At 37.6% G+C, this 122,739-nt stretch overlaps 11 protein-coding genes across 16 annotated transcripts; 3 read left to right on the top strand and 8 right to left on the bottom strand.

Moving 5' to 3' along the window:
• The first annotated feature begins 630 nt into the window (after positions 1-630).
• LOC107876992 lies at positions 631-2,644 on the top strand. Its single transcript, XM_016723791.2, has 4 exons — positions 631-844; positions 979-1,887; positions 1,977-2,186; positions 2,264-2,644. Exons 2-4 carry the CDS (start codon positions 1,831-1,833, stop codon positions 2,438-2,440), a joined length of 444 nt encoding a protein of 147 aa, XP_016579277.1. The 5' UTR covers positions 631-844; positions 979-1,830; the 3' UTR covers positions 2,441-2,644.
• A 4,539-nt stretch (positions 2,645-7,183) lies between these two features.
• LOC107877509 (probable xyloglucan endotransglucosylase/hydrolase protein 25) lies at positions 7,184-9,047 on the bottom strand. Its single transcript, XM_016724168.2, has 3 exons — positions 8,707-9,047; positions 8,417-8,610; positions 7,184-7,606 (listed from the first exon to the last, which is right to left on the bottom strand). The coding sequence occupies exons 1-3, from the start codon at positions 8,989-8,991 to the stop codon at positions 7,243-7,245; spliced, it is 843 nt and encodes a 280-aa protein (XP_016579654.1). The 5' UTR covers positions 8,992-9,047; the 3' UTR covers positions 7,184-7,242.
• Positions 9,048-10,750: 1,703 nt separating this feature from the next.
• On the bottom strand, positions 10,751-13,430 carry LOC107877508 (xyloglucan endotransglucosylase/hydrolase protein 24). The gene is made up of 3 exons (XM_047415044.1): positions 13,080-13,430; positions 12,801-12,994; positions 10,751-11,407 (listed from the first exon to the last, which is right to left on the bottom strand). Exons 1-3 carry the CDS (start codon positions 13,347-13,349, stop codon positions 11,017-11,019), a joined length of 855 nt encoding a protein of 284 aa, XP_047271000.1. The 5' UTR covers positions 13,350-13,430; the 3' UTR covers positions 10,751-11,016.
• Positions 13,431-16,601: 3,171 nt separating this feature from the next.
• Positions 16,602-21,395, bottom strand: LOC107877506 (xyloglucan endotransglucosylase protein 7). The gene is made up of 5 exons (XM_016724165.2): positions 21,171-21,395; positions 20,405-20,511; positions 19,464-19,686; positions 18,428-18,621; positions 16,602-17,398 (listed from the first exon to the last, which is right to left on the bottom strand). The coding sequence occupies exons 1-5, from the start codon at positions 21,261-21,263 to the stop codon at positions 16,996-16,998; spliced, it is 1,020 nt and encodes a 339-aa protein (XP_016579651.2). The 5' UTR covers positions 21,264-21,395; the 3' UTR covers positions 16,602-16,995.
• A 1,737-nt stretch (positions 21,396-23,132) lies between these two features.
• Positions 23,133-25,883, bottom strand: LOC107876293 (NAC transcription factor 32-like). The gene is made up of 3 exons (XM_016723243.2): positions 25,515-25,883; positions 24,513-24,802; positions 23,133-24,027 (listed from the first exon to the last, which is right to left on the bottom strand). The coding sequence occupies exons 1-3, from the start codon at positions 25,831-25,833 to the stop codon at positions 23,389-23,391; spliced, it is 1,248 nt and encodes a 415-aa protein (XP_016578729.1). The 5' UTR covers positions 25,834-25,883; the 3' UTR covers positions 23,133-23,388.
• Positions 25,884-56,838: 30,955 nt separating this feature from the next.
• On the bottom strand, positions 56,839-66,231 carry LOC107877505 (calmodulin-binding protein 60 B). Its single transcript, XM_016724164.2, has 9 exons — positions 65,970-66,231; positions 65,317-65,435; positions 64,348-64,423; positions 63,528-63,586; positions 60,642-61,135; positions 60,396-60,556; positions 60,088-60,291; positions 59,611-59,848; positions 56,839-57,768 (listed from the first exon to the last, which is right to left on the bottom strand). The coding sequence occupies exons 2-9, from the start codon at positions 65,421-65,423 to the stop codon at positions 57,188-57,190; spliced, it is 1,920 nt and encodes a 639-aa protein (XP_016579650.1). The 5' UTR covers positions 65,424-65,435; positions 65,970-66,231; the 3' UTR covers positions 56,839-57,187.
• Positions 66,232-67,194: 963 nt separating this feature from the next.
• Positions 67,195-92,155, bottom strand: LOC107877504 (transcription initiation factor TFIID subunit 1). Of its 4 annotated transcripts, none has more exons than XM_016724163.2 (22): positions 91,998-92,155; positions 90,704-90,764; positions 86,479-86,585; positions 84,628-84,690; positions 84,382-84,427; positions 82,259-82,519; positions 80,725-80,825; positions 79,798-79,966; positions 78,615-79,704; positions 77,678-77,880; positions 77,330-77,567; positions 75,584-75,920; positions 74,476-74,685; positions 74,245-74,337; positions 73,434-73,640; positions 72,754-72,957; positions 71,560-72,046; positions 70,146-70,336; positions 69,904-70,023; positions 69,733-69,789; positions 68,661-69,650; positions 67,195-68,072 (listed from the first exon to the last, which is right to left on the bottom strand). In XM_016724163.2, exons 2-22 carry the CDS (start codon positions 90,747-90,749, stop codon positions 67,722-67,724), a joined length of 5,571 nt encoding a protein of 1,856 aa, XP_016579649.2. In that variant the 5' UTR covers positions 90,750-90,764; positions 91,998-92,155; the 3' UTR covers positions 67,195-67,721. The 4 variants fall into 4 exon arrangements, with proteins under 4 accessions (XP_016579649.2, XP_047271001.1, XP_047271002.1 ...); XM_047415045.1 differs by having other exon boundaries at positions 69,904-70,029; XM_047415046.1 differs by having other exon boundaries at positions 69,904-70,029; positions 91,975-92,153.
• A 1,739-nt stretch (positions 92,156-93,894) lies between these two features.
• LOC107877503 (60S ribosomal protein L10-like) lies at positions 93,895-97,223 on the top strand. Of its 2 annotated transcripts, none has more exons than XM_016724160.2 (4): positions 93,895-94,169; positions 95,794-96,295; positions 96,570-96,651; positions 96,850-97,223. In XM_016724160.2, exons 1-4 carry the CDS (start codon positions 94,160-94,162, stop codon positions 96,916-96,918), a joined length of 663 nt encoding a protein of 220 aa, XP_016579646.1. In that variant the 5' UTR covers positions 93,895-94,159; the 3' UTR covers positions 96,919-97,223. The 2 variants fall into 2 exon arrangements, with proteins under 2 accessions (XP_016579646.1, XP_047271005.1); XM_047415049.1 differs by lacking the exon at positions 93,895-94,169 and adding an exon at positions 95,549-95,680 and having other exon boundaries at positions 95,718-96,295.
• Positions 97,224-97,232: 9 nt separating this feature from the next.
• Positions 97,233-105,904, bottom strand: LOC107877502 (bifunctional dethiobiotin synthetase/7,8-diamino-pelargonic acid aminotransferase, mitochondrial). Of its 2 annotated transcripts, none has more exons than XM_016724159.2 (14): positions 104,863-105,904; positions 103,523-103,693; positions 103,056-103,317; positions 102,621-102,704; positions 101,817-101,937; positions 101,465-101,613; positions 100,923-101,017; positions 100,719-100,834; positions 100,499-100,645; positions 99,985-100,118; positions 99,742-99,873; positions 99,426-99,560; positions 98,565-98,677; positions 97,233-97,577 (listed from the first exon to the last, which is right to left on the bottom strand). In XM_016724159.2, the coding sequence occupies exons 1-14, from the start codon at positions 105,864-105,866 to the stop codon at positions 97,412-97,414; spliced, it is 2,829 nt and encodes a 942-aa protein (XP_016579645.1). In that variant the 5' UTR covers positions 105,867-105,904; the 3' UTR covers positions 97,233-97,411. The 2 variants fall into 2 exon arrangements, with proteins under 2 accessions (XP_016579645.1, XP_047271004.1); XM_047415048.1 differs by lacking the exon at positions 97,233-97,577 and adding an exon at positions 97,618-98,311.
• Positions 105,905-108,318: 2,414 nt separating this feature from the next.
• On the top strand, positions 108,319-109,922 carry LOC107877501 (zeatin O-glucosyltransferase). Its single transcript, XM_016724158.2, has one exon. It carries the CDS (start codon positions 108,519-108,521, stop codon positions 109,920-109,922), a length of 1,404 nt encoding a protein of 467 aa, XP_016579644.2. The 5' UTR covers positions 108,319-108,518.
• Positions 109,923-110,381: 459 nt separating this feature from the next.
• Positions 110,382-118,920, bottom strand: LOC107877500 (dihydrolipoyllysine-residue acetyltransferase component 3 of pyruvate dehydrogenase complex, mitochondrial). The gene is made up of 18 exons (XM_016724157.2): positions 118,331-118,920; positions 116,072-116,230; positions 115,887-115,969; positions 115,754-115,794; positions 113,867-113,922; positions 113,695-113,769; positions 113,494-113,586; positions 112,709-112,948; positions 112,539-112,611; positions 112,279-112,367; positions 112,012-112,097; positions 111,858-111,933; positions 111,598-111,665; positions 111,446-111,512; positions 111,255-111,350; positions 111,069-111,171; positions 110,896-110,991; positions 110,382-110,788 (listed from the first exon to the last, which is right to left on the bottom strand). The coding sequence occupies exons 1-18, from the start codon at positions 118,367-118,369 to the stop codon at positions 110,718-110,720; spliced, it is 1,611 nt and encodes a 536-aa protein (XP_016579643.2). The 5' UTR covers positions 118,370-118,920; the 3' UTR covers positions 110,382-110,717.
• Between the last annotated feature and the right edge of the window lie 3,819 nt (positions 118,921-122,739).

Genomic DNA, 122,739 nt, shown 5'->3' on the forward strand with positions numbered 1-122,739 from the left:
AATAATAATAATAATAATAATAATAATAATAATAATAATAATAATAAAAACGACGTCGTTTTAACACAAAAATAAAACTTCGACAATGCATAAATATGACCTTTAACTATTGAAAACTGCACAAATATGACCTCTTTCCAAGTCAGCCCTTTTAACGATGTGGCACCGTGTGATTGGATTACCTTTCCACGTAGGCGCGAGTGGGATTCACGCATGGGGTTGCAAAATTGGAGGTCATATTTGTTCAGACTTTGAATAGTTAAAGGTCCTATTTGTGCACTATCAAAGTTTAAGGTCAAAGTTATAATTCGATGTCACGTTTAGGGTCATTTTTATGTATTAACTCATTATTTTATTACATGATAAGTATTTGGCATAATACATAAAAGTGACCTTAAACTTGGCACTAAATTTTAACTTTGACCCTAAACTTTGACAGTGCACAAATATGACCTTTATCTATTCCAAACCTGAACAAATAAGCACCTCTATTTTGCAACTTAGGTGCGTGTGCTTCACTTGATATGACGTGGATTAATAATTCAATTATACGGTGCCACCTAATTAAAATGGCAGAGCCACGTAATATTTTATATATCAATATATATAAGGCCAAATACACAATTGTGCATATAAAAGAGTTGAAGTCCTCTTAAAAGATATTTCAAGTCCGTCCATAAAATAACTTTGAAGTCCACATTTACTGAAGTTGTCTTAACAACACTTTTGAAGTCCGAAGAAAATTTCCCAAGTCTTTGTCTCAATTGACAAAAAATGTTGAAATTTTCCATCAAATCTACATAAATTTGAGGCGTTTTCAGTTATTTATCCTTAAGTTCGAAAGGTATGTTTTGTGCCTTTTTCAATTTTAGAGTTAGGATTTTTGCATAATAGGATTTTATAGTTAGGGTTTTCAATTTAGAGTCGTTTTCAATTTTTAATAGGGTTTTCATCAGCTGATATTACTTTTTATCACAGATTATGGGTCATATTATTGCACTTCTTCATCATGGAGGTCACTTTTACAAGGGTCGGTATGTATCGACAGTGCCCAATGTTGTGTTTGAAATAGAATGTGTGCAAGGTATATTTGGGCAAATTGGCGAAAAATTTGGAAAGGTGAAGAAAAGAGGAAAGCATTTTGGAGGTGTGCTAAAGCTAGTTATGCGAGTCTTTGCTTATAAATAATAAAGAATATTGGTGTAGGGCTTATTTTAGTGAAAGAACCAAGTGTGATGTGGTGGAAAATAATATGTGTGAAACATTTAATTCTTGGATTGTTGGTCCTAGACATAAGTCTGTGATTAGTATGCTTGAGGATATTAGGCATATAATAATGGATAGGCATGGAGATGTGATCAAATTTGCAGATACTTGGGTCAGTGATATTCCACCCATGGCAAGGCTAATTTTAGAAGATAATAAAGAGATTGATAGGAAACTAAAGGTGAATTGGAATCACGAAACTGAATTTGAGATTCAAGATGGAGACTATAGACACATAGTTGATCTGGTTAAGAAGACATGTACCTGCAGGTTGTGGCAATTGAGAGGTATACCTTGCAAACATGTAGTTTGTGCCTTGTATCACATTGGGCATGAACTGAAAAATTATGTGGAGCATTGGTATAGAAGTGATACATTCCTACGTGCTTATAAGTACTTCATACACCCTATCTCTAACATGATAATGTGGCCTGAAAGTAACAATCCACCCATTGAGCCACCTGAAGCTAAGTCAATGCCGGGAAGACCTTCAAGGAATAGAAAAAAAGCTAAAGATGAACCAAGAAAGAAAAATGGGGAAAAGCATAAAAAAATGGAGTAAAAATGACATGTTCCAAATGTCATCAGGTTGGGCATAACAGAAGAAGCTGCAAAATAATAGTACGTATTTTTGTGTTTCTTTATCCGTCTAATCATTCTTAATCTTCTAACCTTTTCTTAATGTACAACTCCTTCAAAATCCTTCACAGCATCCTTCACAATCAAGATCAATGGGTCAGCCTAGTACTCAAAATTCTTCATCTCTATGTCCTGAAACTTCAAGAGTTAAGGGAAGTAAAAAGCAGGAATCTAGCTCTTCAACTATGAAGGAAACATCTTCTTCAGTTGGAAGGAAAAGAACAAGAGATGTGGGGTTCGATGTTTACACAGACACACAATCTAGAAGACAAGTCCTTAATGTATGTAATTCATGCCTTATTTAACTTGCATCTTTATTTATGAATCGTGAGTAATGTTTTTTTTTTGAATAATGCAGCCCGGAAGATCGAGTGAAAGAGTTATTTTAAGTGGCAAGACACTAAAGGATGCATCACTGACAAATATTGATTTGGGGTTCAAGCCACCTCGTTTGAAATGGAAAGGAAAAAATGCAGTGACTGGAAATCAACTTCAACATATGCAACAACGTAAAAAGCTAAAAATCAGATCCTAAAGTTGTGTTAAATTGGACAACTTCTTTTTGTTTTTGATGTATATTTTGTGAAGTTCTTTTGTGAATGCTAATTTAAAGTCCAACAGTGGTAATGGCATGTAGATATGTCAAACAATTAAAATGTTGGTTATTTTGATGGAGGCAAACAAATTTTTTGGTTGGCTGGCCTTTTAGCTAATTAAAGTGATGACTTTTTATTGTTCAGTTCTTGAAGATGATTTTGGCTTTTTATATTGTTACTTAACCCCTTATATTATTCGGACAGGCCACTATCAGGACTTCCCTGTTAACATATTTTGCACTCTATAGATGTAAACTAATATCAAAGAGTCTTTATTGACAAAAGTTGACGTATTACAATAGCTACTATATAAATAACTCTCTATAAATTCAAGATATTATCACAATGATCAATAAAGCTTAATACTTCCTCCTAATTTTCTCCTTTTCTTCATTATGTATTTTGATCCGTTTTTGTAATCCTGAAATAACAATTCTAGCATGTTCAGGATAATCAACTTCATACCATCGAAAATACTTGCATCCAACCTGTTTAAGAAGAACAAAACAACCATAAAAATTTAATATTCAATGAAAAGAAAAGTAAATCTACTATGCAACCTTACCCGACCATCTTCACATCCAAGAAACCAATGACCTGGGTTGTTTACAGACCAAGAAAGCTTCAATATTGCTCTTTTTTCACAATGACAAAAGAAATTAGATGTCATTTTCATCAATGAGCTGAAAATAATGGAAAAATATTAGAGAAAAGTTGTTGGAGAAGTGAGAATTTGATTTGTAAAAGGGAAGGTATATAAAAAGGAATTAGTAAGGATATTATAGTCAATTAGCCCATTTTTTACCGTTGAAAGGCTCAGAATTTATGCTGCACACGCATCATTTTGCGTGTAACACACGTATTTTGCCACATAGGACTGAAAGTCATATTTGTGCACTTTGAAATAGATAAAGGTCATATTTATGCACTTTGGAATAGATAAATGTCATATTTGTGCACTGTCAAAGTTTAGGATCAAAGTTAAAATTTAGGTATTTTTGTGAGTATTATCCCTAAACTTTTTTTTGTTTTTTATATTTTAATGGCATATATCTGCCCACTTAGACACGTGTAAATATGAGGTTGGCGTGTGTATTACACGCGCCATTATACGTGTAAAAATGAGATTGGCGCGTGTATTACACCACCAGCCGTCGAAACTGGGTATAGAGTTTCGGGGGGAGGAATTAGATTCACTTTAAAAAGTCTAGAGGGTAATAGAACCCCCGTAAAATTTAGTATGCTCAACTGGAAATTCGGTCAAAGTTTAGACATTTTTGTGAGTATTATCCAAAAATTCTATCATACTGACTATATAACTTTGTTTATCAAATCATAGACAAATTGTTATATGATGAAATTCACTTATTTTGAACCTTCATTTATCCATTTCAGACTGTTTTTAATTGACAAAAGCAGTGTAAAAGAGAGAAAATAATAAACGAAGTGCATATTTTATTATAATGATATTAATGATTAGGAATAATACCCACGAAAATATCTGAAGTTTGACCAGATTACCAATTGAGCATACTGAACTTTGCGGGGGTCCTATTACCCCCAGACTTTTTTTTCTGTATTTTAATGGCATATATCTGCCACTTGGCACACTGCGTGTGATTCACGCACACTGAGCGCGTGAACAGTGTTAAAAATGTTTTAAACTCTTTTTTTTTAGCCAAATAGTCCCTTAATTTTATAATTATTTAAATTTTTATATTTTTATTTATTTTTTCATTCTTCTTTCTTTTTTCTTTCTTTTCTTCAACAATGGTTGCTCCATTGTTGAATTGAAATTTAATGGAACCCAATGGTTATAATTTAATGGAACTCGCTAATTGAAACTCAATGGATGATTCGAAAGATTCAAACTCGAAAACTCGCTAATTTAATTTCGAGTTCCATTAATGGAAATTAAATCTTCCGAGTTCCATTAACGGAAGATTGAAGAGCTCCATACATGAAATTAAATTTTTCGAATCTTTTGAGTTCCACTAATTAGCGAGTTCCATTCAATTAGCGAGTTTCATTGAATCTTCCATTAATAGAACTCGCTAATTGAATCTTCCGAGTTTCAATGGAAAATTAATGAAAGATTCCATTCAATTATTTGAAAAAACTTTCTTTATAAACTCAATGGAATCATTTGGAATATTTAATATGGTTGTAATTGTGAAAAAATGTTGAAAAGTGATAAAATGGAGAAGAAACGACGCGTGCACCTCACTTTCCACCGAAAAAACTGGGTATACGTTTTGAGGGGGATTAATTTCACTTTAAAAAAGTTTGGGGGGAATTAATTCCAATTTAAAAAGTATAGGGTGGTAATAGGATCCTGCAAAGTTTAATATGCTCCACTGAAAATTTAATTAAACTTCAGATATTTTTGTGCGTATTATCCCTAATGATTATTAGCATTTCAAAAATTCTTGAGAAATAGTTAGGAGAATTAGTGGATAATTTTAAAGATTAAACCAAAAAAAGAGAATGTCTTTCTCTGCATATACTAAAAGTGGATTACGAAAGTAATCAAATATATTTTTAATATAATGTATAAGTAAAAAAGTATATCGTTTACAAAAAAACAAAAAAAATTGTGGACCAATAAAATAGTTTGAAGTGATGGGATGATAAAGGATATTGCCTTGTTTTTCTATCCATAGTCTATGATTGACTTTTTTTAATGACAATAATTTCATAAATTTGGGATTATATTAGGTTTTCCCAATCGTTTATAAATTTTCAGTTTGACTAGCCTGTCCCAATGCAAATAATGTGTCTCAGCAAATTACAAAAATAAAAATAAAAAATGCTAATAGTGTGATTTGACCAAACACATAGTCAGTCGGTGGCGGATCTATCCTTTGCCGAGGGGTTCATCTGAACCCTCTTCGACAAAAAATTATGCTATATATATATGATTAAAATTATATTTTATGTATATATATTAGATGTTGAACCTCCTTCGGTTAATTCGTTTGTTAACTTATGAATCCCTTAGTGAATATTCTGGCTCCACCACTGCACATAGTGGAGCGGATTGGACGAATTGAGTTTGATTTTACCATTTCTAAACGTAACGAAGATTTTAGAAGTTAAGTTTGTGTGCTTATAAGCAAAGACGGAGCCAAAATTTTTATTTGGGGGTTTAAGATCTGAAGAAAAATCCAGGTTCAACATCTATAATATATACATAAAAATTATTTTAATTAATTATTAATAATATAATTTCCGTTGAAGAGGTTTCAATTCGAACGAACCCCCCCTATTACTAGTCTGGCTATGCCTCTGCATATGGGGATTGTTTGGTTGGAAAACTAGTTATCCCGGTATTAGCTATTCCACCCTTAAGAAGGAATAAAAATAACACTACAATCTCGAAACAACTAATTTCGAAATGAGTTATCTCCTACAATTTATCCCAATCAAATATCGAATAAACTTATTCAAAAAATTAATCCCAAATTTAACTATCCCTTCATCTCTCATGCCAAACGACCCCGTGTTGTGCAATTGTACTGTGTGCATAGAATGTTGTACAATTCATTCATATCTTCTTATTGCAAAACCGTGAGCTATTGAATTACTCAACTATGGAACAAGTTGCCTAAGCTATAACAACATCAAGTAATAATCTTTTTCTAATTTGATTTATACATATTTTAACTTTAATCATATACATCGACCTCAATTAAATCAGAAATTTTCAAATTTACTGAGATTAATATATACAACTATAACAAAGTAACATATTACAAATGATTTGACTTTATCTACGGATGCTTAACGACACGTAGAAAGACTAGTGTATATAACTAATAAGGAAATGACATATTTTAAATGATTTGACTTTATCTACATATATTTGACCACATGCAGAAAGATTAATGTATATAATTAATAAAAAAAATAACATATTTTAAATGATTTAACTTATCTACAGATGCTTGACAACATGCCAAAAACAAAAACTAATGTCTATAACTAATAAAAAATAATATATTTTAAATAATTTTGAATTTTTTCTACGAGTGCTTGACAATATGCACACTAATTTTTTTAAAATTTGAAATAGAAATATAATAAAACACTTTATTACGTATTTAATCGAAACATATCATAGTTCAAACTTTCAGATAAATTTACTAAAACTTCAATTAAATCGAAAATTTTTAACCTTATTGAAATTACTGTATATAACTAATAAGAAAATAACATATTTTGAATGATTTGACTTATCTACATATGCTTGACAACACGCAGAAAAACTAATGTATATAACTAATAAGAAAATAATATATTTTACATGAATTGACTTTATCTACGAATGCTTGACAATACGCACAATAATTTTTTCAAAATTTGAGATAAAAATGTAATAAAACACTTTTTAAAAAGGCATATATTCAGCCATAAACAATATAATAATCAATTCAAGTGTCTAGTATTTTGGTTTAGCTTCTTGCAAATTTCTTTTACCTTAGTTCTTATGATTCCAAAAATATATAGTTGTTTATTTAATCTGAAAACTAAGTAGGAATTTAAAAGATTGTACAATAAGGAAAATAAAATTATCAAAGAAAGAAAGAACACAACAATATAGTACATATGTAATACTCTTTCAACATTAAAAACTTTTAACACAAAATTTAAGGACACAAAAATAAAGGAAGTTATTAATATTAGACTAATTTTTCAACTTGTTATTTTTTTCATAATTTTCTACATATATTTAATTTAATTAAGTGGCATTACATTCTGGAGGAAAACCTTGAGGAAACCTCTTTTTATCAGTACAATAATTATATATCATATATTTTTGTTGAACCCTTCTTAATTTTTCTTCATTGACAGGATCCAAATTTTCTACCAAAAATTTGCAAGATAATGATGAATTATTATTGCAAATATTGGCATTGAAATTTTTGTAAGAGGCAGTGAATGGGGCTTGGGCCCAATCAGTTTTAATAAGCCCACCTCTTGTGGCCCATTCATCAGCATTCCATAAACTTGAATAAAGTTTCATTGCTTGAGATTTTGGAAATGCAACTCCTATGTTTTCCAGGTTCTTGAACTCCCTTATTGGTACATTGTCCACTGAAAATCTGAAAAATCAAAAATAATTTTTACCCTACCCTATCAAATCATCCTGAAAAATATAATGTAAGGAAAAAAAAAAAAATCAGTTCGATGCACTAAAGCTTTCGCTATGCGCGTGGTCCACCTTGCATGCATTTCTGCAAGAGGCTGTTACCACGACTTGAACTCGTGACCTACAAGTCACATGACAGCAACTCCAGCAATTACTTGACTCAGACTCCCTTCAAGTGTAAATATGATGTAAGGAAGGAAAAAGCAGCATGATACACTAAAATTCTCGCTATACGCGCGGTCCACGTTACATTTCTGCAGGAGGTTATTACCCCTACTTGAATCTGTTACCACGACCACATGACAACAACTATAGCAGTTACTCTCAAACTCCCTTCAAGTGTAAATATAATACAACAAAAGAAAAAATAGTCTGATTCACTAAAGTTCTCGCTATGTGCATGGTCCACCTAGCAGAAAGCATTTCTGCTAGAGACTGTTACCACGACTTAAACCCTTGACCTACAAGTCACATGACAACAACTGTAGCAATTACTTTGGAGAATCCCTCACTTCAAGTGTAAATATAATGCAACAAAAGAAAAAAAATAGTATGATACACTAAAGTTCTCGCTATGCGCATGGTCCACCTAGCATTTCTGCAAGAATGGCTGTTACCACGGGTTGAACCCGAACCTACAAGTCACGTTACAATTACTCCCAGACTCCCCTCTAAGTGCAAATACAGTGCAAGTTATCCAAAGGAAAACAAACACTTTTTTTGCCACATAAATCTTTGAGAAAGTTGTTTTAACTAAACTTACACAATAGTTTGTGGATTCCAAAGGATAGAATAAGTATGAAAATCATCAGTAGGATCAAACCACAAGTGAAATTGTTGCTCTCTTTCACCTTTGCCTTGTGTATACACATTTGTATGAACTGTATACGGCTCTCCACTCAAATTCCCAAGAAACTCAAAATCTATCTCATCATGACTTGATCCTTCTGATGACAACTATATCCAAAAAAAAAAAAAAACCCACATCACAAACATAATAAATAACATAAATAAGCAACTTTCTTGAAAAAAATAAAAAATGTTACACATTACATAGTAAGCAGTAACAGTGCCAGCAGAATTTCCAGGGACTAATTTGATTTGCATATCAATTTTTCCAAACAAATATTCCTTCTTTGATACAAATCCTGAACCTGAAATATTATCAAGTGTAAGAGTAAGTAGTTCCCCATTATTTAATATTTTTCCCCTTTCATTTCCCCAAGTAATATCAAAATCTTGACTAAGATCACTAGCAGAATTATATTCAACAACCATACAACTTATAAGTAGTACTACTAGCAAAATAAGTCTTATACTAGAAAATAAAGAAGCCATTATTATTTTTAGTTATATTTTTGAGGATTGATATATAGTGGAAATGAAATTAATTTCCCTTTTATAGAAGAATTCAGATGAAAAGAGACAAAATTGTGTCCAGAAAGGGTGGTTCAATGAATGACATTTGAAGAAAAAAGAGTTGTCTACAGCTTGCTATATAGTATTATAGTATAATGTAGATGAGGTAAGTTTTGTAAATATATGGTTAAAATTAATTATTTAAATATATATAGCTCGGTTTGTTTATTTTTCCAATGGATGATGATAAGAGTGCTTTTTATATTGTGTGGAAAAATAAAAATGAATACTACAATAAAAATAGGAATTGACGGTGAATATATTGTGGAAGTAAATAATAAAATTAATCCCTAATTTTATTCAATAATGAATTGGTAATATATTATCAAAATAGTTATTAGCTATAAGTGATTTTAGTGATAAAATTTATGGTAGTTAATTTAGATTTCTTTGTAAAAAAAATAATGTTATTTCAGTTTATTGGAAAGTAATTAAAAACTTGCTAGAGAATACATTTAAATTACGTCCACTCTATTTTGTCATTGTAAGCATATAATAATAGATCATATATACATGATTTAGTCCTAACAATACATAAAATACTAAGTAATCATAATTTTGAAGTGTATAAAGGAGTAGTAATAATTAGTCTATATTTCTTTTTACTATTTTAAAATTTTGAATATAAGTATTTTTGAGAAGCATGGAATGATGACTCATGAACAATTTTAAGCTACGTGTCATATTCTGGTGAACTTGTTGCCTCTCTAGGTCATTATATGATCATATATTATAATGACAATATTTTGAATTAAACATGACTGTTCAGTCTCAAAACTTTAGAGGTTCTGTTGAACTCTTTCATTGGACCTAACTTTGTATAACATTAATATTGTATAGCCACAACATTTTCTTCCAATTACTATTGGACCTTAATGGAAATTCATGTGGGTACATATGGGTATTTGGAATATTGGTATAACCCGCAGTCGCTATAATATCTGTCACAATTTTAATTAATTGGAAGAAGGCTTATAGCAAAGGAGTTTTTTCTTATCAAAATCTGAACAAGAGTATTCTATGCATATTGAATAAATCTCTTTTTATATAATAATCTGAAAATCATAAATATAAAAAAAATAAATCGATTGATAAATTTCGTGCGACGAATTCAATTTAAAAGACATTAAAATAAGATCAATTTCGAATTATTCACGTGGATAATCACCCTTCGGTCTGAGCAAGTGTATGCATGTTTTTTCCATTTTAATTTTTCACCTGGTATTCGATATTCATATAGTTAACATTTGAAGAATTTATTTTATTCTATGATCTTAATATATGCTTGATTATAAATTTAAAAGATAGAGAAGAATATGTTGTAGTGGATGGGATTACTCCATCCTTAATCAGAGGTTGAGGGTTTGATCCTGGGTACGGAGAAAACTCTGTTAGGGAGCGCTTCCCTCCGAATGAGGCCCTACATGGTACGAAGTCAAATTAATTGGGTTCCAATGCGGGTACCGCATACCCATTAAATTAATGGAGTCAGTAATGAAAATTGGCCTTAAAAATAATTCATTTGTGCAGCTGCTCTTAACATGCCTTGATCTTCACTTTAAACTATTTTATTATAGAGCCACGTGTCACCTTTAGCATGGGTAAGTTGGCCCATAGCTAAGAGGGATAAATAGGAATTAAAAGCAAAGTAATTTTATTTATTACAAAACTCAGAAAAGAAAAAAAAAAAGAATTACTATACGCACTGCAATTTTGACATTCCTGTAACATTATATTTTATCACATGATCCTATTTCAAAACTTATATATGTGAAAATGAATCTCACAAATTACAAGAGGAAAATGATAATTAATTAACAAGAACGTTAAAATCAATGTTGCTGATCGAACCTTTCAAAAATGTTGATAACCACGAGTCGAATCCTCCAAAAGTAATACCTTTTTGAAGAATTCGACATGAGTACAACAACATTTTAGAAGAGTCTAAAAACTTAAAGTGCATTCGAGAGGAAGACCTTGAGGGAACCTCTTAATATCATTACAATAATTATAAACCATATAGTTCTTTTGCACCCATTGTAACCTAGCTTGACTTGTTGAATCAAGTTGTTGAGAGAACCATTTTGGCATTGTTGAATTTGTGCATGATGATTTTCCAAATTCCCAAACACATGCATCATTGGCTTTGAAATTTCTAAGTGAGGCTATGAATGGTGCGTTGGACCAATCAGTTTTCACAAGTCCACCTCTTGTTGCCCAATCATCTGCATTCCATAGACTTGCATACACCCTCATAGGTTGGTTATTTGGGTATGGTAGACCACTTGACTTCATGTTCTTGAAAACTCTTATTGGTGTGCCATCCACATAAAATCTACAAAAAAAAAAAAAAAAAGAAACATATTCAATGTTGTCAATTTGTGAAGGAAGAAATAAAGTAAAATTTTCAAGAAATGCTAATGGGTTTACAGACTAAATGAGTTCTCCCACCTACCAGACTAGTCTTTTGGATTGGACGCTCCCGTTTGATTTATAATATTGGTGTTTTCATTAAGAGTCCCAACGTGGGTCATGACTCAGAGTAATGACCTGTGCGTCAATAGTGGTGGCCTAGACCTAAGAGGGTGTCAGCCGTGATCAACTGGGCTCAGCCGTGACCAGCATGGATTGACCCACACGTGGAGCCATTACTCAAAGTGGTGACCTATGTGCCGAGAGCAGTGGCGTGGAACCAAGAGGGCAGTGCTAGCTGGGACCAACGAGGTCGTTGGTTCTTAAGTGGAGGCGATTGTTATGTACTACTTGTCCCACGTTGAGAAAATATAGAAATGCTAATGGATTTACAGTCTAAATAGATTCTCTCACCTATCAGACTAGTCTTTGGGTAACATATATATATATTTCAACTTTTCATCGTGTTTCTACCTTCCTCGTTAATATTATGACCCTTATTCATAATATTTCTAGAAAAAATAAATACCTTCTTGATTTTCTAAAACAATACATAGTTAAAGTCAAATTTATTTAACTAAAGCGATAATTAAAATGGATCAACAACAACAACAACAAATTCAGTGTATTCCCACATAATGAGGTCTGGAGAGGGTAAGATGTACGCAGTCAATACCTCTACCTCTAAAAAAAGTAGAAAGACTGTTTCTGATAATAATTAAAATGGATCGAGGTAGTATTATATTGGTCATTTTAATAGGAAATGTCAAAAAGACAAAGTCAAGACAAAGATAGAGTTAACTTTTTAGAACCTTAGGGTGGAAAAAAAACAAGAGAGATATTTATATACTTCCGTCGTTTCGTATTAGTTTACCTTTTTCCTAAAAATATTGTGTTTTTGTTTAGTTATTCAAGTTCTAAAATTAAAGATATTTTATACATATATTTTCCATTTTATCCTTGATAGAAATATTAAATACATCTATAGTTTTTAAAATTATTAAATAGTGCATAAATGATCTCAATTTTCAAAATTAAAGTTAAATAATTATTACTAATTTCAATTATAAATACTCAATATTCTATACGTAATGCATGGGATAAAGTAATATGTACCAAATTTCAATGTTTAATCATTGCGCTGATTATTACACTTTAAAAGATATACAAGGATAAATATGTAATATGCATCTCTATTTACTGGTTTCTTAATGAATATGTTAAGTCCATAGGGGCCAACTACTACGAAACGAAATAGAACAGAGGGAGTAATATATTTTGAGTTAGGATTATATATATGTATATAGAGCACTTACATAATTGTTTGTGGATTCCAAAGAATGGAGTATGTATGAAAATCTTGAGTGGGATCAAACCATAAGTAGAATTGTTGTTCTTTGTCACCTTTGCCTTGTGTATACACATTTGTATGAACAATATATGGATCTCCACTAAGGTTTCCCAAGAATTCAAAATCTATCTCATCATGGGTTGCCCCTTGTGATGATAACTACATACAAAATTCATATTAAAAAAAAAAACAAAATATAACCAAAATATAATAATAATAATAATTAAGATGAAAAAATACGTACATAATATGTAGTAACTGTACCAGCTGAATTTCCAGGCACGAGCTTAAGCTGCATATCAATCCTTCCAAACAAAAACTCTTTCTTGGATTGAACACCACAACCAGAGGCTTTATCAAGTGAGAGGGTAAGAAGTTTCCCATTGTTTAAAACTTTTGCCCTACCATCACCCCATGTAACATCAAAATCTTGATTAAAATTATTACAACTAACCAAACTATAATGCAAAGAGCATAAGACAAGGAAGAACAAACATTGAGTTAATGAAGCCATTGAGTAATTGGTTCAATTTTTAGTGTTTGTTTTTCACAAGTCAAAGGTTGTATGTAACTTTGTAGTTTGTATACATAGGCTACTATATATATATATATATATATATATATATAGGGATGAAAAGTTGATAGGGTCCAAAAAGAAAGTTCTTGAAAATTGGAGGGACCATTTTGGCAATGGAATAGGACAGCTGGCAAATAGTTTTATTTCCACTATAATAGTGGGTGGGCCCTTTGAGTCTGACGTGGCATAATTTTATGGTTTAGCAAAGTTCATAAAAATAGTTGAGTCATCATTATATATATACATCATCATGAAAACAAATTTCAAACTTATAATTCACGTTAACACGGTTTTAGACTTTTTTAGTTCTCTCAGATAAGATATACACTTTTTCTTTTTTTGATAAAAACTTAGACGCATTTCGTGTATAAATTAAATTAATATTATTTATTATAATTAAATAATTAAATTAAATTAAATATATATTAATTAATTAATTATAATTAAGTAATATGAACTTTAAATTCAAATATATATCATATACATATTAACTTATTGTATACACTGAATACGTATAAATTTTAACCCCTCTTCTTGTGTCATATATATTAAGTGATAAACTTTACTTTTAAAATATCTAATTATCCATTTTTATATTTGCCTTGAGTTGTTAAGTAGTAGTTCATCAATTTTGGAATTGAAGGGGATAGTAAGAAGCTGTAGGGCCGGGTACTTTGGTTTGAAAATAAGTTATTTTAAAATTAAATATGTTGGAATTAATTATATTGACATTAATTATTCTAAAGTTAGTTATTTTGATATTACTTTTTAGTAATTATTTAATTTGTGATAATAAAAATAATATGCATTGTATTTTTTTAAGAATATATTATTTGTTTACAAAAACGTCCTTCACCTTATGTAGGTGAAAAGAGATAATTAAAGAATTTAGAAGGTAATTTTGATATTTTATGACTTTACCCTAAGATAAAATTATTTTGGAACTATTATATCACCAAAAGGATGAGATAACTTATTCCGATGCTATTTATTAATTTCGGAATAAGTTATCCTAAACTTGACAACCAAACAAGGCACTAAAATATTTATCATTGGATTATTTTTTTATTCTGAAATTATTTATTTTAATACTTTACACCAAACAACCCCTAAGAATCAAACTTGTACCTATGGTGTGAGAAGCTTCATTGATATTTATAAGCTTTGATAACTACAAGGACATATTACTAACAGAGGCGGAGCCAAGATTTCTGCCGAGGGGTTCAAAATCTGAAGAAAAATTCATCGAGGGGAGTTCAACATCAACAATATATGCATAAAAATCATTATAATCATGTATTAACAGTATAATTTTTCGTCGAAGGAGATTCGGAGAAATTCCCTATTACTAGGCTAGCTCCACCTCTGATTACTAAGGTAGGCTTTGTGATATGATCGATATGATTTCTTCACCCTTAATTAGAAGAGATTTCGAGCTGAATTTTAAGAGTGAAAAATAATGAGAATTTAAATTAATTGAGATCTCAAATATCATATAACTAAGTCGTCGATATTTACAAGTGGTTTTTTAAAGGTGTCACTAGGTAGATAGGTTGGCAAAACTAATTATTTAACAAGAAAAAGGACTTACTATTACTAATCTAATGGCTAATATTACTCTTCACCTACTTTTCTTTTTCTATGTCAAAATTTTAATATTATGCACTCTTTATTGTTTATACTTTTTAATAAATTTGACATTAAGAAAGAAAAAATGATATTAGTATATTTATAAATACTAAATATCCTCGTTTTAGTTTTTGACATTTGGAATTTTTCGTTTGAACTTATATACAACACAATTTCAGTTTTTGAATATTATTCTCTATCTTCTTCTTTTTTTCTATTAAGGCAACATATATATATCGGGGTAATGTTCAATTTCTATACAACGATGATATAAATAAAAGTTTATAATTAGATAAATATTAATTTATGCTGATTTAATTTTTTATTTTTAATTTTACATTGTTAATATAAGTGATTATTTCTATGGGGGATATCTATGCAAGTGGGAGGGCGAAAATTCTAATAACCAATGAATAATATTTCTTTTTCTAGTACATTCCCAATTTTCTTTTTACATGTTGCTTTCTTGTTGAAGAACCATATAATATATTTATATATTAATAGTTTGGATTTTACTAGAAAGATCTTTTCATTTTTCATTAGGTGAAGTGATACTTAAATGGGAAATTAAAATGGTGTTTGAATAATACTACCTTAGTTCATTTTTACTAGTTAAGTTTTGCTTATCAACCTTCTCACGATCACATAATACGGTCATATGATCGATGTACGATCGTAAAAATTTCTCGTGTAAGTAACACCTGAGACTCATTCTCTTGATCATGTTATGGCAGTCTTGACATGACTGTGGTTAGATCCCACAGTTGTATCTTTGATGGTCTTATGTTTTTTTTTTTTAATCTAATATTCAACATTTTTTTCTCCGAGTCCTTTTTATCCCGCAATCATGCAAAAATCCGTTATATAAAAAGAAAAATTACCCTTGTACTTACAAATATTCATAGTTTTAAGCGTCTTATGTGTCGTAAATCCACGATACATCACTAAGCAAGTAGTAAACATTCTCCTGTAAAGAGGGAGGTTTTGTAGATCAAGATTTCAAAAGTAGTAGTGGTCGATTTCATTTGTTTTGTAATAATTATGAGAGAAGTACTAGGACTGTGTTCCCCAACAACTTCATAAATCCGTAGGTTTTTTGTACTTAGTGATCTCTCATGGTGCTTGAAATGCATAATCGATAGGTTATGTTCACCCAACGGCTTTAAAGCAACTATCGTTAAGTAAGTATTCTCTTCTCCTGATGAGTTTAGCATTACTAAACCTATCTTGGATCCCAGCAATAGCTTTCCCAGATTATCGGTTACGTTCAAGCTAGTCATTGAAGGTTGATCGCTCCAACGCTCTGTTGTTTATTTCTTTTTTCCATCTGTTACCCCTACTTTCATTGCGAGTAAAGATAAGGTGATTCAGTTCTAACGTATGCATATATTAAAAAGCAATAAAACCGCAGAGAACAAACAATACACAGCCAAACACTATAGAAAACATTGAATAAATATACTTCAATTTAACTCTAAATACTACTCAAATTGACGCACATATTAAAGTGAAACATGATAAGTAAAATTGAACGAAAGAAATACAATTAATCTAGCTTTATTTGGGAAATAAAGAAACTCAATTAGCAACAATATTTTTGGAATGTTCGTGTTACAATAATGGTCAACGGAAACAACAAATTGGCTCTCAAAATATACTACAGATTACAATATTACAGTTGAAAATAAAATAAAATAAAATAAAATAAAAATGCACCTACAATAACTTTTAAGTGCGACTTGTAAATCATTTTTGATGAATACAACTTACAAATAAGTTGTAGCCCATAGTGCGAACTTATGGCTTTTAATTTCTAAAAAAGGACCAATTGATAACAATCTACAACAAAACAAATATGGTTACAAAGAACATGTGGAAAATAATCTCAAAATACAATATATGTGAAACTTTAGGTTATACAATAATATAAACAAATTTATAATCTTCCTATTTGTTATAGAAGCTTGCATTCAGGTCCAGTACCTTTAGGAAACCTCCATTTATCCTTGCAATAATCATAAATCATATGTTTTTTCTGCAAAGCTTTCATTCTAATTCGACTTCGCTTGTCTAACTCATACGTTAGCCAGGCATTGCCAGTAGAAGGTGGAGGGTCCGTATCACATGAAGACGAGCTAGTGAATCTAGAATAAATGCAACCTTCATAAGTGAAATTTCTATAGGAAGCAACAAAGGGTGCCAGTTTCCAGTTAGTTTTGACACGACCACCTTGTGTAGCCCAGTCATCTGCGTTCCATAGACTCGAGTATAGCCTCATTGGTTGGTACTGTGGAAATGAAACACCCATTCTCTCTAGATTTCTGTACTCTCTAATTGGTATGCCGTCAACAAAGAATCTACATTCGAAAAAAAAAAGAAATAAAAAAATAAGAAGAGAATCAGGAGGTGAGAATTGCGTAGAATCATACAAGGAGATAAATTGTCATATTCCCAACTACCAATGTGAGACTACTAACACTCTCGCTCCCTCCCCGCATCCCTAGGCTTGACAATTAGAGCGTGGATAAGATAATACGAGGGACTCAACATCAGGTGAAACAAGAATTAGATGCGTCAAACTCTTACTCCAAAAAAGGACAGTCCGGTGCACTAAAGCTCCCGCTATACGCAGGATTTGAGGAAGGGCTCCACCAAGGGGGTATTGTACGCAGCCTTACCTTGCATTTCTGCCAGAGACTGTTTTCAATGCTTGAACCCGTGACCTCCTGGCTCAAAATCTTACACCAAAAAAGGGCAGTCTGGTACACTAAAGCTCCCTTTATGCATAGGGTTCAGGGAAAGGCCCCACCACAAGGGTGTATTGTACGTAGCTTCATCTTGCATTTCTGCCAGAGGCTGATTTCAAGGCTTGAACCTGTGACCTCCCGGTTCAAACTCTTACACCAAAAAAGGGTAGTCCGGTGCATTAAAGCTCCCGTTATGTATAGGGTTCGAGGAACGACCCCACCAAGGGTGTATTGTATGAAGCCTTACCTTGCATTTCTGCCAGAGACTATTTTCAAGGCTTGAACTCGTGACCTTCTGGTTCAAAATCTTACACCAATGATAAGAAAATGAATTTTGGGCCTAGTTCAACTTCAATCTCGAAAAACTAGCTCAAGAGATGAAAATCGCCCAACCATACCAGGAGAAAAATTGTCATCCCTTAACGCCTATTACCATGCAGTTGCTTCTAAGCCAGCGCGATGCTCCTCGACGAAAGATGTTCAAGATATTGACGAATACTACATAAGATCACGATATGTTCTTTGTCTAGGATTGACCGGTTAATAATGTCTTCTCCTAGAGATACTATTTCACCAAACGAGTCATAGATATATACGCCAAATGTAACATTTTTCAATACCACAAATAAAAATACTTACATAATACATTTAGGATTCCACAAGATTGAATATGTGTGATAATCAGCAGTTGGATCAAACCACAAAAAGAATTGTTGTTCCCTCATGCCTTTGCCTAAACTGAAAACATTAGTATGAAGTGTATATGGATTCCCTGTTGAATTCCCCAAGAATTCAAAATCTATTTCATCATGCTTGTTCCCTTGTGATGATAACTACAACAAACACAAAAAAACATTATATAAAATTAGTAAATAATTAGATGACAATTTTTATAAACTGGAATGTATTTTATATAAAAATTAACTAAAATGTATTTTCTTGATTACTTTGCTTGTGCATATTCACCAATAACACATTAAGCATGTGATATATATTGTTATAAACTGGATAGGAATAAGCAATACCACAGGCAAAAGAAAAACAAGAAGAATACACAGATTTACGTGAAAACTCTTGATGGGAAAAACCACAGGCAGGGGCATAGGAAATTCAATATGAAGGAGAGGAATACAAGGTTGAGACGATAGTCTCAATTTCGTGGAAAAAACTATCCGAAACAGTCCACTAAATGCACTTATATAATACGTGCGTACAAATAAATTATAAGCCCAGAAACATACAGGTCTCCATTACCACTACAGACCCCTCAAAAAATCACAAACATGGATCGCACCGCGAACTTTCCAGGACCGAATCAACAAAATTTGAGTCACAAACTCTAACAGCTATGTGAAGTTTGTATTGTTACTCCATCGTTAGTGATGACATAATTTGAAAAATTGTCCAAATATGTGTACTTCTCACATAAATGGACCGATAATACATTTCAATTTTATTAAAGTTTAAATATGGTTAGTCAGATATCACCAATAACTGAAGGGCCAAAAGTAAAACATACTTAAAAAATCGTACTTCTCACATAAATGGATCGATAACACATTTCAATCTTATTAAAGTTTAAATATGGTTAGTCAGATATCACCAATAACTGAAAGATCAAAAGTAAGACATACTTAAAAAATTGATTTTTTTTTCTCAAACAAACGTTACTTACGTAAAATGTAGTAACAGTGCCAGCTGCATTTCCAGGTACGAGCTTAATTTGCATATTAATTTTGGCAAATTGGTATTCTTTTCTGGATTGAAAGCCTGATCCAGATTTTTTGTCTAAAGAGAGTGTTAAAAGTTCTCCTTTTTCAAGTATTTTTCCTCTATCATCTCCCCATGATACCATAATGTGTTTGTGAAATGTCCCATTTTCAATTACTGTTGGTGGGCTGCAGAAATAATACACACACACACAAAAAAAAAAAATTGGATTTAGTAATTTTTTTAAAGTAAAAAGATTCAAGAGAAAAGTAAAAAAAAATAAAAAAAATGAACACGCTACTAATAAGAGAAACGTAAAATTTTGTTATATATGGTCAGTAAGTCAGAGGTGGATTCAAGATTTAGAAATTTCGAATGTCAGAGGTGGATTCAAGATTTAGAAATTTCGAATGTTAAAGTGTTCTAAGCTTCATATATTTTAGGTTTCGGTTTAGATTATTTATTTGTCCGATCTATATGGATAAGTTGATCAAATGAAATAATTTAGTAGTTATGACAACTTAGGAGCTCTCTCGATCTTAATTTATATATATATGTGTGCGCGCGCGCACGCACGGTTACTTTTCTTTTTATTTTGATCTATCTCAAAAGTTAAAAGAAAAAAGATATTCTACTATATTTTAAAATAATTTAATCTTTAAATTTCTCTTTTCACTTATAGTAAAATGATTTATGACTACACAAATATTTATAGTTTATTTTTAAATACATAGTTCAAAGATTTCTTTTTCTTTATCATAATTGGGATAAGGAGTACTTAAACAACAATACAACCTAATTCAAAGCCTTTTAATAAATGTGTAAATAAGGTACAATATTTAAATAATATTGAAAAACAAAAACAATTAAATAAAAATAATAATATTATGATAAAAATTTGTGTACCTTTCATCATGTTCTGGTGATTTATCTGAGTTCACTACAATACCATTAGGAATATTTTCCAAATTTCGACGTGCTGAACTAAATGATTGTGATATCATAACATCTACCTGCTCATGTCATTACTTAATTAATTAATTAATTAATTCCATTAACATTGTTAATTCTTAATTATACAAATATATTCTAAAATCATATCACAATTTATTTAAAAGGCTTTCTTTGTAAAATTTCGACGAAAAATCAGCTAAAAAAAACCCCGAAAATTCACAAGAGAGAAAGATATATATATTTCCCAGAGATTGTGGCAGCTATGAAAAAGTTGTTATAACTAATTGAATTAAAAGATAATATGTACTAGATATATTACTATAAAATTGGAAGGGCCATTAAGAAAATATATTTCAAAAAACAAAAAACTGCACTTAATGCACAATCATAAAGTAACATTAGAATTATAACGAACATTGATTGAATTTTCATGTCAATGCATGTTAAACTAATATTGAAGAAACACTAATTTCGAATGAACATTCTTATCAAAAATCATTGAACCTTTTTTCATGCATTAACATGAAATATATAACCAGAAACATTTCTGACATGTCAATTTTCGATTGATTCTACGAAAAGTTTTCATCGAAACTTCATATAATTTTTTTCAATAGTGGACATTGATCAACAAGGAGGGATAATAACACCGAAAAATTCTCCAGCATACGATCTTCGAAATGATAATTAAACAGAAAAATAAGAAATTAGAACATACCTTCAATACAAAAAAAACAGCAATTAAGAGGATAACCAAGAATGGAAGAGAAGACCTAGACCTTGATGAATTTCTTGATGGAAATAATGCCATTGTATTAATTTGACATTTGAAAACTCTAGCATTCTTCTTTCTATATTACTCATAATAATATAATCTACATACAAATAGATTTTTTTTTGGGAGGGAGGAAGATTCTTCTTTAGTAGTGGGTTCATATTGGTAACCAACTATGTCTTTTCCTTCTTTCTTGCTGGCTTTAATCATTATCACCTATTCTTTTTGTGGTCAAATGTTCATATTTAAATATAAAATAACACCTTCTTTTTGTGCTTTAATAATTATTTAGTCTCATTGTTTTAATATTCGTTTCTTTACAACATGGAATAATATGCTTTAGGTGATGTGTTTGGTACTTTGGTAGTAATAATAATTAATTGCACCGCATCTCTTCCACATTATGACAAGTGTTAGAGTTTCTCAACCAAATTCTGTTGATTCGGTCCTGAAAAGTTTGCGGTACGATTCATGTTTGTGATTTTTTATGGGGTCTGTGGTGGTAGCATAGGGATCGGGCTGATCGTACGTATTATATAAATGCAATTAGTGGGTCGTTTTTGGATGTTCAGAAAATACGTCATTCTCCCCATTGTATTCTCCATCCATTATAGTAAAATTCTTCTGCCTCTGTCCGTAGTTTTTCCCACAAGATTTTCCACCTAAATCTATGTATTCATCTTGTTTTTCTTTTACTTGTGGTATAACTTATTGTGTGCGATAATAACAAGAAGATTTTTTTTTTACTTCTTTAATTATTGAGTGATGAATAGAAAAAATGGTCTTTTAGTTATTGATAAATTTTAATTTTCATCTTTATAATATATGATTAAGGTTATTTAATTTTTCAATTATTTGAAATTGAAATGTACACTTCTAATTTATTTGCTAATGATTTAGTAGACATGTCAATCAAAAAAAGTTGAAACTTTATGAGAATTAAGGATCGCAAATGATTGTGAATACTTGAAAATCAGACAAAAATTAAATTATTTCTCATCTAAAATTAAATATTTTGAGACATATTTTATTAACATTATGTAGAGATCAAAAGTGCTACTCGATCTCCCTTAATTATTTTTATTTTGTTTTGTTGATGTTGGTTAGTGGGAACAAATCCTCCTACATTTAAGACATATATAATAAGATATATATTATTCTTTTAATCGTGTTTGACTTTAACATGCATATCTACTCTTCCTCTCTCTCAATCTCTCCATCAACGTTGAAAAAAATAATACTAATATTTGTTAGTTGGAGAGTCAATTTAATAGTTTAAAATAGGTTCTAAAATTTCAAAAATTTGTTTATATTTCTACCTAATACTCCACCAAGAGTAAATTTGTTTTTGTTTTTTTAATTTTTATAAAAGGTTAAACTAACTTGCTGGATTACAGCTTGAAAATGATAATTAACAAAGAGGTGGCTCAAGGATAACGTTAGTAAAGCTTTCGCTTTAGGCTTCAAAATTTTGGTCAAAATTTTAATAGTGAACGCTATGATTCCAACTTCATTTGAAATAATAATGAAGATTGTAAAATAAACTAAAAAAAATTTTAAAAAAAAGAGAAGGAGAGAGAATAAGTTATCTCATTTTTACTAGAAATATTTTAAAACTTTAAACTAAACAATTCAAACTTTATATTAATAAATAAAGTTTTAACAACAACATCCAAGTTAATACATTGCAAACAAATGGCTAACATCTTATTAACTAGAATTAATCCTTACTTTTATTAATAATCATGTTAATAAGTGAAGTTTAAGGTTGTGTTTCTTCTAAAAATACTACACGAAAACAACAAAAAATTCTTTAGACCACTAATTTTCTTACTTTTCTTTTATTAATAATCATGTTAATAATTTAAGGTTATGTTTATTCTTTAGACCATTAATTTTATTGAGACACCCTATTAACAATTATTGATATTTATTCTACTTTTTATTACTATCGTAAAACTGGAAAATAACCGAATAAGCTATAGAGATTCAACAAATTATGTAATATATAGATAACAAATGCAAAACTAGGATTTCTCACAGGAAATCCAATCAAGAAACAACACAAATATCTACACATAAATTAAACCACAATTTCAAAAAAAAATAAAAAAATCCACCAAGTTAACGTACTTAATTTAGAATAAAAATACCACATATGTTAGCAGTTTTCTTTTGATTTACTGCCTTCACCCACAAAATTGTTGGTGGTATATTCTGGTAAACACATAGTATTATAGTCAATCATTTCATAATTATTCACAAGATATTGATCAACACAATCATTTGGATTGTATTGGTCAGTGTTGTTACTGCTGACAAACTTTCCATGATCAACACACTCACCATAACATTGTTGTCCAGTATAGCCTCCAACAAAACAAGCACCGAAGCAAGGCATGCCGAATCCTTCAGTTTTCGTGGTGTGATCATGTCCGATTGAGGTGTTGGTAGCCATCGCGGAAGAGATAGGTTGGATCATCATCGGGGCATCACCACTGTTGAATTGAGGTGCACAAGCTTGGTAGTCATATGCACTAGTTGTAGACCATGGCATGTTACAAAATGTTGGCATGGGATTGTTATATGACATGTCGAAGTAGTTGAAGTCGTGTCTAGTAGAGTCTTGACTTGCGGAAGAAAGTGAATTTTCAGCAGAGGAATCGTGAGCTTGGCCATCAGAAGTGTGTAGTGCTTCGACAATATCATCGTAATCTTCCCTATTTCTCTTTCTTTGGGTGAACATACTGTTATCTATCTCTGTCCTCTTGTAAATCTTGCACAAAACCCAGTCATCCAACTGCAAGAAGAAAAAGAAAATAGTAAAAGGTAACTTAAGAAAACAATGAAATGATAATACTACAAGGTAATCGTGGAAGCAACTACTGATGCATGCATTAGGATATACTCTAAATTCACCAATCGTGGAAGTAACTACTGATGCATGCATTAGGATATACTCTGAATTCACCAATCGTGGAAGCAACTACTGATGCATGCATTAGGATATACTCTACATTCACCAATCGTGGAAGCAACTATCGATGCATTGTATTATTCTCTACATTCACCAAAGGGTGGTCTTTCCTTAGAAGATTGATGACCGCTATCACGACAAATGTCATTCTACCATAACATAGTAATAGAATAGACTATCTACATTCATAAGGGTGGTCTTTCCTCAAACACGACAAATGACATTCTAACATAACATAGTATTGTACTTGATGCACCAAATAATTAAATAGAAGGAAAAATTAGAAAGTAATTAAGATAGTTAATTACCGTCATGTCATTGGCACCTCTTTCAGCAATATTTGGAACATTGGGGACTCTAAACTCATGCATAATCCAATCAGTTTTCTCTCCTTTTGGAGCTTTTCCAATGTAGAAAACTAAAGTTTTTTTCATTCCAATTATATTCTTCTTACGATCCAACACCTCTTTATCAGCTCCAGTTGCTTTCCAATACCCATTTCCAGCAGATCTGTTTGGTCTATATCCATTTTTGTACTTACGATCTCTTGGTGTAAATATGTACCACACTTTCTCTCTAGTCGTCGGCATAACTTGTGCTGCAAAAAAAAAAAAAACCGCGTAAAGAATTTTTACACTATCAATGTATTTCAACGTTATACAATTAGTATGTCTACAAATAAACAAACGTAGAAATTTTTATACTATCAAGTCACTTAAAAGATCGACAGGTAGCAACACACCCAATCATATTCATAATTATTTAAAGCTTTAGATTAAAGATAGGTTGTATCAGTATTTAAGGAAAGCATGAATTACAACGTAGGAAATAATTAGAGCAAATTAGTAAACATAGTAATTAATTTGTTGAACAAGATAGGGTATTAACTATAGTAAAAAGATAGATACATATTAAAGGAAAGGAAAAAATGGTTTAAATTATATCTTAAATAGGATTAGATTAACCTGAAATTTGTTGAACACATAAACTATATCACTTGGAAGCCTTTGCCAAACAAAACCCTAAAATAAACCCTAAACAAGATTGTCAAAAAATTACATGAGAAAAAAAAAATCTTAAACCCTAATCACATGAGAAAAAGGGCACACTAAACACTCAAACAAGAAAAAATAAAACACGAAAAACCCTAAACCCTAATTATAAAACCCTAGTCGTCATCTAAAACAAAAACCAAGTACAATTAGCATCTGAACCCAGTACTTTCGACTACATGTACTTTCCATTCATAAAACTCAAAGTTGTTCCAACGCATTACGAAGAAAAATATATTATTGACACAAGATACATACCAGCAATGATCTCAGGGTTGTACTTATAAATGTTGAGCTCATACATCTTGTTAAGATGCAAAGGCAAATTAGCCAACTTCCTCTTCAAATAATGAGTAACAAGCTCAGCATCAGTAGGGTAAAATCGAAACCCAGGAGGGAAACTATTAATAGTAGATTCAATTTCTTCAGCAGACTGAATTTGTTTACCATTACTATCATAGTTGCTAAGCACTGCAATAACTGGGAGCTCATTTATATGATTAGCATTAGTAATATTATTTAAGTCCTCTTCAGAGATATTAGCATTGTTTGTAGGAGATGAGTGATGGTTCTCCATAGTGCAATGGACTCTGAAAAGAAAAACTAAAGACCCTAATTGAGAATTATTAGATGGAAGATGTTAATTAAATGTCTAATTAACAAGAGATTTTATAATTATCAAAATGGTTTTAAGCATTTTTGTGGGAAAAGGTTTAGCCAGTTGGGGGAGTATCAATTTTACTTGAATTAGATAACTACAAATCCTCTTGCATATATTTTCAAATCTATAATTTGTTGCTCCATTTTTATTTATTTATTTAAATTATTAGGCAATTAATTCAAACGTCCAATAATATAACTTGTTTTCTATCTTATCCTTATAATTTTATTTACGAATTAATAATATATCCTGGATATCCCACTCAAATAAAACAATTGACAATCTAACAAAATTCTACAAATAAATATGGTGTGTAATTCTCAGGTATTTTCGGTATATCTTTTTAATTTAATGATTGGGGAATTAACCAAAATAAAATTCTCGTAGTATCTATCAAAAAATTTAGGAATTTAAAGGATAAGTCTACAAGAAAGTAGGATAATCAGGATAGAGTTACTATAAAAAAATATATGATAAAGATAAAATAAAATTATATATTAATAATAAGTAAAGACAAAATAATGAAAGAAAAAAAGACAATAACGAGATAACACTAAATGAATTGTTATGCAAAATGGGACTTTTCATAATATAAATTTAACAATATGATACAATAAAAGTTTAGTAGCAATGAAATTTAATATTATACTGACACTAGTAAGACACAATACAATACAATACAAGCACCCTTGTGGTGTGGCTCACTGGTCGAGGGTTGAAAATCCACTACAGCTACCTGGGATCGATTCCCAAGCAGGCCTTTGAGTCGAGCAAGTCGCATCGGGCTTGCCTAGTGCGGTTAAAAACCCTTGATGTTACTTGAAGGTTGTGCACAGGGGGGGTTTACCCAGTGTGCACATCCGAAGGGTGTAGCGGCAAAAAACTATTTTGACGCATCTATTACTCGAAACTCTTAAGCTAACGCATACAGAAAACTTAAATGATCTGCAATTCCTGCTTTTACGCTTGTTTGACCTAATTTCTGCATTTACGCTTGTTTGATCTAATTTCTGCATTTACGCTTAGTTGACCTAAAACAAGCTACGTCCATATCTCCGAAGCAACCCCTATTATTTAATAGATCGTCATAGGCATGAACATGAGTTTAAAAAAAAAACATTATAACGCACCTATCCCCAGAAATTCATAGGCTAACACACAAGAAAAACCTTATATAATCCGCAATTCTTGTCTATTCACGTGTTTATCCTAAAACAGGCTACGTTCGTCACTCAAAATCAATCCTTATTATTTAATTAGTCGTCATGGGTGCAACCATGAGTTTTCAAAAAAAAATTATTCCAACGCACCTATCTCCAGAAATTCATAGGCCAACACATACGAAAAAATTGAAATTATTTGCAATTCCTATGTTTTCGCTTCATTGTCTTGGCTACGTTCGTCTTACTGAGGTAATCTTTATCATTTAATAGGTCGTCATAGGTAAAATGATGAATTTCCAACAAAAAATTATTCCGACACACCTATCTCTAGAAATTCATAGGTTAATACATGCAAAAAAAAATTAAATTATGTACATTTCATATTTTTTCACTTGTTTGTCCTGAAGGCTACGCCCGCCTATCTAAAGAAACTCTTATAATTTATAAGTCGTTACAGGCGCATCCAAAAAAATCATTCTAACGCACCTATACCTAGAAATTCATAGGCTAACACACACTGAAAGACAAAAATTACCCGTAATTCCTGATTTTCACTCATTTGACCAAAAATGGGCTATGGAGCGGCCTAGTGTGGGCCTTCGTGGTTTTTTGAGAGGTTTGGGTGGTCAAACGGGGTAAAACAGCGTGAACGGGCCATTTTGAGGCCAAATCGGTGTGCTATAGCCCACAATTTTTGGGGTAGGCCCAGGGACCGGGCGTGATTTTGGTCAAAAATTGATCGAGCTGCCCCAAACAGGCTGGGGAGTGGCCTAGCGAGGGACTTTGCGGCTTTTTGGGCTGTTGGGGTGGTCAAACGGGAGAAACAGAGTGAACAGGCCATTTTCTGGCCAAATCGGTGTGCTATAGACTACGGTTTTCGGGGTAGATCTGAGGATGGGCGTGATTTTGACAAAAAATCGACCGGGCTGCCCTAAACAGGCTGGGAGCGGCCTAGTGAGGGCCTTTGTGTTTTTTGGGAGGTTTGGGTGATCAAACGGGTGAAACGGCGCGAACGGGCCATTTTCTGGCCAAATCGGTGGGCTATAGACCACAATTTTTGGGGTGGGCCTGGGGGATGGGTGTGATTTTGGCAAAAACTCGATCAGGCTGCCCTAAATAGGTTGAGAAGCGGCCTAGTGAGGGCCTTTATGTATTTTTAGGAGGTTTGGGTGATCAAATGGGTGAAACGGCATGAACGCGCCATTTTAGGCCAAATCGATGTGCTATAGACCACGGTTTTGGGGTGGGATCGAAGATCGAGCATGATTTTGGCCAAAAATTGACAGGGCTGCCCCAAACAGCTGGGAGCTGCCTAGTGTGGACCTTTGTGGTTTTACGAGAAGTTTGGGTGGTCAAACGGACAAAACAACGTGAATGGGCCATTTTCAAGAAAAATGGGTGTGCTATAGCCCACGGTTTTTGGGGTGAGCCCAGTTGTCGAGCGTGATTTTGGCCAAAAATCGACCGGGCTACCCCGATCAGGCTGGGCAGCGACCAAGTATGGGCCTTTGTGGTTTTTTTGGCGGTTTGGGTGGTCAAACGGGCAAAACGGCGTGAAAAGACCATTTTTTGGCCAAACCGGTGTGCTATAGCCCACAGATTTTAGAGTGGACCCGGGGGCCAGCTTGATTTTGGCCAAAAATTGACTGGGCTGCCCCAAACAGGCTGGGGAGTGGCTTAGTGTGAGTCTTTTCGGCTGTTTAGGCTGTTTGATTGCTCAAACGGGCGAAAGAGCCATTTTCAGGCCAAATCGATGTGCTATAGCCCACGATTTTTGGGGTGGGCCCAGGTACCGAGCATGATTTTGGCCAAAAATCAATCGGGCTGCCCCAAATAGGCTGGGGAACAACCTAGTATGGGCCTATTTGTTTTTTTGGGCGATTTAGGTGGCCAAACGAGCGGAACGATGTGAACGAGCCATTTTTTGGTCAAATTGGTGTGCTATAGCCCACGATTATTGGTGTGGGCCTAGGGAATGAGTAATATTTTGGCCAAAAATCAATCGGACTACCCCAAACAAGCTGGGGAGTGGCCTAGTGTGGGCCTTTATGGTTTTCGGGCGGTTTGGATGGTCAAATAGGCAAAACGGTGCGAATGGGCTATTTTGGGCTAATTCGGTAGCCCATGATTTTTGGGGTGGGCCCAGGAGCCGAGCATGATTTTGGCTAAAAATCGACCGAGCTTCCCCAAATAGACTGCGGTGCAGCTTAGTGTGGGCATTATTGGTTTTTTAGGCGGTTTAGGTGGTCAAACAGGTGAAACGGCGAGAATGGGCCATTTTTTGGGTCAAATCAGTGTGTTATAGCCCATGATTTTTGGGGTGAGCCCGAGGGCTGGGCATAATTTTGACCAAAAATCGAGTGGGCTGCCCCAAATAGGTTGGGGAGCGGCCTGGCGAGGGCCTTTGTAGTTTTTTGGGCGGTTTGGGTGGTCCAACAGGAGAAATGGCACGAACGGGATATTTTTGGGCCAAATTGGTATACTATAGCCCATGGTTTTTAGGGTGGTCCCGAGGGCCGGGCGTGATTTTTGCCAAAAATTAATTGGGCTGCCCTAAACTGACTGGGGAGCGGCCTAGTATGAGCCTTTATGGTGTTTGGGTGGTCAAATGGGTGAAACAACGCGAACGAACCATTTTCGGGAAAAATCAGTGTGCTATAGCCCAGGTTTTAGGGCTGGACCCGAGGGCCGAGCATAATTTTTGCTAAAAATTGAGTGGGTTGTGCCAAACAGGCTAGGAGCGACCTAGTGAGGACATTTGTGGTTTTTTAGGCGGTTTAGGTGGTCAAACGGGCGAAATGGCACAAACGTGCCATTTTTGGGCCGAATCGGTATGTTATAGCCAACGATTTTTTGGGTGGGCTCGGAGGTCGAGCATTATTGTCACCAAAAATTGATTGAAATACCCCAAACTGGCTGCAAAGCGGCCTAGTATGGGCCTTTGTGTTATTTTGGGCGGTTTGGGTGGTCAAATGGGCGAAACGTCGCGAATGGTCGTTTTGGGGCCAAATCGGTGTGCTATATCCCACGATTTTTGGGGTGGGCCCGAAGTCAAGTGTGATTTTTGTGAAAAATTGATCGGGCTGCCCCAAAATGGCTGGGGAGTGGCCTAGTATGGGCTTTTTTGGTGTTTTGGACGATTTGGGTAGTCAAATGGGCAAAAAGGCATGAAAGGGAAATTTTTGGGCCAAATCGGTGTGTTATAGCCCACGGGTTTTGGGGTGGGCCCACAGGTCGGGTGTGATTTTTACCAAAAATTAATCGGGTTGCCCTAAATAGACTGGGGTAGCTAGTGTGGGCCTTTGTGGTTTTTTGAACTATTTGGGTAGTCAGACGAGCAAAACAACACAAATGGGCCTTTTTGGGAACAAATCAGTGTGTTATAGCCCACGATTTTTGGAATGGGCCAAGAGGCCGGGCATAATTTAGGCTAAAAATTAACTAGACTGTCCCAAACTAGTTTTGAACTGGCCTAGTTTGGGTCTTTGTTATTTTTTGGGCGGTTTGGATGGTCAAACGGGCGAAATGGCTCAAACGAACCATTTTTGAGCTAAATATATGTGTTATAGCCCATAAATTTTGGTGTGGACCCGGGGGCCAGGCATAATTTTGACCAAAAATTGACCGGGCTACCCCAAACAGGCTGAGGAGCAGCCTAGTGTGGGCCTTTGTGGTTTTATGGCGGTTTGGGAGGTCAAACGGGCGAAAAAATATGAACGGGACTTTTTCAGGCAAAATTGGGGTGATATAGTAAACGATTTTAGGGGTGAGCCCGAGGTCGGGCGTGATTTTGGGTAAAAATCAATCGGGTTGCCCCAAACATGCTAGGGAGCAACCTAGTCTGGGCCTTTGTATTTTTTGGGAGGTTGGGTAGTCAAACAGTCGAAACGGTGCGAACGGACCATTTTCAAGTCCAAATCACTGTGCTACAGCCCACGGTTTTTGGGGTGGACCTGGGGGAACAGACATGATTTTGGCCAAAAATCGATCGGGCTTCCCCAAACAAACAGGGGAGCGGCCTAGTGTCCGCATTTATGGTTTTTGGGATGGTTTGGGTGGTCAAATGGGTGAAACAGAGCGAACGGACCATTTTTGGGCCAAATCGGTGTGCTATAGCCCACAATTTTAGGGTGGGCTCGGGGGCCGAATTTGATTTTCACCAAAAATCCATCGGGCTGTCCCAAACTGGATGGGGAGCAGCCTAGTATGGGCCTTTGTGGTATTTTGGGCTGTTTAGGTGGTCAAACTGGCGAAACAGCGTGAACGGATCATTTTTGGGCCAAATTAATGTGTTATAGCCCACAGTTTTTGGGGTGGGCCCAGGGGTCGGGCATCATGTTGTCCAAAAATAGACCTGGCTTCCCCAAACTGGCTGGAGGCGGCCTGGTGTGGGCCTTTATGGTTTTTTGGGCAGTTTGGGTGGTGAAACGAGTGAAACAACGTAAACGGGCCATTTTCGAGCCAAATCGGTATGTTATAGCCCACAGTTTTGGGGTGGTCCTGGAGGCCGAGCGTGATTATGGATAAAAGTTAATCGAGTTTCCCCAAACAGGTTTGGGAGCAGCCTAGTGTGGGCCTTTGCTATTTTTTAGGCGGTTTGGGTGGACAAACGGACGAAAAGGCACGAACGAACCCTTTTTTGGCCAAATCGGTGTGTTATAGCCCATAATTTTTGGGGTGGACCTGATGACCGAGTGTGATTTTTGCAAAAAATTGACTGGGTTGCCCTAAATAGGTTGAGGAGCAGCCTAGTGTGGGCCTTTGTGTTTTTTTGGGCGGTTTGGGTGGCCAAACGGGCGAAACAATGCGAACGGGCCTTTTTCGAACCAAATCGGTGTGCTATAGCCCACGATTTTGGGGGTGAATCCGGGGGTCAGCCATAATTTTTGCCAAAAATTGATCGGGTTTCCCCAAATAGGCTGGGAAGTGGCCTAGTGTGGGCCTTTGTTATTTTTTGGGAAGTTTACGTGGTCAAACGGGTGAAGCGGCATGAACGAGCCATTCTCGAGCCAAATAAGTGTGCTATAGCCCACTATTTTTGGGGTGCGCCTGGGGTTAGGCGTGATTTTGGCTAAAAATCGACTGGGCTGCCCCAAACAAGTTGGGGAACGTCTTAGTGTTGGTTTTTTTTATTTTTTGGGCGGTTTAGATAGTCAAACAGACGAAATGACGTTAACGGGCTATTTTCGAGCTAAATTGGTGTGATATATCCCACGTTTCTCAGGGTGGGCTCAGGGACTAGGCGTGATTTTTTCGGAAAATAGACAAGGTTGCCCCAAACAGGCTGTGGAGTATCCTAGTGCAGGACTTTGTAGATTTTTGGGCGGTTTGGATGGTCAAAAAGGTGAAACGATGCGAACAAGCTTATTTTGGGCCAAATCAGTGTGCTATAGCCCACGATTTTTAGGGTGGGCCCAGAAATCGGGCGTGATTTTTGTCAAAAATTGATCGGGCTACACCAAACAGGCTTGGGAGCGGCATAGTGTGGTCCTTTGTGTTTTTTTGGACGGTTTGGGTTGTCAAACGGGAGAAACAACGTGAAAGGGATGTTTTCGGACCAAATCGGTGTTCTATAGCCTATAGTTTTTGGGGTTCGCCCGGATACTGGACGTTATTTTGGCCAAGAATCATCTGGGCTGCGCAAAAGAGGCTGAAAACGGCCTAGTGTGGGCTTTTTTTTTTGGTTTTTTGGTGTTTTGGGTGTTCAAACGGGCAAAACGACGCGAACAAGCCATTTTCAAGCCAAATCGGTGTGCTATAGCCCGTGGTTTTTGGGGTGGGCCCAAAGACCAAATGTGATTTTTGCCAAAAATTAGTTGAGCTACCCAAATAGGCTGAAGAGTAGCCTAATGTGGGCCTTTATGGTTTTTTGGGCAGTTTGGGAGGTTAAACGGGAGAAACTGCGCGAACGGGACGCTTTCGGGCTAAATTGGTGTGCTATAGCACATGGTTTTTGGGGTTAGCCCTGGGGCCGGACGTTATGTAGGCAAAAAATCGACCGACTTGCCCCAAATAGGCTGGGGAGCATCCTAGCATGGGTCTTTGTGTTTTTTGGGCGGTTTGGGCGGTCAAACAGGCGAAACGATGTGTATGAGCCACTTTTGGGCCAAATCGGTGTGTTATAGCCTACGGTTTTTGGTGTGGTACCGGGGACAGGGCGTGATTTTTGGCAAAAATTGATCGGATTGCCCGAAACAGGCTGGGGAGCGGCATAGTATGGGCCTTTATTATTTTTTGTTTGGTTTTGGTGGTCAAACGGTGAGAACTAGCCATTTTTGGGCTAAATCGGTGTGCTATAGCCCACGATTTTTGGGGTGGGCTCGTGGACCGAGTGTAATTTTTGCCAAAAATCCTCCGAGCTGCCCCAAATAGGCTGGGAAGCGGCTTTGTGTGGGCCTTTGTTATTTTTGGGCGGTTTGGGTGGTCAAACGGGTGAAACGATGTGAACTGGCCATTTTCAGGCCAAATCGGTTTGCTATAGCCCACGGTTTTTGGGGTGTGCCTGGGATCGAGCGTGATTTTGTGAAAAAATCGATCAGGCTGCCCCAATCTGACTGAGGAGAGGCCTAGTGTGGGCCTTTGTTGTTTTTTGGGAAATTTTAGCGGTCAAACGGGCAAAACAGCATGAACTGGATATTTTCGGGCCATATGGATATGCTATAGCCCACAGTTTTCAGGGTGAACCCGGGGTCCGGGTGTGATTTTGGCAAAAAATCAATCGGGCTGCACCAAACAGGGTGGGGAGCAGTCTAGTTTGGCCCTTTGGGGTTTTTTGGGCGGTTTGGGTGGTCAAACGGGCAAAACGGCACGAACGGGCTGATTTCGGGCAAAATCGATGTGCTATAACCTACGATTTCTAAGGTGGGCCCTGGGGTCAAGCGTGATTTTTCCCAAAAATTGATCGAGTTTCCCCAAACAGGATGGAGAGCGGCCTAGTGTGGGCCTTTATGGTTTTTTGGGCAGTTTGGGTGGTCAAACGGGGGAAACGGTGCGAACGGGCCATTTTCAGGCAATATCGGTGTGATATAGCCCATGTTTTTTGGAGTGAGCTCGGGGGTCGGGCGTGATTTTTGCCAAAAATTGACCAAGCTGCCCCAAACAAGCTGGGGAGCGACCTAGTATGGGCCTTTTTAGTTTTTTGGGAAATTAGGGTGGTCAAACGAGCGTCAAACGGGTGAAACGGCACTAACGGGCTATTTTTGGACCAAATCAGTGTACTATAGCCCATGGTTTTTGGGGTGGGCCCGAGGGCTAGGCGTGGATTTGGTCAAAAATCAATTGGGCTACCCCAAACATACTGGGGAGCGGCTTAGTGTGGGCTTTAGTGGTTTTTGGGCAGTTTGGGTGGTCAAACGAGCAAAACAATGGGAATGGGCTATTTTCGGGCCAAATCGGTGTGCTATAACCTATGATTTTTGGGGTGTGCCCGGGTGACGAGTGTGATTTTTGCCAAAAATCGACTGGGCTACCCCAAACAGGCTGGGGAGCAGACCAGTGTGAGCGTTTGTGGCTTTTTGGGCTGCTTGGGTGGTCAAACGGGCAATACGGCACGAACGGGCCATTTTCGATCTAATTCGGTGTGTAAGCCTATGATTTTAGGGGTGAGATCTATGGTTGAGCGTGATTTAGGTCAAAAATTGATTGAGCTGCCCCAAACAGGTTGAGGAGCGACCTAGTGTGGTCCGTTTTGTTTTTTTGGGCTGTTTGGGTGGTCAAACAGGTGAAACAGCGCGAACGAGCCATTTTCATGCCAAATCAGTGTGCTATAGCCCATTGTTTTTGGGGTGGGCCTAGGGATCGGGTTTGATTTTGGCCAAAAATCGATCGGGCTACCTCAAATAGGCTGGGGAGAGAACTAATGTTGGCCTTTGTGGTTTTTTGGGCTGCTTAGGTAGTCAAACGAGTGAAACGGCGTGAATAGACCATTTTCAGGCTAAATCGGTGTGATCTAGCCTATAGTTTTCAGGGTGGGACCAGGGTTCGGGCATTATTTAGGCCAAAAATCAATCGGTCTGCCCCAAACAGGCTGGGAGCGGCCTAGTGTGGGCCTTTGTGGTTTTTTGAGCGATTTTGGCTGGTCAAACGGGCGAAACATCATGAACGGGCCATTTTTGGTCTGAATTGGTGTGTTTAGCCCATAGTTTTCAGGGTAGACTCGGGGGCCGGGCGTGATTTTAGCCAAAAATTGACTAGGCTACCCCAAACGCGCTGGGGAGCGTCCTAGTATAGGCCTTTGTATTTTTTAGCCTATTTGGGTTATCAAACGAGCGAAACGGAGCAAATGAGCTATTTTTGGGTCAAATCGGTATGCTATAGCATAGGGTTTTTGGAGTGCGCCTGGGATCCGGGCATGATTTTTTCCAAAAATTATCGAGCTGCCATAAATAGGCTAGGGAGTAAACTAGGGTGGGCCTTTGTATTTTTTTGGGCGGTTTGGGAATTCAAACAGGCAAAACAGCATGAACAGACCATTTTTAAGCCAGATCGGTGTGTTATAGCCCACTAATTTTAGGGTGGGCCCATGGGTCGGGCGTGATTTTGGATAAAAATCGACCGGGCTACCCCAAATAGGCTGGGGAGCGGCCTAGTATGGGCCTTTGTGTTTTTTTAGCGGTTTGGGTGATCAAACAGGTGAAGCGTCGCAAACGGGCCATTTTTGGGATAAATCGATGTGTTGTAGCCCACGAAATTTAGGGTGGGCCCAGGGGTCGGTCGTGATATTGGCCAAAAATTGACCAGACTACCCCAAACAGGCTGGGGAGTGGTCGGTGTGGGCCTTTTGTGGTAATTTTGGCAATTTGGGTGGTCAAACAGGTTAAACGACGCGAATAGGTCATTTTTGGACAAAATCGGTGTGCTAGCCCACAATTCGAGATAGGCTCGGGGTCTATTTTTTGATTTTTTCAAAAATTTAATTGGCTGCCCCAAACAGGTTAGATAGCATCCTAGTGTAGACCTTTGTGTTTTTTGTGCGGTTTAGGTGGTCAAATGGGTGACCCGGTGCGAACTAGCCATTTTTGGACTAAATCGGTGTGCTATAGCCCACGGTTTTATAGGTGGCCCCGGGGGTCGTGCGTGATTTTGGCCAAAAATCAACTGACTACCCCAACTAGGCTGGGGAGCAGCCTAGTGTAAGCCTTTATGGGTTTTAGGGCAGTTTGGGTGGCCAAACTATCGAAACAGCGCGAACTGTCCTTTCTCAAGCCAAATTCGTGTGCTATAGTCTATGGTTTTTGGGGTGGGATCGGGGGAAGGGCGTGATTTTGTCCAAAAATTGATCGGACTGCCCCTAATAGGTTGGGTAGCATCCTAGTGTGGGTTTTTTTGGATTTTTCGGCGATTAGGGTGGTTAAACGGGCGAAACAACGTGAGTTGACCATTTTTTGGCTAAATTGATGAGTTATAGCCCACAATTTTTGGTGTGGGCCTGGGGGTCGGGCTTGATTTTTGCCAAAAATCGATCGGACTGCACCAAACAGGCTGAGGAGCGGCCTAGTGTTGGATTTTATGGTTTTTTGGGCGGTGTGGGTGGTCAAACGGGTGAAACGGCGCAAACAGGCCATTTTTGGGCTAAATCGATGTGCTATAGCCCACGCTTTCTTAGTGAGGGTTGGTCGTAATTTTGCCAAAAATTGATTGGGCTGCCCTAAACAGGTTGGGGAGTGGCCTAGTGTGGGCCTTAAAAGATTTTTGGGAGGTTTGGATGGTCAAACGGGTTCAGTGTGCTATAGCCCACGATTTTTGAGGTGTCACTGGGGGTCGAGGGTGATTTTGGACAAAAATCAATTGGGCTTCTTAAACGGGCTGGGGAGAGGTCTAGGGTGGGCATTTGTGGTTTTTTTGACAGTTTGGGTAGTCAAACAGGCGAAACGGTGCGAACGGCCCATTTTTAGGCCAAATAGGTGTGCTATAGCCCACCTTTTTTGGGGTGGGCACAGAGGATGGGCGTGATTTTGGTCAAAAATTGATCGGGCTACCCAAATAGGCTGGAGAGCGGCCTAATGTGGGCTTTTGTGCTTTTTTGGACAATTCGGGTAGCCAAACGTGTGAAACGATGCGAGCATACCATTTCAGGCTGAATCGGTGTGCTATAGCCCACGATTTTTGGGAAGGGCCCGATGTCTGGGCGTAATTTTAGCGAAAAATCGATCAGGTTATCCCAAATAGGCTGGGGAGCGGCCTAGTGATACAAGAAATACCACGGAAGGCACAAAAACTGCCCAAAACAATCCACAAATTGAGAGCAACTCGAGGACCCCAGTAACACCCCGTATTCAAGTACGTGTATTGGGTATTCAAGTACGTGTATTGGTCTTATTTATATGGAATTAATTTTTTTATTTCATTTATACCAAAATTTGCCCATCGATGGTTCCATGTGAAGGTTATTGAATAAGCTTTCCAATGATATAAGGATTTCCAAAAAAGGATAGGTTTCAGATATAATTGAGCACGTTCGAAACTATAGAACGGTGGCCGGGATATTTGGGAATAGTAAATGTGCAGGAAAATTTCCTGCACACAAACTACTGAGGCTAGCCAAATTTTTGGGTCAATTTCGAACGATCATAACTCCCTTAATATAATGATTTCGGAGAGCTGCGACCTATGAAAAGAAAGATCTTTGAGTCTTCTTTCCAATGCAATTGGTTTCATCCAAATCCAACGACTGAGTAAGGAGTTATACTCGTTTTACTTTAGCCTATCAAAATAGATTTTTAGGGTTAACTTCAAACGGCCATAACTCCTTGTACAGGAGCAACTGGGTGGCCTACTTTATATGAAATGAAATCCCTCTGAATTATCCTTCCAACGATACCAATTTCACCCAAATCCGATATCGAAGCAAAGAGTTATGGTTGATCTACTTTAGCTTATCAAAACAGTCCACCAAAGGACAGATTTGACATTATTTAAATTTTAAAGGCATTTTGGTCATTTCTTATTATATTATGAATGGGAATATGTGTATATATACATGTATATGAGTTCAAAATCTCATTTTCATCATCAATCATTGAGAAAGAACAAACCCTAGCCAAATTTGACCTTTAAATTACTTTTGATTCAACCGTAGAAATTCCAAAGTAATCCGATAACTATGTTTGTCATCTCGAGAGCTTCGAACGGCACCTATGATTTGTGCAAACAGGATCACATAATCAGGAGGTGAATTCTAAGGTATGAATATTGTTTGCCTTGTTCTTTATGTGATAGAGGATTATATGTATTGGTTGTTATTGAAAGGTGATGAAAATAGGGTTATGGACTATTTTGCATGGTTTGGTTGTATTGAATTGTGGAAGGTGGATATGGTAATTGAGTTATGGAAGGTGGATATGGTGATATACTATTGAATTGATGATTATTTATGTCTATGGCTCAATTTGGTTTAATGGATTGGTTGGAAGGATAAATGAATCCAAACTTGATATTGGAGGATGTTGTATGAATATGCATGGCATGTGAATGTAATTGGAGTATAAGAGGGTTAAAATGATACCCTTTATGGTGTAATTAAGGCTTACTACTTAACCACTAGTTTGGTGAATTCAAATAATTGAATTGTGACGTTTGGTTGCTAATACTAGATTGCTATATATGTTCATTGTAGATAAGTAATCCGAAAAGATGGGAAGTCCATTTGGGACTAGTATTGAAGGTTGACAGTCAGGTATGCAAAGCATACTCTATACCATATCCTTGGCATGAAAGTGAACAATTGTTCTATTAAGAAAGTTTCCAAAGTTATTCAATAACATGTGTTCCATAATGGTTTTGTATGATGTCCTACGTTACCAATGAACTTGTTTTCACCCTAAAAGATGTCAAGACATTCCAATACTTACTTGTCTTCCAAATCTTACATGTTGATTGCACTAATGAATGTCAGAAGGTATCCGGTTACTCAAACAAGATTCATGTGCTATTAATGACTCCAAAATATTTCATTGATATACCAATAAGTTCCTACTTCATTGTTATGGCATTGATGACTCCAAAACACTTCATTGATGTGCCAATGACTTCTTACTTCATTGTTATTGCATCGATGGTCTATTTATATGTCTCTTATTGATGTATCATTGTTTCAAAGTATCAAAAATGCGGTATCGAACGAAATAAAAATCTCAAAGATTAATTGAACTAAGTGATGAAAGTTCTCTCTTATCGGGTAGTATCCCAGAGGCATAAGCCTATCATGGGTCGATCCCTATTTATGTGTTTATGGGTGGTATCCGAAGGGCATAAGCCTATCATGGGTCGATCCCAGTTGATATGTACTGGAGGCAGCCTAATGGTCACAGTACAGTACAGTAATGATTACAAAAATGATAAGAACGAAGGTAAAGTGATTCAATAAATACAATGTACAGGTTGTCATAAGTTCTAATAAGTGTGGTCCACTCCTATTACGATTTATTCACTTGTTTCTGATTTCTATTGAGCTCCTATATCATATGTGATTATCTACAGCTTTACATACTCAGTACATATTTCATATTGACGTCCCCCACGGGGGACCTGCATTTCATGCTGCAGGCACAGGTACCTCAGCTCATACACTGCACAAGTAGGAGCCAGAATATCTAGCTGCTTTTGGTGAGCTCCAGTTTGCTTCGGGGCTTTTCGTGTCATATCCAATCACTTTTAGTATTATAGAAGTTAGTTATATGGCGGGGTGTGTCCCGACCTTAGTTAAACTCTGTGTATTGTCTAGAGGCTTTGTAGACCTAATGTACAGTCAAGGTGGTGTTTTGTTAATAGACGTGATGGCTCCAACGGCCAAGTATTGTATATACATATATATGTGTGTGCTCAAGCTTATACAGGTGATTATTTCCTTTTATATACGACATGATGCTGTCCGAATTTTGGGTTGCCATAAAGGTATGTATAGGAAGTATGAGGTTATGAGCTGGTTCTCCTGAGCCTCCTCAGTTATGGGTGCTAGTCCACCCCAATAGGATTTGAGGCCTGACAAAAGTGGTATCAGAGAAGTTCGTCCCACTGAGTCTATAAAGCCGTGTCTACGTAGAGTCTTTTTTATTGGTGTGTCGTGCACCGCATCTATAAACAGGAGGTTATGGACATTTAGGAATTTTTTCTTTTCTTCATGTCTTAGATCGTGTGATAGAGCCGATATTGTATATGAAGTCATAGTTGACCACTGAATCTGTTTGTTTCTCTTATTATAGTAATGATGTCGGTTACCAGAAGCAAGAATACCGATACGCAAGTAGATGTGGCTGCCGAAAAGGGGACTAGTAAGCCACCCACTATACCATCTAATCAAAGTGAGGCTCCAGCTGATCATGCATCAGAAAATTCTTCCACTCCGAAAGAAATAAGGGGAAGGAAAACTATATCCCCAAAGCCACCTATTAATGCTGCTGATCAAGATCTTAGAAATGCAGTGTAACTTTTGACTCGTATAGTTGCTGGGCAAGCTCAAGGGCAAACCATTCCTACCACGGGTCCTAGTGGTACAGATAGGGCGGCTAGACTTCGAACACAGGATTTTCTTAAGATGGATCCTCCCACTTTTACTGGATTAGATCTTAACGAGGACCTACAGGACTTTATTGATCAAATTCAAAGGGTCTTAGATGTTATGCATGTAACGGGTAGAGAGACAGTGGAGTTAGTGGCGTATAGATTTAAAGGGGAGACTATATATTGGTACGAGGACTGGAAACGATCTAGGGGTATTGATGCACGCCCAGCTACTTGGAAAGAGTTCAAAGAGGCATTTCTTGATCATTATCTTCCATTCGAGATTTTTCAGGCCCGTGCAGATCAGTTTTTAAATCTTCATCAGGGGAATATGAGTGTGAGGAAGTACAGTCTCCAATTTAATTCCTTGTCGAGATATGCTCCTAATGTTGTAGCTACTATGGATGACAGAGTTCATCAATATGTGGATAGGCTGGATCCATATCTGGTTAGAGATTGTACTATTGCCGCTTTGAACAAAGATATGGACATAGCGAGGATCCAAGTTTTTGGACAGAAAATGGAAAATCAGAGGCAGAGGAGAAGAACACGGGAATTAGAAAGAGGATATTCCAAGAGGGCCAGATCTACAGGGCAGTTCATGGCATCCCAAAGAGGGTTCAGACCACAGTTTTCTGCTAGACCACCTAGGCCATTATCTTCTTATTCTGTAGCTAGTTCCCCACAACAGTTCTAAGGGTCCAGATAAAATAAATTTAGGCACAGAAGTGAGATTCAGAGTTTACGGACAGTGGGGTACCAAGGGTAAGGGAATATGAGCCAATCGAGACCTCTTCGAGAGCCATGCAATAAATATGGAAGGTATCATTTGGGCGCATGTCGGCTGGGGACCAATGTTTGCTTTTGGTGTGGTATGTCGGGGTATATGATGAGAGAATGCCCACGAAGGGTCATAAGGAGTATGACATGACCTACGGGGTCATTTGTTGCATCATCATCATCGATGCCTTATTCAGGAAAGGGTGCACAACCAATGGGTTGTGTTAGAGGTGATAGAAGAGCCACAAGTTCTAGTGGGGCTCAAAATCGTACGTATGCTCTAGAGGATCGACAAAATTTAGAGGCTTCCCCAGATGTGGTTACGGGTACATTGTCTATCTTTTCATTCGATGTATATGCCTTAATTGATCCCGGTTCTACATTATCTTAAGTTACTCCATTGGTTGCTGGAAAGTTTGAAAGAATACCCGAACTGTTAGTTAAGCCATTTAAAGTGTCCACATCAGTTGGAGAATCTATTGTAGCTAGAAGGGTTTACTAAAATTGCATAGTAACTGTTTGTGGTCGTGATACGATGGCTGATCTTGTGGAGTTAGAAATGGTATATTTTGATGTTATAATGGGTATAGACTGGTTGGCGTTTTGTTATGCCACAATTGATTGTTGCACGAAAAAGGTATATTTCCATTTTCCAAATGAATCAATCCTTGAATGGAAAGGTGAAATTGGCGCGCCAAGAGGTAGATTTATTTCTTATTTTAAGGCAAGAAGAATGATTTCCAAGGGATACATATATCATTTAGTTAGAGTAAGGGATACAGAAGCGGAGCCACCAACTCTTCACACTGTTCCAGTGGTAAATGAATTTTCTGATGTATTTCCTGAAGATCTTCCAGGTTTGCCTTCTGAACGAGAAGTAGAGTTTGGTATTGATGTAATACCAGACACCCAACCAATCTCCATTTCTCCGTATAGAATGGCCCCAGCAGAATTACGAGAATTGAAAGAGAAATTGAAAGATTTGCTAGAGAAGGGATTCATAAGGCCTAGTATGCCCCCCTGGGGAGCACCAGTGTTATTTGTGCGCAAAAAGGATGGCTCGCTGAGGATGTGTATTGATTATCGGCAATTGAATAAGGTGACTATTAAGAATAAATATCCTCTCCAAAGAATTGATGATTTATTTGATCAGTTACAGGGAGCTAAGTGCTTTTCTAAGATTTATTTGAGGTTAGGTTACCACCAAGTGAGGATCAAAGAGAAGGATATACCCAAGACAGCTTTCCAAACATAGTATGGTCATTATGAGTTTCTAGTTTTGTCATTTGGGCTAACAAATGCACCCGCAACTTTTATGGATTTGATGAATAGGGTGTTTAAGCCATTCCTGGATGTATTTGTGATAGTTTTTATAGATGATATTCTAGTTTATTCTAGATCAGAAGAGGACCATGTCAATCACTTACGACAGGCATTGCAGACTCTTTGTGATTGTAAGATTTATGCAAAGTTTTCTAAATGTGAGTTTTGGTTAAAGTCGGTGGCATTTTTGGGTCATACTGTATCTAGAGAAGGGATAAAGGTTGATGCTCAAAAGATAGAAGCTGTGAAGAACTGGCCAAGGCCCACAACGCCTATGGAGATTCGTAGTTTTCTCGGGTTGGCCGGTTATTATAGAAGGTTTGTTGAAGGCTTTTCTTCCATTTCAGCACCCTTAACCAAGCTACCCATAAAACATCCAAATTCCAATGGAATGATGCCTGTGAGAAGAGTTTTCAAGATTTAAAGAACAAGTTGATTTCTACACCCGTGTTGGTTTCCAGAAGGCACCGAAGGGTATACAGTGTATTGTCATGCTTCCAGAATTAGGTTAGGATGTGTATTGATGCAGCATGGTAAGGTAATAGCATATGCTTCTAGACAATTACGGCCACATAAGAAAAATTATCCTACACACGATCTAGAGCTGGCAGCAGTTATTTTTGCTTTAAAGATATGGCGCCACTACTTATATAGGGTTCATGTTGATATATATACTGACCATAAGAGCTTGCAATATATTTTTATTTAGAAGGATTTAAATTTAAGGCAGTGGAGATGGCTTGAACTATTAAAGACTATGATGTTGATATCTTGTACCATCCAGGGAAAGCAAATATGGTAATTGATGCGTTAAGTCGTAAGGCTATGATGGCGCCTATAGAAAGGCAAGGGATGATTAAAGATCTTCACCAGTTAGCTAGTTTGGGAGTTCGCCTTTTTGAAACTCCGGATAAAGAGCTTATCGTACATAATGTTACGGAATCTTCATTAATAGCTGAAGTGAAAGAGAAGCAATATGCAGATCCTATTTTATTACAGCTTAAGGAGAACGTTCAGAGTGGTGCGACCAAGTCATTTGAGCTTACACGATAAGGAGTACTTTAGTGCCAAAACCAATTGTGTGTGCCGAATGTAGACGGGCTAAGAAAGAAGATTATGACAGAGGCACATTGTTCAAGGTATTCCATTCATCTAGGATCAACAAAAACGTATCAAGATTTGAAAGATATGTATTGGTGGAATGACATGAAGAAGAGCATTGCAGAATTTGTAGCTGAATATCCAAATTGTCAAAGAGTTAAAGTTGAGCACCAAAAACTCGGAGGTTATACGCAATGCATTGATTTTCCAAGCTGGAAGTGGGACATGATCAACATGGATTTCGTTATTGGTTTGCCTCGTACATCCTGGAAGTTTGATTCTATATGGGTGATTGTTGATAGGCTTACCAAATCCGCATATTTCCTACCAGTTAGGACCACTTACATAGTTGAAGAATATGCGAAGCTGTACATTAAAGAGATAGTCCAATTACATAGAGTGCCAATCTCTATTATATCAGATCGGGGAACCCAATTTACCGCAAACTTTTGGAAGTCTTTTCAGAGGTGTTTGGGAACACTAGTAAAGTTGAGTACAGCTTTTCAGCCTCCAACAGAAGGACAAGCAGAACGTACCATCCAAACACTTGACGATATGCTACGAGCTTGTGTAATAGATTTTAAGGGCAACTGGGATGATCATTTACCTCTTATTGAGTTTGCCTACAATAATAGCTATCATTCAAGTATCAAAATGGCACCATATGAAGCTTTATATAGAAGGAAGTGTAGATCACCAATAGAATGGTTCGAAGTGGGCGAAACTCTTTTGTTCGGACCGGATCTTGTTTATCAAGCCATAGAGAAGGTTAAAGTAATTCAGCAACGACTGAAAACAGCCCAAAGTCGATACAAGTCATATGCGGATAGTAGAAGGAAAGGGCTAGAGTTTTCTATAGGTGATTGGGTATTTTTGAAGGTATCACCAATAAAAGGGGTAATGAGATTTGGCAAAAAAGGGAAGTTGAGTCCACGTTATATAGGCCCGTATAAGATCACTCGAAGGTTTGGACAAGTTGCATATGAATTAGAGCTACCCCAAGAGCTCTCATCAGTACATCCGGTATTTCATGTGTCAATGCTTCAAAAGTGCATCAGAGATTCATCACATATCACTTCTACTGAGGATGTGCAAGTTGCGGAAGATTTTACCTATGAGGAAGTGCCTATTGCTATTCTAGATCGCCAAGTTAAGAAGATAAGAAATAAAGAGATAGTATCTATGAAAGTACGTTGGAGAAATCGTCAAAGGGAAGATATTACATAGGAAGCTGAGGAAGCAATAAAATCTAAGTACCCTCATTTGTTCAAAGATGAAGAGGAAGTTTAAGAAACCGAGTTAGAACATTAACAAGGAAGTTTTTTTTATATATGCATACTATTTATGTGATGATGTGAATATTAATGATGGACTTGAACTTGTTTCGGTTGAATAATTACGCTAACATTCGAGGACGAATGTCCTAAAGGGGGGAAGGATGTAACACCCCGTATTAAAGTACGTGTATTGGCATATTCAAGTACGTGTATTGGTCTTATTTATATGGAATTTATTTTTTTATTTTATTTATACCGAAATTTACCCGTCGATTGTTCCATGCGAAGGTTATTGAATAATCTTTCCAATGATATAAATATTTCCAAAAACGTATAGGTTTCAGATATAATCGAGAACGTTCAAAACTATAAAACGGTGGCAGGAAAATTTCCTGCACATAAACTACTGTGGCCAGCCAAATTTTTGGGTCAATTTCGAACGATCATAACTCCCTTAATATAATTAACTAGGAGAGCTTCAACCTATTAAAAGAAATATCTTTGAGTCTTCTTTCCAATGCAATTGGTTTCATCCAAATACAACGTCTAAGTAAGGAGTTATACTCGTTTTACTTCAGCCTATCAAAACATATTTTTAGGATCAACTTCAAACGACCATAACTCCTTGTACAGGAGGAACTGTGTGGCCTACTTTATATGAAATGAAATCCCTATGAATTATCCTTCCAACGATACCAATTTCACCCAAATCCGATATCGAAGCAAAGATTTATGGTCGATCTACTTTAGCTTATCAAAACAGTCCACCAAAGGACAGATTTGACATTATTTAAATTTTAAAGGCATTTTGGTCATTTTCTATTATATTATGGATGGGAATATGTGTATATATACATGTATATGAGTTCAAAATCTCATTTTCATCATCAATCATTGAGAAAGAACAAACCCTAGCCAAATTTGACCTTTAAATTACTTTTGATTCAACCGTAGAAATTCTAAAGTAATCTGATAACTATGTTTATCATCTCGAGAGCTTCGAACGACAACTATTATTTGTGAAAACAGGATTGCATAATCAAGAGGTGAATTATAAGGTATGAATATTGTTTGCCTTGTTCTTTTCCATATGTATATGTGTGATAGAGGATTATATGTATTGGTTGTTATTGAAAGGTGATGGAAATAGGGTTATGGATTATTTTGCATGGTTTGGTTATATTGAATTGTGGAAGGTGGATATGGTAATTGAGTTATGGAAGGTGGATATGGTGATATACTATTGAATTGATGATTATTTATGTCCATGGCTCAATTTGGTTTAATGGATTGGTTGGAAGGATAAATGAATCCAAACTTGATATTGGAGGATATTGTATGAATATGCATGGCATATGAATGTAATTGGAGTATAAGAGGGTTAAAGTGACCCTTTATGGTGTAATTAAGGCTTACTACTTAACCACTAGTTTGGTGAATTCAAATAATTGAATTGTGATGTTTGGTTGCTAATACTAGATTGCTATATATATTCATTGTAGATAAGTAATCCGATAAGACGGGAAGTCCATTTGGGACTAGTATTGAAGGTCGACAGTCAGGTATGTAAAGCATACTCTATACCATATCTTTGGCATGAAAGTGAACAATTGTTCTATTAAGAAAGTTTCCAAAGTTATTCAATAACATGTGATCCATAATGGTTTTGTATGATGTCCTACGTTACCAATGAACTTGTTTCCACCCTACAAGATGTCAAGACATTCCAATACTTACTTGTCTGCCAAATCTTACATGTTTATTGCACTAAAGAATGTCAGAATGTTTCCGGTTACTCAAACAAGATCCATGTGTTATTAATGACTCCAAAACATTTCATTAATATACCAATAAGTTCCTACTTCATTGTTATGGAATTGATGAATCCAAAATATTTTATTGATGTGCCAATGAGTTCTTACTTCATTTTTATTGCATTGATGGTCTATTTATATGTCTCTTATTGATGTATCATTGTTTCAAAGTATCAAAAATGCGGTGGCGACCTAAATAACAATCTCAAAGATTAATTGAACTAAGTGATGGAAGTTCTCTCTTATCGGGTGGTATCCCAGGGGCATAAGTCTATCATGGGTCGATCTCTATTTATGTGTTTATGGGTGGTATCCTAGGGGCATAAGCCTATCATGGGTCGATCCCAGTTGATATGTACTGGATGTAGCCTAATGGTCAAAGTACAGTACAGTAATGATTACAAAAATTATAAGAACGAAGGTAAAGTGATTGAATAAATACAATGTACAGGTTGTCACAAGTTCTAATAAGTGTGGTCCACTCCTATTACGATTTATTCACTTGTTTTTTATTTCTATTAAGCTCCTCTATCATATGTGTTATCTACAGCTTTACATACTCAGTACATATTTCGTACTGACGTCCCCCACAGAGGACCTGCATTTCATCCTGCAGGCACAGGTACCTCAGGTCATACATCGCACAAGTAGGAGCCAAGATATCCAGCTGCTTTTGGTGAGTTCCAGTTTGCTTTAGGACTTTCCGTGTCATATCCAGTCACTTTTGGTATTGTATAGAAGTTATTTATATGGCGGGGTGTGTCCCAACCTTAGTTAAACTCTGTGTATTGTCTAGAGGCTTTGTAGACCTAATGTACAGTCAAGGTGGTGTTTTGTTAATAGACGTGATGGCTCCAACGGCCAAGTATTGTATATATATATATATGTGTGTGTGTGCTCGAGCTTATACAGGTGATTATTTCCTTTTATATGCGACATGATGTTTTCTGAATTTTGGGTTGTCATAGAGGTATACATGGGAAGTATAAGGTTATGAGCTGGTTCTCTCGGGCCTCCTCGGTTACGGGTGTCAGTCCGCCCCAATAGGATTTGACGCGTGACAACCCCTTAGAGTACTAGTTTCGGCCATCAAAAACAACACAAGTATCACTAGTTTATAAGGTGTTTTAATATCAAGACAACAACAATTCAAAAAAAAAAAATGAACACATTGAACACAAGATTCGGATTCAATAAGAACAAATGATTCCAAGATACAAACACTAACATAATTACAAGAAAGGTAAAGATAGATAGATAGTTGTACATAGATTATTACAAAGATTAGGAACTAAAGAGTATATTAAACTCAAAAACACCTAATGAATGTATCAACAACAACACATTCTTACGGTGACCACCAAGGGAATCAACTCACCTCAAGATCCACCGTTTCCAAGCAAAGAACAATATTGGCTTCTCTAAACCCTAAACTATAATGGCTAATCCAAGCTTTAACTAAGAACTACACTAAGGTGGTGTACTCTCAATAGTGAGGATTCTCAACGTCTCATATTTTCATCATTAAACAAATAATATGAGAAGACCTAAAATGTCTTATTTATAGTGTATTATAAAAGAAGACAAAATGACTACACTACCCTTAATGATAGGGGCGGCCATGGAGTGCATTTTAGAAAAGTGAAGTGACCAAAATGTCCTCAATGAATATAACTCTAAAATCGTGAGCCATTAAGGGTCCAAAGCCATGAGTCCTCACGTCTTCAATGCTCCAAGCAATCTTTCACTCTCGGCCTTGATGTATGGTAGGCTCAATGGTAGGCTCAAAATGGGTCCTCCATGCATGATCTCGTATCCTCGAGGTGACCAAGTCTTGATCCTCTATGTGTTGGCCTCCAAAGATGTCATCAATATCTAAGATAGCCATTTGTCCCGTATTATTAGACCTCGAATCCAAACCTTGCAAAATCAAAGAGAGGACAAACAAATACAAACTTCTCATGTCATGAGGGTTAGGGTTAGCACAACAAATCATTTCAACATGCCAAGGTTGCACATATTTGCAATATAACCAAGGATCCTTTGAACGAAATATTAAAAACTCAATGAAAGATGTATGAAGGATTTGGTTATGGGATTCACCAAGAGTTACACTTTGCTTGTCGTGTAGAACAAGCAACAAGTTGGGTGCACCAACATCACCATTTCTACACTTGGCACCGAGGTCAAACGGGAAGAGTGTCCATAGGCACGAGTCTCAACAACACTCTATTTTCCTGTGGTCTCCACCCAAACTAAACTATATACTCTCTACAATAGCATATCATCCAAAGCGAATAGAGAGTAGAGAAGGTATCACTCAAGTCGACTTCTACTAAGGTGTCCTCATATGTGTACTCACTACTAGTTTCCCAATCATCACCATGAGTACTCTCAACAATAAAGTCACACAAAGTAGAAGGAGAAGTAGTTTCCAAGACTACACATTCTCTGCCCTTAAGAGTACTCTTATCTTCCAAGAAGAGATTTCCATCTTTAGAAGGAATATTGTCACACCATAGTGGGTTAGCATATAGGCTATAGCTTCCAAGGTAAGCTATACCATCATTTTCACCACTAGGTCTACTAGGAGTGTTTATATCATCTTCGACCAAGACATTATACCTAAAAAGAGCATGATTTATTTCACGGGTAGATTCGGAACAAACACGCCCATCACTCTCTAAAAGATAAATATCAAGTTTCAAAGAGATTTCAAGCAAAAGATTATCCCAAGAATAGCTCTCGGGTTTACTCCCATTTTGTTGACCAAGATTTTTAAATACTTCACTCACTTGAGTTCTATTAATCATATCACACATAACCTCAAGTGGCGGGCAAGTTTTACACATAAGTTGATCAACATCAAGTACACAAGATGATGTACTTTCGTTCAACATATTGGCTTCAACACTAGGTCGATATAAATTGCCCTTACAATAAAAGTCAATTTCGTCATCAATAGGATCAACTAGTGTATCCTCACTCACAACATGCACATCATCAACAAGTGGCAAAGAATTATTAGACTCACAAGTAAGCTACAACTCATACTTAAAGGGATACTAGCCATACAATTATCATTCACACGCGCCAAAATGCAAGAGTTAGCTATTTTACCTTGAAGATCTTGAGAAGATTCCTCTTTGCCATTGTGTGAAGGTCCTCTATAAGCTTGGGCAGCAAATTCTCTTCATTCTTGCTTTTCTTCACTTGCAGTGTTGGTACCAACACAAATGTCCCTAGAAATAGAAGGACAAACATCGTTAGCATGATTTTTAAGGTGGGCTCAGGGGCTGGGCGTGATTTTGGCCCAAAATCGACCGGGCTACCCCAAAAAGACTGGGGAGCGGCCTAAGGTGGGCCTTTGTGGTTTTTTGGGCAGTTTGGGTGGTCAAATGAGTAAAAATGCACAAACGATCATTTTTAGGCCAAATTGGTATGCTATAGCCTGCAGTTTTCAAGGTGGGTTTGGGGTCGGGCGTAATTTTAGCTAAAAATCAATCGGGCTGCCCTAAACAGGCTAGGGAGCGGCCTAGTATGGATCTTTATATTTTTTGAGGCGGTTTGGGTGATCAAACAAGCAAAACAGCGTGGACAGGCCATTTTTGGGCCAAATCAGTGCGCTATAGCCAACAGTTTTTAAGGTGGACTCAGGGGTCGATCGTGATTTTTGTCAAAAATCGACCGGGCTGCCCCAAATAGGCCAGAAAGTGGCCTAGTGTAGGCCTTTATGGGTTTTTGGGTGGTTTGGGTAGTCAAACGGTCAAACAGTGCTAACAGGTCATTTTTCGTGCCAAATCAGTGTGCTATAGTCCAAAATTTTTGGGGTGGGCCGAGGGTCGGGCGTTATTTTGGCCAAAATCGATCAGGCTACCCCAAACAGGCTAGGGAGCGCCTAGTGTGGGCCTTTGTAGTTTTTGGGGCGCTTTGGGTGGTAAAATGAGCAAAACGGCGTGAATAGGCCATTTTCTGGCCAAATCATTGTGCTATAACTCACGATTTTTGGGGTGGGCTCGGGGGTCGGGCTTGATTTGGGTCAAAAATCAATCGAACTGCTGCAAACAAGCTGAGGAGCAGCCTAGTGCGGGTCTTTACTATTTTTAGGGCGGATTGGGTGGTCAAACAAGTGAAACGGAGCTAACGGTCCTTCTTCGGGTCAAATCGATGTGCTATAGCCCACAGTATTTGGGGTGGACCCGGTATCGGGCGTGATTTTAGCTAAAAATTGATCGGGCTGCCCCAAATAGGCTGGGGTGCAGCCTAGTGTGGGCCATTGTATTTTTTTGGGCAGTTTGGGTGGTCAAACGGGAAAAACAGCACGAACGGGATATTTTCGAGCGAAATCGATGTGCTATGGCCCACAGTTTTTTGGGTGAGCCTGGGGGTCGAGCGTGATTTTTGCCCAAAATTGATCGGGCTTCCCCAAACAGGTTGGAGAGCGAACTAGTATGGGCCTTTGTGGTTTTTGAGGAGGTTTGAGTGGTCAAACAGGCAAAATGGTGCGAATGGGACATTTACGGGACAAATCGGTGTGCTATGGCCCATGTTTTTTGGGGAGGACCTCGGGGCTAGGTGTTATTTTGGCAAAATATCAATCGGGCTGCCCCAAACAGGCTGGGGAGCGGTCTAATGTGGGACTTTGTGGTTTTTTTGGCGGTTTGGGTGGTCAAACGGACGAAACGGTGTGAACGGGCCATTTTCAGGCCAAATTAGTGTGCTACAGCCCACAATTTTTTAGATGGGACCGGGGGCCGGGCATGATTTTTGCCAAAAATCAATTGGGCAGCCCTAAATTGGCTGGGGAAAGGGCTAGTGTAGGCCTTTGTGGTTTTTTGGGTGGTCAAAAGGGCAAAACAGACTAAACGGGATGAATCGGTGTGATAGCCCATATTCTTTGGGGTGGGCCCAAGGATCGGGCATTATTTTGGCCAAAAATTGATCGGGCATCCCCAAACAAGCTGAGGAGCGGCCTAGTGTGGGCTTTTGTGTTTTTTTGAGCTATTTGGGTGGTCAAATGGGCAAAACAGCTTGAACAGGCCATTTTCGATCAGAATCGGTGTGCTATAGCCCATGGTCTTTGGGGTGGGCCCGAGGGCGGGCATGATTTTGGCAAAAAATCAATCATGCTATCTCAAACAGGCTGGGGAGCGGCCTATTGTGGACCTTTGTGGTTTTTTGGACGATTTGGGTAGTCAAACGGGCAAAACGGTGCAAACGAAATGTTTTTGGGGATATATCGGTGTGTTATAGCCCACGATTTTCAGCATGGGCCCTGATGTCGGGCGTGATTTCGGTCAAAAATCAATCGGGCTGCCCCAAATAGGCTGGGGAGCGGCCTAGTGTGGGCCTTTGTATTCTTTTGGGCGGTTTGGGTAGTCAAACAGGCGAAATAGCAAGAACAGATCATTTTCGAGCCAAATTGGTGTGCTATAGCCCACGGTTTTTGGGGTCTGCCCCCAGATCAGGTGTGATTTTGGTCAAAAATCGATCAAGCTACCCCAAACAAGCTGGAGAGTGGCCTAGTGCAGGCCTTTGTGGTTTTTCGGGAGGTTCTGGTGGTCAAATGAGTAAAACAGCGTGAACGGGCCATTTTTGGGTCAAATTAGTGTGCTATAGCCCACTTTTTTGGGGTGAGTTCGGGGGTCGATCATGATTTTGGCCAAAATCGACCGGGCTTCCCCAAATAGGTAGGAAAACGGCCTAATGTAGGCCTTTGTGGTTTTTTTGGCAGTTTGGGTGGTCAAACTAGCAAAATAGGCGAATGGGGTTTTTAGGGTGGGCCCGGGATTCGGGCGTGATTTTTTTCAAAAATCATCTGGGCTGCCCTAAATAGGCTGAGGAGCGGCCTAGTATGGGCCTTTGTTGATTTTTGGGCTGTTTAGGTGGTCAAACGTGTGAAACGACACGAACAGGTCATTTTTGGGCCAAATAGGCATGCTATAGCCCGCGGTTTTTGGGGAGAACCCGTGGGCTGGGCGTGATTTTGGCCAAAAATCAATCGGGCTGCCCCAAATCGGCTGGGGAGCGGCCTAGTGTAGGCTTTTGTGGTGTTTTGGGCGATTTGGGTGGTCAAAATATTGAATCGGTGCGAACAGACTATTTTTGGGCTAAATCGATGTTCTATAGCCCACGGTTTTAGAGGTGGGCCCAGGGGCCGGCCAATATTTAAGCTAAACATTGATTGGGCTGGCCCAAACAGGCTGGGGAGCGGCCTAGTATGGGCCATTGTGGTTTTTTAGCCGGTTTGTGTGACCAAATGGGCAAAACGGCGGAACGGGTCATTTTTTTATCCAAATCGATGTACTATAGCCCAAGATTTTTAGGGTTGACCCAGGGACCGAGCGTGATTTTGGCAAAAAATCGACCGAGCTGCCCCAAACTGGATGGGGAGTAGTCTAGTGTGGGCCTTTCTGATTTTTTTGGGTGGTCAAACGGGCGAAACGACGCGAACTGGGTATTTTTGGGCCAAACTAGTGTGCTATAGCCCACTGTTTTTGTGGTGGGCCCAGGGGCCGGGCATAATTTTGGCCAAAAATAGATTCAGCTGCCCCAAACAAGTTGGGGAGAATCTTAGTGTGGGCCTTTAGGGTTTTTGGGCACTTTAGGTGGTCAAGCGGGCAAAACGGCGCGAACGGGCTATTTTTGGACCAAATCATTGTGCTATAACCCACGGTTTTCGTGGAGTTAGGCCCGGGGCCCGGGCGTGATTATTGCCAAAAATTGACTGGGCTGCCCCAAATAGGGGAATGGCCTAATGTAGGCCTTTGTAGTTTTTTGGGCGGTTTGAGTGATCAAATGGGCGAAACGGCGGGAATGGGCCATTTTGGGCCTAATCGGTATGCTATAGCCCGCGGTATTAGGGGTTGGCCAAGGAGCCGAGCGTGATTTTGGTCAAAAATTGATCGAGCTGTCCCAAATAGACTGTGGAGCAGCCTAGTGTGGGCCTTTGTGTTTTTTTGGGCAGTTTGGGTGGTCAAACGGGCGAAACAGCGCGAACGGGCCATTTTCAGGCTAAATTGGTGTACTATAGCTTACGATTTTAGGGGTGGACCCAGAGGTCATGCGTGATTTAGATAAAAAATCAATCGGGCTACCCCAAACAGGCTGGGGAGTGTCCTAGTGCGGGCCTTTGTAGTTTTTTGGGTGGTTTGGTTGGTCACACGAGTAAAACAGCGTGAACAAGAAATTTTCAAGCCAAATTAGTGTGCTATAGGCCACGATTTTTGGGTGGGTCGGGGGTCGGGCGTGATTTTTGCCAAAAATCGATCGGGCGGCCCCAAACAGGCTGGGGAGCGGCATAGTGTGGGCCTTTGTGGTTTTGGGGTGGTTTGGGTGGTCAAACGTGCGAAACGATACGAACGGATCATTTTCGAGTCAAATTGGTGTGCTATAGCCCACAGTTTTTGGGGTGGGCTCGGGGGTCGAGCGTGATTTTGGCCAAAAATATATCGGGCTACCTCTAACTGGCTGAGAAGCGGCCTAGTGTGGGCCTTTATGGGTTTTTGGGTGGTTTGGTTGGCCAAACGGGCGAAACGGCGCAATGGGCTAATTTCAGGCAAAATCGGTGTGCTATAGGCCACGGTTTTTGGGGTGGGTCGGGGGTCGAGTGTGATTTTTACCAAAAATCGATTGGGCTGCCACAAACAGGCTAGGGAGCGGCCTAGTATGGGCCTTTATGGTTTTTTGGGCGGTTTAGGAGGTCAAAAGGGTGAAACGACGCAAACTAGCCCTTTTTTAGCCAAATTTGTATGCTATAGCCCACGGTTTTTGGGGTGGGCCCGAGGGCCGAGCATGATTTTGGCCAAAAAATTAATCGGGCTACCCCAAACAGGCTGGGGAACGGCCTAGTAGAGGCCTTTGTAGGTTTTTGGGTGGTCAAACGGGCGAAACGATGCAAATAGCCGTTCTTGGGCAAAATAGGGGTGCTGTAACCCGCGATTTTTGGGGTGGGACCGGTGTCAGGTATTATTTTTATCAAAAATTGACAGGGCTGCCTTAAACAAGCTGGGGAGTGGCCTAATGTGCGCTTTTGTAGTTTTTTGGGCAGTTTGGGTTGTCAAATGGGCGAAACGGGGCGAACGAGCCATTTTCGAGCCAAATCGGTGAGCTATAGCCCACGGTTTTTAGGGTGGGTCCGGGGTCCGGGTGCGATTTTGGCCAACAGTCAATCGGGTTTCCCCAAATAGGCTAGGGAGAGGCCTAGTGTGGGCCTTTTTGATTTTTTGGGTGGTCAAACGGTGAAACGACGTGAACGAGCCGAATTGGTGTGCAATAGCCCACGGTCTTTAGGGTGGGCCTAGGAGTTGGGCATTATTTTGGCCAAAAATCGATCGGGCTGCCCCAAACAGGCTGGGGGAGCGGCCTAGTATGTGCCTTTGTGGTTGTTTAGGCGATTTGGGTGGTCAAACGAGCGAAACGGAGTGAACGGGCCATTTTTGGGCAAAATCGGTGTGCTATAGCCCATGGTCTTTGGGGTGGCCCCGGGGGTCGGGCATGATTTTGGCCAAACATCGATCGGGCTGCCCTAAACAGGCTGTGGAGCGACCTAGTGTGGGTTTTTATGGTTTTTTGGATGATTTGGGTAGTCAACGGGCAAAACGGCATGAACGGGCCATTTTTGGGCTAAATCGATGTGTTATTGCCCACGGTTTTCAGGGTGGGCTCGGGATCGAGCGTGATTTTAGCCAAAAATCGATCTGACTGCTCCAAATAGTCTAGGAAACAGCCTAGTGTAGGCCTTTATGGTTTTTGGGCAGTTTCGAAGGTACAACAGGCAAAACGGCACGAACAGATTATTTTTGGGCCAAATCATTGTGCTATAGCCCACGGTTTTTTGGGTGTGCCCGAGGGTCAGGCGTGATTTTGGCCAAAAATGGATCGTGATGTCCTAAGCAGTCTAGGGAGCGGCCTAGTGCGGGCCTTTGTGGTTTTTTGGGCTGTTTAGGTGGTCAAACGAGCGGAACAACGCGAACGGGACATTTTCGGGCCTAATTAGTGTGCTATAGTCCATGATTTTTGGGTTTGGCCTAGGGGCCGGACGTGATTTTGGCCAAAAATTGACTGGGCTTCTCCAAATAGGCTGGGGAACGGCCTAGTGTGAGCCTTTGTGGTTTTTTGGACGGTTTGGGTAGTCAAACGGATAAAATGGGCAAATAGGCCAAATCGGTGTGATATAGCCCACGGTTTTTGGGGTGGACCTGGGGGTCAGGCGTGATTTTTTCCAAAAATCAACCGGACTGCCCTAAACAGGATAAGGAGTGGGCCTAGTGTGGGCCTTTGTGGTTGGGGATTTTTAGGCCAAAAGGCGCAAATAGGCCATTTTTAGACCAAATCAGTGTGCTATAGCCCATGATTTCAGGGGTGGGCCCTGAGCGTGAGCATGTTTTGGGCCAAAAATCGATCGAGGCTCCCAGGCAGGCTGAGGAGCGGGGGAGGGTGGGTCGTCAGCGTTGGCGGGGCCATTTGGGTGTTCAAACGTGCGAACAATACGAACGGGCCGTTTTCAGGCCATATGTGGGATGGTTAGCCCACGGTTGTCTGGGTGGGTCCGGGGTCCGGGCGCGGTTTGGGCTGAATATCGACCGGCAGCCCCCCAGCCATGTGTGGAGCAATTGAGGGTGGCCTGACAGGATCGACAGAGCCGTTTGAGTGGTCAAACGTGCGAAACGGCGCAAACGGACTATTTTCTTCAAGCCAAGCCAACCAACTGTGCAGTGTGGCTAAGATTTTTGCTCATTTACTCGGCCCTGATGTGCTGCCTTGGCATGTTTTTGGCTTATTCAAGACAAAGCGGATACCACCACTTCCAAATTATCTTGTGGGAAGTAGCTGAAGAGCACACAAGTTGGCTTAAAACTGCAATAGCACAAAAGAGAGGTATAACACCTACTATGATTTTAGCACTAAAAATGGCAATGGTGAGAGAGCAACAACCATAATGTAAGTTTTAACTAAATACTCAAATGGCAAGCCAATAAGCATCCTCTCTATCATAGAAGTTCATATAGAATTCAACATACAGGTGTTCTTGAAAGCATATTTCCCTTAGGTCTGCAAACTAATACATTACATCTTGAAACAGCTTGAGAGAGTGAGCACGATGGAGTCAACAATGAGAGTGTTAAAAGTGAATTTACTGTACAGGCTTCTGTACATACCAAAAAAACAAACAATCGAATGGACTAAATCCCTGGGAAATATACTGTCTAGGGTCGAAACCTAATTGCTCGGGCCTGCATCACCACGGCCTAATGAATAGTTATTCAAATGGTCGATGGTTAAGTCTAAATGCCCTACGTTTCCAAACCAGATTTTATTCATCATCCAGTTCCACAAGCTGTGCACGTCTCTCAGCTGCCTTCTTCCGCACAAAGAAACCCCACCTCATTGCAGCCTTAATTTTCAGCCAACCCACAACAGCTTTTCCTGGTCGTGCGCGGTCCTCATCATAACCAAAACTAGGAGATGGTGAAGGCATGAAAGATGGGAAACCATATCCATCTTCAGGCACATTGACGGAGGCATGGCCTCCCATACTGAAAAGTCTCAGCAAATGTTGCATATCATCATTCTCGAGAATTTCATTGCTTCTCATTCGAATTTCCTCCTCAGACAAGAATTCATCAACTCCCTTGTCCCTGTTGTGCGACCAGTCATCAAAAGGATTGAGATTGCTTTGTGGGAGAGAGGTAATTGTCTGAAATGAAGATGATTGTGGAGGACCAAGAGCCAGGCCAACATTGTTGTCATATCTCGTACTCTGGAGCTGATGACTGCTGGTTATTTGCTGCTGAGGCGCAAATGGAGTGCTCTCAAACTGTGAGCGGGAATTAGAATTCAACATAGGACTTTGGGTAGGCATCCTAGCAACCATGTTGTCATTATAACCTGAACCTGTTACACCAAAGTAAAAGATGGTGGCATTATGACAATTGTAGTGCAGAGGATAAGTTTGGAAAAAATGACAGTGCTTAACCACAAAAGATCTTCAAGAGTCGAAGAAACCTAACTACAGACATGATAGGGCCACAATCCACAAATCATATCTCCCCCACCCCTGCTCCTTTCCGTTTTGTCCTCCAAAATATTACCTAATCTTTCAGTTCCTTTTTTTAGTCTTCTGATCACAAATTATGGAACTCCATTTTTACTTCTTCGGCAAATTCTTCTACACGTTTACTGACAATCCTACATATGCCAAAAGACATAAATAATAACATAACATCCTCCTTTTGGGAAAAAAGAAGGCAGCCAGTGCACTCCCGCCATGCGCGAGGGTCTGGGGAAGGGCCTCTTTTGCTTGTGAAGGTGCACAGTGTAATGTTATTCGCAGATGACATGGTACTGGTTGACAAGATGCGTGTTGGAGTTAATAATACGATGGAGTGTGGAGAGAGACCCAAGAGTCTAAAGGTTTCACATTAAGCAAGACTAAAACAGAGTTCATGGAATATAAGTTCAGTGACGTAACGCCTGAGGTGGAGAAGTGGAGATTAAAGAAGCTTCAAGTATATATTGGGTCCATAATCCAAGAAGATAGGGAGATTGATGATGACATCACATGTCATATTGGAGACAGGATGGGTGAAGTGGAGGCTCACATCTGGTGTAATGTGCGATAAAAATGTATCGTCAAGGCTTAAAATTAAGTTTTACACTGTGGTGATTAGACCAACACTGCTATATGGGGCAGAGTGCTAGCCAGTCATGAACGCCCACATTCAGAAAAACGAAGCTAGCGGAGATGAGAACGCTCAACTGGATGTGTGGGCATATTTGAAGAGTTACGATTATGAACTAAGTTATATGGGGCAAGGTGGGGGTGGCATTTCACTAATCTGAGATGGTTCAGGACTGTATATAGGAGGTGCGAGGACACGCCCACATGAAAGTGCGAGAGGTTGGCTGCAGCAGGAGGTAGGAGACGTTGCCTGCAGAATAACTGGAGGAGATGATTAGACACAACTTCATCTGACTAAGACATGACATTATATAGGAAGGTATGGAAGTCGAGGATTAGGATAAAAGATGAATAGGTAGTTGAGTCCTGAGTGTTTTCATTTTCTGTGGAAGGGGGAGTGGGCAAGTCCACTTGTCCTCTTAGCAGTATCATTATTCAGGTATCGCGTGGTTCCATATTCATTTGATGAGTATAAACTCCTGCCAAAAGTACCATATAAATTTCTAATCTATGACGAGACCTCACAACAATATTTCCTCATTACATGTTCACAATCCATTAGACAATTTTTCTCGAGTCTATAATCCATTACCACAACTCTGCAACCTTCCAAAGTCACCACACATTCTCAATTAAGAAAAAAACCATTTGCACAAATGCTATAGACAAAAGTAGCTTCTACGCAAAAACAAATGAAAATGAGGGGAGTAGTCAAAGTACAAAAGTCACTCATGGTATGCATAGCAGACAAACTAGAGCCAAGCATACCATCAATGACTAATGGACTAGATAGACCAGCCAAATAAATTAAACAAACAGGAATTATTTGAAAGAAAAACAACAGCAACATACTCGGTATTCCCACACATTGGGGTGGGGTCCGGGAGGGTAGAGCCTACGCAGTCCGTACCACTACATTAGAGACGAGGTAGAGAGGTGGTTTCCGATAGACCCTCAACTCAAGACATTTGAAAAACAAAACAAAAAAGAGACGAGGTATAAAAAAAAAAAAAAAAGAAAAGAGAATCGTTCCTTGACTAGTGGTATAAAATTACCTCCAATTAGCAAGTTGGGATCCATAGAAGATTGCTCAGATTGAACTGGAACAGGATGTCGTGACTGCGGAAGCTGATTAACCAAGGTGTTAGGGTAATCCACTGGCCCAACAGGAAGCTCGTTCCTAGAAGAGCTTGGATTTTGATTTTGCTTAATGTTCAGAAATGACTTGCCGTCATATTCAACGACTTGATTCCAATTATCATACGCTTTCTTGACCAAAGAATCTACGTATACCTACAAGAACATTTGAAGTTCGTAAGAGCTGGCACGTTCTTTATCAAAAGGTAAACACCACAACTATATAAATACACTTCAAATTCGACTGCAATTCCAGATTTTGAAAAAGTCAGTTGAAGGAACAGGCTTATTATAGCTTAGAGTTAACACGATATGCAAGAAGCCCAGTACTATCAACCCCAAATAAAACTCAAAAAGCAAAGAATCAGTGTAATATATAAAAATGAATAAACAACCTTCTGGCTGTCTGAAAGTGAATCTGCCGAATAGTATTGTTCACCAGCTATAAGGCCATTCAGCTCATAAATATTGTTGAAAACAACACCCACATTTCTCGAATCATCAGAATAATAGACATAAAGCTTCCCACTCAAGACACAGGTCTTTGCATGCTCTATTAGAGCTTCCCACATCTTGTTTGACATACCGCTTCCAAGGATCTGCAGAAATACAAGTCATATTGAAGACGAAGTAAAACAAAATGTTAAAAGTTCAGAAACTTTTTTTTTTTCATTTTCCTTTTGATATCCCACTATACACTCACATTTCTTAGTTTCTGCGGGTCTCTAACCACAAGCCTAAGGAAGTCTTCAACAGTAAATACACCAGCCTTATTTAGCCTCTTGTGGAAAGAACCATCCTTGCCAATCTTCTCCAATCTCCAGACATCATCATTTAGAGCTGGCGGATAATGTTTCTTGTACACTACAGAGTAAGAAATTCAGAAATAGTCAATAACTGTTGGAATAGAGAAAAGTAACAACAAAAAAGTTTAGATTAATCATCCTACATTCTCCACGGTGATCTTTAACAGTGAAAGCCTCAGTCTTTGCTTCACGTATGCGTACTCCTTCACAATACCCAGAAGCAACTTTCATGCCAAGTCTAAACTTCCTGCTCCTTATCCAACTAGAATTATCTGTAAATGTCAGATCCCCCAAAGTTCCAACACCTTCCTTAAGTGTAATTTGCAAGTCACCAGTTAAAAGAGGTCTCTTTCCTTCACGCTCTTTAACAACATGGCTGTCAAATTCTTCTTGTGTCCATCCTTCATCATCTTCATTGTTGAAATCACCTTCTAGCACAACAACATCCAGTTTTATACATGATTCGGGCCCAATAGTCACAAGATGGCCAGTATTTGCATCAAGTAAGACAACATGGATAGCAGCACCATGCTCCCCTTCTACTTTGCCTCCAGTGAACAGAGGCAAAGATAGCCTAGACCTAAACTGAAGCTGCAAGTTTCTTCCATCAGGCCCTTCAATTCTCTTAGGAGATGACCTGAAACCCAAAGATTTTAGGATGGCATCTACTAAAAGCTACATTGCATATTCAGTTAAACATAGATAAATCTAATTTTATACATACTTTTTTCTTAGGACAAGGTTGCTATACATTCTGTTTTAATAGCATATCAGAAATGCTTAAAATTTCTTAAATTTCCCTTGATACGCTTAAGATTCACCAAGCAACCTCAATCACATATAGTACATGGGGCTCCAGGGATAGGTTCAGATAGTAGTACAACTTAAGTTGCTCGACTCAGGTACGGGTATCCGACGCGGATGCAAAACTGAGGTTCGGATTCGGCAAAATCTAAATTTTAAGATTGCGGGGAACGGATCCAAGTATGGATACGGGTTCTGAGATTCAACTAAAATTCTAAATTATGAAATAGAGCTATAAAGACATTCAAAATTTTGAAAGACCTTCTAGGTCGACTTCCTTAAGACCCCATTCTTCTTCTTTCAAGCTCTCCGGTTCTTCCCTCAAAAAAGAAAAAGAAAGTAATTCACGGCCTTTTACTAACTCTCCTTACAGATTAAAGCTACTGTCCATCAGAAGTCGGAACAAAATTCTTAGTTTATCCCAATTCAGCCTAAAATATGAAGCAACAAATATTGACCAAGACGAAAAGCTAAAAAGGAGACAACAGGATTATATTATCGAAGTTATGTGATTTCCCTTGTCTTACATCTAATTTATCTTTTACTTTAAGAAATCTAAATCTCAATTTTCCCCCAACTTTGTCCACTGTCTCTGGTCAAAGTATCCAATGTCGGTTGACCGAATCCCACATGTATCCCGCACCTGCACCTGTCTCGTGTGGACACACGTGCGGCAGCAAAAGTGAAGAGTCCATGCAACTTAAGAGTACCACAACAACAACAACAACATACCCAGTGTATTCCCACATAGTGGGGTCTGGGGAGGGTAGAGTGTACACAGTCCGTACCACTACCTCAGATGTGAGGTAGAGAAGTTGTTTCGGATAGATCCTCGGCTGGAAAAAGATGTAATAAAGCTACAATAGACAACAAGGAGTAACACATCAACCGATAACAACAGAACAACACTATCACAAAATAACACTACCAACAATCTTACCCGAATCAACATATTGGAATCTAAGAGCAAGAAACTACAAGCGTACCCTACTACTGGAAAGGCCAACACTCCTACGTACCAGCACGTCCTCCTAACCCTCCCCCTTAATTTGCATCTGTCACACCTTCCTATCTAATAAGGTCAAACAGGTCCAACTCCGCCAAACAGAAATAATTTGTTTAATGCCCTTCAAAATCCATGAAACATGCACAACTAGGAAAGAACACATAACTTATCTATTATTGTAGCACATAGTTGGAATATTCTTCTTCTTTAAATTAGAAAATAAGCATCACTCCGCGTTCACGAAAAGAATCACAACATAGTGCATACTGCAGCTGAACTATGGCACAACATAGTGCACACTGCCGCTGAACTATTAAAGAAAAATGTACTACGCGATGGCCAAAGAGTGAACTAACTTATTTAGAGGTTGTCTGGGTTGGCTTATTTTTAAGTGCTTCTGGATTTTAAGCACTTTCTAAATTTTTGGAGGTGTTTGACAAAGACAAAAAGTGTTTTTAAGCACTTTACTTCAAGTTTAGAAGGTACAAAAAAAAAAAAGCCAAAAGCAAGCTGATACCTACTTTTGGCTTTTGGCTTTTAGCTTTTAAGTCACTTAAAAAAAGTCCATCCAAACACCCCCTTGGGAACCTTGAAATTCTACAAGCACACATAATTCTTTTTGTTTTTGAAATTTTTTGATAAATCAATAACATGAACTAGATAGATCCTAGAAGGGTAATCTCCCGATTCTTCGTCGATTTCTAATTCATCGACTAATCTTTTTTATGACCTGCAATTGATGAATTTGAACCAACAGTGAATCAGATTCAAGGATCTAACGATATTTTGGTTTCAATAAGTTGCTAGAGGTGGGTGATGTGTGGGGTTATGGTGGTGGAAGAGAGAAATGAGAATAGTTTAGAGTGGGGAAAGAAGATGAGGAACGAGAATGGGGGAATGGATTTGAGTTCTTAAAAGAAAAATAATGGCCTGGCATATTATCTCATGCAGATAGCGATCGAGGACCACACAGGGTGGTCAAAAGGGTTTAAACACTAGTTCTGAACACGTAGTTGCCTTAAAAAAAAACCCGATGAAGCTGGTGGCCGGGAACACAATCTAGTGCAACTCCATAGTGTCTATTTGGCTATTCTAATTTTTTAAAAATTAAAAAGGTAAGTTCTCTCATCTAGAAGCATAAAAATGCAAAAACTTTTCCAAATAGTGTCCATAAGAAAACCATGACTTAGATACAAAACAAAATAGTTCATAGCCTAACCTTCCAGCAATTCTGGCAGGGCCTAATTTAGCCAATGCTCGTTCCACCTCTTCACTAACCTGTTCAATTCAAATGGAGAAAATCCAATAAGAAGCCTAGACATCAAATAACTGAAATCACAAACGATAATTCTCACAGCATGTTAGATTATTGGATATTGTACAAATACATGTGTGTGTCTTTATGTAGTTATATGCGAAGGGCCATTCATCTTCTCACTCTAATAGCATAATCAACTATAAAACAGCAACATAAACAGTGTATTCCCACAAGTGGGGGTCTAAGGAGGGTAGAGTGTGCGCAGACCTTACCCCTACCTTGTGGAGATAGAGATTAGATGAGTTGCTTTGTAAAGGCCCTCAGCTCAAGTAAAGCATAACAAAGCAGTTTGAAAAGGAGAATACAAATATTAGATAACACATGGCAACTAAGTCGTACCAAATAATAGAGAAAGCGTACGTAACATAAAATAAAGAATACAACAGGTACAATTTCAAAAATAAAGGAGAGAACAAAGTTAGCTTTTTGAGTTCAAGGAAGATAACTCAACCAAATATCTACAACCGGTCAAGGTGAATTCCCAAGTACAAGTTCCACATAAAAAGAAAAAGTGCAAAACATTAGGAGCTAACAAAAAAGCAGTGCAGACCTCCAAAACAGACTTGCTTTTACATAGATGATAAACTTACTGTGAAGACATCTTTTCTAGCAGGATCAACCAACTGAATATAATGAAAAGAATTACTACTACAACATTAAACATATTTCAGGAGAGAGAGATAACAGGAAAAAGCCCAAATCATAATGCCATATATCTTACAACTCTCCGAAGAATCGGTTCCAACGATGAGCAGAGCTTTTGAAGACTATCCACCTTGAGAGCTTCCACAATTACACTGCATAAAGTATCATTTCAGAGTTGATGACCAGGTAAACATCTGTAAATATGATGACACACCACAAATAAATAATGACAACAAAGCCCCCCCCCCCCCCCCCAACAAAAAAAAAAATCGAAGAAGAAACCCCAAAAAGACAAGTAACACAGCAGAAAGAGAATTGTTAAAATCTCGAGATACCCAATACATGTTGCCTGTTGGTATATCGTTTCCTAGATACTAACGGATGCACACTGAGCAAACTGTTTTTTAAGAAACTTATCACAATGTGACTCAACTGGCATAAATTTCAAACATGGACAAATCAAAGCTTTAGAAGGAATTCAATAGATACGTAAAAAATTATACTAAATACATACAATGATATAGCCATCGGAATCCACAACTGAGGGATCAAGCAAATATGTCAAAAAAAGAATTCCACAATCTTACAACAACGAAAAGTTGGATTTCAAGAGAAGCAACTGAACTAATACTCTGACTAGTTTCTAACTTTTACTTCAACAGGATTAACCTTTCAGCAATTACAATGATAAATCAGCCAAACAGTAAAAATGACATTTCGTTTTCTGCATAAAATCCAAAGCAATAAATTTAGAAGCAATGGTATTACCACTGTTTCACACCACAGATTCACATTAAAGTGACTAAAAATGACAGCAGCCCCGAAACTCACCCTTCAGCAAAAACAACAAAAACATACAGAGTGTAATCCCACCAGTGCGATCTGAACAGGGTAGTGTGTACGCATACCTTACCCTTACACAGTAGAGAGGCTGTTTCTATAGAACGCCAGCTCAATTAAAAACAATAAAAAAAACTCACCCTTCATATACCAAAATTAACAAAAAAAATATCATTTAAAATTCAAGAAAATTACACAGCTTTACCTAGCTAAAGCAGGTCTTTTACGCTCAGGCTGCTGCTGGTCATCATCACCACCACCCTCCAAGCTCCTCTTCATAGATTTAGTCCTCTCCATATACCTAGTGTGCATTTAGGCAAATACCTTTTTTCCCACAAAAGAAACAACAATCAACAAAACAATCCACAGATCTTTAACTACCATTCATGAAAACTTTCCACAACACCCTAATTCACAAATATCAAGATCCCACACACCAAAATCCTAATTTATTTACTCAAGAACATTCACATATATACATAAAGAACATAACTTTACAAGTGGGATTTTCACTGTATGTATACAAAAGTCACCTGATTGATAATTCAAGAAAATTTCCTACAACACCCTAATACACAAAAATCAAGATCCACTCCTCACGCCACCCCCCCCCCCACCCCCACCCCCACCCCCACCACCACTAAAACTCTAATTTATTTACACAAAACATCAACATATACACATAAAGAACACAACTTTACAAGTTGGGTTTTCACTAAATTTATTTAAAAGTCACCTGATTGGTAATTCTTGAAACTTTAATTGAACCCTAATTTATTTACACAAAAATATCAACGTATATACATAAAGAACACAACTTTACAAGTGGGGTTTTCACTATAAGTATCTAAAAGTCACCTGATTTGGTAATTCTTGAAATTTTAGTTGAACCCCTCTTGAGATTTCACTGGTTTTCAAGAACTGAACAGAGTGTTTATTAGTTCTAACAGTTTGTGTTTTTGCCCTTTTGAGTTGCGTTTTGGGTGGGTGGGTGAAGTACCCTTACGGGGATGAGGGGGTTGTAATAAGTGGGTCCCACTTAGAAGACTATTCAGAGTTTAAGGTCTTTTTGGTTTTTGCTTTATGGCTGGCTGCCTTTACTTTGGATAGAATGGTAAACAGACCAATTAGCTGAATCAGAATTGAGGAAATCTAGACCTTCATTTTTTGTGATCTGATGTCAGCATAATTTTAGGTGATGTCATCTTTTGTCGTTTTCTGAAAGTTTTTATTATATTTTTTCCTTTTTTTCATACCTATGGAAGGTTAAAAATGGGATAAGATTAGATTTATTTGGATGATAAGTAAGGTTTTTTTGTGTTCGAATTTTCAATATAATGTACTGTCACTTTTGGTAGAAAGTATTTTACTGATTTCGGAGCAAATATGGTATCGAATTGGATAAAGTTGAAACAGCTAATCTAACGAATAGTTAAATCATTGACTTGAGACATATTAATCGAACTTACAAAGCGGATACAGGTAAAAGAAGTATTACAAGATAGATAGTGTAGGTTACAAAAGAGATTTTTAAGTGAAAACTTAATTAATTACTTATTTCTTTGAAATAAAAGTGTGTATTTGTGAAAGGTACTTTATTGCAATCTAATGTAGTAAAATTATGTTAGGTAAGAAACAAAGATTTTGACACTAAAATAACAGAGTGATAGATAATAAGTTTCCAGTAATTATAATTAACTATTCAATAGTTTTCTAACAACCATCACTTAATAACAAAATGACTTTGGGAACCATATGCATAAAAAAAAACAAAGGCATTCATTTTCACCTAACCTGTGCTTGCTTTCATTTTCACCTAACCTGTGCTTGCTTTTCTATGACTCCATGATGAGAAATAATATCAAAATCTCATCTAAACAAATATCATTGACACATAATTACCAGTACATAATACAAGAACCAAGGGCTTTCCGGAAACAATCTCTCTACCTCCACGGGATAGGAATAAGATATGTGTACACTCTACTCTTCTCACACTTACGGGATTACGCTCGATATGTTGTTGTGAACTCTCATTACGGTCATCTGTACAAACCAACATAGACCATGGTACAGTGTTAAATGGTCACAATAGTTTATAACAAGAAGATGTATTATGAGGAATAAATCCAATTAATTAGCTGAAATTTCATTCTATTCACATAGCTAAAAGAAGCAACCTAGAACCCAGAGGACTATGAGGAATAACCAAATAATTGCTAACATTTACATGACTAGAATGTTTTGCAGAAACTGCACATATATTTCACATGATTGAGATCCTACTCAATGATTAAGATACACCAACATTCTCTCCTCCACACCCCAATCGTCGTGTTTCCTTCCTTGAGCTGTTGAGCATGAGCTAGAACAAAATGGTCGATACACAGCATCATCGGCTTACTAAAACCCATTATACAGATGGGATACAACCCCTTTAGCTGTGTCTTGTTTATCTGATACATGCGTAGGGGTGGCTGCAAATGACGCGACTCGAAGATCTATCCTCTACATTGCTGAACAATAGACACTAGATTGTGAGCGGCGAATGAAAGCTTGCTTGATGGTACTTAGATCCAACAGAGACGAGGGTTCGGATATGAAGTATCATCACTCAATGCCAGATTCAGCTTCAGCTAAGATGGAATCATTCTCTTCGAGCAAGTAGTCACAAATCTCTAGAAGCTGATCTGCAAGGGGAGGAATACCTGGGTTCCGCCCATCATTGTACAGATGTGCATTGATGGTGATCTGTGCCACATCATGCCTGAATTGCCCGCGGTTTTTATATTCCAGTTTCCTGGCTTTCTCTTTGATTGTAGATAGGTCCATAGGACGCTTTACATACTTGTGATAATCTGGAGCTTCCTTTCGAGTCACTGGCTTCAAGAAGAGGTACGATACATTCACATTTGACTTCAGTGTCTCAACAATTTCTTCCAAAATATTTGACAAACCAACCTTCAAACAAAATTCAACCACATCTCAGTTAAATGAAAAGACTACTGCAAAATCGCCCCAGGGTACTACAGAAGAAGCAAGCAACTCTTAGAAAGCATGGATCAAATAAGATCAGAGGATTTCTTGCTAACATCTTGCTTTTCCAAATGCAGCTTATTGACCAACAATGACAGAATTATGCACATACAGAATGTGTCCTTGCTTAAGACGTGATAATCAGCCGTATGAGGAAAAACCTACCAGTATGTTATTGTAGGCCTTCATCATTTTCCCTTTCTATTCACATACAAGGAGCCCATGAGTCTCAGCATTTCAAAAAACTAACCATAAACCTCCACCCACCATGATCGTAGTTAGACGAGTATTCTCTTACCCAGTAATATTCATTTCTTATCGGAAAATTCTATGAACACCACCATGCAACCAAATTAGCCAACAAGAACATGAGAGAAAGGTCAGTTAGACCACTTGGACACAACACAAAATGCACTAAGGGTTAGATATGATCTAGATCTGTGGCCATAGTAAATCGACTATCACTATTACCTGCAGAAATAAGACATAAACAAGCATAATAGATTTAGTTACCTCTCCCCCTCTTCGGCGCTTTTTTGGCGGTGCATGGTCTCTAGCATGCCTTCCGGACTCAAAAGTTTGCCTCCGCTTCACAGATCTGTCTCGATCTGGTATCTTTCTGTCATTTCTTCTGGGAAGAAAATCATCAAAGTAATCATCTCTTATTTCAGGCTTCTTCTTTTTCTTCTTCTTCTCCTTTAGACGTTCTTCTTCTTCCCTCTCTCTTCTTATGGCATCTTGATAGCTTTCAATCGCTGCTAATTTCTCCTGCTCCTCTAATGCCTTTTGTCGCTCATACATCTTGTTTCTTTCTTCTCTCTGCTTCACAGCCATTCTCCTCTCCTCCTCTTCCCATAATCGTTTGTCGTCCATTCTTTTCCTTCCTAAAGCCTCTTCATAGAAGTATTCCCTCTCTTGCTGCCCGAAGTACGACAATTCATTGATTTTCTTCGTCTTTCTGAACTCCATGCCACCGTTCCCATCCAGGAAGCCTTCATCCATACTTGAGGAGTCCTTAAGCTGCTTAATTACAATTTTCTTGCTGCGATGTGAGTCTGCACTCTCCGCTGGTGGCCTTACCACTATGGAAGACTTGTGAGCTTCATTGGAAACATCCTCAGCTCTCATCTTATTTGAGAACTTGATTTTATTAAATTTCATGGGGGGTGGTACAGTTCCAGTTTCAGCATCCGAAGTGACTGGTATCTCAGAATTAACTGAGGTAGCAGGAGTAGGTTTATCAGGAAGCTTATCAGTTGAGCTACATTTGACCTTTAGAACTTTGGCCTTTGAACTGGAATTATCATCCTCGTGTGCATCGAGCATCACATTCTTTGTTCCATTTTTTTGGATGACTTTCTTTGAGAAGATCTGAGGCTGATCCAAGTGATCAGTAGAACTCAGAGATTTTCCTGTAGTCTTTTCCAGATCAGTAATTTCTGCTCGTGCCTCCACGTCTTCCCCATACTTGGGACAATTCTTATTAGTTCTCATGTGACCAAGCTGTACAATAAGACCAGTCAATTGATTAGCCTTCATAACTTTTAGAAAGAATAAGATGATAAATTCAAATATAACCACGAACCTGACCACAGGCTCCACAGACAAAGCTGTCTCTTGCTGACTTCTTCTCTTTCAGGGGCTGTGTCCAAGGAGAGTTTCACATCAGTTTCATGTCTTATAAGAATCAAGAAACACTAAGGATATAGACAACTATGTAAGGATAGGATATAGACAACTATGTAAGGATATTTACCTTTATTCCATCCCCTAATATTTTAACTTTCTTATTAAACAATCCAGCGTCCATAACATCAAACTTTTTCTTGGGTTTCACCTTGCTAGGTGGAGTTCTTTTAATAGAAAAACCTTCAGCCTGCAGCTAAAAAGAAAATCAGTGAATTGCACCACCTGGTTGACATACTAAGGACATGCCTACAATGTCCTATTTGTATAAGTAGAGCAGCATGGAATAAGTGAGGAAAAAAGGGCAACAACCTCCTTCTGATTTCCACCGAAATCCAATGCAAATGGCCCATCAGACTTGAGGCTTGGCTTAGCGAATATCTGAGGTTTTTTACCCCGATCAATGCTTTCAGTAACAAAACTGTATCTTATATCTGGTATAAAACCAACTTGTTCCCCCATGGCTTTGTCCTTCTTTTTCTTCTTCCGATCAGCTTCATCGTCTGCAAGATAGTAGATATAATCAATACCAAATAAGAAACATGTTCTAAAATAGGCTGCACTTGCTGGCAGGCGACAAATAAAATTGTTTCTACCATGAAAAAAGATGCTGTGTAAAATTATTCTATTGAAGAAGAGGATTGCAATTCACCTCAAAGGAAAATTGTTGTCTTATACCTATAAAAGGGAGCAGGCAGTGTTCTTATGGGCAATTTGGATATATCAACCTCAATTTGGTAATATTTCCTACAATCTTCTTAAACAAAGCTAATTCCGAGCTGGTAGGTCTTTCAAGGACAAGATGCAAATTAAACAACTTGTCAAGACTTCCGTAAAAAAATAAAAGTACTCTACTCTAGGCAAGGAGCAAATTGCTGCTTCATCGGGAACGTCACATGAAAAGAATTTTAGTATTGATCATGCCAAGACGTATCAACAAAAACAATCCTTGACAATACAAAAAGTCCCAAACCCATAGGCATGAAGATATACATCACGTACCAACCTAATATGCTCTTTTTTCTCCAAAATCCCTCACACTAAATCTCCATTTTCCAGGGGAAATAGAAAGTAACATTGAAGTGGCACCAACAGAGAAAGGTACACCTTAATTTTCTGAATCTTGCAGATTATAGCAGATTATATGCATGCACGCCAAGCTAAGAAGTTCAAGAGCTTTCATCAAGTCGCCATTTCAGAGGCTTAGAGGGATCTAGGAATGAAGGCTTGAAGCTCAAGAACATTGCTAAAAGAGAAGTACAAGACTGCACTTTGAAGATTACTTGGAGTAGGGAGGAAAGGGGTTACGCATGCAAAGAGGTTATTCTTAAACCCAAGCCCTCATGCCTCAGAAGACCCTTGTTTCATTAAGAATATTTTTGTATTTATCATTAGTCTAGTACAAATACTAGCTTATGTCATTTTATTAGATAGATTATTTTTGAGCTATTAAGAATGATGAGTGATAATCTTGAGTATTGGGGCTATGGTCTTTGTTGCTAAACAACGTAGATGGAATTGCTTGCTTGAGAATCATTCTTCTTGAGGATTATCTTTCTAGATCAGGTGTTCTTTGGATTTCCATTGATCGAGGGTTTTAGCTTTCTAAAGCTGGAGTTTTCATAACTTTAGGGTTTCAATTCCGCTATCGATATTACATCAAAGATGCCAACGATGGACTAGAAACAACATATAACAAATATATACATATATCCATGTTCCATACCATCCATGAGCATGCGGCATAATTCTGCAGCTTCAGCTGCCTCATCCTCAATTTCCTCTTCCACCTGAGCCTGAAAGGGGCGCCGTCTCATCTTGAGTCCTTTGACTCCATCTACATTATCACGTTTTGGCTCATGACTACCCTCCTCTCCATCCTCGAAATCCTCAGCGTCAAGAAGATTTTCCAAGTCACCGGCAAATGAGTCTAGGTCACTGTTTGCTTCAGCGTCACTCTCATTTTCTTCACCATCAACTGCACTAAGATTTTGGACTTGTCGGTCCCAAATCTCCTGACACTTTTCTCTAGTTTGCTGCTGCAGCTGCAAAAAGGACATGCGCTGGCCACGAGCATATTTGCTTATTGTTGTTGGATCAACCTTAACACCTGATGCAGCTTGCTCGCTAGAAAGCTTGCGAATCATAGCAATTCGGTGCCACCTTGTTAGTTTAGCAATCTGCTCCTCTGGAACATTAAACTTGAGAAGAACCTAAAATGCAGGGGAATACACTATTATGTCGAATGAGAAACACGTACTTATGAATTGATAGGAAAACCCCCATTGTGCTATTCATCCATAAACCACATTCGACTAGCCACAAGATAAAAGAATTAGAAGGAGAAATGGGGTTCAATAAGGACATGAGCACTTCATGCATAACAATCAACTACACAGGCACCCATCAACTAAGGGCTGTAAACTATAAAAACGTTTCCGATTAGTCAGAATTAATTTTGTTTTGAATCAGCTTTCATAAGGGATATATTCATTTAGGTTCCAAATCTAAAAAGGGGAAATTTATTTTCCTCGCAATTTTACCACATAAAATTGTAGAAATCAGTTGACATATATGTCAATGGAAACTTTTTTTTTTTTTGATAACTGTGGTGTCCGGACCAACTTGTGCACACCTCGACTAATTCCACGGGGTAACTGCCACCTCCCACCAGCAGCAGCAGGTACCAGGTAACTCTGTCCACCAAGGCTAGAACAGATGGAAAGAAATCACCTAGTGTTTTGTCTCTGTTGAGAAGTGAACTTGAGACCTCATGGTGCTCAACCCCACTTTATTGAACCACTAGTCCACACCCTTGGGTGCTATGTCAATGGAAACATATGTATTATTAAAAGACAATTTAGTTTTAACTAATCACATTTTGTAAAATCCAATCCTAATACCATCCCGATCAACTCACCTCCCGTGCAGCTTCCATGCTCAGTCTTCGTAAGTCTGCATCAGTGCCTGTTACTGTTGACCCTTTGGCAACAACTGCTTTTTTCTTGGAGATTGCATTTGATATTGGTGCCTTAGTAGTGGTGCGGACATAACTGAACCCTAATCCCCGACCAGATGGATCACCAACACCAGTAATTTCCAGACGCTCAATATTTTCTCTATCCTGCAGAAAAGTATCAAGAAAGATCAAGTTTCAGGACTAGCTAAGATGCTACGGATAGAGAAAACAATGTTACATGTATTTCATAGCACTAACTTGATGAAACAGTAGACATTACAATATAAATAATTATTACTGTCTTAATGATCAAAGGAACGTTCCTTGTACTCTATCAAGGCAGCAGAAAGTTTGAATTATTTAAACCCACCAAGGCTTCATGTCAACGCTTCTCTGATGACCAGATAAAAAATTAAGAAGATAACAGAAGTGACCATACAGGAAAAAGAATGACCAAACATAGTAGCTGAGATATAGTACCATGTATACATTGAGATAGTTAACTGCCAATCACCAAGAAGGAAAGGATGCAGTTCCACATTTTATTTATTGTGTTTTTTCCTAGGAATATACAATCCAAAAAGAGACGACTTTTTGTCGAAGACAAGAATACAAAGATAAATGATGCAAGCATGATCTACCTGGTTTGTGCAGGCAACAAAATTGCTACTCAAGTTCCAAGGTGTGATTTGAAGTTCCCTTTCAATATGTGATGCAGCAGCTAAAGCAATTGCTTCATCTGGGAGCTGGTTCATTGCAGCTGATAGACCTGTAGGATGAGTAAGCCGCGTAATACCTAGGCGCTTAAGCCTATGGAGGCCAGCTTGCATGCTTTCATATGCACATACCTGCGCCAAAGGAAAATCATGAAACTAAGAATTTCTGATAAATGGTTGAAAACCCAATAACATAGTCAATGTGAAACAGTAGAGAAGAAAAGACTGCATTGGCGTAATAACAGTATAGCGGAAAACATTACAACATTCTCAGAAAATGGAATTTGAATCCTAGCCTGCACCGAGGTCAATGACTTTCAGAGTGAATTTTAAATTTCTTATTGCAACAGAGTCCAGCAATTTAAACTACTCACCAAGAAACACAAGTTATAGACCATCAACAATTTATACTATTCTTGATGAATTATGTCCTAGGTCTCCAATAGGAGAGTGGGGACCAGCATGATTTAGGCCTCATTTGTTTTTATTAAGATTGAAGCGTCAGAATCTGAATGCACATTTAAAGATTAAGATGCACGTTAAGATTTAGCCTCCTGCCAATACCAAATGTGCTAAAGTTAAGAACTCCATTATAATCGAAAGATGAAGCTTTAAGGAAGTGTTATTTGTACCCAAGTTTCTTCTCTTTTTAATAACTGGGAGAGGGGGTCTTTTCGGGGTGGGGCGCTCAGGCAGCAATTAGAGGGAAATTAGAAATAGGGATCTTTTGGCTCACACTTTCTGGCGAAACCATCCTCCTCAATTCCTCCTCAGATGGTATCCGAAAATTGAACCTCATAACCCATTGGAACTGTCCATTTGATCTTCTCTGCATCATGTCAGCACCCAATTACTTATGACACACATAAGGGGAAGGAACACGTGAAGTGCGATAAAGACGGTTTCAATAAATTCTTTCCCTCTGATGTCTGTATTAAAGAATTGAAATGATGCTTCAGAAAAGTACCTGCAAATCAGCACAATGTTTGAGCCTTTTCCTAAGAAAGGCCTCTGACAAGCTAGGAAACTGTGCAGACAGCTCATCCGCACGGATGAAAGGACGTGAACCGCGTTTTTCAATAGCACGAAATTGACGATACATATATACCAATAGCCTGTTCATTATGTAGGTCTGAACACCTTTTGATCCAGGAGAGGTTACCTCCATGTGAGGCTCCTTCAAAGATAACACGAAAAGAGAATTAAACAAGGAAATAGACCCACCAGGAAACATCAAGAGAACTTGTAATCGTTAGCACTAAAGCTCAGGTCACCAGATCAAGCAAAACAAGTAGAATGCTTCAAAGAGAATGGATGTGCACAATGAAAAATATGAGAAAATCAAAGGAATCCCCCCTTCACGGGAGCACCAACTTATATGCCTTCCGAATTTCAAAACTCAAGTTTATTATGCAACAGCTCATTGTTTTAGGTTCATACTGGCAAAACATAATAACATGAATCACAAATTTTTCATGATGCCATGGTTCAAAATAATGGCCTACTAAAACAATCTCTTAAAACAATCAATATTTTAGCAATAAGTTCATCAGAAAATGACATAGAAAATTTTCATAGACTGTAGGGTCATGGACATGCTGTGGATGATCTTCATTAGCATCAGAGGTATTGTTTGGACAATGCCAAGGAAGATTACTGAGGTCTTGCTTAGCTGGGAAGAGGCAGGTGTAGGATTGACACACAGAGATAGATGGAGGATTGTCCTCTCTTGCATTTGGTGGACAGTATGGAAAGAAAGAAATTCTAGATGTTTTGAAGATGTTAGCAGTTCAGTTTAGAGGATCAAGTTGAATTGTTTTAGACTTTTCTGTTTTTGGTCTAACCAGAGATATATAGAAGATATTGCTTCAATGATAGACACATACGTTTTTGTTAAGGTTTCCGGAGGAAAGTTCTTCTATTTCACTTGTAAATATGGTTTCAGCACAACCTGAGTGCTGCTTTGATAAATATATACAAAATGTTACATTCTCAAAAAATAAAAAAATAAAAAAGAATTTTCATAGAGTGATCAAGAAAGTACTTAAATGAGACAAGTAAGGTTAGTAGATAACCTGTTGCCCTACGACATCAATCCTGTCTATCCGCCTTATGGACAGTTTACCCTTTGTTGAGCGAACCAACAAATAATCAGTTGATGAGACCTTCTGCTGAAATATTGGTGCCCTATACATATTTGTTTCGAGAGATGACTGGCTGCAACCAGGTTTTATATCCCCAAGGAAGGGGGATTTATCAGCAGAATCAAGTGTGAGCACACTCCCCAATCCAGTATTTCCGCTGCGCATCAAGGTGCCTTGCTGATCATTTGGAGATAATTTTTGGTAATAAGTACACAATCGTGCACCCATTCCAACATTTCCAAGGAGCAAAGGTCTCTCCTCACAGTATCTGCAAGTAGAAAAGCAGACAAAAGTGTTGAGGCAGACAAAGATGTACATCATAAAGTTGTGTGTACATGAAAAGAAGTGATGAGAGCTTTTCTTTAATCAAAAGATTTCTATAGACACACAAGGTGGTGACAAAAATATGTACCATGTGATTGCATAGAGTGCATAGAGTGGCTTCGGTGGAGGACAAAATGCGGGAAGGAAGGCTGAGATGGTTTGGGCATGTGATGAGGAGGGGCGCGGATGCCCCAATTCGTAGGTGTGAGAAGATAGCTTTGGATGGCTTCAGGAGGGGCAGAGGTAGGCCGAAGAAATACTGGAGGGAGGTGATTAGACATGACATGGAGCAGCTACAGCTGACTGAGGACATGACGCTAGATAGGAAGGTGTGGAGGGCGCGGATAAGGGTAGAAGGCTAGTGTGAGTGTGTGGGTTGTAACATGCAGTTAGGAGAGATCTTGTGTAGCCGGGAAAGTAACCCTAGGACTGTGTACATAGGTGGGTGCCCTTTTTCTTATGTCTTAGTTCCTATTTGTCTTATTTCGTGTTGCCAGTATTTTCTCATATTTCATATTTCTACGATTACTATTTTTATCATTTCTTATTCCTGATTTTCTTTTATGTCACCCATCCCCCCCCCCCATTTACTAATCTTTATCTTGAGCCGGGGTCTATTGGAAACAGTCTCTCTACTTCTTTGGAGGTAGCGGTATGGACTGCGTACATCTTACCCTCCCCAGACCCCACTTTGTGGGAATACACTGGGTTTGTTGTTGTTGTTGTTGTTATACGAAAAGGGATCTACTCCTAACACGAAAAATTTAGATGAAATAAGAAAGATCTTTAGGCATCAACAACACCAAGTTGGTCAAAAACATATGTAGGAATGTTGTATAGAGTATAGATGACAGGAAAAAGATCTTTTAGTGCTTCATATATCCACCTCTATACAAATAGCATTTAAGATAAATGCTATTTGCACAATTCACACCAAAAACAAATAGCTTCAGTTACATCTCAGAAATAAACATTCTTCAGTACCCTACTTGGATACTTTGAAATTCCATTACAACAAAACAAGAAAAAGCACTTCAAAAGATTCACAAAAATAAACTACTTAAATGCAACACGAATATCCACTTAACCAATGCAAGAGATCTATTCAAATTGACAGAAATCACTTTTCTCTTTTAAGGCAAAGCAATAATTTTTTGATAGAAGTAAAAGTTTCATAAGGAAAGGGCAAAGGCTTGCCAGTATACAAGAACCTTACACGAGAACATGGTTTTCTACTAATAACACCCCCTCATCTATATGGTATTTATCCATATTGAGCATGAAATAACCCAAAAAGAAATACCATCAGAATATCAATAGAAAATGCACAACTAAATCTTTGGGTTTACTTACTCCATTAGGAAAACATGGCCATCTTTCACGGAAAGATCAGATTTTTTCTTAAATGCCCCAGGAGGACGCAGAGACTTGTTCTCACCGGGAAGCCTTTGTGCCCTAGGCAACAAATGTATCCTTGTACGAACAAGATGCAGCACAGAGTTTGGTGGCACATTTTGTGCAGAAAGAGATTTATCATCTTCAAGCTCCTTCCCACAATAAATTATCTTCACTGACTCAGACAGTTTGAAATCTGTAAACAAATAGCATGATGAAAGTTAGTAATAGCTGGGATACAAGGGTACCAAATAGATGTAATATAAGTGATGGTTATGAACTAAAAGGATAGAAAAAATTAAAAACCAAGCTTCTTGGACGCCTTTGACTTAAGGGAAGAAATGGTCTCCTCTGCTGCTACATGAAGTTTACTTCCTTTGCCACCCAAGCTCTTCAATATGATTTTCATTGGCCCTTGTGTAGGCAACTTTCTCTGTTCCTTAAGTACCACCTCATTGTCATGGGGATACCATAAAGCTCTTGACCGATGAAAATTTGCTATGTCTTTACTGCAAAGAGGATTAAATCACATAAACGAACATTAAAACTGAAGCAATCAAGCAATACATATGATAAATCCAAGAGAATGCACTTCCAAAATCTTGTTAATAGAGGTGATTAGCAGTTCTAACATGGAAGTATGGCACTTATGATGCTAATCCCTACTTTCGTAGAAACTGATGCAAGGACAGACTTTTTTTCCATGGGTTGCTCAAGTCAACGGATAAAAAAAATACAGTCCAAAGTTTACTGAACTGCAAAAGGAAAGACACTTCTGGTATTATAGCTTGGGCAGGACTATGTGAAATCCACCTCTGTACACAAGTGTCAAACGAAAGATACAAAACAGAACAAATAGAGTGGAAAGTTCATTCGTGTAAGGCAAGGGCTAGTTGGAGAGAGAAGCTCTTCCATCTTTCTAGACTCTAATTCATCCAAACTATCTTTCACAGTACATCTAGGTATTCAAAAAGAAAAGAAAAAGACAGATTCCGAAGGGAGTGAACGTACTTCCATACAGATGTAGTCATGTTTTTCATGTTTTTGTTCCCAATAAACGTTGAGTGCACCATGGGGTATAGCTGATAGGGTCTTACTCACAGAGAACTATATTTTTCTATCAATTGTAAAACGGGAAATTTTCCCGCCACATGAATGAAGTAATTACTTTATCCAAAAGAGAAATTAGAGAAGAATTAACAATTGTACAAGAGAATGTCAAATGAAACACACAAAGACTTACTTGCTTAGCTTAGCCTTCATTGTCTGCAGCTTAAGAGCAGGTATTGAATGCAGAACTTTAAGACCATGTGCAGTGCGTTTCTTTGAATGTGACTTTAGTTGCTGAGTTGACTTTCTGTTCAGATAGAATTTGTCATTGGCAATATTGAAACTCCCGGATAAATCACTAAGACCGTATAACTCAGCAGAATCACCATCATTGGGCTTTATTAAACCAGTTGTGGTCATTGCTCCAGCATGATGCAGAAGCTGTTGGCCATCCATGTTATCCAAAACTTCGAAAAGCATTTGTTCGTCTTGAAGATCATATATGAGCTTTGGCTTCGGAAAGGATTGATCTGGTTCCCAAATAATGTTGTCCACCCAAGATTCCTCCAGTATATCTCTATTTTGTAATGTAAGCTTGCTAAATCGCCTTGAGGCATCGCTACTGAGGCTTTCATCAGTAGCTTCATCCTTTGGAGTATCTGTGCTCTTTTGCCTAACTGCATTCAAGCGAGACTCTAATCTCAAAATCTGAGGATGATATCTTCCTTCTGATAATGAACTATCCAGATGTCGTGAAGGTTGTTTTGAATCAAAAGGCTCCACAGAAACACTGCAAGAAAAAAAGGAGCTATGACTTTTCTCGTGGGGTTCGATTTCTTTTTCTGACTGGAAACTTTGAGACTCAGCCTCCACATCCAGTTGTTTATCAGTCAATGCTTCATAATCAGGTTCAGAAATCTCACAACTCTCAGCAGTATTATCACTCAATGGAGGAGAATTATCCCAAATAATTCTATCCTCCCAATCTTGCTGGTCAAGGGGATAGAACTCAGGACAATTAGGTGAGCTCCAATCAGTAGAAAGATCCATTGGTAGATTTTCTTTCATTGGTTCAGCACTACAACAAGAATCCTTTTTCTCGATTTTTGGCTTTAAGTCATCAGTCTCTTGAACTGTTCCTGGTTCATTATCCAGCAACATTAAAGAACTATCATGATGTACATGGGACATTCTCAACCAAGGAAACTCTTCATAGGACCCTCTCAGTAATGTAACTTCATCTTCTTCAACACTATCCAGCGTGTCCATGGCCTTGTGTTTGTCTGTTGATACAAGAATGTGCTACAGAAAGGCTCAACCATACTAATACTACTAAACAGAGCTGGAGAGAGATTTTTCTTATTAGCAAAAGGTACCTTTAGGAACAGAGCAACGCCGCTCCCTCTTCTCTGCTTTCTTCCGAGGTTTATGGAGGGCAAAAATTTCAGAGAACTTCAGAATTGCCACCCCATCTTCTACACAAAGAACAGGTAGAGGCATAGAGCTTTGACTATCAACTGGCTCTTCCAAAGCAAGAGGTTCATCCTGACAACCAGCATAAAAAGCAGCACTATTTAGAAAACAAGAATTATTCTAAAGCAGACAACAAATCAGACAATTAGCGTCTCCATAAAGTCAACTTATCTGCAGTTGTTAGCTTATCCCAAGCATAGAGTAGTAGTACATAACAGACAACAACAACAACAACATACCCAGTGTATTCCCACATAGTATTACATAACAGAGGAGAACAATATTTCAAAGACATTCCAGAACTACTTTCAAATAAATGCAGATTTCCCATGGAATAGATATGCAGAAAAGAAAAAAGAGAGTGCTTTAATATTTGTCGACTTCCCAATAGTTTTTAACTGTGAAGAAAAAAACCGAAAGTAAAACCGAAATTTTAATATATTACTAAGAGTGGTCCACCAGAAATTTATAGGATTTAAACAGACATAAAAATCCATATGTCCAGAATACCTCAGCCTATAAATACAATAACTGAAGGCACTTATAAAATGCATTAACTAGCCTCATCAATCTTCAAGCAATTTTTTTTAATCCTCGTAGAAAAATATGAATTATTCCAATAGCTATTTCAGGAAAATCTCAAGAAGCCGTTGAAAAGATCGCTCTTAAAAGAAAGTGACGCAAAAATATCCACTGTTTGATGACCCACTTCACAAGAAGGAAAGAACAAGAAGAGAAAGAAAGAGATGGCATACACTTCATGCAACAAGTCAGAATCAAAGGAACACAAAAAATAAGTAGTTTTCCATTGTAATTTGTAGAGGACAAACCTCCTGAAGATCTTCACTAGATTCGGGAGCATCTGTGGATATAACTTCTTCTGGAACCTTCTCCCCATGCAAAAGCACTGAAGCATCATTGTTATACTCTCCTACGAAAAGAACATGACAAATAGGTTTAACGCGAAGATGCAAAGAGAAATATTTAACACTGATTTAAATGAAATCATGCAACTCCATGATTTATTCCTTTTCCTCCAACTGTGAACTCCCTATCCTAAATTAATTTCTCATATCTCAGCAGATCTTGGAAAGCAATCAAATTTTTCATATCTTTAACATCGTTTTTTTCCTTCAGCAGAAGGCTACCATTCAGGAGTAGAATTCTTTAATAGTGTTACCCAGAAATCTTTGAGATGAAAACAAGCTAACTGATACTAATCCATTCCATGACATTAAGTGCTCTAAGGACTGAAATATGTCATGTAGCTGCTGAAATGATTCCATACTTCCGTAACATAACCCAAGGGGAACAAATAAGATACGAAGTAGCAATAGAAAATAAAATTATTTTCCTCCCACTTTATTTATTTTTATGATATTATTATCTTCTCAAACAAATAGAGAGAAACAATATGTTTTCCCACTTTCTGATTTTGCTGACACTGAAATCTGCCGTGCAATTAGCTTCCTCACAAGATAATCATTTGAGACTTCCAAGAGAAGATGGAAGCTAAAGTCACAATTACAAACCCCCCACAGAAGTCTTGACACTGTAGACTGATATCAAAAAGTGAAACGAGGACTTATCCACCGATAGCTGATTATAAAAGACGATGCCATCAAAAGAGAAGCAAAATAATGGCACAAACTTCGAAATATTTTTTTGATCAATTAAATATATTCTCATTAAACATGGACAAATTGGCCGTGTAGAAGAGGTATATCAAAAGGTAAAGGATCTACAAAGGATATGATTCTCTACAAACGCCACCCAATCACCTATACAACAGGGCACTTTCTGTGTGCATCAAAAGAAAATAAGGGAACAGGGACTACTCCTTAACCGAAAGAAACTCGACTCTACTCCTTCAAAACGTCTCCTATTTCTTTCTCTCCAAACAACTCACATTAACCCAAGTGACACCAACACCATAGTATCTTGCTTTCACAATGCTGGTTTTATTTTCTGCTGCCCTCTTACAGATGGGACTCTGGGTTATATTTTGCTTGAGTGTCTCCTGATCCACGAGTTTAAAATTCAGCTTCATTTGAGCTCCACATGTTTCTGTTGGGATGTGAATGTTCCAAAGAGTCATGACCATTTAGCTATTGATGCTATTAGGCCCGGCTTTCAATTTCATTTTAGGAGAACGGCAACTTTTTGTAATAGAACTGAGGTATGAAACAAACAAACATGATGAACAGCCCTATGAATCTAGTAGTGGTAGTCAGTAAAAGAGATTAAAATATCAAAAGGTAAAGTTACACTCAAAAAATTGTAGAGTCATCAATAATTGAGAGTAACAATATAAAAACATTTATGAAACACCAGTGCCCAAGTAAACATTGCCCTTAAACTAACCTTTTCCAGGAGTAGATTGAGCTTCAGCAGTATTCTCTACCACCTCCTGTTCCTTCTCCTCGTCATTATCATCCTCATCATAGTTTTCATCATCAAAAACAGAAGCACGATTCTCCAAAGTAGTTAAAGAGACTTCTGTTGAAAAATAATCCTTCTTCGGCAATAATAGGTCCTCTTCGGTCACAGTTTGTACCTCAGGTCCTTCATATTGCTCATCAATGTCCTCATAATCTACAGCATCCTCTGCCTTCTCATCATAATCTGTGTTTTCAATGAAGCGGGGGGGAGGAAGGAATGAGAAATGACTTCTAAAAGAAAAGATTGGTCGAAAAAAATCTAATGGTTTCAGAAGATGATGAAAACCCAATGTAAGCTTTACGAAACACTGAACCATGTGCTGTGAATAATTGTAATAATAATAATTCAGAAAACAGAATAACAAACTATATGCCCGCTGGAGTTTTAACACACCAAGCTTCAGAATAGTAGCACAAAGAAATGAAGAAACATAAGAATATCTGGCACAAAACAACATATAGAATCTGTTAAACAAAAAAATGTCAGCTGCAGATTAGTTTTCCTACAGAGCTCCATTTGGTGGAACCATTTCAAATATCAGCTTATAGCCTAACCATGACTATCAACCAAGGGCGGATCTATTAAGGCCCGTGAGGGTGCCACGCCACCCGTAAGCTTCTATGTAAACTCTATACATGTATAGGTATATATATAAAGAATGTAGATATATAATAGTAGTGCCACCCTGAATGCCAAAGTGTTCCATAGCACCATTGGCAAAGGGGCTCATATTCCGCTCAGAGGATGCAGGTTCGAATCCTGCTGGCATCAACACTTCTTTTTGGTTATTTATACTTAGTTTAATTCTATCAATTAAATCAATTGTATCCAACTATGCAGTCATGCAATTAGGACATTAACTTAGGTATAATTAGAACTCATTATTTGACTTGTTCTTTCAACATAAATAAGATTTAAATATTCAAATTAAGTTGATCTATAACAATAGCTCGATATTATAATTGAAAAATTTCTTTTTTTTCCTCTTCACTAGATATGTTTTTAATTATTGTTGACTTATATTAACTAATTTAGTTTTGACTGAAATAGCAAGTTTAGGGCGAAGAATGGAGAGGGTTTAAGTTCTTTATATGTTACTAAGCTTGCTAGTTTATTTTATTTTTAAAAAGAGACTAATTCTATTTTCACTTTAATGTCTGAGTTCTGACTCTATTTCAAAATACCAAATTGTAAATTTTGAATATATAATGAATTTTAGTTCTTAATTGTTATAATAAAAATTTGCACACAAAATTGAGGCCAAATTGCGAAAGTCATAATTTTTTAATATTTTTTTAAAAAATAAATAGATAAAATGCTAAAGCATTCCTTCTTTTAACCACTCCTATTAAGAGATAGTGACGGAGCCAAAATTTTTATTAGAGAGGTTTAAAATCAAAAGAAAAAAACGCACGAACTATTCGAAGGAGTTTCAACGTCTACTACATATCAAAGAAATTTTTTTAACTATATATAAATAATACAGTTTTCTGACGAAGGAGATTAAGATTAATACTTTGGCCACAAGTTGGTTCTGCCCTTGGAGGCAAATCCAAAATTTGGAGTCTCCGGTTAATTAAATCGATGAGTGTACTTGGCACCCTGAGACTCCGAATCCTGAATCCGCCTCTGATATCAACTTAATAATAATTGCCAGTATTTCCAAATTCACTGCAGTAATATGAATATCCGAATGTCAAACAAGTGAATTGTTTCTGGATCTTTCTATAATGCATTACAGGTTCAATATGCTTACAATGTTGTTGTTTTTTTAATCAAAGTAACATTTTGTAATGAAGCCAGCACTTAGACTGAAAAAACATATGAACAGCGGGATAGTTACAAAATTTACCAAAAGCAAACCAGACCTAAATGGTGCTTAATATGCTTACAATGTCTAATTAAGAATTCTTTTACTTGTGATAATGGCAAACTTTTATAGGACGAAAAGAAAAGGACAAGAATTGCCAATGTAAGTATCAAAGAACTAAATACCGATGAAAGAAAGAAGCTGCATGAGATGCCATTCGTGGAAAAACATGTACCTTGTTCAGCAGCATCTGCAGATGCTTGTGGGGACTTCACCGACAACTGAACATCCAAGGGAAAGAGACATGGAAAAAATATTAGCACCAAAACTACTCAGGTAGAAATTGGGTAACAATCATTCATATTTATACCACCTGATCCGAAATATAATTCCAAGCAAATCATAGTGATAAAAGATTGGGTCTACACTTCTCAGAAGATATAATTCCAAATTATGGAGACAAAAGAGTTTTGATACATACATCTATCTCTGTCAGAGACGAACCAAGCTTGTCAGCTAAAGCAGCAAGATGCTCCTTGGCGTCCTGAAAAACATAATTTCCATTAGAGTTTGACCTCTTAATAAGTAAAGAAGACACCAGAAGAAGTTCAAATCACACAACATGCAAAATCTGAAAGAGAATTTGTGGAGCATGAAAATGAATGAACGACAATTCCACAAATAAGTTATAAACCCAGCTAGCATCCTCCCTTGGTGAGATTGCTGAGATATTGGCTACAGGAAACATCTGGCTCTTGTTGGAACTGTTCTTATCGAAAGAACCACTGCAACTAATAAGCAGAAGGGAGGCGAACCAATAACTATGCCCCTCGCAAGTTGGAAACATGACGATAAAGCAAGAGCACGATGGGAAGGTCTTACAGCGCATCACAGTGTTCAGGGAAGCGTTACGTGGAAAAAAGCAACAAGGCTCCCTATTACACATTATGCGAAGCGTGAAGCGACGCGAGCGCATCATTGAAGTGAAGCGCAATTTAAAAGAAAAAAGACTAAAAAGAGCATCCAAACAGTAAGACAAAACTGAGAAGACCACAACAGCTATATAATCAACAATAAAGACAATATATATAAGCAGAAGTTCAAAGTAAACACCAAAATCACAGGTTTGATCACTGAGACACCTGCTGCAAAACAGACCAGCAAAACAATTCAGCAAAATAGCAAAACAAACCAGAAAAAAAAGCAGTGGTAGTGGTAGCGGCAGCAGTGGACTTCAAGGTTAACCCTAGAATATCGCAGCAGTGGTATTCACAGCAGTGGCAGTCATAGCAGTAGACTCCTTTTTTAAATTTAAAATTGAACCTAAATATAAAATCAACATGAAGCGACTTTTTAAAAAAAAAAACTGATCATAAAAATAAAATCAACATGATGCACTCGCATCAGCTCGCTTCTCCCATCGGCTCACATCTCACATAACCCTGTGATACGCCCTCTTCTGTAAGGTTGGCTTGCATCGCTTCACATATCGCATTATGCGACGATGCGAGTGCATTCCTGAATCATCTTGAACGATGAAGCCTTAAAACAGAGGAAAATCTCTTGAAGGGTTGATGAGCAAATATGGCTTTAGTAAAGAAAATGAAAGACACAAAAATGCGACAAAAAAAAAATATCTAGTGTAATCCCACAGGTGGGGTCCGGGAGGGTAGTGTGTATGCAGACCTTAACCTTACCTTGTGAAGGTAGAGAGGTTGTTCCCAATAGACCCTCGGCTCCCAAATTGAATAACGCAAAATATTTTAATCATAAAGGTAATGAGTTACAAAGTTGAGTATGGAAAAGGAGAAATAGAAGAGATTAAACAAACATGGACAGGCCAAAAAAAAAAAAAAAAAAAAAAAAAGAGCCCCGAGGCATAGCTATTGTTCGAATTGACGTATGGCACTTCCTAAACCAGGAGTATGTGCTTTTAATTAGCAATAGTTTTTCTCTTAGGAAAAACAGGTTAACCTCCATGGTTCTCTCAAAACTCTGCATGACCAAATTCCATGCAAGTACTCCTTAGGTTGATCCTTGCGACAACTAAATAAGTGAAAGGGAGCTTGAAAACTTCACCACCCTCAAGCAATGCCCAACCTCAAGCTGACCACTTTCCACATCAAATTACAAAACATGGTCCATGTAAAGGTACAAATTAGTTGCTTATGCAGAAATTCCAGTAAATAATTATCCTGTTAGGTTCAACTGCTACTTGGAGTTGGAGACACTTTAGTACTCATACTAACATATTAATTTGGGATCTCACCCCATACTAAGTATTTGAGAGTCAAATTACATGGGGACAAAAGAATAAAGAGGAGCAAATCACCTCGTCAAGGTAGTCAACATCGAGATCACCAGAGTAATCAACATTTCCAAACATAAATCCCAAAAATCGGTTACCGCCACCAGCTTCCTCATATTCCTCATCATCATCTGCAAAAACCAGACATAGTTGTCAGTTGAATCACACTCAGATTGCCAGCTTCCTCATTTTGCAGAAACAGGTGTAGAAATAATGAGACGCTATAAAAGGAGGGAAGAACTCAACCAACAACAACATATCCAGTGTAATCCCACAAGTGGAGTCGGGGAGGGTAGAGAATATGCAGACCTTACCACTACCTTGGGAGGTAGAGAGGTTGTTTCCAATAAACCCTCGGCTCAAGGAAAAGCAAATGAAAGCAGTTCAAAACAGAAAATGAAGGAAGTGAAGAAGTAACAGAAAAATATTATAGAAAGCATGACAATTTTGAAAAAGGAACAGTAGCTACAACAAAATAATATGATTATCGAAATAAAAGAAACAATAGATAGTAACCGAAATTAAGAGAAACTACCAAAGTAATACTACGACTACTAGTACGAACTATGCAGGGGTAGCGAATTATGCTCAACTATCTACTAACTTTTTTTTTGAAACTGGTAACTTAACGATCTAGTATCTACTAACTTTCTACACTAACCTGTATCCTATACAACCTCCTATCTATGGTCATGTCCTCGATAAGCTGAAACTGTGTGTGTCATATCCTGTTTAATCACCTCTTCAGTCTCCCCAATACTCTTTCAGGCTACCTCACCTCTCCTGAAACCGTTCATAGTCAACCTCTCATACTTCCGCACTGGGGCATTAGTGTCTCGCTTCTTCACATGCTCGAGTCATCTCAATCTTGCTTCCCGCATCTTATCTGCCACCAAAACCACTCCCACCTAGTCTCAGATGTCGTCACTTCTAATACTGTCTCTTCTAGTACGCTCACGCAACTATAGCAGCATCCTTGTTTCCGCAACTTTCATCTTCTGAACATGAGAGCTATTGGTTGGACAACACTTCGCCCCATACAACATAGTTGGTCTAACCACAACACCATAGAATTTGTTTTTAAGTTTTGGTGGCACCTTCTTATCGCACAAGACTCCGAAAGCTCTACAGTAATACAATGTGAGATATCATCGCCAATAGCCGCATTTCCTTGGATAATAGAACTAAAATACTTAAAACTTCCTCTCTTTTGGATGACCTAGGTATTAAACCTTACTTCCATGCCAGCCTTATACTTTACATCATTGAACTCGCATTCCAAGTATTTTGTCTTAGTCCTACTCAACCTGAACCCAACAAACTCCAGGGTTTATTTTCAAACCTCCAGCACAACTTTAACTCTGCTACAAAATCGGCAATCAAAACTATGTTACACGCAAATAACATGCACCATGTCAACTCACCTTAGATTCACGAAATCAATTCATCCATCACTAAGGCAAATTAAAATGGGCTAAGAGTCCCATCCCCCGGGGAAGTGCTCCAATATCCCCCACTATCCTTATCCATGTCTTGGCTCCATACGCCACAGGGTCTTGGTTCCAACATACATGTCCAGATCAGATCATTTTTTGTTGATAAATTTTGGTGTAAAAAGGAATGGATAGAGGATTCCGAACCCAATTACAATTCATGGAATCTTTTGTATACTAGCCAAGTTTTTCTATTTACCTCTGGTCTCTTCTTCATTTTTGTTTGTAATCACAAGCACATACTTAGTGCTGATTTTTGACATCGATATACTTACCATTTCAAAAAAAAGGAAGAAAGAATGAGGTTGATTTGGTGGATGTACAAGGCTTCAGAAAGACCATATGTTGGTGTAAAGAAATTCAGCTGGAAGATTAAGAGTATGTTATTTCCAATCAATGAGGTCACCAATATGGGGAGTTAGCTAGGATTTTCGGTGGGAAAGTAGGTTCTTTGCCTACTACCTACTTGGGAATGCCTCTTGGGGCTAAATCCACATCCACGAGCATTTGGAATTCAGTGATAGAAAATTGTGAGGAAAAGCTAACATGGTGGAAAATCACGTTATTTATCCCTAGGAGGTAGAGTCACTCTCATTAACTCTGTTTTTGATGTCATGCCAACCTACATGATGTTCAACTTTCCCATCTGCATCATATAGAAACTGGACAAGATGAGAAGGGATTTCTATGGGAAGGGAACAAAGAAACTGATTGTACAGTCCTACACCTAGTCAAATGGAAGAAAGTGCTTAGAGCAAAGAAGCAGTGAGGTCTTGGCACTAGGAACTGAAGGTTCAAAGCAAGGCCCTCAAGTACTCTCAAGAACCTCAAGCATACTGGAGTAAAGTTATCAAAGCAAAATAAGACGAGGAAAGTAAGTGTAAGACAACGGATGACCTTTGTTGGAGAAGATAAACGGTTGGGACCAGCCAGTCTAAAGGGTTAGTTCCAAGAGATGCACGGGATGGCAGTACAACAGAATATGAGTTTATTTGATTCCTGGCAAGGGTGGAACATCCAATTTAGAAGGAACATTAATGACTGGGAAATAGAGACAGTGAATGAGTTCTTCATGGTTTTGGAGGTTTTTAAAGGCACAAATGGTAGAACCTAGACAGTAAAGGCAATTTCAAAGTGAGTTCTGCTTATAAGTTTTTGAATCAGGGTAATCAACTGACACAACAAGTACCATATTTGGTAGGTGAAGATTCCATTCAAAGTGGCATGCTTCACTTGGTTACTGGCAAAGAAGCCGTTTTGACTCAAGAAAATCTGAAGAAGAGGAAATTGTCCTTGTGTTCAAGATGTTACTTATGTGGTGAAGAGGATGAGACAGTTAGCCATCTATTTCTACAGTGCAGGATAACAACACAGGATAACAACACAGTGGTGGAGTATTTTTGTTTATCTCAGGGGTATAGATTGGGTTATGCCTAACAAAATTACTCATCTACTCTACAGCTCAGAGGAGGCAAGAGCAGGAGCTTCAAACAGAGACAGATTGTCCCAGCATATATCTGGTGGACAATTTAGAAAGGAAGGAATTCAAGATGTTTTTGAGAGCAAAAATTATGATCTACAGATAATCAAAAGAAACTGCATTAGGCTTTTTTGGTGTAGACAGTTGTATTTAGAGAATACTATAGGTTCTTGACACACTTGTCTTCATTTTGAAACTTCGCAAATATGTTTTTCAGTACAACCTATGTATTGTTTTAAAGAAAATACACAAATGTTACCCTTCTTAAAAAAATCCTAGCAACGTGACAGCCTACCACTAAACCTCCATGCTACATAGTTTGACTTGAAAACTCATCAAGAAGTATTAAACTAGAAAGCCCACTTGTTTTGGATACAAGGCTTCACCCTATTTAATTACACATATACGGAAATAAGAATTTATAATATACACCTTTATTTTTGAAAAAAGTATTTTAGATCCACACAACCTACGCGTTTTACCAAAGCTCCCAAGGGTGTGATCTAATCTATGTAGGTACAATTAAGACTGTGGGAGACCAAGATTTGAATTTGGAAAAAAATACTAGGTGATTTCTTTCAATCAGCCAAAGCCTTGATGGGAGAATGCAAGTACTTGGTGAAAAAATTTAGGTGCAAGTTGGATATTAGAAAAAAAGCTTAAAGCGATGAAGCAACATGTTCAGAGGTGTTATCACTTCATGGGTCAAGCTATCGTGAAAAGCTTTTGAAACAGCTGGATTAGTATCGGCATCAGCAAATCTAAAAAACACTTTTGAGTCTCAACTTTGAAAGAGCTAGACTAGTATTGACATTGTTGTACACAGGATGCTGAAATTACTAATTTTAATTGCAATTCGTATATTCTTTCAAATAAGCTTGAGCTTCTGTCTAGACTTCATCTCACTAAAATGTTTATCATCAGTTTTCTGTTCTCACAAAATTACTGACTTCCCTTCATCCAGGAGATAATTCAACAACCACATACCCAGTGTAATCCCACAAGTGTGGACTTTCGAGAGGATGGTGTGTACATAGCCTTACCACTACCTTGTGAAGGTAGCGAGTTTGTTTATGGTAGACCCTCAGCTCAAGTAAAGCATATCAAAAATCAAGCATGTAAAGCAAATAAGGCAACAAAGAAACCATGTAGAAAACAATTAAGAAGAGAACAAGTAGCAACAACAAATAATATGATAACTGAGATAACACTAAAATCAAGAACCAGCTTCCTAACTATCAAAACTGACTCCAAAAATACATATATATAATGTTACCTTCATCACGCCCATCACGGGATGTACCACCAGCTTCATAGCCCATCTTAGGTCAGCAACTCTGCAACAACAAACACTTCATTATTCTAACACTAGTAATGAACCATAAACAATAACAACAACATAGCCAGAGTAATCCCACAAGTAGAGGAAGGTGTGTACGCCGCCTTAACACTACCTTACGAAGGTATAGAGATTGTTTCTGATAGACCCTCAACTTGAGTAAACATACCAAAATCCAAGTACATAAAGCAAATAACAAAATAGCAAAATGACCCGATAAAAGAACCTCCTTTCCTCACCAAAAATCATCATACTCAAATTCAATGCAAGAAAAGAAAAGGGTATCTCTAATTTCATTAAAAAAACAAAAAGGGGTTGTGTAATTAGACACAAATAGATAATTAAACACTTCATTATTCTGACACTAGTAATGAACCAACAACTACAACATCATACCACAAGCGGGGTCTAGGGAGAATGGTGTGTACACAGCCTTACCACTACCATACCAAAGTACGTCAGCTCGAATAAACACACCAAAAATCAACTACAAAAGCAAAGAGTACCCAATAAAAGAACCTCCTTTTACTCCCCTCAAATCATCATAGTCAAATTCAATGCAAGAAACGAAAAGGGTGTCTCTAATTTCATTTAAAAAATGAAAAGGGGTTGTTTAATTAGACACAAATAGGTGATTAAACATTTCATTATTCTGACACTAGTAATGAACCAACAACAACATACCACAAGTGGGTTCTAGGGAGGGTGGTAACTGGTGTGTACGCGGCCTTTACCACTACCTTACGAAGGTACTTCAGCTCGAATAAACATATCAAAAATCAAGTACGAAAGCAAAGAGTACCCAATAAAAGAACCTCCTTTACTCACCTAAAATCACTATACTCAAATTCAATCCAAGAAACGAAAAGGGTGTCTTTAGTTTCACAAAATACGATAAGGGGTTGTTTAATTAGACACAAATAGATGATTAAACACTTGATTATCCTGACACTAGTAATGAACCAACAACAACAACAACATACCACAAGTACACAGCCTTACCACTACCATACCAAGGTACCTCAGCTATAATAAACACATCAAAAATCAAGTACAAAAGCAAAAAAGTACCCAATAAAAGAACCTCCTTTTACTTCCCTCAAATCATCATTGACAAATTCAATCCAAGAAACGAAAAGGGTGTCTTTAATTTCACAAAATACGATAAGGGGTTGTTTAATTACACACAATTAGACAATTAAACGTACAGCAAGAAGAAAAAAGCACACACTTTGATTCGTTGAACGCTGGCAAAAACTTTTCCTTTTCTCTCTTTGTTTCTTGAAAATTGTGTTGGCAAGAATTTTGTGATGCAAAAAGAATTGAACTTTGTAACAATTTAAGAAGGGATTTTATAGAGATTCACTTTGTTTTAGTTTATGCAAAGTTCAATTCTTGAATTTGTGTAAAGAAGAGAAAGGAGGAGTTTTGATGAATTTTAACTTTGACCCTTAATTTTCGGGGTAAGTCTATATTTGTCCTTGATGTATAATTTTGAGCATTTATAGACCTTTAATTTTGAAAATTTGAGCATATAAGATCCACTTTTATTTTAAAAAAAAAAGCAAGAAGTTTGGGCCTTGGGGGGTAAGGGAAGGAAATAGGTAAAAGATTACAACGGAATCTAACTGTCATCGATAAGGCGGAAGTTCAGGTAGTTAATAGTAGATTCCTCATATAGGATTCACTTAACGGTAGAGTCAAATGGTAAAACGTGCGGAATTAAACTGTTACCAATTAGGTGAAAGTTCGAGTAGTTAATAGTAGATTTCTCATATAGGATCACCTAACATTAGGATTAAATGGTACAACGTGCGGAATCAAACTGTTACCAATTAAGTAAAAGTTCAGGTGGTTAATAGTAGATTCCTCGTATAAGATCCACTTAACAGTAGAGTCAAATGGTACAACGTGCTAAATCAAATCATCACTAATTAGTTAATAGTAGATTCCTCGTATAGGATCCACTTAACAGTGAATTCAAACGATACAACCTGCGGAATCTGACTGTCACAAATTAAGCAAACGTTTAGGTAGTTCATAGTAGATTCCTCATATAAGATCCACTTAACAGTAGATTCAAACAATACAACCTGCGGAATCTGACCGTCACAAATTAAGCAAACGTTCAGGTAGTTGAAAGTAGATTCCTCATATAGAATCCACTTAACAGTAGATTCAAACAGTACAACATGTGAAATCATACCGTCACCAATTAGGTGAAAGTTCAGATGGTCAACAATAAATTCTTTATATAGAATAACAGTACAGTGAAACAGACTTTGTAAAAGAATGTATAGGAGAATAGTTGTATAAAAACATTATGCGTCAAATAATTTTAGAAGAACATTTTTTTTTAAGACGTATTTATTTAATTTATTTATTAAATTAAATTAAAGAAGGCAAAGAAATTTATATGTGAGAAGGATTAAATATACTTTTAAACTTTTTGAAAATGATCAAATATACCTTAAACCTTGTCAGAAAGATCAAATACATCCATGTATTGCTTCTAGGCTATTAAAATTAATTTATTCACTTTCGTCAACCGCAAAAGATATATATATTCATCATTTATATAACAACAGAGGTATAAATGAGTCATTTTTTAAACGAGCGATATATCAGCTTTAAATCGCAAAGTTCAGGAGCATAATAATTTACACCTTTTCACTTAAATGTTTCTTTAACAAATGTATCAAAATTTAGGATGTGCTTCGTATGAATGAAAAAACTATTTTCCTATAAATATTTTTTTTGAATTAAATATATTTCGTAATTTAGTGTGCATAAAATTAGTGTTTTCTTATTTATTTAGCAAACAATTTTCTTTATTTTTAGAAATTTTTTTTCTATAAAAAAACAAAATCTTTTAATCAATTAAATATGAAAAAATAAATGTTTCCATATTAAACACATACTAATTCAATTCAACTGATTTGATAGGTTGTTTGAAAAAAATTTCACACCTATGGTTATTATTCTTTTCACTTTTTTATTCCCTCTTTTTTTTTTTTTTGGTGCAAAAATAGACACATGTAAAGTTCCAACCAAATTCTTTATGTTCTTAGCTAACTTTACATTACAACTCATGCACTATTACATATTATTATTACTATAAAATAAATATTCATTTTTAGTCTTGAAAGTTCTACACATAATCTGATAAAGACATCATTAAAGCAATTTTAATTAAATTTCTCTTGTTCACATTTTAATAACAAGTGTTTATGTTACATGTGTATGTCAATAAAAACGGTGGAATAATTTTATTGTGTATATAAATATATGGGATATGATCAAGAATTTTTCATTTTATATTTTTCTTGTTAATATATTGTAAGGTGCTGGGAACTTTGAAGAAGTAACTAGAGTAACAGTACAACTCTTACCATGGGAAGAAGTAAAGTTTTCTAAACTCAATTCACTTTGTCGTGTAATTTTTTTTTTTTTGTATATTTATTTGTTGTGTTCGAATCAGTTTGTGTATATATCGATTAATTTATCTCGCACTTAAGTTATACTTGATATTAGGAATTCTTGCAGTGTTTCTTACTGTATTCCTAGTGTTTGAGTCAGTTGATATGCACCTCGATTAATTTTGAGGTACGTGTTATATCATACCAGCATATGTATAGAATAACTTTGTAAACCTTATATTAGGAATTCTTGCAGTGTTCTTTTCTGTATTCGTAGTGTTCGCCTTGATTAATTTTGAGACACGTGTTATTTTATACCAGCACATACCTAATAGTAGGAATCTTGTAGTCTTTTTTTTTATATATATATTTAGTGTGTAGTTTGTGCGTATCTTGGTTAATTTTGAGGCATGTGTTATCTCATATCAACACATGTATAGGAGAATTTTTTTCGTGTTTTTTTATATATTCATAGTGTCAGTTTGTGCGTACCTTGATTAATTTTGAGACACGTGTTATCTCATACCTGCATATGTATAGGATAACTTTGTACACGTGATATTAGAAATTATTGTAGTGTTCTTTTCTATAATTATAGTGTTTGAGTCAGTTTGTGCACATTTCGATTAATTTTGAGGCATGTGTTACCTCACACTAGCACATGTATAGGATAACTTTGTACACATGATATTAGAAATTCTTGCAGTGTTTTTTATATATTCATAGTGTCAGTTTGTGTGTAACTTGATTAATTTTGAGGCACGTGTTATCTCGTACCAGCACATGTATACTCCTAGTGTTTGAGTCAGTCTGCATGAACCTCGATTAATCTTGAGATACCAGCATATGCATAGGATAACTTTGTAGACCTGATATTAGGAATTCTTGCACTGTTTCTTTCTATATTCCTAGTGTTTGAGTCGGTTTATATGCAGATCGATTAATTTTGAGGCACGTGTTATGTCATACCAGCACATGTATAGGATAACTTTGTAGACCTGATATTAAGAATTCTTGCAGTGTTCTTTTCTATATTCGTAGTGTTTTGAGTCAATTTGCACACATCGATTAATTTTGAGGCATGTGTCATCTCGTACCAGCATATATATGGGACAATTTTGTCCACTTAGATGAGGGACTTATGCAGTTTTTTTTTTCTGATATGATATTATATAGTTGCCAAGTTGGGATTTTTTTTGAAGTTTGGAAAAGGTGTTAACGTGGAAAATTCTTATGAATTTATTTTTTGTGGTGAGGGGGTTTGCATAATCTTGGATTACAATAGGATAAATTGTTATTTATATTTAAGGGAAAAAAATATATATTTTGGTATTTACTGTGATCTTATTTTGCTGTCAATCAAGATTGATTTCGGTCTATGTGGCTCTGTCTTTGGCTATCTATGTTGCTCGGACTCTTTGAAAATGTCGATGGATGCAAGTCGGATCCTCCAAAAGTAGTGGCCTTTCGGAGGATTCGGCAAGATTTTTGGAGAGTCGGAGTAACATAGGTGGCTGTATGCTATGTATTCTGTTAAGAGGACTTTTAGCAAGACCTGCAAAAGTAGGTTGCTTACATTGGTCATTGGAATTGTTTTTCTGGTTGTAGGACCTGCTAGGTGCTATCGTCAAATAAAGGGGAAGCCCTATCCAAAATCGCGATTTAATCGCGGTGTGCCTGATCCTAAGATTAGGATTTACGATGTTGGCATGAAGAAGAGGGGGGTCGATGAGCTCCCGTGCTGCGTGCATTTGGTTAGTTGGGAGAAAGAGAATGTGTCAAGTGAGGCGTTAGAAGCTGCACGTATCGCGTGCAACAAGTACATGGCGAAGAATGCAGGAAAGGATGCTTTTCATCTGAGGGTCAGAGCTCATCCATTCCACGTTTTGCGCATAAACAAAATGTTGTCCTGTGCTGGAGCCGATAGGCTCCAGACGGGCATGAGGGGAGCATTCGGCAAGCCTCTTGGGACTTGTGCACGTATTGCGATTGGCCAAGTGCTGCTGTCTGTTAGATGCAGGGATTCAAACTCTCGTCATGCCCAAGAAGCTCTTCGTCGTGCAAAGTTCAAGTTTCCTGGTCGCCAGAAAGTCATCGTTAGCAGTAAATGGTATTGCTTTATACTCTTGTTCCTGTATTTCGCGCTCTACATCGGCTTACAGCTCTTCTGCTGTTACTAGTAAAACAGCTTTCCACATTCAGCGTTTAATGAATAAATTATATAGTTGTATTTTGGGTTGCGCCGTGAGCCGAGGGTCTATCGGAAACAGCCAGCCGCTCTACTGTTGAAAACACAGGATTGTTATAACATCGCGACGCTCTTCAGCTATGTAGGTGTAGCATATTGTAAGATGTTCTTATACCTGCATTCTCTTGCATTTCAGGGGGTTCACACCTTACAAACGTACCGATTACCTGAAATGGAGAGCCGAGAAGAGGATCGTGCCAGATGGCGTCAATGCTAAGGTTCGACATTCATTTCTCTTCCCCGAATACAACTTTTTTAATAACGCAGACATCCCCAATAGGGGAACTGTTAGTTTAGAGAAGCACACCTACTCCTACAGAAAAGCGAGACATTACTAAACAAACAATAAAGACTCTTTCGATCGTATTAGTCAACCAACATTGTTCTTTTCTCATCTTTTCTTGTTTGGCTTGCAGCTTCTTGGCTGTCATGGACCTTTAGCTGCAAGGGAACCCGGACGAGCATTTTTACCTGGAACTGTTTGAATCTGACCATGATTCATGTTATCGTTGAGATGAGGGCGCTATGCATATCATGTGTTATTTTAGTAGCTAGTGTAGTTTCTTAGTCTCTGTAGGAAATATAATACATCGAAATAAAGGAATTTGCTCGGGCTGTCCAAAAAAGTTGCTCGCCGATTGCAGATCTTCAGAAAATACACTTTCTGAGGATCAGACACGACCGCGTAGCCATTTTTGAAGAGCACGAGCTACATAAAGTTCTAGGTGTGTCTTCGCTTGTATCATGTGTCATGTCTGTATTCGCGTTATCTATACAGCTATCATTAGTATATTGTCTCTGTTATAATTATAGTTGCTTCTTCCAAGTAGTAAATATTTATTTTGTTGCACCAAAAGTTCATAGAACTAAATTCGCTATCCGATCCAACAAAACTCGGAAGTCTTTAACCTAAAATCGAATATCCAGAAAGTTTTACATTTCGAGTTGGCCCAAACTATGCCCCTCTTGTCCATAGATTCACAGCTCCTCAAGTCTTGTATACACTTTGTTTAGTAAGTTGGTGCAGCTCTGAGGTGATGTGCAAGGTCCACACATGAGATAAATGACATTGCCAAGAGGCCTCATATAGATTCCGTCTTCGCGGAGTTTCTGGAGGAGAGATCTAGCATACAGAGAAGCATATCTGCATGGTTTTGACACAAAATGAAGCTTCACAAGTATAGTACAAGCAACATAAAACCAGAACAGTACTGACTATATGCTGTAATTTGTTAATCAAATGCTAGCGCTCCGACGAACAGATGCACAAACACTGATGAGTAGCAGATAATGAACAAGATAACAAGAGTCCTCTATAAGGTAACTGAGTTTTTTTGTTGATATAACATAAGGAAGTGACTTTTATGGCATACTTGCTAATCAAACGCCTGCACTACAACAATCAGATGTATAAACTGACTTTGATGGTGTTCTTTCTTATCAAATGTAACAATATCAGACGTACAAACATTGCTGAGCAAAAGTATACTAGTTTTCCCTATGTAGCAAAATATTCCCTATGCAGTCCAATATGGACTTTTTTTTAACAACTGTGGTGTTTGGCCAGCTTGAGCGCACTTCAACTAATTCCAAGAATACACACACACACCCCAGCCCCACAAAAGCAAACTTGTACCAGGTAACCCACCGAGGCTAGGGTAGATGGGAAGAGATCACATAGTGTTTTTGTCTCCGTTGAGATTTGAACATGAGACCTCCTGGTTCTCACCCACTTCATTGACACTAGGCCACACCCTTCTGTAGCACAATTTGCATGTTCCAGCTTTCACCATAAGCTATAACTAGACTTTAACTTGTTGATTGAGCCATATTCTAGTCTTTTCAACTTCGACCAGAACTTGTCCAAACAAGGCTCTCCTTTGAGGAGCAAATAAGTCCCAGGTGTAAATTTAGCATGCAACCAACGAAATATACATGTCAAAAAGCAGTTTCTAGCTAGTCAAATATGACTTAAACAAGCTTCTAAATGATTCTTAATATGAGCTCTATGTCACAGCTTACATAGTTGCACCACTTTAATATGGTATTTAAGGTAAGCATAAGAATTTCCATGGGTAAACAATCACTGCATAAAACTCCTAATTTACAAGAAATAGCATATACTACATACCCAGCATTAGACCCTTCTGCTTGAAGTTCCAATGCACATAGAGTCCCCAAAACAACCACTCTATGCACTGCTGGAAGTAAGGAAATTTGTCTCACCAAGTCTGGATCCCACAGCTGCAAACATCCAAGAATTGATGAAGTGAGAAACACTTGTAACATGTTAAAAACAAGATGTTGGGGATTCATCTTTTATAACAAACCCGCGTTACAAGTTTTTTACAGGGTTGACCTCGCGTTACTGCAGTCGGTAGATAATTGTAGAAATTTGGATCAATTTAATGGAGGACCCATATAACATAGCAAAAACTATACGGCGATTTACTGACTTTAAAGTCGATCAAAATCATGCCTTGGTGCTCTATAGTACGCTTCTAATATTTTGGCGTACGATACTAATATGCTTGCCCAGCTTCGACAGGTTCCAAATTTATGGGCTCCAATTGTTGTGCGAAGAGATTTTTAATCAAGGAAATTGCAGATTGTGTATATATCACCCAGACTCCCCTTTGTGGGATTACACTGGGTATGTTGTTGCATATTATGTACATTGATTAGCAGATGTAAATATTTTTGGCCGAGCGGCCAAATGTGAATTCCCATTTTAATTATCCTAAGAACATTGTGCTGCATAGTCTGAAACAATGACATTTATATGTTTCCACCAAAACAGTTTAGGAGACGAGAAAACAGAGAACTGTTTTTTTTTAAATCTAGAGAGAAAACAGAAAACTGTTATTAGAAAACTTTCATAAAAATGAAGAGTACACTGTTTCCGGGAACAGAAAGAGAATGCAACTTTTAGTAAGCTTCGTATTTATAAATGTGCAACAACATTTATGAGCCAACTGCATTTTTCACATACCTCCCTGAGCAGCATAGCTTCAGATATCAGATTATGATTTGTTTTGGAGTCCTTAAACCATTTGATTGACTTTACAGCAGCTGTACAACCCAGTGCATGTGCAGTGTAGGAGTGACCATGCAAGAGTGCCTGGAGCTGAAGCAAAGGAATGAGGTTACACCACCAATCATATGATATTGTACTAAAATTGGGCATAACTATCAATGAGAAGCAAAAAGAGCATTTTAGCAGATCCAACAAAGTTTTGGCTGAATCAAGTTTTTCGCTCACTGAAGCAAATACTTGACAAGCAGATGGTAAACACTGATGAATATACCTTTGAGTCTCCAACAAATGCTTCAAATACAGCTTCTGATGCTAAAGTGACAGCCAAGGGCACAATGCCACCAGTCATCAACTTGGCAAAGCAGGCTATATCTGGCTTACAGCGAATAAACTCCGTAGCAGACTGAAAAAGCAAAAGACACAAATTGAAATTCCTAAAACCAGAGAAGTGATACCTCAAGTGATGTGGCTAGGAACCCGGAAACTCATATATCAAGTATTCTAGCAAACAGACCTCTGCTCCCAGACGCCAGAATCCCGTAAAAACCTCATCGAAAATAACAGGAATTTTTTGATTTCGGCATTCTTTCACTAGTACTCTCTGAAATAGTGGATCAACCATTTCCATTCCTCCAGCGCCATGTATCACTGCAAATAATTGCAAGTAAACCGCATTGTTATAGAAAGTTGAATCATTACGAATAGCGTGAAATATTCATAATTAACTTCATAGGAGACATTAAAGAAAATCACTAAGAACCTGTTACACAATATTACTCGATTGTTTAATAAGTAACAATTAAAAGTTCCATGACTTAGGAAAAATTCTTTTATCTCATATAACCCAAAATTCCTATATGGAAAGCCATTGTGCATGTTGTTCACCAAAACAATTTCAAAAAGAAAAGTAAACCATATACGATACGGAGTATGGAAGATAAAGATCTAAATGCATCTAGAGTTGAGTAAGCACCAAGAAGGAAAAGATGGAGGGGAGGAGACCCAAAAAAAATGTGTCAAAGTCTTACCTGGTTCTATAATCAATGCTCCAATTCGAGTAGACCCGCTTGAGTCAATAATTAGATGTAACGTTTTCCATATATAAGAGTGATATATATCAGCAAGATTTGAAGTGTCGCGGCTTTCCTTGAATATGTTCTCGCGCAAACTGAAAGCTGAAAAAGAAACTAATACTTATAGTACTGAAAATTGAAATAAGAATATCACCAGAAGTTGTGCTTCACTTACTAAAATCTTCAAGACTGGGATTTTGAGTTTCAATCTCTTGCGGAAGGCTAAGTTTCCAAACACCATGACACATGGCAACTGTTGGTGGATCTAAAAAATGACCTCTTCCCTTATACCTGCAGATTTACAATAGGTACAATACTTCAGATATTACCAAAGGACAAAAGAAAAAAGGAAATACTTCCAAAAATATTAAGGTCATACCATGGTTGCTGGTAAAAACCAGTATAAGGTGACGGCGCCTGTGCTTCCATAGCACCCAAAGTGTCACCGTGGTAAGATCCTCTGAGGGCTAAAACCTGGTTCATGAGACAGAAACCTCCATGCATAAACTAGCAGCATGTATATGATAAATACTACTTATTGCTTTGCTCTCAAATTCGTGAAAGGGAAGAAACTTGAGTACTAGGCCACCTAGCATTTTCCAGCAGCATCTGACCTTACAACTAATGGCAAGTAAAGCCGAAAGCGAAATGGCTTAATACGGTAAAGAAAATTAAAAGAATTGATTTAAAAAGCTACTTAGCTTTTGCTCAAACTTGACATTGATTGAAATGTCAGATCTTTACAAGCACCCAACTAGAGTGGTGCATTGATCATTCCTTGTTCTCCAAATACATTAAGTAAATGAAGTGGCACTTTTCAACAGTGAAACCGAAACTTTGTGATACATTTAGCCAATCAATATTATAAACTCAGTGAGTAAAACAAAGTGTAACTACTTGGAAGACAATAAGTAGACCAACCTTTAAATCAACATGACTTTCAGAATTCTCAGCCACCAAATCGTCAGAGACAATCTTGTGATCAAACAAGAACTTCCGTAGTGCCATTTTGAGAGCTATTTCAATTGCTGTAGAGCCATTATCTGAAAAGTATACTCTCGAAGCCCACCCTATAAAAACAATGCTCTTAGAAAACTAATCTTAGTGCAGTCTGGCTATATTTAACATTATTTAGGCGTACAACCAAACATGAAACACATGGAGAAATACAAAGAGTTCCAAAGATACGAGTCCTGATTAGGCTCATCACTCCAGCTCGCTAATTTCCCTAAGAAATGACAAGGCAAGCACAGACAGGGTTTAAACGACAAACCTTTCCCAACGCCTTCAAGCAAAAGTTCAGCACATTCCAAAGCCGGCTCGTAAACATTTTCAGGGAACATTACATGCCCATATCTAGCAGTAGCATAACCCATATCTCTTGCAAGCTCAATCTGAAACCACCTAAAGACAAACAGAGGAAATCGAGCTACAGTCTTATATAATGCTGGCAATTAAATAACAGGGTAAAGTCTTAAAGAAAGTAAAGCAAACTGGGAAACAGCATTTGTGAACAAATATAGTGTTTTTGCTCCTGGAGATGTCCCTTTAACTGTAAGACAATTTACCAAATAAAGCTTCATTTTATTTTTCTTTTTTTTTTGGTTATTTTATTTTTGTGGTTTGTCTGTTGTTTTGTCAAGAAAGAATCACTTTCATTCAGCAGCATATATGGAAAAAGTGTCGCCATTTTCATTTTTCAGGAATTTTGGTTTCTCCATTTCAGGGAATAGGACAAAATTATTAGCAATGTAAGGGCTCTACATGGTCTAAATTATGTCTAGGCTCATGATTTCTGCACTCTTGAGCTATCAGGAAAATCGGCCTCATTAATTAGCACATTTAAGGATCATCAGAGGTGATTGCATCTATGATTGATAAGTTGGTGATAAAGGGGATAATTGTTTCAAAAAAATTGCAATTATTATTCAATCATATGCATCTCCATGCCCCTTGTCACTATTCGAACATAAACATGCACATACCAAAGACAAGTTCCTGGTTATAGTGATTTGTTATAAAACAATCACTGAGGTTGGATAAATTGCTATTAGCAAGGACATATCTACAGACTAACCTGTAAAGTAGCATCAGGTCCCTGCGTCCACCAACTTGCACATGCATCAAATTGTTGAGTGATTAAATCAACATTATTATTAACCTACAGCAGAAGCAGAAAATGAAACCAGCATGTGAGTGGAAGGTTAACACACAGCACAAGAAAGGCATAAATAGTATCTCTCCTGATAGAAATAGCAGATAGATGGAAGCAGTTATAACATCAAAAAAAAAAAAAAAAGAGAGGATGAAAAAGGAGATCGAGGAAACAAGAAGAATATCAGCAATAACAATATCAATAATATGTAGATAATACGCAGCAGTCGACGAGTTTTAGAACAATTATTTCTAGTACCGACTGCTGAGCATGTATTTCCAAAAGTACTGTCAGAAATGAACTAGATCAATGACTAAAAACAATAGCTATTTCATAACTTGGGGTAACATTCACAACCTTGTGCACAGCAAAGTTTTCTCCACACCGTGAATCTATCACTGTCACATTTTCTTCCGGTACAAGTTTGTGTTGAGTAAAGGGCCACCAGAAAAAATCATGTGCCTTCCTTGGCATGTCGTGTAATCTAGATGTTCTCTCCACAAAAGCTGACTGCATTATTTCTTCAAGAGAATGAAAAGTAGACAGCGCTTCTTGGAACCACTCCATCAGGTTATTTGACATCTCCTTTGGTATAGGTGGAAGAACAAGCACAGGGACCCTGTCAGCCAGGAAATGAACCTTCAGCCCTTTTGTTTAGTAATGAAAATACATGGAAACAAGATTGGGTGGTACATCGATCTATTTTTTTAGGGTCTAACCTGAAGCAGTAGAAGATACTGATAACGCCCAAGTAATGGCGTTAAACTATATTTTCCTATTCAAACCAAAAATTCAAGTCAATAGAAAAACAGCTATACGTTTACCTTCTTCGTAAGTAAGATGATAAAGGACCCTCATTAACTAGGCCATGGTCTTCAATTACTACAGCAACAACATCATAACCTCGAAGTTTTAAACTTTCATAGGCTGAAATAGTTGCTGAAATACCCCCTAGCCTTCCATCACCAACGAGAATAGCTGGGAAGCGGAAAGGTCTGTAAAGCAGAAAGCAAATCAGAAATTGGCTGTTGAGCCATAACAAGTAAAAGTGTGAATCTGCCAAAAGAGGAAATGAAAATATGCTGTACATTTGAAACTAAAATGCAGCAGTCTCTAAGTATTTACTTACAGGAGAAACAGTTATTAATATTGTTTTCTTTTAAATGCATCTAATCTTGTACAAATTGCCCAAGCAACTCAATTAAACATGATTTGATAACAATAAAGTAAGATCTTCCTTCAAGTATTATAAGTTTGAGCATCCACCTCTGCCATTCTTATTCATCTTAGTTTTGAACGATGAACAGTGCGAGTAGCATGTACCCTAAAGCTGAGCACATATTTCTACTGTTTGTCTTCAGTTTTCCAATGATCCCCTTCTTGGAAGGTGGAGTAGTTTAGCAAACTTTGACTCTTTGCAAGGTTCTCAACAAAATGTTCAGGTTGAAACCGCTGAACTACCAGTCATTCAACATGATTATAATCTTTCTTGCTTAGCACCTCTAGCGGTCTTGTAATCATGGATTGCTACTTTAGGGGTTCAAAACAAGAGAGGATAGCTAGAAAACATTATAGTATGCCAGAAGTACTGACAGTCGCATTGCCTCGTCTATAATTTTTCCTTTCAAGTAATTCCATTTGCCAACTAATTCATCAAATAGTAGTCACTAACATAGCTAACTTATTGCAAAGGTTGCCTACTTTTAAAGGGCATCTCACTAACGTGGTCACCACGAAAATCTCTTTGAGGAATAGTGCTAAATGGTCACATGACTGTCAGGAAAGTAAGCTAAGCTTTTGACCTAGGTAACTGAGTAGATTCATTTTTGATAGCCAACTGACTAAATTATTCGTTTGTGTTTTTGCTTACAGATGTACAAGCAACTATAACATTGTTCTGTAGACTTGATTTTACAGCACTGCTACGATTAAACTCATTATACTTCCATGGTTCCATCAAGTCAAAGCTTGACCAAATATATGTTTTCTTTTTCAAGATGAGAACAAAAGCATGTAAACTTTATTTTGGACTACCAGTAAGACTAAAATTCTGGATATATCTTCCCTAGTATATTTTCATTTACAAAACTAATAGTGTATATAAGTACCTCATATCTGCAGTAAATCCTCTTGGTATATCGAAAGTTTTAAAAAATCCACGCACCTATACAAGTCGCATTGAAGTGAACCAGATGGTCCTGGACTGGCAACACCACCAGCAGTCTCGATCACACAAAAAGCTCCACCTTTTTCACTTTCCAGTTCAATCCCTAAGCAACCCTTCAACATCCCCAACAACTCATCATCCTCCACTCTAGCATTTTCCCTCTCCGCAACTAAATGTGGTGATAACGCCTCTTTCCACCCATACATTGTCTTACAAACCAACTTCGAATAACCTTTCATTTCCCAATTCTCAGTCCCTTGCAGTCTCCTCTCCTCATACAACCCCACATTCACAACCCCATTTCCAAAACTCACATTTCCATCCCTTTCCACTCCAAACCCACCTCTCACTAACCCCTCTGAACCTAAAACCGATCCTTTCAGCTCACAGTCCGCGTCAAAAACAGATAATTCAGCTCGATTCGAGTCAAAAAACTCACTCTTTTTCACAGCCCCATTTCCACAACTCACATTATCATCCCTTTCTACTCCAAACCCACCTCTCACTAATCCCTCTGAACCCAAAACTGATCCTTTCATCTCACTATTCGAGAGGAAAAATTCAGACTTTTTCACAACTCCATTCCTACAGCTCACATTTTCATCCCTTTCTACGTCAGACCCACCTCTAAACACATCCTTCGAAGCCAAACCCGACGCTTTCAGCACGTGATTCGACGCGAAAACGGAGAACTCAGGTCGATTTCTAGCGAAAAATTCTCCGAATTTACTATAAACGAAGAGGGAATCGGAGTCAATAGGGAACCCAGTCTGTAAAGGCTTCAAGTAGAGGAATTTACGGTGTGGTGAAGAGAGGTAAGAAGTGGAAAGTCCAGCTGAGACTAAGGTTTTTCCGAGGGAAGTATTGGCTGCCCAAATGGTGTAAATTGGGTGGCTCAGTGGCAGTGAATAGGTGGAAATGAAACGCCGGAGGTGGTGGTGGTTCCGGTGGTGGTGACAGCGGAGGACGGCGGCGAAGAGGGTGGAGGTGGGTGGTGACATGGCGGAGAAGGGAGGAACCCTAGAGAGTGTAAAGTGAAGTGAAGTGAGGGCAACGGATAGCAGTTATAGAAAATGGCGGGAGTGGGACCCAGTTAATTTTTTTTTATTTTTTGAATTTCTGTAATTTTATTATTGTCGAAAAGTTGAAAATTAAAAATGTAAGAGCGCAAAACATTACTGTCTCGAACTCCTCAAAAATGTTTGACCAGTGCATGTTAGGTCCTTCAAAAGTAGCGGTATTGTGGAATACGGGTGATGTAATAGTTTTGGACCTTGTTAATGCGGCATGCTTTGCATCTTTCATTGCTAAAGTGTGAGTTTGAATTTGAAGGGTCCAATCAACGTAGACGAGAAACAAAGTTTAGTTCGTAAAATTGTTTTTTGTCGAGTTATAAATCTGCTCATCGTGCTCTTTTTCTCAAAGTCGATAACTCAAAACATGTCCATTTCTTCTTTTTTTTCCTAATAATGGTGGTGTATGGTAGCATGCTCTTGCACTATTCCACCCGATACCTACTACTACCTCTTTGACTTTTTGGAAGTAATCTTGGACATTTCATTTTTATGTCGAGTTATAAATTTGTTCATCGAGCTCTTTTTCTCAAAGTCGATAACTCAAAATATATCGATTTCTTTTTTTCTCTAATAACGGTGGTGTAAGGTAGCACGCCCCTGCACTATTCCACCCTATACCTACTGCCACCTCCCACCACAAGAACTTATTGCAAGATCTTGAACAATATTCCACCAAAAAAAATGTCACCTGAATATAAAGATTTTGAAGTAATCGGTAAAGTTGCCGCCATGTGATCAGGAGGTCACTGGATTCAAGCCTTGAAAACAGCCTCTGGCAGAAATGCTATATAAGACTGCGTACAATACACCCTTATGGTGGGCCCTTCCCCGAACACCGCGCATAATGTCTTCTATTTGTACATTTGGATACTGAGATATGTTTTCCAACTGAATATTGGCATCAATGTCTAGTTGAAAATGTAAAAGTTTCTGTTTATGTATGCTTATTCTCCTGTATTTTCCACGTCAGTAAGCTTTCTGTCACATCTAAAAACCTGTATTTGTATCAAACCATTAGCTCTAGTCAGTGGCGGAGCCATAGCCGACGAAGGGTGGTTAGATGAACGTTGGAAATTTTTTTTGAGTATATAGGTTAAATATAGATATTTATGATTATATACATATTGTTGCACACCCTTGACAAGCTAGAGAAGCATAGTCCAGTAGTCAAGAGTGTGCATTTTTGCATCAACAACCGGGTTCGAACCTCGGCAGGTGCAGCAATGCTTTATTCACTTTATTTTTTAAACAGTTCTTTGCCCAAGGAAAAATATGAACATCCTTAACCAAAAGTCTGGCTCCGCCACTGGCTCTAGAGGAGTTGTTCTTGACTGGCATTTGTCGCGACAGTGTTTAGAATACTATACTGTAAAGCAGATATTTTGTGTATCGACCACGAGAGCAATTTTGATATATTGCAGCAGTTCAGTCTATCAACTGAAGCGACTGAAAAGACTGGAGAGATCCACCTTTGGTACATTCTATGGACAGTCTGTTTGGAGATGAGTTGCAAGTCTTATCGATAAAACAAAGCAGCACCAACCCTTGGTTGAGACAGCAATGCTGCACCTGTATGAAAGTCAGTACCATCCCGTAGCTCCCAAGCAGTGGGAGGAGCCAGGGCTCTGACCGCCCCTGCCTGGTCGTAGCAACTACAGTGACATGTTTATATTTTTGGTGTAACTTGATTGTACATAACATAAGATACTAGAGTTTTAGACTCACTATATGATAAAAAGTATCTCTATATGACTATGTCCATTTTCCTTGTACACAGATTTAATGATCAACGAAATTTACCTTATCAGTATATAAACTAAAGTCCTCCATGAAGTAGGGGTAAAGGTCTGCGTACATTCTGCCCTCTCCAGACCCCACTTGTGGGATTACGCCGATCATGTTACTGTTGTTGTTGTACTATGGGGATTTTACTTTCATTCATACTGGTTCATCGGTTTCTTTACCAACTGCTCCTGCTCGAATTTCTTGTTGAAGTATCTGGCTTTTTTCCTGGAAGATAGCCAGGTTACTGAATCAATTGATGACTTCATTTGTCTATTGGATCGCGTTTAATCCTAAGTTGTTCGGATCCTTCAAAAATGACGTTGCACCTGTATTGGATCCAAATTCGTAGCTTTTGGAGTATCCGATACACACCTGTCGAAGAACTGACATCAATTTGGCTTAAAATATTTGTATATACCACCATTGACTTTGAAAAAAATAAAATACAGAAAAGCAACAGCTGCCATATGATGCAGATGATGAGGTAAGGTTACATTTTATAAAAATCATATCTTAAAGTCTGACAAAGTTCAGTTTTTTTTAATCCTGTTCTTTAGACTCCATGTAACCTAGAGGTCACGGGTTCAACTCGTTGAAATCGCCTCTTGCAGAAATGTAAGATAACGCCGCGTATAATAGATCCTTACGGTCCGTCCGGCCCTTTCCCTGACCCTGAGCATATCGGGAACTTTAGTGCACCGGGCTGCCCTTTATTTTTCTATATAACAAGATTCTTACTTGATCCAGATCTACACAAGACAGACCAGTGAACTTGACCAAAAAACATCATCAATGGCATCTGATCAACACAAAGATAGCCACAACAAGAACAGTTTAGAACCTGTTGTTGTATTTGTAGTGCCATTTCCAGCACAAGGCCATCTAAACCAGCTGCTACAATTTTCATGTCTGATATCTTCATATGGACTTCCAGTTCATATTGTTGGCTTCAAAACTCACATCCATCAAGCTAAATCAAGAAACTTTCAAGATTTGAATAAAATCCATTTTCATGAATTCCCAACTCCACATTTCGATTCACCTCCTCCGATAATTCCAACTTCCATCACGAAATTCCCAACACATCTCCAACCATCTTTCGAAGCCTCTAAGAAACTACGCGAACCGTTCACCAATCTCCTACATGAATTCTCCAACAAAGTTAGGAGACTTGTGGTTATACATGATCCTCTTATGTCTTCTGTTGTGCAAGATTTTTCTACCATTCCAAATGCAGAATCCTATGCCTTCAACTGCATCTCACCTTTCACTCATTTCTTTACCTTTTGGGATGCTATTGGTAGACCTTTTCAAGTAGAGGGAATGCCAAAAGTTATACCATCCATGGAAGGGTGCTTGTCTTTTGAAATTATGAACTTTATGGCTTATCAGTATGAGTTAATGCACAACAGAACAGGTGATCTATTCAACTCATGCAGATTGATTGAAGGAACTTACATCGATTTGCTAAACAAGATAGAGATGAATGCAAACAATAAGCAATGGTCTATTGGACCTATACTACCAGACTTAACAACACTCCCAAGAGCTTCAACCAGCAGGCACGAAAGTTTGGAGTGGCTAGACAAACAAGGTCCAAAATCTGTTCTTTATATCTCTTTTGGATCGTCAACTACACTGACCGATGAACAAATTCAAGAATTGGCCATGGGGCTAGAAAACAGCAAGAAAAAGTTCTTGTGGGTGTTGAGAGATGCAGATAAAGGTAATGTTTTCGACGGCGAAACAAGAAAGGCAAGATTACCAGAAGGGTATCAAGAAAGAACTGAAGGGAAAGGTATTGTGGTGACAGATTGGGCACCACAGTTAGAAATTCTGGGACACAGTTCAGTTGGCGGATTTATGAGTCATTGCGGATGGAATTCATGCATGGAAAGTATTACAATGGGAGTTCCTATATTAGCTTGGCCAATGCATTCTGAACAACCGTGGAATGCTACATTAATAACTGATATTTTAGAAATTGGCATTCAAGTGACAGAACAAGCACACCAAATGGAACTTGTTGATTCATCTACTATTGAGAAAGCTGTGAACAGATTAATGGTGTCTAAAGAAGGGGAGGAGATGAGAAGCAGGGCTGAAAAGTTGGGTAAACAAGTTTGGCAATCAAGAGATGAAGGAGGTGTTTCTCAACTAGAGCTCAATTCTTTCATTGCTCACCTTAGAAGATAGATGGTTCTAATCTATGTTGCTCAGACACTTAAAAATGTCAAACAGGTGAGCGCCGCACTGTCTAATGTAATGCATTTTCAGAAGATCTGATGCAGGGCTGCAATATCATTTGGAGAATCGAGTATAACGGTTTTTTAGGATCAAGCGCTTATTATTACGTTAAAAGCTATAATTGATTGCAATGGACAAGTTTATTTCTTAATCAAGGCCAACAACCAACCATAACTTGTAGACTCTCTTCAACATAGTAAATAGGGAATTAACAACCAAGTGCACTGAAACTCTCGCTATGCATGTGGTCCGGAGAAGTGCAGACCACAAGCAGCTATTTTACGCAGCCCTGCTCTGCATGCAATGGCTAGACTGTCCATTTGAAAACAAACAGCCACAGCTGACATATGTTAACCAAGAAGATGATCATGCATTCGAGTAACAGCTTCATGTTGAAGCATCTCAAAATTATAAGAGATTAGTGAATCTTATTGGAAGAAAAATGAATTTACAGAAAGTATACCATCTATTACAGACAGATAATCAACTCAATGATCTCGAGCAAAAAATCCGGAGTTTACACTCTGCGCGAACGAAAAGCCTAAATCAATGGTACATTAGCCTTGCAGCCTCATTTATTACCAAGTTGTTCAGCCACTTTCCCTAATAAAGATGCTTATATCAAACAATAAGATCAGGCTATGGCACGTAAAATCCCATTTTATCACACATCCAAGTACAACCATTTGTTGACGAAAATGTGAAGATTTCAAAGGATCGGCCAAAAAAAGGGGAAGTATCAATCTACAGTAACATGGACTCTGGATTCTCTATGTAGCCTTTGAATGCTTTGAGCCATTCTGCACCAATTGCACCTAGACAAAACGGAAATTATTAAAGGTTAACCGAGAATTGTTTTTTCAAAGAGGTGGATATGAAGAACCAACTATCTAGATAAGCCGGTCAAGTCATGGTCACTCACCATCAATAACCCGATGATCACAGCTCAATGTTACAGACATCATACTGGAAAACTTGTACTGGTCTTGGCCCGATCCTGGAACCACCCTTCTCTCGGCTGTTTAAGAAGAGGCAATGATGAGCACAAAATATCACCGCAGAAACAAAGCGTTTCAATATGAGATGCAAACTTACCAGATCCAACTGCTAGGATGGCTGATTGTGGAGGGTTAATGATGGCACAGAACTGTTTAATGCCAAAAGGCCCTCCCAAATTGCTGACGGTGAATGTCCCACCCTGTGAAATAAGAAACGAATGAACTGAATAAAAAATACGTTTGTCCAACTTTGAAAAGGAAGATGTTTAACTGCAATGCACACCTCATAATCCTGTGGTTTTAAGCTGTTATCTTTTGCTTTCTGGGCCAAGTTCTTCACTTCCTCGGCAATAGTGGATAAACCTTTCTTATCAGCATCCTGCCAACATGGATTTTCCAAAATGAATTATAACTGGTAGTAAGAATCAAGAAACATCCATTTATTATAAGCACTAGACTGGAATGAGAACAAACCTTCACGACGGGAACATAAAGTCCCTTGTCAGTTTGCACAGCCACACTGATATTTACATTGTGATACCTATATTTGCAAGAAAGAAGACGGTATTAATTTACATAGCAAATTTCAACCACAGAAGTCGGCTCGCTTTATATATTCCACTTACTGACGAATGTAGTCATTGGTCCATGAACTGTTGCACTGAGGAACTTTCCGAAGAGCCAAAGCAGCAGCCTGAAATGAAGTTACCAGGTCACCGCTCACCATTTAAAAAAACATCTCTTATTCACCCTGTATATTATGTACATCCCTCATTCCGAAAAAAAAAAAGATGTTGAAACAGTGGTCAAAAGACCTAAGCATCAGTATCATTCAGACATTGATTTCTTCAGGTGGCACAGTAAATCTTAATGGAGTATTTCATACCTTTATTACAAGATCATTAACAGATAGCTTCTTCCCTCCTGAAGCCTCTTGCAACGAATTGAGCTTGCTCCTCAATCTGCAGACCAAGCAGCGGGGAAGATAAATAACAGGAATAAATAAAATTCGGCTGTCGGACAATGAAAATAATACTCACTCCATGAGTTTGTCGACGCATGTATCAACAGTCAAATAGTAATGGGGAATGGTTTGCTTTGACAACAGCAACCTAGAAGCTGTCACCTGCACATATTACACCAAAACTGGTATAACTAGGCCAACCTAGTGCTTGCAAAAGAAGTGGGTAACAAAAAGTATACCTAACACTTAATACAAGGGATGAATTGGAGAAACAAGGACAAGTATCTAAAATTGACTAATTCTGGAAACATGAGGATGCATCCCCTAGAGGCGTAAATAGTACCTTTCTTATCTGTGCAACAGGAATATCTGCGTAATCTATAGATGTGTCAGCCTTGGAAGCTGCTGCAGGGGCTTCCTTTCCGCGTGAAGCTACATTATGGGGAAAAAAGAGAGATTATTGATTCTTCTACGACCAAATAACAACACTTTAGGAAAACGTTTCCTTCCGTTAGAGAAAAAAGGAAATAAGGTCAGTGATGGAAAACCAATAGTAAAATCTACTAGCATATAATGATATATGCAGACAAGGAAGAAGGTTACCAAGATAATCATCAATATCAGCTTTCACAATACGTCCCTCAGGACCTGTTCCTTTGATGTTTGAGAGAGGTATCTGCTCATGTTCATACAAATGCAGAATTAACCTCAAGGCTAAAACATGTAACCTGAATCATATTTTCAAGACAAATTTAACTGAAGAAAATAAGTACATTATGATCTTCCGCAATTTTCCTAGCCAGCGGACTAGCAAAAATGCGATCTGCCGGAGGCGCACTGGGTTTAGAAACTTTTGGCTCTGATGGGGTGACAGGTTTCTCGGCAACCTCTTCTTTGGGAGGAGGAGGTGGAGAAGCAGGAGCTTTTGGTGAAGGCGTAGCAACTGATGTAGAAGGCTGGTAATCTTTAAATTTTGCAATGTCATCTTCCTCTTCAACGGTTATAGCGATCACCTACAGAATTTCCAGTATTCATCAATATACTTATAATTAATTCTCACAATGATGTAGCTTTTGTTGGCATGTAGCTCAAGGCACATTGAAATTCACAAAGGAAGGAAATTTCTGCTAGGACAGTTATATGAGATTAGGAGCCTATTGTGACTGAACTGATGCAAATAGGGGAACTGTCAGCTTCATTATTCAGCTATTAGCAAAAATAAATATCAAAGGTTCAGCAAAGCACCAGCTTAGAAACAAAGTACCAACTAGAATATAAGTCAAATGCAGGAACTAGAAGAACCAAGCATTAGAATGTGCAGTGATGCATCAAATATAAAGATAACCGATCTATACAAGTATGTAGAGATGTTACATCAACACCGTGAAAGTCCTGAACCAACAAGTGCAAAATTCAACAATACAGAGAATGGTGAGTCCCTCGATAAAACAGATAACAGTGAGTCCCTTGTACCACATGGACTGAAGTCTAATAATCTAACACCAAGATACAACACTCGCAATAGGTACTCTCAATCGAAAGGTTTAAGCATCAATACCTCTCCAACTTTGATACCGTTTGCTCCGTCTCCGCGAAGAATCTTAGCTAGATATCCCTCTTCCATGCACTCCATCTCCACTGTTGCTTTATCCTACGGGGGTTGAATGAGTAGCATAAATACCAGACCAGAAGCTAAGACACAAAAGGGAGCACACTCCCTCAACATCATGATAACAGCAGCAAAAAAAATCAATCCTACTGTTTCCACTTCACAGAGCACTTCACCAGGAGAAACTTTTTCACCCTCTTTCTTTAACCATCTGGCAATATTTCCCTGCATCACAAGAATGGAACCGCTAAGACGCATAGACAAACATAAGTGAAAGGAAATAATGATGCTCATAGGAGCTTTAGTGAGAGATGATGTATACCTCTGTCATTGTAGGTGAAAGAGAGGGCATGCCAATCTCTTGGTGTGGAGGAAGATCTAACACAGAGAAGACTCCAGATTAATTTGACTCCAAAATCAAGGGCTCTCCCTCTTTGGTTCCATGTTTCCAAATTAAATCAAGGATAAGAAGGATCTTTCTAGCAATTTCTTCATAAGGTAAGGTATTATATTCAAGATTGAATCAAGGAAGTACTGCAAAACTATAGCAAAAAAGACTTATAATGACTCCACTAGAGTCTTTTCACCAAGGAGTTCAACGCCTAGAAGCTCTGCTAAATTTCTAACATGTTCTTCTTACACTATATACAAACAAATTATGCAAACATCTTTACTTCATGAAAGATCGGTGCTATTTTTTCCTCTTCAAAACATCTATAACTCCTTTCTAGCGATATGGTCCATATGATGCACAATGAAGATGTTCCAGATCTGTTTCTGCTTGCAATCAATAATATGTCCCTGCCAGCATTGTATAAGACTCTTCACATCCTTAGGCAACACCCAATGCACTCCAAAAACTCCCATGATTCCATGAATGGTGCCCAAATCTGCCATGTCCGGTCACAGTGTAGAAGTAAATGATTTAGTGGCCTCCACTGATCTTTCACAGAAGAAATTGCTGCATATTATCATTCCTCTTCTCTGAAGAGTATCCTGTGCTATGCATACATTCTTGGCTGGAATCCACCCGAAACAAGTAACCCTTGGACGTAATCTTGTTCTCCAGATTAATTTCCGAGGCCAATCAGTTTCCCAGCCTCCACGTTTCTTTTGCACCAACATATATGCACTCGTAACAGTACAAGTTACTTTTTACTTGCCATACAAATCTGTGAATCCCTCTTTCCAACATCCAGGGTAATTGGTTCCAGCAGACCTAATAATCTACTGATATCATCTACTTCCCAATCATTAAACTTTCTTCTAAATTGTAACTGCTACCCAGTGTTATTCAAACAATAAGTCACCATGCAAGTTACTCCAGCTAAACTATACAAGATTGGAAATTCATCCTTCAAACTCCCCATACCCGATCAGTTACCAATTCAAAGCTTAGCTTCCCATTTCCAATCAGCTTCACAGATTTCTGGAATTCATCCCATAATATATATGTTTCTAGATTGCAGTCTTAAATGGTAATTTCACCTGGCTTGGCTTCCAGTGGTCCAACTTCCCATATTTAATAATAATAACTTCCTTCCATATTTCCTCCCTGCTATCATTTAACCTCCAAAGTCATTTGTAAGGAAGATTCTTTTTTTGTAGCTTGAGGTTCTTAATGGCCATTCCTCCCCCTTCTTATCTTTCAAAACCTCTTTCCACTTTTATAAATGAATATGTTTCCTTTCTGAGCTACCTTCCATAGGAGTTTGTTTCTTATGGCATTTATTATTTTTCCTACAATTGTCGGGATGGAGATGGTGACATAAATATGTGGGAATACCATCCAAGACACCATTCACCAAATCCAAAATTCCTTCCAAAGAACAGGTATTGTTTCTTCCAAGGAGCCAGTTTCTTCCCAAATTTTTCAATAATCCCCTTCCAAATCTCTAAATTATTTTTTTAGCTCCCAGGGAAAGACCTAAATATACAGCTGGCAAGCTATCAACTTTACATCCGAAAATTTCAGCCAGATCTTTGATGTAGCTATGAGCATTTATAGAGTACAGCTGAGGTAGAAGATGGGGGAAATTTCAATGCACATGACTGACTCAGTGCTCATCGACATGAAGTTGACTGATGAACCTTAATCGATTTAATAAGAACTGAAGTTGCAGAGACTACATAAATGCTCATTAAAATAAAGAATGGTTTATAACTTCGAATTTTCAATTAAGTAGCCAAAGTGACACTAAACAAGTACCTGAAGCAGAGGAGAAACCCCTCCTTGAAAGCACTTGTGATCTGACACAAGAAGACAAACAAGATGCTTCAAGAGAATGATCAAACACTATTTTTAGAAATACTTGGAAGCAGTAGTAAGCCACAAAACAAACCCTGACGAGCTTCTCATGAAATGCATGCTAGCGGTGGAGGGGCATGGAGCAATTGCAGTTCCCGGAGCATTTACAAATGACACCTACAGACATTAAGTTAACTTGATGTTAACATTACTGCTCAAATTCAACAGGAATCAAGCTATAAAAGGAGGGTAACAAAGAGATACAGATTTAGTCACAACCGTGGGAGATACTGCTCTACAACTGTTGTTGGAGACCGCTGAACTTGATTTGCATCTATTGAAGGACTCCGAAATGTTGCGTCTCTCCCTCGTGCCATTACTGAACCAGCGGACAAGACTAGAAGAATCATGCCGTATTAAGTTTGAAGAACTCCTGATCTGCAAAAAAATTGAAAACAGGGGAAACAGAAGAAAATGAGATGAATATGTTCTGGAATAGTCCATCATACACTTTGATGTTCCAAGGAAAGGACCAGATAAATGACTTAGATTAAGCGATGGCATTTGAAATAAATGACCTGAATTAGCTGCACCCTAAGTATATAATTTAAAGTATATCCCTTTCTTTTCTCCTTTTTTAACATCGAAACGAAAGAAGATGGAATACTTATTACCTAGAAAGGGAAGACGAGAAACTGGAAAAAACAACTAAATACAGAAAGCAAGTATGTGTGACATTTTATTTACAGAACTGAAACGGTTTGGCCGATTGCTTTAAATTCATGCTGATTTCATCAAATCACTAATAAGTAATCCTAAAATCCATTTTCCAAAGACCTTTGCCATCTATTCAGGATTGAACATCAATTGCAACAATTTGATAGACAGCTCATTGAAATGTTAAATAGCAAACAAACCATATGCCAAGTGTCTATAAGACAAAAGCTGCTATCGACAAAATAAAAAATTCTCTTTTTTCGCACCCAGTTGCGTAGCCTAGCGGACAATGAAGTGGGAAAAGAACCATGAGGTCTCAAATTTAAATAAATACTAGTCGATTTAGCCTTGGAGGAAGATAACGGTACCTGGTGGAATAATCGAGGAACACAAGCTGACCTACACACCACCATCATATTAAAAAATGCAATTTTTCATCTAGGTATGAGCACTTAAACCAGCTTCGGACTATCAAATTAAATGTGTCTCATTCGAACTAACATAGATATGAATCGCACCAACTCCAAATTCGTTGTAATATCAAAGAGCAACCATACGCCAAGTGTCTAAAGACTAATACCGCTATCAAACAAAACAAAAAGTTCTTCTTCTTTTTTTTGCATCCGCATGTGTAGCCTAGTGGCCAATAAAGTAGAATAAGAACCATAAGATCTCAAATTCAAATAAATACTAGTCAACTTCCTCCAATCTACCTAACCCTTCGAGGAATAATTGAGGGACATAAGCTGGCCTAAACACCACAATCATTTAAAAAATGCAATTTTTCATCTAGATGTGAGCTCTTAACCAGCTTCTAACAATCAAACTAAATGAGTCTCATTCAACCTAATATCAATACAAGTTGAACAAACTCCAAATTCATAAAAATCAACCCTTACGCTCCTAACCTAAGTTGCCCGGACTCTCCAAAAATGTTGCCGCACCCGTGTCGGATCCTTCAAAAATACACTATTTTTGGAGGATCCGACACGCACCCATAGACATATTTGAAGAGTCCGAGCAACTTAGCTCCTAACTAATTCATAGCGCAACTACAAACACAAAATTTCAGCTCCGATAAACTAATTCATTTTAAAAAATTCTATTCCGATTAAGAAAAAAAATCGACTTCAAAATCATTTTTTTTCAATAACCTTGGCGGCGGGCCCAACCCCGACTAATTCCATGGAATATTGACATGAGTCTCATTCAACCTAACATCAATACAAATCACACCAGCTCCAAATTCAATAAAATCAACCTCTACAATCATAAACTAATTCATAGCTCAACTAAAAACACAAAAATTTAAGCTCCGGTTCCGAAATCTCATACAAAATCAAACTACTTCATTTTATTCTAAAAAAAATAAACGATGAAAGAAAAAATGTTGACTTCAAAATACAGCACAGCAAAACAGAGTAACACGGATCATACAAATTGTAGAGTTTAAGGATTCAAAACACAAAAATTCAGCTCCTATTTAAAAATTGCAAATTTCATAAATACAAATCGCACTTAACCGCTTCTCACAATCAAATTAAATGCATCTCATTCAACCTAACATCAATACAAATCTCCATAAAACAATTCACAGCTCAACTACAAACACAAAAAATCAGCTCCGATTTCCAAATCTCATACAAAATCAAAGTAATTCATTTAAAAAAACAAAAAAACAATTCCGATTAAGACAAAAAAAAATTGTTGACTTCAAAATGCGGCACAAATACGGATCACGTAGATCATACAAATTGTTGATTTTAGGTTTCCAAAATTACATATAAAAAAATTTGAAAAAAGGAAATGGGAAATTAGCACCTTATTGGAGTGACGAAGAAGGTGAATAGCGTAAGTCATGATGATGATGATTCTTCTAGAAGATTCTTCTTCTTCTTCTCCGATGCAAACCAAATTGGGTAATCGGAAAAAGCGGCGGCGGAAGGTGGCGGTGCTGGCGGCTTTTCGATTACCAATTTGGACACAATATATATTTTATGCTATAAAAATGGAGCACCTATTTACTTCTTTTTTTTCTTTTTTATTCTCTGTCCTAATTTTCGTGACAATAATTAATTTTAACGTAATTTTTAAGTATATAAATTTTATTTTAAAATTTTAAAGTAATAATCAAAATTGAAAATATTAACTCGTGAAATTTGACATCTCATTTGAAAAAAAAAAAAAAAGGAGGATAGTATGGTATATTAACTTTAAGCTATGTGAGAGGTGACTTGGAGAAGAATCAATATTGACGTTTACGCTATGTGCGAGGTGGTTTGGAGAAAGATCGAACAACAAAAGTTTATAATATGTAATTTTATCTGTATTTCTATAAGAGTTTGTTTTCGCGATTTGAACGAATGACCTCCTGATCAGATGATAATTACTTTACTAGTTACTAGTTTCTTGTTTTATATTATGATCTTTTTGGATATAATATTCTCCACTTATTTTGAATTACAAAACGAAATTGGCTTTTGCTTTGTAAAAACATTTTATTGCTTTATTTTTTTATTTTAGTTTTTTAGTTTTTCATTCGGTGTTCAGTATCCGCATTGGAGTCCAATTAATTCGGATTCGTGCCAGGTAGGGTCCTATTCGGGGGTAGCGCTCCCAACAGAGTTTTTTCCCTGTCCAGGGTCGAACCCTTGACCTCTGATTAAGGGTGGAGCAACCTCATCCGTTGCACCACAACCTATATTGATTTTATTACTTTATTTTAGCACTGATTTGTATTAATTTGAAGAGAGCTTTAAAGTAATTGTAAAGTTGTATATATATATATATATATGATCAATTAGTTATGTATTTGAGTCATGAAAATATAAAGATAGGTTGTTTATACCACATTTCTTATGATACAGCCTTCATCTTATGATACAGCCTTCATCGGATTCTAGATGTATGCACAACGCTTTGTACACCTTTATTCTCTCTCTTTTTTTTTTCGTTAAGGATGAATAGTTCTTGTTGTTTAGGTACGTAAAGAGGAGAAGTATTATTGATGTTTAATGAGTAGCTGTGAGAGGCTAGCAATAACAGGCACTGAGGGATGTAGAAGCATGTTGAAGAAGTATCGGGAGGTGATTATACATGAATGACGCATCTTGAGTTTACCGAGTACATGACTTTAGATGGTTGAGTTTGGACGTCGGAGATTAGAATAGAAGGTTGGTTGGGTACGTAGCCGAACATTCTCTCTCGCTTTTAAGTGGAGATGATCATACTTGGACCTTCTTTCTTATTACTGGTATTATAACACTACCCTCGTAGTTTCTTGTTCTTCGATTTCGATTATCACCTGTGCATGGTGTGCGTGTGTGTGTGCCAGTGTTTTTTCAATTTTTAATATTTTTTTGTCAGTAGTGTTGTTTTATATTGCTCGTAATTTCACATTATTTCGTTGTTTTTATTACTCTTATTTTCGCGTTTTCTTTTCCTGATTGCTTAGCTTGAATCTACTTTATTTCAAGCCGAGAGTCTATCAAAAATAATACTATTTTTTATCTCTACAAAATAAGAGTAAGGTCTGTGTACACAATGCCCTCATATATCTCACTTATAGAATTACACTGAATTTGATAACAAAATTATCTTTTAAAAAAAAAAATCATATAAATTGTAGGGGTGAAAATTATCCCAAATATACTTTTTAGATTATTAATTACAAGTTATAGCATAACTTTTCGTTAATTACTAGACTTAAGAAATAATTACAAGTTATAGCAATTTTTGAGAAAAACATATTTTGATTAAATTTTTGAAAATCAATTTTGTAATATTTATTATTTGTATTATTTTCTTATATTTAGCATTTAACATCTATCACTATTAATTAAAGATTTTAGATAATTATGGCAAGTTAAGATATCAATATTCTTTTTATAATAATTAAATATCAAAGTTTATCCACAATTTAAGGAGATATATATGGTAAATGTATTTTTTAAACTTAAGATCTGATTTTATACCTTTTTATTAACTTGAATAATTAACTTGATTATACTCTTTTTCATATTTTTTAGTCTTTAATTATCAATAGAAATTTTATCTCTTTACCTTTTTAAATTACTAATAGGAGTCTTTATCTCTTTAATTTTCATTCATTAAATTTCATCTAAATAGTGACTCTTCCATTCATTAAATTCCATTCATTACCTTTTTTAATTACTAATAATCTTCTCGATCATTAAATAGTGACTCTTCTAAATAGTGATTCTTCTAAATTGGATAATTGTTTAGATCAATTTTATATTAAATTAAGAACAAATAGTAAATGTTAACATTTGAATTATTGTTGCTTTTAGTTTGTTTTCATGCTTAGGTAGTGCTTAATTATTAATAGTTATTTCATTCTAAAAAAATTAACTACTTTCAAAAAAATAAATCCTTTTACAGTCAAAAGGTAGTCTTGCCAATTCAATTTTATCAAATCGTTAAGTGATGATAACGTATATATAGTTCTATTTTTCCTGTTTCCTCCACCTTAGCAGTAACGGAGTTGGCCATGTAGAGCATTTTTTCTATTTGAGCCGGAGCAAATGACGAAAACAACTCTCTGTTGACACAAACATGACGGGTGGCACCAAAATCCATCCACCATTCGCGAGGATTTCCCATCAAGTTGCATTCTGTGAACATAGCACACAAATCATCGCATTCTTTGCTGGATTCAATCATATTTGCTTTATCCTTTTTCTTGCCTTTCTTCGGGGCTCGACAATCTGTGGACTTGTGGCCAATTTTGCCACAATTGAAGCACTTTCCCTTGAACTTTTTCTTGGGTTGATTGCTTCCATGTTCAACTTTCTTTCTTTCTTCGAATTGTTTTGGTCAACTTCTAAAATATGTGCTCCATTTATTGTAGAATTTCCCTTTGACCTTCTTTCGGCAACTTTATTATCCTCTTCAATACAAAGTTAGACAATAAGATCTTCAACGGTCATCTCCTTGCGTTTATGCTTTAAGTAGTTTTTGAAGTCTTTCCACAAAGGTGGTAGCTTCTCAACTATCGCTGCTACTTGAAAAACATCATTCACAATTAAACCTACAAAACAATTTATGTGAGTATTAAGAACATTTTTAATTTGTTCAACTAAGGTATTTTTCAAAGATATACCTTTTGCTAGGAGATCATGTATGATGACTTGCAACTCCTGTACTTGAGAGACAACAAATTTGCTATCAATCATTTTGAAGTCCAGGAACCGTGCAACAAGGAATTTCTTAATTCCCGCATCCTCCGTTTTATATTTCCGTTCAAGTGTCCGCCACAGTTCCTTTGATTTCTTGGTTCCACTATAGACATTATAGAGGTCGTCTTGGAGACCACTCAGAATACAGTTCCTACAAAGGAAATCCGAATGTTTCCAAGCTTCTACAATAACGAAGCGGTCTTTGTCCGAGGTTTCCTCGGGCACCTTAGGAGCGTCTTCGCTAGTGAACCGTTGTAGACATAAAGTGGTGAGATAAAAGAACATCTTTTGTTGCCACCATTTGAAGTCAATGCCCGAAAATTTTTCGGCCTTCTCCGCCGGTGCCATCGTTGGCGGAGCATTTGTGCGACTTGATGTGGCAATGTTATTTGCCCTCACAGACGTTGTCGCATCCATCATTTGACTTCCAGTTGTCATTTTTCCTGTCACTACAAGACAGAAAACTTAGTATTTTTCAGAATACTATTTATAAAGTTTAATAACTTGAAACTCTTCTTCTTGTTTCTAGTTAACGATTAAGTTTTTATTACTTCAAATCGTCAACCGAGTGAACCTTAACTTGTGATGAAGATTTTATGTCTTCTAATCACTAGTTAAATTCAAGCGGAGTAGAAAGCCTAAGCTTTAATCTCCAAAAACAAGCAATACAGATTCTGTAATAGAATTATTTCCTTAAGATAACAATATTTTCCACAATATGGTCGGGTATGCAGAATCTGTATATTGTAACAACTTCAACTCGAGTTCATGTATAAACAAAAATACAATGAAGTATTAAATACCCTCAACACAAGATCAATATGACCTTTCAAAGAGGTGTATTTATTTTTCAGAAAAATAAGATGAAGTAGAAATGAATAAGGCCAAGTCCTCCGAATTCACGGAGTTTCCTTAAGGAAACAATTTCCCTCACTGTACCCGAGGTTGTGGAATTTTTCCTCCCAGGATAAAATGGCCTCCAATCCAACTATAGCGGTACCTCAAATAGGCGGATTCTACGAACACACTGAA

Source organism: Capsicum annuum, chromosome 7 (genome assembly GCF_002878395.1).
Source record: "Capsicum annuum cultivar UCD-10X-F1 chromosome 7, UCD10Xv1.1, whole genome shotgun sequence".
NCBI lineage: Eukaryota > Viridiplantae > Streptophyta > Magnoliopsida > Solanales > Solanaceae > Capsicum > Capsicum annuum.

What these genes read in the sequence shown, in the direction of transcription:
- LOC107876992 (XM_016723791.2), top strand. Translation starts at nt 1,831, where the DNA reads ATGACATGTTCCAAATGTCATCAGGTTGGGCATAACAGAAGAAGCTGC. An exon ending in GAAGAAGCTGCAAAATAATA is followed by an intron (nt 1,888 to 1,976) that starts GTACGTATTTTT and finishes AATCCTTCACAG; the next exon opens with CATCCTTCACAATCAAGATC. An exon ending in CTAGAAGACAAGTCCTTAAT is followed by an intron (nt 2,187 to 2,263) that starts GTATGTAATTCA and finishes TGAATAATGCAG; the next exon opens with CCCGGAAGATCGAGTGAAAG.
- LOC107877509 (XM_016724168.2), bottom strand. Translation starts at nt 8,991, where the DNA reads ATGGCTTCTTTATTTTCTAGTATAAGACTTATTTTGCTAGTAGTACTA. An exon ending in GCACTGTTACTGCTTACTAT is followed by an intron (nt 8,611 to 8,706) that starts GTAATGTGTAAC and finishes TTTTGGATATAG; the next exon opens with TTGTCATCAGAAGGATCAAG. An exon ending in TGGAATCCACAAACTATTGT is followed by an intron (nt 7,607 to 8,416) that starts GTAAGTTTAGTT and finishes TTGATTTTTCAG; the next exon opens with ATTTTCAGTGGACAATGTAC.
- LOC107877508 (XM_047415044.1), bottom strand. Translation starts at nt 13,349, where the DNA reads ATGGCTTCATTAACTCAATGTTTGTTCTTCCTTGTCTTATGCTCTTTG. An exon ending in GTACAGTTACTACATATTAT is followed by an intron (nt 12,995 to 13,079) that starts GTACGTATTTTT and finishes TTTTGTATGTAG; the next exon opens with TTATCATCACAAGGGGCAAC. An exon ending in TGGAATCCACAAACAATTAT is followed by an intron (nt 11,408 to 12,800) that starts GTAAGTGCTCTA and finishes TTTTTTTTGTAG; the next exon opens with ATTTTATGTGGATGGCACAC.
- LOC107877506 (XM_016724165.2), bottom strand. Translation starts at nt 21,263, where the DNA reads ATGGCATTATTTCCATCAAGAAATTCATCAAGGTCTAGGTCTTCTCTT. An exon ending in CTGTTTTTTTTGTATTGAAG is followed by an intron (nt 20,512 to 21,170) that starts GTATGTTCTAAT and finishes TGACATGAGCAG; the next exon opens with GTAGATGTTATGATATCACA. An exon ending in GCACTGTTACTACATTTTAC is followed by an intron (nt 18,622 to 19,463) that starts GTAAGTAACGTT and finishes TGTTTGTTGTAG; the next exon opens with TTATCATCACAAGGGAACAA.
- LOC107876293 (XM_016723243.2), bottom strand. Translation starts at nt 25,833, where the DNA reads ATGGAGAACCATCACTCATCTCCTACAAACAATGCTAATATCTCTGAA. An exon ending in CAACCCTGAGATCATTGCTG is followed by an intron (nt 24,803 to 25,514) that starts GTATGTATCTTG and finishes TTTTTTTTGCAG; the next exon opens with CACAAGTTATGCCGACGACT. An exon ending in GAGGTGCCAATGACATGACG is followed by an intron (nt 24,028 to 24,512) that starts GTAATTAACTAT and finishes TTCTTCTTGCAG; the next exon opens with TTGGATGACTGGGTTTTGTG.
- LOC107877505 (XM_016724164.2), bottom strand. Translation starts at nt 65,423, where the DNA reads ATGCACACTAGGTATATGGAGAGGACTAAATCTATGAAGAGGAGCTTG. An exon ending in AACCGATTCTTCGGAGAGTT is followed by an intron (nt 63,587 to 64,347) that starts GTAAGATATATG and finishes TGAATTGAACAG; the next exon opens with GTTAGTGAAGAGGTGGAACG. An exon ending in TCCCAACTTGCTAATTGGAG is followed by an intron (nt 57,769 to 59,610) that starts GTAATTTTATAC and finishes TTGGTGTAACAG; the next exon opens with GTTCAGGTTATAATGACAAC.
- LOC107877504 (XM_047415045.1), bottom strand. Translation starts at nt 90,749, where the DNA reads ATGGGCTATGAAGCTGGTGGTACATCCCGTGATGGGCGTGATGAAG. An exon ending in AAAGGCGTCCAAGAAGCTTG is followed by an intron (nt 77,568 to 77,677) that starts GTTTTTAATTTT and finishes ATTTGTTTACAG; the next exon opens with ATTTCAAACTGTCTGAGTCA. An exon ending in GGATGGTTTCGCCAGAAAGT is followed by an intron (nt 73,641 to 74,244) that starts GTGAGCCAAAAG and finishes CCTTTGGCGCAG; the next exon opens with GTATGTGCATATGAAAGCAT.
- LOC107877503 (XM_047415049.1), top strand. Translation starts at nt 95,564, where the DNA reads ATGTGGCTCTGTCTTTGGCTATCTATGTTGCTCGGACTCTTTGAAAAT. An exon ending in GTCATCGTTAGCAGTAAATG is followed by an intron (nt 96,296 to 96,569) that starts GTATTGCTTTAT and finishes CTTGCATTTCAG; the next exon opens with GGGGTTCACACCTTACAAAC. An exon ending in CAGATGGCGTCAATGCTAAG is followed by an intron (nt 96,652 to 96,849) that starts GTTCGACATTCA and finishes TTTGGCTTGCAG; the next exon opens with CTTCTTGGCTGTCATGGACC.
- LOC107877502 (XM_016724159.2), bottom strand. Translation starts at nt 105,866, where the DNA reads ATGTCACCACCCACCTCCACCCTCTTCGCCGCCGTCCTCCGCTGTCAC. An exon ending in AAAACTTTGCTGTGCACAAG is followed by an intron (nt 102,705 to 103,055) that starts GTTGTGAATGTT and finishes CTTCTGCTGTAG; the next exon opens with GTTAATAATAATGTTGATTT. An exon ending in GCTTGAAGGCGTTGGGAAAG is followed by an intron (nt 101,614 to 101,816) that starts GTTTGTCGTTTA and finishes TTGTTTTTATAG; the next exon opens with GGTGGGCTTCGAGAGTATAC.
- LOC107877501 (XM_016724158.2), top strand. Translation starts at nt 108,519, where the DNA reads ATGGCATCTGATCAACACAAAGATAGCCACAACAAGAACAGTTTAGAA.
- LOC107877500 (XM_016724157.2), bottom strand. Translation starts at nt 118,369, where the DNA reads ATGACTTACGCTATTCACCTTCTTCGTCACTCCAATAAG. An exon ending in TTCTTCGTCACTCCAATAAG is followed by an intron (nt 116,231 to 118,330) that starts GTGCTAATTTCC and finishes ATTTTTTTGCAG; the next exon opens with ATCAGGAGTTCTTCAAACTT. An exon ending in TGATATTGATGATTATCTTG is followed by an intron (nt 112,368 to 112,538) that starts GTAACCTTCTTC and finishes CCCATAATGTAG; the next exon opens with CTTCACGCGGAAAGGAAGCC.